A 144,179-nucleotide genomic window follows, 5' to 3' on the forward strand; every position below is an offset into this window, starting at 1 on the left:
GAGTCCTTACTCATGCGGAAGGGGAGATTCGCCTGAACGGGAGATAACCCGAAAATATATAACACCCCCTTCAGGAGCAACTGGTCGATCTTGTATCGCTGGCCGGACAGCCAGTTCGCCGCATGAAGATAGGCTGGATTACTTCTGAACTTGCCGAGCTCCGGCTGGGTCCGGTCTGCCATTGAGTCGGAAGGGTGGCCGATCGGGAAGTCGGATGAAGAAGAAAAACTCCTTCCAGTGTTTGTTGGAGGTCGGCATGTTATCAAAAATTTAAAGCCTATTCTACTTTGGAAGATAAAGGTGCCTTACTCGGATTGTTTGGGGTAGAAGAAGAAATGGAATATCTTAGGGTCAAGAGGAACATCTTGTGCAACTTAAAGAGGACGACCATCCCGCCAAGAACCTAAAGGAATTCGCACAAGTCTGGCCGAGATGCGAAGTAATTACAAACCTCGAATAAATGGATGGGTAGGAAATCTAAGGCCGCAAAAAGAAACAAATGGAGCCGATCGGCGGGTCATGTGGACGGTCGGTCGGGCCGCTATAATTATTTCGTGGTCATCAGGAAGCCCGTATGTCCGAACAAGGCGCTGGGCATGCCCCTCATCGAATCGGCTCTCCATGGTCAGGTACCAGGGGCCCGAAATGTTAACAATGGGTTCGGAGGAACTCGCCATCTCAGAAAAAAATCAAAGGAAGGGAAACGAAAGGAGCGAAATGAGCAGGGAAGACCTATTAAGTGAAGGCAGAGGACTCACTGGGAAGGAAACGGGTGGAAAGAATCACCGATGAGGTGATCGCCGCCTAAAACCAGACACTAGATCGCCGGAGGCCGCAGCAACAGAACGAAGCAGAAGGCAACGCGCGAGCGAATATGCGGCCAAAAAAGGGACGGAGGCTTTATACGGCCGAGGCCGGTCAGCCACCGCCGTCCGATCCAGGTCACGAGAAACAAGGACGCCATCGGGCCGTCCATTTCAAACGGGGGCGTCCCATCGTAAGTGACGCCGCCGCCACACAAGGGTCGACACGTGGCGCCCTGTCACCGAGTGCAATTAATGCGCCCATACTGCGCATGCTCCGACTTAATGGAGAGGATTTGCATAATTTCCGAGGAGATCTAGACAAGCAAATATCAACATTAAGCGACAAGACAACCAAAATAAAGAGCCGAGCGGCTGAATTTGGCAGAAGGGCCGGACGGCCCCAGTGATATTATAAGCTACGGAAAAGCGGCGACCGCCCGCTGTCAGTCGGACTCACTGCCTCCTTCGACTAGACTTGAAGGGAAGGCAAGTGATCCGGCGGTAAGAATGGGGACCCACTTCGAAGGGGATCAACCCGAGGACCGATGAAAGGCTGTGCGGTGGATGGCCACCGAGCGGATGGGTAGGTCCGAACGGAGCTAGAGATAAGCCCATCCATGGGCTCATGTTTCCGACGCCAGGGCAGGAAGACCGAGCGGGAGTCCGCTCGGCAGGGGTCAAGGGCCGAGGGGGTTGTCCGTTCGGCCAAATAGGGCGAGGGTATAAAGGTTGCCGAGCGGCCTACGCTCGGCTCGATATGAGATATCAGCAGCATGTCCGATGATTAGGCATAAGATCGCACGATCTTGCCGGCCATATCATGGAGAGGTCGTCATGATGAATGATGGTCTCATGGACGCGTCTCACAGTATCCATATTCGACATACGGCCCTTCTGACAGACCCATACCTGGGCATGGTCAAAGGCAGGTGGTAGCTTTGATTGGCACGCCCAGGCTTCTTTGAGAGATCTATATAAGGCTTCCATTTCTCCACTGGAGGTATGAAAAATCTTCATCTTGAAGCCACCATTTTGTTATTCCTCGCCTGACTTGAGCGTCGGAGGGCCGTCGCCGGGACACCCCTCCCGGCTCGGTTTTGTTGCAGGTTCACCGGAGCATTCGAGGATCTAGCAGGAAGCGCCACGTGCCCAGCGTCCACTGATAACCGGTTCGGACAGGATCATATATATATATATATATATATATAGATATATATATATATATCATGCGGATTGCTACGGACTTTAACATGCGGATTGCTACAGACCAATTACCATGTCATATTATTTTAATTTTTTAATACAACATTTCCTCTTTCTATTTTCTTTTTCTTCTTCGTTCTCTCGCTGCACGCTCGTCGCCTCGTCACCGCACCTCGTCACCACCCAGGACGCTATCACTTGCTTCTACCGCACCGTCCTTTCCTCCAGCAATGAGCTGTTCACCCAAGTCGTTTGATCCGCCAACCAAGTCGGTGGCGCTTTCATGTGCGATTCATCCAAAGTTTGGAAACACACTCGATCGCAGCATTTTCAATGGTGAGCCGGCGAGAGCAGGTGAGCCGGTGGGAGCAGGTACCTGGCGAAACTCTCTACTCCACCAAATTAGCGCTAGTCGACGGCGGGAAAGGAGCACGAGATTATGATCCGATGCAAAGGGGATGAGCTCAACGCCAAGGAGTCGACAAGAAGGAGGTGGTCAGCGTGTGGAGATTGAGGTGGAATTTCAGGGGGAACCAAGCCATCTTCGTCGACGGTTCGACGGTGGACGTGATGTGGGACGTGCACGGTGGTGGTTCTGCGACTCCTCCCGCTGCTCTGAATTCCTGCGCGGTCGTGTTCGGATTCCGACGCGGTCGCATCCGGATTCCGGCGTGGTCGCGTACTCGCATTTGAATTCCGGCGCAATCGTGTCCGGAATCCGTCGTGATCGTCGCATGCCAACACGACCGCGATCGCATCAGATCGCGGTTGGAATCGAGGGGCGGCCTGGCGGGTAGCTGTGGCCGGCGGCCGGCGACCGGGAGGGTGGCTGGCGGCCGAGCGGGTGGCCAGCCGAGACGAGGCGCGGCGAGGCACGGTGACAAGGTGCGATGACGAGGCGACGAGCGTGCAACGAGAGAACGAAGAAGAAAAAGAAAATAGAAAGAGGAAATGTTGTATTAAAAAAATTAAAATAATATGACATGGCAATTGGTCTGTAGTAATCCGCAGGATAAAATCCATAGCATAACAATTCTCTCTCTATCTATATCTCTCTCTCTCTCTATATATATATATATATATATATATATATATATATAAAATATATTAGTTGGCTAACACACAGTCGTCTCACTTTCAAGCGAGTTGGCAATTCATAAAAATAATTCAAAGATACATAAAACCTCTGAATTAAAGTCTAACTTTATTAGCAGTATAAGATAGATCTATATCTTAATTCTTAAGTGCTGCAACGTTCTTCTTTTCTTTTTTCTTTAAAAAATAATAATAATAAATAAATACATCAATCTCTATCATTGTCTCTTTCAATGCAATGCGAAAGGTGAGCCTGCAGGAAAAAAACATTGTCGATGCTGGCAACGAAGGATTTGGCATTTTCAGAAGACAAAGTGAGAACAGCCAACTTGCTCTTTTGACTTGGAAGGCCAAGGCATGTACTAAGTGGACACTCGGCAATAACACCAAGGATATGATAATTAATAATATGCTTTAATTGGAATTATAGACATTGATTAATTGATTTGGCAGAAAAAGACATTTGGATGAATTATTTCACAGAAGGAAGCTTCCCTCCCATTGACTGATCGATCCATCATCGATCTTAAAGGTCAAAATAGTTGGAGAAGATCTAGAAACAATCAACGTGTCTCTCCCTCAGTCAATCATAAAAAATAAAGTCGATAATATTGATAATACCAACCATGTATCCATTTTTATAAAATAATAAATAATTATTTATATTATACTACTCAACAACTCCAATAAATTTGCTCTATTTTTTTGTCGACAGATTTAATTCAATATTGGTGAATATTTTTACAATTTTAATATGGATTTTCATTAAACAAGTTGACATAATTAAGAGTTTAATGTGGTCGTCTGTAGTAATGTGCTGCCACATCACCAATCATCAAGCAAAACTACAAAAACATTTCCCCACGTGTGTTAACCAACAGCTGGTGCCATCAAATTACAATATTACCACCTTGGCTTGGTACCTTACTAAAGGAAAATTTTCAATATTGCCATCTATAATTTGTATCATTTAACGTATTTTTTGTTTCTACTTGATATAATCCGTCTAGCAAATATATACGAGATGGTACAAATTATCAACCACCTAGAACAATTTGTCTCCGATGACAAGTCGAGTATAATTCTGGGTAACGTAAGTTTGCAGCGTCGATATTTCGTCGTTGGAGGAAAGCAAAGTCCCGACGTTTTTTGCCGACGGCGGCGGTGAGTGAACTCTTGGAGTCAAACGCGGCGGCGACGAAGGTCGAGAGGCCCCCACGCAGACGACAAATTCCAGGCCCAAAACCTAACAGATGAGCGTTCGCTCGTGGACGGTCTCGTCACCTCTCCACTTCCTCGAACTCATCAGTTCGCGTGTCACTCCCCTAATTCCTCGTCTCTATAACGTGCGTACCCAAACCAAACTCGACCACCGCCTCTCACTATGCGCTTCCTCCTTCTCTTACTGTGCCTCGCCGCGGCTGGCGAAGCAACTCCAGCAGAGGAGCGGCAAATCCTCCTCCATTTGAAATCGACCTTCAAGACAGCAAACGCGACCGCCTTCCAATCATGGACCGCAAACAACCCACATTGCGGCGGCTTCGCCGGTGTCACGTGTGATTCTGGTGGCTCTGTTTCAGAAATTGATCTCACCGGCATCGGAATCTCCGGAGAAATCCGTTTTGATATTATTTGCCGGCTTCCTTCGCTCACTGCCCTCTCCCTGGTGTCTAATGACCTCTCCGGTAACATCTCCGATGATCTTCACAGGTGCAGCAGACTCCGCCGGTTTGACCTCGCCTTCAACTCTCTCAGAGGTGTAGTTCCCGAAATGACCACTCTAGTCGAGCTTCAGATCCTCAACTTTTCTAGTAATTATTTCACCGGTGCCTTCCCGTGGAGCTCCCTCGCGGGGCTGACTGAGTTGGAGGTACTCAGCGTCGGAGATAACTCTTTCGATCCTAATCCTTTCCCTGATGTGGTGCTGAATTTGACCAAACTCAATCGGCTTTACCTCTCTAATTGTAACATCCATGGACAAATTCCGCCGGCGATCGGTAACCTGACAAAGCTCATTGACCTCGAGATAGCCGACAGCTTCCTCACTGGCGTGATCCCCCCGGAGATCTCCAAGCTCTCCAATCTATGGCAACTCGAGCTTTACAACAATTCGCTCACCGGGCGTATCCCGACTGGGTTCGGGAACCTCACAAAGTTGGCCTTCTTCGATGCGTCGATGAACAATTTGGAGGGCGACCTATCGGAGCTCCGGAACTTGACGAACCTCGTCTCTCTACAGCTGTTCGATAACAACCTCTCCGGCGAGGTACCGCCGGAATTTGGGGACTTCCGATTCCTCACCAATCTCTCGTTGTACGTGAACAGGTTCATCGGGAAGTTGCCGGCAAAGCTTGGAAGTTGGACTGAGTTCAACTTCATCGACGTGTCGACTAACTCATTTACAGGGCCAATCCCGCCGGATATGTGCCGGAAAGGGACCATGAAGAAGCTTCTGATGCTGGAGAACAAGTTCACCGGGGAGATCCCCGCCAGTTACGCTAATTGCTCTTCTCTGCTTCGGTTCAGGGTCAGTAACAACTCGCTCTCCGGTGAAGTTCCCTCAGGTCTCTGGAGCTTGCCAAACTTGAACATTATCGATCTCGCCGTCAACCAATTTGAAGGTTCGATTGGCGCCGGGATCGGCGCTGCCAAGTCCCTAAACCAGATCTTTATTTCCGACAACCGGTTCTCGGGTCAGATTCCTCCAGAGATCGGAGACGCGGCGTCGATCGTCCAGATAGATCTGCATAACAACCAATTCTCAGGCACGATCCCGTCGAGCGTCGGAGGTCTACGAAACCTTGCGAGTCTTAATCTGCAGAGCAACGGCTTCTCCGGCCAGATCCCTAATGAGATCGGCTCGTGCGCAGCGTTAAGCACCATGAACCTCGCCGAGAACAGCCTTTCCGGGCCTATCCCAGCAAGCCTCGGCCAGCTGACGAACCTCAACTCGTTGAATTTGTCGGGCAACAAGCTCTCCGGCTTGATTCCGGGGAGCATCTCCGCGTTGAAGCTTTCCTCCCTTGATCTCTCCAACAACAGTCTCACCGGAGCCATCCCGTCGAGTTTCGCTATTTCGGCCTACAGTGGCAGTTTCGCCGGAAACCCCGGCCTCTGCGTCTACGGTATCAACGCCGACAAACTCAGCTCTGTCCGGCGATGCTCAGCCTTGAAGAGGGGCTTTACCGGTGAGTTGCGTACCATCCTCACCTGCATTCTCTCCGTCGCAGCTGTCTTCCTCGCCGCTCTCGGTCTCCATATCGTGCTAAAGAAGCGCCGCCACGACTCAAGTGGCGGTGCCAGCGACGGGGCATTTTTAAAAGACCCGTCATGGGACATGAAGTCGTTCCGGATCGTGACGTTCAACGAGCAGGAAATTGTAGAAGCAATCAAACCTGAGAATCTCATCGGGAAAGGGGGATCCGGCGAGGTGTATCAGGTGCATCTGGCGAACGGGGAAGTGATGGCAGTGAAACAGATATGGCGGAATCTGGCGGAGGCCGGAACCAAGGAGCGGAGCACGGCGGCGATGCTAGCGTCGACCCGGGGGCGAGGGAGGAGGGGGCGGAAGCGGACGGCGACTAGCGAGTTCGAGGCGGAGGTGGAGACGTTGAGCACCGTGCGCCACGTCAACGTGGTGAAGCTCTTCTGCAGCATCACGAGCGAGGAGTGGTGCCTGCTGGTATACGAGCACCTTCCCAACGGCAGCCTGTGGGATAAGCTTCACGGGTCGGCCGCGGCGTCGCCTGGGAAGGCGGAGGAGTTGAGTTGGGAGGAGAGGTACCAAGTGGCACTTGGGGCTGCGAGAGGTCTCGAGTATCTGCACCACGGGGGTGAACGCCCCATCCTTCACCGCGACGTCAAATCCAGTAACATCCTTCTCGATGAGTGCCTCATGCCCCGTATCGCCGACTTCGGCCTCGCCAAGATCCTGCACTCCGCCGCCGTCGCCGCCGCCGGAGGGGGCGCAGGCGAAGCTTCGTCTGCTCCTGTCATCGCCGGCACCCACGGCTACATCGCTCCAGGTCCAGTTCGCTCTGTTTCCTTAATCTAACATCTCAGAATCGCTCTTTTCAAATCCTATGATTAAAAAACATTCACCTTTTTCGTAATTAAGCTCGATCAATCATCCTGTTCATCTAAATTGTTCGATGGCCATCAGATTTTCATCGATTTATTTTTCTGTTCATTTCAATCGTTAATTGTCGCGGTTAAAAAATGCAGAGTACGCCTACACGTGGAAGGTGAACGAGAAGAGCGACGTGTACAGCTTCGGGGTGGTGCTGATGGAGCTGGTGACCGGACGGCGGCCGATCGAGGCGGAATACGGCGAGAGCAAAGACATCGTCCACTGGGTGTCGCAGCGGATGAGCAGCAGGGAGAGCCTGATGGCGGCGGTGGACAGCAGAATACAGCAGGAGTGGAGCAAGGAGGAGGCGATCAAGGTTCTGCGAGTGGCGCTGCTGTGCACTGCGAGGCTACCGGCGATGCGGCCGTCGATGAGGACGGTGGTACAGATGCTGGAGGAGGCCGTGAACGGTGGAACCATAAAATCATATGTCAACAAGAAACTGATGGAAGTCGATGAGTGAAACGCTGGAACTCACCTTGTTCCCTGTACAATATCATTTTGGATGCGGACGGCCATGGACGTTAACATCGAGCTCATCTCGTTCCTCACAATAATCATCGCGTTCTAAGCGATGGTGATTTGCTATTAGTCTGTGCATTTTTTTTCATAAGTGCCGATCAAATTGGAAGAGGACTTAAAAAACTACAAGTATTGAAATTGTTCCGATTTGAAATATGAGTCAGATGAAGATCGACGGAAATAACACAGGTGTTGACACACTTAGCATATATGTGCTTCGGAAGAATTAACCCCCCATATGGAACTTAAGGACAGTGGTGAAGAAATCGATGGTACTTAGGCTCTGTACACACTCAGACAAATACCCGGAGCGTTAAAAACCAGAAATCAAGAAAAAAGTCTCCGGCGCAGACTCTCCGACGCTCAAGTTAAGTTCTTTTTTCCCAGAAGAATAGTGTACGAAGGAAAAAAGAACGGTAGAAAACGAGTGTGAATGAGCGCGTACGTACCTGGCTAAGGGAGAAGACCTCTCTTTTTATATGACGTTGTGTACCTTCAGAGCCTACATGTTATCAGAGAATGTCGGGTGTCAGGGTTTGTCGGGTGAGAGAAGATATACGATGACCTCCTATTGGTAGAAGGAAGGTTCTATTTGTAGGTGATAGTAGATCACTGGAATATTTCCTGACGTATGACATTTATTCTCTGATAGGAAGGTTACGATTCCTTGACATTGTTTGCTGCTTAGCGCTTTTCATCCCGCCCGATTTTAGCTATGGACAGTTCGGGATGACCGTTCAGAGGTACCACCTGACTTGAGTCTTGATGAGGAGGCTGAGCCGTGGTGACTCGTCCGGGCTTTATCTGTTATCTGAATCTGAGACTGTGGCGAGGGACCCATCCTTCATGCCTTGATCGTTGCAGGGGCAGCCGGGAGTTGTTTTAGGTAAAGTACCCTGCCTATTCACACGAACTGAGATGGGGAAGTCCGATTAGTCGGGGATAGATTAGGAACTAATCCAAGGTGCCTCTTACGTCTCAGATCTGGAGACCTGTTCTGCCTGTGCCCATCAGGAATTATGTGACTGATGACATGAGACGGTCTAATTTCCTTTTTCTCCTAACTATTGATTATCACGTCCCTTTGACTTTTGATCGTCACGTTCCCTTGACTTTTGATTACCCTTAATTACTACATTCTTTTGACTTTTGACTTTTGACTTTTGACTTTTGATTACATGACCTTATCAAATCCCTCCTTTATCCACCGTACCAGGTACCATCATATTTCTTCGACACATATAAGTCTCAAATCTACAAGTCTAATAACATTTCACAATTTGATTCCTATAAAACCAGGATGGTATGCAAACTCTAATATTATTTTTTTTCCCGTCTTAATAATTTCCTATTACCCGTATAGGTCGGCCGGATTGGATTAGTAAGAAAAGAGGAGGTTGGGTATATGGAACTAAGCCAAAGAAATTTAGCATGACTTACACTCAGATTCGGAATTAATAGAAGTTCAAGAGTTAAATTAGAATACGAAGGTGCTTGATGTCTATCGGGATATGATTTTACGTGTCTTAATTAGAATATAAAATAAATAAATAATATAAAAATTTAATTTCACTTACCTTGTTTACATCCCTATTTATTCCACTGAACTCTAACTCTAACTCGACGGGTCGTTTCTTCTATGCGCCAAATCACTAGATCACGATCGTAGACTGTTGGATTTTTCAAGACGTAAAAATTACATTTTATGCTACGGAAACTCCGAAATTCCCATGCAACGGATCCATGCGAAGTTTATAAAACAAAAATTTCGTGTACGAGTTTCTCTAACCTAGATCTACACTAGATCTACAAAGGAAAAAGAGGTTACCCTTGATGCGAAGCCCTTCGCTAAATCCCGCTCGTCCAAGGTTCGTCGGATCTCGAGAGTATTAAAGTAGATACTCCTCTATGTGTATCCACACAAGCAAGAGATGGAGAAGAAATCTTGAGTGTGCTAGCACTCCAAGAAGTCTCGACCAAAGAGGAGGAGAGGGAGAGAAGAAACCTAGAGAGGAAGAAGAAGAAATGAATGAGAATGAATTCTCACCTTGTGTAACTCCCAAGTGGCCGACCACTTTAGGCTTATAAACTCCCATGGAATATCAAGAGTCAAGTCTCTTGATCTCCTCCATGAGGTGGCATTTGGTCAAGTCAAACTTGACCAAATGAAGAAGCCTTGATGATGTGGCATTGGTCAAGTCAAAGTCAAGTCAAAACTTGACTCTTCATCTTCCTACTTAAGTCAAGTCAAACTTGATCACTTCTTTCCCTTGGTTGATCTAATCTAACCATTGGTTCAAGTCAATTTTAATTTAATGAATCTCTATTTATTGAATTAAATTGACTTAAGGAGTCTAAGTCCAAATTAGACTCATCTAACATATGAACCAAATTGAGTCCAACTCAATTAGTCTAATTTGGATTACTCTTAATCCAATTTGGTTCATCACATGAATCTAATCCTTTAGGTTCATCAAATGAACCTAATCTCCATCTAATTGCCCTTTGTGTGTGACCCTATAGGTTCTTATAACGTTGGCAATGCTCCTAAACCCATTTAGAAGCATAAGTAATGAGCGGTATCTAGCAACACATCATTACTACCCAAGTTATAAGAATGTTGAGATCCAACATCACCTTGTGACTACTAATTGTGACTCTTCACAATATATGACAAGTGTCATTCTATCCTTGACATCTAGATTGATCAATATGAGACATAGACCGTGTCATCCTCTAATCAATCTAAATCTTGAATCCCAAGTAGACTCACTCAATCAAATGAGCTCAACATCTCATATTGACTTATTTGGACACGGTCATGCACTTTGTGGTCTCACTCTATCAAGAATATCGATGTCACTCCCGTCATATAGGAGGGATAGATCTCATCTACATCACTCACATCCCTCCGCATAATTTGTTACATACCCAGTAATCGCCTTTATAGTCCACCCAGTTACGGGTGATGTTTGACGAAGTCAATACGTAACTCCTTATGTAGGGAACCATGGTGACTTCAGGTCCAAGAATTAGTAGTCATACTAATAGTCATATGAGAAAGTATATGACACTCATATAACGATCCATGATACTTTCTCATGGCAGGTCATTCAGTATACATTCTCTAATGCATACCCATGTGTTAACTTGATATCTCCATATCCATGACTTGTGAGATCAAGGCATCGAGTTGACCTACATGCTAGTCTCGTCGTATTAACATTGTCACTGAATGTTAATACTTGACTAGGAATGATTAAGAGTAGTGTTCCCTATATCATCTCACTATCGATTCTACCAATCGATTGATATAGGTAAGAACCTTCTACTCAAGGACGCTATTATACTTAGTTATTTGGCACCAATACAAGTAAGTATAATAACTAAAAACGAATGTCTTTATTTATATACAAGAATATGATACAACGAGTCCATGCAACAATCATCAAATGATTGGCTCTAGGGCTCTACCTAACAATCTCCCACTAGCACTAGTGCCAATCAGTGTAGGCTCTAAGGCCTAATGACCTAGTGTGACCATCATGCTTTCTCTGTGCCAAAGTCTTGGTCAAGGGATCTGCGATGTTAGCCTCTGTGGGTACTCTGCAAATCTTCACATCTCCTCTCTCGATAATCTCTCGAATGAGATGGAAGCGTCGTAGTATGTGTTTGGTCCGCTGGTGTGAGCGAGGTTCCTTAGCCTGTGCTATTGCTCCATTGTTGTCACAATAGAGCTCTATGGGATCAGCAATGCTAGGAACCACCCCAACCTCGGTAATGAACTTGTGGATCCAACCTTTCACGCTCGACGAAGAATATACTACTTTGTTGTAGAATCACCATCGTGTCCCGCTCAACTCTTCCAGCCACAACACCACCATTTATGCAAAATACGAACCCCGATCGCAATCGATAATCATCCCGATCGTTGAAGCTAGCATCATCAGAACCCTTTACATAGCTCATCATCGCTCCATATATCAAGAAATATTCTTTAGTCTTTCTCAAGTACTTAAGAATATTCTTGACTGCTATCCATGACTTTCACCTGGATCGACTAGTATCTGCTCATCATGCTCAAAGCATACGAGACATCGGGCGAGTACATAGCATGGCGTACATGATAGATCCTATGGTCGAGGCATAAGGGATCTGATCCAGTCCCTCTCCTCTCTAGAAGAGGGACCTTGAGTCTTCGAAGACTCACGCCATGTGACATCGGTAAATCCCTTCTTGGAGTTCATGGCAAACCGTAGAATACCTTTGTCAATATATGTACTCTGACTTAGGCCAAGCAACCTTTTAGATCTATCTCTATAGATCTGTATGCCTAGAATGCGGGATGCTTCACCTAAGTCCTTCATTGAGAAACAAGTCCCTAGCCAAGTCTTGACAGACTGTAGCAAAGGGATGTCTTTCCAAATGAATAGTATGTCATCCACATACAATATAAGGAAGATAACTGTGTTCCCTACAACCTTCTTGTAGACACAAGGTTCATTTTCATTCTTGATGAAACCAAACTGTTTGATTGCATCATCGAATCGAAGATTCCAGCTCCGAGAAGCTTGCTTTAGTCCATAAATGGACCTATGCAGCTTGCATACTCTGCCAGTATGTTGTGGATCTACAAAACCATCAGGTTGTGTCATGTACACATCCTCGAGCAGGTTTCCATTCAGAAATACGGTTTTGACATCCATCTGCCAGATCTCATAATCATGGTACGCTGCAATAGCAAGCATGATCCGAATAGATTTAAACATCGCTATTGGAGAAAAGGTTTCATCATAGTCAATACCATGAATTTGCTTGAAACCTTTAGCTACCAAGCGACCCTTATAAATAAGTCCATCCATGTCAGTCTTTCTCTTAAAAACTCACTTACACCCAATGAGTTTGATCCCTTTAAGTGGATCAACCAAAGTCCATACTTGGTTAGTGTACATGGATTCCATCTCGGATCTCATGGCCTCTAGCTATTTCTCGGAATCTGGTCTCATCACAGCTTCCTGATAGGAGGTAAGCTCATCCTCAATGAGCACAACGTCATCATGGTCAGACAAGAGAAATGAATATCTCTCAGGCTGACGACGCACCCTATCAGACCTGCGAAGAGGTAGGTCTACTTGAACTGGTTGTTGTTCCTCAACTCCTTGTGGAACAACATCATCCACAACACTTTGTGGTTCCAGTTCAACTTCCATCGAGGCTTCAGTGTTATGGTCCATATCTTGAGCTTCTTCAAGATCGAACGTACTCCCACTAGTCTTTCTAGAAACAAAATCCCTTTCTAAAAATACCCCAGTCTTAGTCACAACTATCTTGTGTTGACTGGGAATGTAGAAGTAATATCCCTTCGTTTCCTTGGGATATCCAATGAAATAGCACTTGTCAGATTTGAGTCCCAGTTTGTCCGAGACTTGACGTCTAACGTAAGCCTCACAACCCCAAATCCTCATAAAAGACACCTGGACATCTCTCCAGTTCATATCCTATATGGTGTCTTTATTACAGCCTTAGATGGAACTCGGTTGAGAATGAAGGCTACTGTGTCTAGAGCATAGCCCCAAAGATACATAGGAAGATCTGTGTGACTCATCATACACCGTACCATATCTAATAGGGTAGATTCCTCCTTTCGGATACATCATTCCACTGTGGTGTTCCTGGAGGAGTGACTTGAGATAGAATCTCACACTCAGCTAGATAGTCACGAAACTCATGGCTAAGGTATTCACCGCCTCGATTTGATCGAAGTATCTTAATACTCTTGTCAAGCTAGTTTTGTACTTCATTCTTGAATTCTTTGAACTTTTCAAAGGATTCTGACTTATGTGTCATCATATACACATAACCATATTTACTGAAGTCATCAGTAAATGTAATGAAGTACCTATAACAACCTCTAGCAGTGACATTGAAAGGACCACATACATCACTATGTAAAAGACCTAACCAGTCAGTCGCTCTCTCACTGTATCCACTAAAGGGAGTCTTGGCCATCTTGCCTAGAAGGCATGACTCGCATGTCTCATATGATTCAAAATCAAATGAGTCCAACAAACTATCTTTATGGAGCTGGGATAAGCGTTTGTCATTTATATGACCTAAGCGACAGTGCCAGAGATAGGTTTGGTTCATGTCATTTGACTTGAACCTCTTGGTACTAATGTTATAGATAGGGTTTTCAAGGTCTAGAATGTAGAGTTCGTTCATCAGAGGTGCACTACAATAGAACATATCATTTAAATAAACCGAACAACATTTGCTCTTTATTATAAATGAAAAACATTTCTTGTCCAAACAAGAAACTGAAATTATGTTTTTAGTTAAAGCAGACACATAACAACATTCATCTAATTCTAATACAAGCCCAGAAGGCAGAGATAGATGATAAGTTCCTACAGCAACAGCAGCAACCCGTACTCCATTGCCTACACGTAGGTCCACCTCGCCCTTCGTCAATGCCCTGCTATTTCTCAGTGTCTGCACATTAGTACAAATGTGAGAAGCACATCCGGTATCTAATACCCATGATGAAGAAATAGATAGATTGACTTCTATAACATAGATACCTGAAGTGGAAGTCTCACTTCTCTTCTTCTTAAGATCTTCCAGGTACACTTTGCAGTTCCTCTTCCAGTGCCCGGTCTGACCACAGTGGAAGCAGATAGCATCCTTGGCGACCTCTCCTTTGGGTTTCAGTGCCTTGTCTTTGCCCTTAGCTTGAGACTTTCCCTTACCTTTAGGCTTGCCCTTGCCTTTGCCCTTTTGCACCATCAAAATGGAGTTGGGCTTAACCTTCTTAAGGTTGAGCTCAGCAATTCTTAACATGCTAAGCAGCTCAGGCAGTGGCTTGTCAATTTCGTTCATGTTATAATTTAGAACGAATTGACTATAGCTATCTGGCAAGGATTGCAAGATCAAATCAGTGGCCAGCTCTTCGCCAAGTGGGAATCCCAACCTCTGTAGGTTTTCTATGTACCCAATCATTTTGAGTACATATGGGCCTACGAGAGTCCCATCTTGCATCTTGCACTGAAACAGTGCCTTAGATATCTCGAATCTCTCGTGCCTCGCTTGTCCTTGATATAGTTGACGAAGATGTTCAACCATACATAAGCGCCCATCAACTTGTGTTGCTTCTGAAGCTCAGAGTTCATGGTCGCGAGCATAAGACATGACACATCTAATGCGTCATCTTGATGCTTCTTGTAAGCATCACACGGCCATGCAAAGCTGCAAGGAGGTGCACCCCATGACCGAGGCTAAGCAGCACACGATCGTGTGATCCTACACAGCCGAGTCCAGGAAATTAGCTCCGTTGAGCTTGTCCTTCTCAAGGACGGAACGCAGGGAGAAAGAGTTCGTATTTGACGTCATGGTTATCTACAACAGAAAAATGCAGAAAAATAAATATCATATTCTATTAATCATCTAATTAGGCCTTTAGTTAAATGATGCTCCCACTAAATTCTATAATTCATGTGGGACAAGATCCATATCATATTATGCCCTGAGTTAGCTTTGGCTAAATCGCCCAAGACTTAGTATGATCGGTAGGTAACTAATTACTAATTACATCTCTATGCAACTCTTGTTTATAGGATCAAGATCCGCATTTATATTAAAACTCGAGTTAGCTTTGGTTAATACGCCCAAGAGTTAATATAAACGTGATTTTGTCCTATCTTCCAACCATTGAAAAAATACCTATAGTTAAACTCGATCCAATTGAGTTAACTAGTTACTCAATCTAATTGAGTTGTACTCACTCATGCATTGATAGGCGGGACCAAAATTGTCCCTCCGTACCCTACCAAGATAATATGTGTTGCTCTGCTTTGGCATATTCAACAACAACATGTGATCGAGGTAGTGATAGGTATCACGACATGATAGGCATTACGAGTTGATGCGATTGAGATCTAATCTACTCGACGAAGTATATCATATACGCTATATAGATCTAATCTAATCGTTAGGGCGCATCATGTACGCGATTTAGATCTAATCTAATCGTTAAGGCGCTAATTAATTACTATTCTAGCATGCATCACATATACACACACAAAGCAATTAATTAAATATTTTATGATTAGTCATGGTCTTACTACGATCTTCTCAAGCCAATGAGAAGATCAGATGGTGAACCTAAGGTCAACAGCTTCTCAAGCTCCTTCCTTTGACCACCTCGTGTTGCTTGCACCCTCCTCGTAACTCCGTCTCGAGTGGATCTTCCACCACTCCAATTTGTACATTATAAAGGTGAAAATGGAGTTACATTCGAGTCTAAACTATTTATAACAAGAATATAAAAATAGAAAAGGCACGACGCGCAGGTCGCGTATCATATACAACACGCACATTACAGAAAATGGCTCGTAGGCCATAATATGAATTACAACACAAATTTCCAATCTAATTGGGTCTTTTGGGCCATGACCATCACAAAATAATACATAATTCTAAATTATGTAATTTTTATAAATTTCTGTAATTTTTCTTACAATTTTTACAATTTTATGAGTAAAAATTCCCGGCGGTCCCGTTTAGCGATTTTCGGGCGCAATCGCGGAACGAAGCCCCTTGCGGGGTCAGGGGCAGCACCCCTACCCGCGATATAACCATCGCGAGTGTTCCTAAGCGATCCTACAACGCCTTAGCTTGCTGTCCCAAAACGATTTGGGGGCGAAACCTTGCCGTTTCGGAAATATTTTCTCGGTAGTCGAAACCTACAAGTGTCTAAACACTTGTGCTTCGCTTCTACGAGAAAATTATCCATAAAATCTATAAATATCATAAAAACACAGAAACTTACAGATCAGTAGAATTTCATAAAATTCAAAATAAAACTCGTACGCGCATTCGCACGTGGCTCTGATACCACTGTTGGTTTTTCGGGCCGTAAAAACCGCTTTTTGCATTGCGGAAACCCTAAAATTCCCATGCCATGGATCCGTGCAAAGTTTATAAAACAAAATTTTCGTGTACGAGTTTCTCTAACCTAGATTTACACTAGATCTACAAAGGAAAAAGAGGTTACCCTTGATGCGAAGCCCTTCGCTAAATCCCGCTCGTCCAAGGTTCGCCGAATTTCGAGAGTATCAAAGTAGATACTCCTCTATGTGTATCCACACAAGCAAGAGATGGAGAAGAAATCTTGAATGTGCTAGCACTCCAAGAAGTCTCGGCCAAAGAGGAGGAGAGGGAGAGAAGAAACCTAAAGAGGAAGAAGAAGAAATGAATGAGAATGAATCTCACCTTGTGTAACTCCCAAGTGGCCGACCACTTTAGGCTTATAAACTCCCATGGAATATCAAGAGTCAAGTCTCTTGATCTCCTCCATGAGGTGGCATTTGGTCAAGTCAAACTTGACCAAATGAAGAAGCCTTGATGATGTGGCATTGGTCAAGTCAAAGTCAAGTTAAAACTTGACTTTTCATTTTCCTACTTAAGTCAAGTCAAACTTGACCCCTTCTCTCCCTTGGTTGATCTAATCTAACCATTGGTTCAAGTCAATTTTAATTTAATGAATCTCTATTTATTGAATTAAATTGACTCAAGGAGTCTAAGTCCAAATTAGACTCATCTAACACATGAACCAAATTGAGTCCAACCCAATTAGCCTAATTTGGATTACTCTTAATCCAATTTGGTTCATCACATGAACCTAATCTTTTAGGTTCATCAAATGAACCTAATCTCCATCTAATTGCCCTTTGTGTGTGACCCTATAGGTTCTTATAACGTTGGCAATGCTCCTAAACCCATTTAGAAGCATAAGTAATGAGCGGTATCTAGCAACACATCATTACTACCCAAGTTATAAGAATGTTGAGATCCAACATCACTTTGTGACTACTAATTGTGACTCTTCACAATATATGACAAGTGTCCTTCTATCCTTGACATCTAAATTGATCAATATGAGGCATAGACCGTGTCATCCTCTAATCAATCTAAATTTTGAATCCCAAGTAGACTCACTCAATCAAATGAGCTCAACATCTCATATTGACTCATTTGGGCATGGTCATGCACTTTGTGGTCTCACTCTATCAAGAATATCGATGTTACTCCCGTCATATAAGAGGGATAGATCCCATCTATATCACTCACATCCCTCCGCATAATTTGTTACATACCCAGTAATCACCTTTATAATCCACCCAGTTATGGGTGACGTTTGACGAAGCCAATACGTAATTCCTTATGTAGGGAACCATGGTGACTTCAGGTCCAAAGACTAGTAGTCATACTAATAGCCACATGAGAAAATATATGACACTCATATAACGATCCATGATACTTTCTTATGGCGGGTTATTCAGTATACATTCTCCAATGCATACTCATGTGTCAACTTGATATCTTCATATCCATGACTTGTGAGATCAAGTCATCGAGTTGACCTACATGCTAGTCTCGTCGTATTAACATTGTCCCTGAATGTTAATACTTGACTAGGAATGATTAAGAATAGTGTTCTCTATATCATCTCACTATCGATTCTACCAATCGATTGATATAGGTAAGAACCTTCTACTCAAGGACGCTATTATACTTAGTTATTTGGCACCAATACAAGTAAGTATAATAACCAAAAATAAATGTCTTTATTTATATACAAGAATATGATACATCGAGTCCATACAACAATCATCAAATGATTGGCTCTAGAGCTCTAACTAACATAGACACAGGAAAATGCGTTAAGTGTCCCCATTGGTTCCCCTGTGCGACTTTTCTTTGCGTCACGCCGTTAGAAAAGCATTTACCCCCATCTCCACCTCTTTAAATCCTCAGCACGACACCACTGAAGATGTAGTAGTCTCATATCAATCTCCATTCCATCCATTCCTTTGGAAATCGCCAAGAAGTACCAGCGGGGCAGCAGCATCGAGAGCTGCCTCTGATGTCTTCTGATTCACTTCTTTGCTTCGTGTCGTCCAAAGGGTCGCCATTCGGAGGTCGGATTCTCTGTCCCGAAAATTATCTGTCCCGGTGTCCCACTCACTAAATGCCAAAAAATTAAACAGTATCAAAAATGTGTAAAGCCCGTGACTCTACTTTACCCTCCCAAAATCCATCGTCTACCCCTGCTGTGTTCTGTGCCCTAAAATACCTTTGGCGTCGGCAACTCTAGCAGCCATCGAGGTCAGATTCCTCCACCATTTGTGACATCTCCGCCATCTCTAACGTGGTCATTCTTCATCTCCGTCCCCTCCCTTCATCGACTCCAGTAGCTTCGGCTTCGCCTCCAACTCTAGCAGGGTCCGACTTCCCCTCCCTTCGTGGACTCCAGCAGCTCCGGCTTCCCCTCCCTTCATCGACTCCAGTAGCTCCGGCTTCGCCTCCAACTCCAGCAGGGTCTGACTTCCCCTCCTTTCTTAGACTCTAGTAGCTCTGGCTTCCCTTCCCTTTGTCAACTTCAGCAGGTCCGTATCTCCATCGTGGTCCTCCACCGTTGTCGTAGCTCCATTCTTTTTGCCTTGAAATATTAGTGACCCAAGATATTCCTAATTCTCAACGTCAATGTTCAAGTTATTATAACTTTAATTAAGTCATAAATTGGTGTTTCAAACAAGACATTTAGTGTCGATTGTCCTTCTATTTTCCTCTTTAACTTCAGTTCAGATTTTATAGCTTATACCCTCCTTTTAAGCGAAATTGTATTTTACCTGAATGCTTATGCATGAAATGTTGACCCTATATAAGTGGAGATAGGATTTAATTTATCACAATAGGCAATTGAAATACTTGTTAGGTTGTGATTGTGCCCTAATTTCTTTCTTTAACAACCAATAGGTATGAGATTGTTTTGGAGTAAAATTTTAGAGCTTTTATTTAGAATGAGTTAGAACTTAGAAGGATTAATAGAGTGGGGTTATGCCTCAAATTGAACTCCTCAATGATCTGAAACATGTTTTCTTAGACTCAGACATCTATAGTTAATGAGAGGAATTCGAGTCTATTATATGTTCTTACATTGAGAACTCCTTACTTTAGTGGTTGCTCCAATTCATTTTCTTGATACTGCATAAGTTCTTTTTGCACCTAATATTATGAATATATATTTCTTGGTTGTTTTTTTTTCAAGTCTAGTTATAACTATCATGGAGTTGTCATTGGTTGAATCTACAAGTTGTCGTAGGTTGAGTTTTGATGCAAACAAAGACTGTGATGATGATGAGTTTGATGTTATTGATGAGGGTATGGACTCTACCGTGTTATTGATGAGTTCAGTCATCCTGAAACAAAGTTTAATTATGAGGCTAAAATGAAGGTTAGTTGTCGAAAAAATGCGAACTTGACTGTGTAGCAATTAAGTCCAAACAAAACTCACATCTACAGATGTCATAGAAATATATCTTCTTCTACGGCTATACAGATTGAGATGGCAAGTGATATGGGAATCCTCCCAAAAGCATCTCATGATCTTATGATGAGACAAGTAGGTGGGAGAGGGAATTTAGATTTTATTCCTGAAGATTAAGTCCAAACAAAACTCACCTCTACAGATGTCATAGAAATATATCTTCTTCTACGGCTATACAGATTGAGATGGCAAGTGATATGGGAATCCTCCCAAAAGCATCTCATGATCTTATGATGAGACAAGTAGGTGGGAGAGGGAATTTAGGTTTTATTCATGAAGATTACAAAAATTACTTGCGATCCAAAAGAACAAGAAATATGAGAGTTGGTGATACAGGAGGTGTATTGAAATTTTTACAAAAAATGCAGTTCGATGATCCCAACTTTTTTTATGCTATTCAAGTTGATGAAGATGATTTGATAACTAATATTTTTTGGTGTGATGCTAAGATGAGAGCTGATTATAAAAATTTTGGAAATGTTGTTTGCTTTGACACAACCTATAGGAAGAATAATGAAGGTCATCCAATTGTGTTGTTTGTAGGTGCTAATCATCATAAGCAATCCATAATTTTTGGTGTAGCTTTATTATATGATGAAACATCTTTGACGTTTGAGTGGTTGTTTGATACATTTACCAAAGCTATGTGTGAGAAAAAACCAATAACTGTTCTTACAGATCAAAATGCAGCAATGGGAAAGGCTTTAGCTTCTAGATGGCCCAAAATACATCATCGTTTGTGTATTTGGCATATTTATCAAAAATGCTTGAATACATTTGAGTAGAGTTTTTTCTGATTTCAAAGAGTTTACTAAATATTTTTCTTCATGTATATATGATTTTGATGAAGAGGAAGATTTTATTTCAACTTGGAAAATGATGTTGACCAAGTATGCACTTGAAGACAATGATTGGTTGAGATGTCTATTTCACATAAAGAAAAATGGGCTTTAGTATATGGATAGCAAATGTTTTGTGCGGATATGACTACAACCCAAAGATGTAAGAGCATGAATAGTATTTTGAAAAGGTATGTCACTTATCAATACAAGTTTTTAGACTTTTTCAATCACTTCCAAAGATTTCTTGATGATCATCGATATGAGGAGTTAAAAGCAGATTTTAGATCAAATACAAGTGTTCCATGTTTAGTGTATCCAATTGAAATTTTAAAGCATGCAAGTTGTATTTATACTCCTGAGGCATACAAGTGTTTTGAACAAGTGTGGTACTCATGATTCTAGTGTAGAAATTTGTGAGGACGTTGAATCACATACAAAATACAAGATTACTTCTCACAAAAAGAGTTACCATCATATAGTTACACTTGATTCATCTGGTCAAAAAATTGAGTATAGATGTAGAAAATTTAATTTTGCTGGGATTTTATGTTCTCATATTTTGAAAATATTTACGATAAAAAATATCATGAAGATCCTAAGTGAGAATATATTGAAAAGGTGGACACGAAAAGTAAAAGATGGATACTTTGGAGTTATTGATTTAATTGCGAACAAAGGCAATTTGGATCCAAAAGCTTGCACCAATTTGTGACATAAAGAATTAAGTGGGTTGTTTGTTCAATTGGTTACCAAGGCAGCGGAGAGGGAAGACACTTACAAAGTTGTTAAAGATGGTTTGTTGAGTATGTTTAAGATGGTGGATGAGAGGTTATAAGTTAATGAACCAACTGTCCAACACTCAATTGAAAGAGAGTTCGAAATTGGTGAAGAAAATTCTCTTGGAGTCAAAGGAATTAAAACAAAGAAGAAAATTATTTCAAGTAAGAGGTTGAAAGGTGGCTTAGATAAGATTTCAAAGAAAAGGAAAGCAATAAGAAAAATCAATCAAACTTCAACAATTGTTAAGGTTTCTCCCCATTCTTACTAAAATATTGTTTATTTCTTGTCGTTACATTTAAGAAAGTATATAGAATTAAATCATTCTATTTTTTTATATAACAGGTTGTAGAAGAGCATTATGAAAATATATCCAACATGCCCAATGTAGAATGTCAACGGATGATCAATCAAGTTAAGGATTGTTTAAGTATGTTAAACTAAAATAATTATGTTATCACTATCTAAAACTATATTTTATTGTTTTGGCCTACAAATTATAGCTGTGTTGAAAGTTTGAGTATTGCTGAAACTCAATTTCCACCACTTTTGTCAACACAACTGTCTCAGGTTCACTCTGATAATCGAGAAGGATGGTAACAAATTAACCAGATTTACACCTTTGTTGTTTTTTTAACCATTTCTCATAAGATCAGATTTGTTGTATCAGTATACTTGTTAACACCTTGAAAGTATTTTTATATGCACAAACTTCATGATGATCCTATATTTCTTCTGATTAATGACTTAGTTACTCACACTTTCCAGTGCTATGGAACTAACAGAGTCAAGAATATTATGGAAAATAAAATTAATGATCGGATGATCAATAAAAAAAAAATTATTTTAGTAGGCTTAAATAGAAGTTCTGGGCATGCAATCTAAGAGCACAGTTTGTTTTTAAGATCAATGAACTACTTGTTCAAATGGAGACAAATATGTTTGGGCAGGCATGGCTTGTGTCTCCATGTAGAAGGTGATCATAAACTTGGCAGACATGTGTTTCAACTGTTGTTCAGGAATTGTTAGTCTTTATATTATTCATTGAAAACTCTTTTTTGGTCTTAAGGTAGCTTAGGAAAGAGGTCCAATGTTTAATGTGGCAACACAAACACATGATGTTTTTTCCTCGTGTAGTATAGCAATTGGAATTATGTGGCTTGCTTTGGATTGGAATAGTACACATTCTCTCATTGACCATGATTTTTATGCATAAGCAAAATATGTTAAAGATTACAAATTTTATTGAGAAAAGTTATGTTATGGTAATGATCAAATTTCATGTGTGTGTATGGGCTAAATTAAGACAAATAAGTGATGTTCTGGCTTTTATTTTGTGATGTTCTTGATAGCTAAGTTTTGGCAAGAGAAACGATCATAGATATATATTTGATAAGCAATGTTTTTAATTTGTAGTTAATATGTTTTTCTACTCTGACTGGATAGATATATTGGAGCAGCTTTAGTAGCATCTTCCATTTTTAGTAGACTTATATGGGTTTCCTTCTCTTGTTTTGTTTTTTCTCCAGGTACATCAATTATGTGGATGTTGCTACAATGGAATGCACATCAACAAAGGGCACCACAACGAGTGATTGATGTCAGTCAATATAAGTGTCATTGCATCAAGTTACAATGAAATACAGACAAATATGTAATGAAGCAAGCTCCTCAAAACTCAAATACGCATACTTCATTTATGGCAAAGCCAAGAACTTCTGTGCTACCTGTTTTGTGGAACTTTTGTGGTTACCATATTTTGTGCTGCATATTTTTTTATGCAGCTTTTGTTTCATCTAATTATTTTTATGTGAACTTTCTAATTTCAACATTTATTTAGTGAGTGTTCTGTGAAACTTGTACAAGCTCCATATTTTGTATGGTAGTTATTCTTATCATATATTTCTGATCATGTAATGGTAATAGGATATTACAGTAACAAATAGCTTGGTGGGCACTATAGTTTTGAATTTTATTGGTTTACTTTTTAACCTCTCTACTTTGTGTTGTAAATAAATAGCTTGGTCGTGAACTACATACAATTTAGACAAAATTTATTTATGTTTATTTGATAATTAAAGATAAATTAAATAAACAAGCTCAAATGGTAATGACTGTAGTTTGCTAATGTTGATGAATTAAGTGTGAATAATTCATGTAAAAATAATATTAAAGGAACAACACATGCAAAGATTAATCTCAATTATTCTTGATTTATCTAAGATCCAGCATCACCTAAAACAACTAATAGAGATTGTTATAAATGCATATACGAAACAAATCTCATCATTCAAAAATATTGACATCATTTGCTAATATACAAAGCTAACTAAAATAATGATACAGAATTAATATTCATCCATAAACAAAAAAAACAAATGTTGACATCATTCATAATTATATTTTTTTATCACATTACAATACTAGCATTACTTAACCAGACCAACTAACAAATAAAATAAATATACAACCAAAAGAATTAAGTTTACTATCACTAAAATCCAAACAATATGCGATACATTCTAATTTCCCATATTATGTCTAGGATAAACAATGTATTTACTTCCTACCCTTGACTCCACTCTTGGTAGCATCCTAAAATGTATATCACTAGTGTCTTCATTTAGTCCAATATCAGACCTCCCCCACTTTAACCATCCATGCTGCTTACATCCATAATATAGTCTTCCTGGGTTCTTGATTGATCTAGAGACTAGCACTAATACTCTTAGTTCATAGTCCCTACATTGTACAATTTCAAATTTGGTATGATCGATACTGTTGTTACTTGATGATGTAATTCAATAGCAACCTAATACTTAAAAAAGTATGATTTGATATAATTAAGCTAAACAATAGCATTTTACAAAAGTAATGAAAAATCACACATTTTTATGAAAAATTTGACAAACTTCACTCAAAGTAGCAACAATTTGCATAAAATACCTAAATTCTATAAAACTATATAATTGATCCATATAAGGGTGCATAAGCACCCCATACTTTCCAAACAAAAAAGAGCTAAATAATGTATAGTATTATGTCGAAAATTTGATTTACCATCTATTTAATAAATCAAATTGATCAACCTAAAGTGATATCGACATAATTTTTACCTATCACCAAATGATTAAATCAAGCATTCATAAAATATATATTTTACTTATGAATCTAAGCAATACATATAATAAAAACTACATTACATATAAGAAACCATGATAACCAACCAACAACAATCATTAGAAAAATCAATAGCAAACCTTAGAAAAATCTAGAACATGAGCTGACCTATATATACAAAGAGCATGCTACTTGTTTTGGTTAAATCATATCAATATTATTTTGAACATGACTTAACAAACTGGGGATTGGTTTAACCTGCATGATCCTTAAGTTACCATATTTAGATGCAATGCAATCTCTTCATAAGCCTATGCTACATCAGTGGCATATGAGGTATATATTTATAAATAACACAAGTCTCGTTCAAGAAACAAATTAAGGCAGAGGAGATCTGAACTGAAGGTAAAGAGGAAAATAGAAGGATAATTGACACCAAAGGTCTTGTTTGAAACACGATGGAGCTGCAACAACAGTGGAGGACTACGATGGAGAAGTCTGACCTACTGGAGTTGGAGGGGAAGATGGAGCTACTGGGGTCGACGAAGCGAGGGGAAGCCGAAGCTACTGGAGTCGACTAAGGGAGGGAAAGCTGGAGCTGCTGGAGTCGACGAATCGAGGGGAAGCCGGAGCTGCTGGAGTCGACGAAGCGAGGGGAAGCCGGAGCTGCTGGAGTCGACGAAGGGAGGGGACAAATGGTGGAGTAATCCAACCTCGATGGCTACCAGAGTCGCTGACGCCAAAGGTATTTTAGGGCACAGAACACAACGGGGTAGACGGTGGATTTTGGGAGGGTAAAGTAGAGTCACAGGTTTTACATGTTTTTGACACTGTTTAATTTTTTGTCGTTTAGTGAGTGGGACACCGGGACAAAGAATTCTCGGGACAGAGGATCCGACCTCTGCCATTCCTCAAGGGGAAGAGGAGCTTGCGAAGAACCAGCGGTGGCTCGATTGATTCTGCCAGCTTGCAGGTCGTCATGCCCGTGTTGCTACCCAACTTCGAGAAGCTGGTGTATGAGGTCGTGCTCTGGCAAGCGGCGTTGGTGGGTGAGGCGCGGAGAAGGACGCCAGTGGCTGTCGAGGTCCCCATCGCACCGCTGCGAGGGGACCTCCTCGACGAGGCCTACGAGCGCTGCTGCGGGGTCTGCACCGAGTATGCCAAGAATTTCTTTCTCGGTAATGTTCTCACCTCCGATCTACCCTATTCAATTGCTGATGCCCATCTACTTGTTCACTGTAAACATCCAATGCTGAATTCGAAGGCACACATTTAACCAAATTCTGACCAAAGAACTCTCTTTTTCCTTTATTTTTTTTTTATCTAACTTAACCTTTGCTGCATTTTATTAGTCATGTAAGGTCCAAACAAGAGGTCTATCTCTTTTTCTTCTTCTATCTCTTAGGGAGCCCTGCTCTCCCCATGAACATTGTTCTTAGCATGGGAGAGAGTTCTTGAGCATGAGATGCTAAAGTTCTAATATGTTATGAATAGTTCAATTATGTATAAATTGTTAGATTATATATTTATTTTGATCATATCCGGAATCTGAGTCAGATGGATCACGGGGTGAGGTGGATTGAATGTTGACAGAGTCCCGACGTCTCGAAGGGGGGTGCTGAGATGGCTTATATGTTAACCAAGTCGTCAGAAGTCTTCTGGTCAACGCTACCTACAACCAGTAACCAGGTTGTCCCGGTCTCCGGTATCCCGAGGCTTGAGGCAGATCCAACGAGTATATAAGTAACAGATTAAGACGCATAATAATGAAATGAATGTAGAGTGAGTATAGAGAATGTAACCTAGCCCAGGGGGTGCCCTCAGGTAGGACACTACTCGAGTTGTTGTGACCCGGAAGAGCAGATGACTATGAGCAGGCTGGAGAGATGGATCTAACGACGAGGAGTCGGATGTAGTAGCATGAAACCTGATGCAACCTCGGCACGTAGGCCGAGTTATAACATCGACACGCAGACTAGAATAAGACATTGACACGCAAGTTGGGATAAGACATCGACACGTAGGCCAGGAGATAATAGTGGAACACAAACCGGATGGTAATAATGGCACGAAGGCCAAAACATGACACACAAGCTAGATCAGTGCGAAGGTCGAAACATAGCATACATGACAAATCGGTGCGAAGGCCGGAACACAATGGAAGTAGAGACGGTCTTATCGGTGATAGCAGGGCCTATGGCAGCGAGGGCTCAGAGGCTAGATCAGTGCCGAAAACGCACGTTAACTTGGATCGGCTACTGGATTAACGTCGAAAATGTACAACAGCACGGGTTAGAGGATGATAACGGCTATGGGTGCCAGAAGGGAGGCAGCCACCGACAATGGCGGCACAGAGGCAGCGGTAAAAAAAAAGGGGGAGAGGGGATTGCTCTGGAGGCAGAAATAGTGCCAGATCTGCGTTGAGAGCATCGACAGCCACACCAACAACTGATGTCTACTCGCTGAGGGCCATGGAGTGGCACTGGGATTGTCGCCGGAGCCACGGTAGGTGGCTAGAGTGTAGTGGGGAAGGAGGGAGAGCAAAGGCGCGAGGCGGTTGTGGCCGCTCATGGTCGGCGGTATTAACGGGAGGGAGAAGCAGTGTTGGCGACAGCATGGAGAAGAGAAAGGGGAGGAGGTTGTGATGGCCCGAGAGGGGAAGGTGGCTCCACGTGTTAGGCAACGGTGACAACATGAGTCCAATGATGTTCCCGTGAGGCTGTGATGGCCTGAGAGGGAAGAGAGGAGGAGGAGAGAGATGGCGTCGACGTGTAGGAGGGAGGAGGTGGCAGCCAACGTCGTTGGGTGGGAAAGGAAGGAGGTGGTCGTCGCCGGCGGCCCTCGCTCGAGGGTGGCGGCGAGAGAGGGAGAAGAAGCTCCCCTCTTTGTTACTGTTGGCAGCAGAGAAATCCCACGAAGAAGGAAAAAACGCAACCCCCCTTCAATTTCGTATGAACAGTGCCCTAAAAGGGCTACAGTCGAATTACCAAAACGCTCGCCTAATCCCTCCTAATTCCTCTTCTGCCATCCAATATATCCACATCACAAGCCTCCCCTTCAAGCCTAGTCGAAGGAGGCGCAAGTCCGACTGACTAGACCCAACCAAACGAAAAGCGAAATTCATCCTGAATGCAGAGTTCGATCGTTGGGCTTGCCATATGACATCAAACGAATAGCGACGAACGGCAAGCACCTAGTAGAGCGACGAGTAAGATGCGAATGATGAGCACCGGGCATAACGACGAAATGAGGTGTGAGCAATGAATGAGGCGAATGTCAACCCGGGCATAGGGAGAATGTCGAGCGAGTCGAAAGACGACGAGCAAAGGGTTCCAAGGGCACGATCGAAAAACATGTCGACCGAGCGATAGTAAATCGCGACCGGGAAAAATATCGACCGAGTGACAGTAAATCACGACCGGACAATTGAATAATGTCGATCTGGTAATTGAAAAATGTTGACCAGGCAATCGAAAAATGTCGAGCGGGTCGAAAGACGATGGGCAAGTGGTATCAAACTCGTGACCGAGAAAATGTCGACCAGGCAACAGAGGTAATGCCGATCGAGTGGAATAAGAATGGGCGAGCGATGTCGAGGGCGTGATTGAGCGACAATAAATCCCGACCGAGCGACCGAAAAGTGACAACCAAGTGGTCGAGAATGTCGAGTGGGTTAAGAGACGATGGGCGACCGGAAGTGGATCCCGTGAACGGAGCGAGCATAAAGTCTATGAAATCGAAGGCAGACGGGAGTAGAGCCCTTTAGCTGAGCAGGCACAGAGCTCGTGAATCGAGCAGGAGTGGATCTCAAGAGATCCAAAGGCACAATGTCGATACCCCAAGTAGGCACAAAGCCCATCGAAGGCGAATGCAAGAGGGGGCGCAGTCGGGGATCCGAGTGGGCGCAAAGCTTGTGGGCGCGACTGAGAAAAATGTCGACTGAGGGACAATAAATCATGATCGAGTAATCGAACAATCGCGACCGGACAATAGAGAGAATGATGGACAAGCAAAGCCGTGAGCGCGACCAAGAAAAATATCAACCGAGCGATAGTAAATCATGATCGGGCAATAGAGAATGATGGATGAGCAAAGCTGTGAGCACGACCGAGAAAAATACCGACTGAGCAACAGTAAATCGCTACCGGGCAATAGAGAGAATGATGGACGAGCAAAGCCGTGAGTGCGACCGAGAAAAATGTCAACCGAGCAATAGTAAATCATGATCGGGTCATAGAGAGAATGATGGACGAGCAAAGCCGTGAGCGTGACCGGGAGCGAGTGTAAAGCTTATAAAATCGAAGGCGATCGAGAGCAAAGACCTTGAGCCAAGCAACGAGTGAGACGCATGTTGGGTGCTACTCGAGATTCCGTTCTGCTTCCCCTGTACAAAAATTTATACAAGCACAGAACTTTCCTAACAACCTATGTGTTCCTCATAAGTTAAACTTGAATTGGAAACGGAACTTAACATTTTCACTTCAAGTTCTACTCGTGCGTTCTTCAGTAGTTAAAACTTGGATTGCAAATGATACTTAACATTATTAATCCAAGTTCATCCCATGTTACAGAAGTTGATTAAATATCTATTTCAAGGATTGGCTTCCAGGTTAAACATGGCGAGGCACTCGACCTTCTTGGGTATGAGATCATCCACCACTTCCTAGACAAATTCTTTCAAAGAAATTGGATATTTAAACTTCTTACAGTAACCCTAGGTTTAACTACAGAGACCTCAATAGAAGCACAAGATCAAAATACTAAATCAAAACACAAAAATGAAACACGAAATCACTAGCCTCTTGTGTTGGTATTTCAGGATCCATACAAAGAAAAACTAGTTTCGCTACGGAATTAAGAACTAGTTATACCTTTCTTTGTAAACAAAGACCTCTTGATATTCTGTTGTATTCCTCTCCTCCTCTTGGACGTCGTGTGGGTGACGATCTACCAAGATGAAATCAACCCAAACCTTCTTCTTTCTTCCAAGACTTCGGCCACCAAGGGATGCCACAATTAGGAGCCTCCTCCTTCTTCTTCTTCTCCTCCAAGCAAACCGATCACAAGAAGATGGAGCTTGATGTGTCGCCGGCCTTAAGAGAAGAAAACAAAGGGAGAAGAGAGAAAGGAGAAGGGTCGACCACCAAGGAAAAGAGAAGAGGAGACTTAGGTTCTATTCTTAGATGTTTTCACCCATAAGGCTCCATCTACCTCTCTTTCATAATCCTTGGTGAATGTAAAAAAGGAAAGATTTTTGATAAAAAATTAAAATCTTCCTTTAATTTCTTATGTGGATGACTACAAAAGGAAAGTTTTAAACATAATTAAAACTTCCTTTTAATCCCAATCATGGATGGCTAAAAAAAGAAAGTTTTAAAATTAAAATCTCTTTTTTAAATCCCTTGGAGGATGACTATAAAAGGAAATATTATTTAAAATATTAAAATTTCTCTTTTTAATCCTTGTGGACGGCCTCTTACTTGGGCACCAAGCAAGGCTTGGCCGACCACATCTTGGACACCAAGATGGGCTTGGCCGACCCCTTGCTTGGGCACCAAGCAAGGATGTGGCCGACCCCTAGCTTGGGTAAGAAGTTGAGCTTTGGGTGAATAAAAAGGCTTTTAATAAGAAACTACAACAGGGACCGAGAGGAGGAATTAATTTTGGCCTCCCGATGAGCTTGAGTTTCCTGTGTTCGACCCGAACATCCAACTCAAGTTCATCAATAATAACTCATACCACTAGAGAATTATTATTGAACTACCGCACCAATCCCATATTATATTATGAGCTCCTTCTTATCATGAGTGTGTTAATATCCCTGTGTTTAAGATATCGAATGCTCATTAATTAAATGAGTTACTGACACTCAATTAACATCTAGCTCCAAGAGTAGTACCACTCAACTTCATTGTCATGCCGGACTAGGTCCACCTGTAGGGTTTATATGACAATCCTTATAAGCTCCTGAAAGGGGCATCATCAACCTAGATTACTAGGACACAGTTTCTTTCTATAATCAACAACACACCATATAAATAATATTATTTCCCAACTTATCAGGCCTATTGATCCAACTGAATAAATCTCACCCATTGATAAATTAAAGAAATAAATACTAAGTATATGTGCTTGTTATTATATCGGGATTAAGAGCATACACTTTAATAATAACAAAGGTCTTGTTCTTTTATGTAGTCAGTATAAAAAGACCAACCTCAAATGATCCTGCTCAATACACTCATAATCTACTAGTGTAATTTTATAGTCAAGATAAACTAATACCAAATTACACTACGACCGTTCCAATGGTTTGTCCCTATCCATCTTGGTCGTGAGTAGGGATGGCAATGGGTCCGGGTCGGGGCGGGTTTGGCCAATCCCAGAACCCGCCCCGCCCCGTGAACCCGGCGGGGCGGGTCCGGGTTAGACCCGCCATATTTAAAATATATTTATTTCAATATTTAAATATTATAAAATAAAATTTTAATTAAAATATTAATTATTAAATATAAAAAAATATAATTATATTAATAAACTATATATATATAGGTCCGGGGCGGGTTCGGGGCGGGTCCGGTTAAACCCAAGACCCGCCCCGGACCCGCCTTAGACCCGTTTAGGCGGGTCTAAACCCGCCCCACCGGGGCGTGTTTATTATGGGGTCGGGTTTGAACACGCCACATTGTCATCCCTAGTCGTGAGCTACTATTTATAACTTATAAGGAACTGATAACATGATCTTCTGTGTGACATCACACACCATGTTATCTACAATATAAATTAAATGGACAACTACATTTAATATAAATGCAAATATTTGACCAATGTGATTCTTATTTCAAAATAAATGTTCATACAAAAAGCTAGGCTTTTAGTATACATCCTAACAATCTCCCACTTATACTGAAAGACTATGCTACCATATATGCTATCATACATCTGATTCTCATCCCCTCAACATGCCTATCAAAAGCTCTCGCCTGAAGGGTCTATGTGAAATGATCCAGGTTATTTGCTGATGCAATCTTGGCGACAACAACTTCTCCTCGTTTTACGATGTCTCGTATTAGGTGGTACTTGCGCTTAATGGGTTTACTTGTCTTATGGACTCGTGGTTCCTTCGAGTTTGCTACTGCACCACTATTATCACAATAAATTATGATAATTTTGGGCAAACCAGGAATCACATTTAAGTCCATCAAGAAGTTTCTGAGTCATACAACTTCTTTGGCTGCCTTAGAGGCTGTCATATACTCAACTTCTATGGTAGAGTCCGAAATGCATTTCTGCTTAACACTCCTCCATGCTATGACTCCACCTCCCAAAGTAAACACATACCCCGAGGTCGACTTACTATTGTCTCTATCTAATTGGAAGTCAGAATCCGTGTAACCCACAGGGAGTAAATCATCAGCCTGGTAAACTAGCATATAATCTCTACTCCTTCTCAAGTACTTTAATATATGTTTTATACATAGTTGTCAAAAGCGCGAAGCGCAAAAAAGCGCTCAAGGGTCTTGGGGCTTAAAGCGCAAAGCGCAAGGCGAAGCGCGGGCTTTACGGAAAAGAACATAATAAACAAAAGGGCTATTATATCTATTAAAAAAACTTTCAAAATGTCTTTGAAAATCCAAATAACCATAAACAAAATATTCTTTGATGAAGTTGCAGATTACTGAAAATTAAAAGTCTTTGAAAATATGATACATGAAATATCAAATATCAAATATCAAAATAATCATCTTCTTCATCTTCATTATCCAAATCTATGTCATCAGCTCCATTGCTTGATTTGTATCCATCAGTATCTTCTTCTTCAGTTTCATTATCAAGATTAATTTCTTCTTCATTCACAAGACTAGTTTGAGCAGAAGACTGCTTTCTTTTTGCTAATGCAGATGATGATGTCCCTTTTGAAGAAGACGCATTTCGAGATCGAAAGCCATATGCACTTTCACCAACCTCAGATGCTTGTGCTACATCACTCCAACGCAAATCTTCACCTTCAAAGACAAAATCATTATCATCGTCTTTATCACTGTCATCCAATTTTCCCAACAACCATTCATTACTATCATCTATCTCTGACAAAGTAATAGGATCAATCTTATCTCGCATGTCATATCTTCTCCTCAAAGCTCTATTGTACTTGATATATACCAAATCATTCAACCGTTGTTGAGACAACCTATTTCTTTTCTTAGAATGTATCTACAAAAAAATTAAAAAGTAAAAGGTTAAGTTCATAATATAAATTTTAATATGTATTAAAAAAAATTCAACTTACATGTTCAAAAACACTCCAATTACGTTCACAGCCTGAAGAAGAGCACGTGAGGTTTAAAATCTTCATTGCAAATGTTTTTAATTCAGGCGTTGATGCACCATAAGAAGACCACCAATCAGCTTGAAAAACAAAAACATATAAATTATAAGATTAATTTTATTACCATCCAATATTGATATTGATTATTGCACGATATATTATTTATAAATTTACCTAGCGATTTTAAAGTTCTTTGTCGGATAGCCATTGACAAACCAAAAAGTCCTTCTGCTTTCTTGTATTTTTCCAATTGATTCGTGATCTTATCTTGTAAATCCTCACCTCTCACCAATCTAGATATGCACTTATACAAACCCTCCATCACTTCTGTATCATTTTCTATATCAGGGTTTGAGTAAAAACACTCTGGATTCAAGAAATATCCGGCTACGTGCAAAGGTCGATGCAGTTGAATGTTCCATCTTTTGTCAATGAATTCAAAAATGCTACGATATTTCTCTTCATTATTGTTAAATGATGCAGCAATAGCTTCTTTGGCCCTGCCCATTGCCTCATAAATATAACCCATAGGAGATCGTTTTTCACCGTCTACCAGCCGTAATACTTTTACCAATGGACCACCAACTTTTAATGCAAAAACCATATTTTTCCAAAAAGAAGGCATCAATATCACTTCTGCTACACGTTTTCCTGCGACCTCTTTGGAAAATCGACTATTTGCCCACTTTTCAAATGTAAACATTTTTCTCAGATTTGCTTGTTGTACATGAAACCGCTTTAAAGTCAAAAAAGCGGTTGCGAAACTTGTCTTTGCAGTTCTTACCATGTCTCTCTGTCCAGTAAACTCTCTCATCATGCTCAATACTTGTGGTCTGTTGTAAATATAACCATTCACCATCAATGCCCGTTCATGCAATTTTCTGAGATGAGGAATTTTGAATATATCCTCAAGCAACAAATCTAAACAATGAGCTGCACAGGGAGTCTAGTATAAGTGTGGAAATCGGTTTTCCAAAAGACGACCTAAAAAAAATATTTAATCAAAAAAATAAAAAATATAATTCAATTATTAATTGGAACTTGGAAATAACAGACTAATATTTAACAAAATTTTAAAATATTACCTGCACTGACATTGCAGCTTGCATTATCTGTTACAATCTGAACCACATTTTTTTCTCCAATGCGATACACAAATTTAGAAAGCAACTCAAACATTTTGTCCGCGGTGTGAGAATAGCCTGAAGCATCAACTGATTCGACAAATACACTTCCTTTGGGACCATTCACCAAAAAATTTATAAGATTCCTACCCTTTTTATTTGTCCATCCATCTGCCATGATTGTGCACCCAAACTTAGCATGATCTTCTTCATGGGATTTGAGAAGTGAGTTCGTATTTGCCAACTCCTTCTTCAAATACTTAACCCTCACTTCATGATATGATGGAGGTTTCATCCCAGATCCAAATTGTCCAATAGCTTCAATACAAGGCTCAAAAGAATCATATTTAACAGCATTGAAGGGAATCGACATCATACATCCATCTTGCAAATTTCTCAACTACAATTTCTCTTAACTTCTTTTTATTTTCATCAAATTGTCCTTTGCTTTTTGCACGTCTTTGTTTGACAATTTCATCGACATCTTTCATAAAATAAAGATTAATAGGCCCGGTTTGTTTACACTTTTTACCTTGGGTCGTAGGATGGTTGCTTGAATCTGATATTGGTCGTTTCCCTTTCACTTTAGTTTGATGATCAACTTCTTCATCTTCTTCCAAATCTTCCAAATTATCAACATCATCAGAATGAGGAATTTCATCCATTTGATTCTTCAAATTATTCTTTTTTTGCATAAACTCTCTAATTTCTTCTTTAACATGCTCAGGACATTTCGGGCAAGCTTTCACATTTCTATTGCCCCCGACTAAATGTAACTTGTGTCGATAAATTCCACCGTTTGTTATTTTACCACAAAAAATACAACTGACAACATTTGGATTTTTAGGATCTGAACATGTTGCATAATTCCAAGCAATATCTTTTCGAGTGGATGAAATTGTTATATTTGACATGGTTAACTCAAGAATCAAGAGTCAAGAGCGCTGCAATTAGTAATAAACATTAAACAATCAATAAGTAAAACAATATAAAACAGTAAAAAAATATCAAAATATAAATCTGATTTATACGAATTAATTACAATTTTTAATTTTAAATATATATATTTTTATATATTTAAATCTGATTTATATGTCTTAATAAAATTTATTAGATTTTTTATTTTACATATATTTTTTTATATATTTAAATGATTAAATATGATGTATATGTGCTAATAATATTTATTAGATTTTTATTTTTTATATATATTTTATATATTTAAATCTGATTTATATGTATTAATTGAATTTATTAGATTTTTTATTTTAAATATATTTTTTTATATGTTTAAATAATTAAATCTGATTTATAATTAATAAAGTTTATTAGATTTTTTTTAAAATATTAAGGTTAAATTTTAAATAATTAAATCTAGTTTAAAATTAATAAGATTATTAGATTTTTAAAATATTTTTGATACATTTAATTAAAATTTAAATAATTAAATCTGATTTAGAAATTAGAATTAATAATATTTATTAGATTTTTGTTTATTTTAAATAATTTTTATATATTTAAATCTGATTTATATAAAATTATAAATTAATACAATTTATTAAATTTTTTAAAATTTTAATTTATTTTTTATATCTTTAAATTAAATTTATATGAATTAATAAACTTTATCAATTTTTTTATATTTTTAATTTCGTTTATATATTTAAATTTGATTTAATAAAATTAAACTTTTTCTCCTCCACTGTTTCACGCGAGTCCGACCACGGTGATGCCATCGCGATGCCCGCGACACCGCCAGAGCCGTCGCCGGAGGCCACCAACGTCGCCGGAGGCGTCGCGGGAAGCCTCCGGCGGCGTCGCAGGAAGCCTCCGGCGTCGGAGAACTCCCGCGACGCCGCTGGAGGCGTCGGGTCCCTCTCGCGACGCCGCTGGAGGCGTCGGGGCCCTCCCGCGACGCAGCTGGAGGCGTCGGAGGCCTCCCGCGACGCCGCCGAAGGCATCCCGCGACGCCACCGGAGGCGATCGCAGAATGGCCAGGATGCTTCAAACTGAATTTAAGTAACAGAAATTGAAAACTTACCTGCAGGCGACGCGTGAAGAAGCAACAGCACACGTGAAGAAGCAGCCACGGCAAATCTGTCTAGTTGCAGCAGCGGCGGACGCAACGAACAGCCGCGGGAGACGAAGAGACAAGTTTAAAGAGATTAATTAGGGCTTTAAATAAAATGTAAAACAAGAAAGGAAACTTTTAGGGTCGCGCAGAAGAGTTGCGCTTCGCTCGCTTCTGCGCGAAGCGCAGCGACGCGCGCGCTTCTTAAACCTGCTGCGCTTCCACGTTCTCGGAAGCGCAAGGGCTGCGCCTTGCTTCGCTTTGCGCTTAAGCGAGCGAAGCGAGCGCTTTTGACAACTATGGTTTTATAGCAGTCCAATGTCTCTGTCATGGATTACTTTTAACATAAATGCAGACATTTGACCAATGTGATTCTCATTTCAAAATAAATGTTCATACAAAAAGCTAGACTTTTAGAATACATCCTAACAATGCGAGTGCCAAGCAATGCGAGTGAGATGAGTGCTAGACAGAGCAGCAAGTGAGCGGTGAGTGCCGACCGAGCAATAGCAATGAGCAAAACAGGAATAGTGAGTGCTAGGCGGAGCGACGAGTGAAGCGAGTGTGATGAGTGTAGGTGATCGGTGGCCGGCTAGAAGGGGATTGGATAGCTAGGCCACCCCTAATTTCTATTGCTTCTCTACAAAGTTAGTTTGCGTAGCGGAATATACTAAAACAATAAAAACAAACAAGAAGGAATACCAATGCTAACACAAATCCTTTATGTGGTTCGGAGATTGCTTGCTCCTACTCCACGACGTGTCCTTGAGGTGGACGAACCCTTGATCCTTCGGTGGATCAGTCCCCGACAATCTCCAGTTAGAACTAACTCCTTCTCGGTGGAGTATAACCTCTCACAAGGCTCTCTTCCTCTTACAAGATGGAGACTTAGATTAGGAGGAAGAGAATGAACTTAGAAGCTTTGGATAAAGGCTTAGGAGTTATTCAACAAGCATGAGTAACCTCCTTCAAGTCCCAAAGCTTTCTATAAATAAGAGGAGAGAGTTGATCAACATATCAACTCATCTCGGCACCAGTCGACTGGTACTTCCATCAGTCGACTGGTACTTCCATCAGTCGACTGGTGCTACCATTGAAGGTAGCCAACGGCTACTTCGCAGCTCCAACGGTTTGCCAACGGTCACTTACCAATCGACTGGTCGCTGCTGGCTGAGCGAATATAATGCTTCTGTTCGTTCCTAGTTGACTGCATAATTGACTGGACCAGTCAACTGAAACTTCCATCAGTCGACTGGTCCCGGTTACACACTCACACTCATCCTCTCCGGAGTCACCCTTGAAGCCCTCTTCCTCGGCATTCGTCCCTCAGATGCATCTGAGCCCACGGCTCCTCTCCATGTCATCCTTCACGTTGCCTTGAAGTTCGCTTCCCTCGGTTCCACTCCGTTGCCCCTCGTCCGGTGGTCCCTCGGATGTCTTCCACACCAATCTTCACCGACTCAATGATCCGAGTCATAGGATAAGCTTCCCAAGCTTAGCTGCACCAAGCTCCTCATGTGTATTTTACCAAGTCCTGCAAGACTCAAACACACATATCAAACACATATGAAAGTCTAACTTAAACTCTTTGACACATATATCAAAACCATGATCATACCGATCAAACTTGGGTCGATTGCACCAACAATGAGTTCCAAGAAGAGCAGTGAGTGAGCAATGAGGCTGATCAAGCAACAGCAATGAGCGAAACGCAAATGGTGAGTGCCAGGCAGGGTAGTGAGTGAGGCGAGTGTGATGAGTGTCGGGCAGAGCAGCGAGTGAGCGGTGAGTGCCGACCAAACAACAGTGATGAGCAAAATGTGAATGGTGAGTGCTGGGCAGAGCGGCGAGTGAAGCGAGTATACTGCATGTCAGGCAGAGCAGCGAGTGAGCGATGAGTGCCGACAGAGCAACATAGATGAGTGAAACGCGAACGATGAGTGTCAGGCAGAGCGGCGAGTGAAATGAGCCCCGAACTAGGGAGTAACCCAACCGACTAGTAGTTGATTGTGAGAGTCTGACCGGGAGGTCGTTGGTTGTGAGAGCATGCTCACTTATAACTTGTGATGGGGTGAGAGTCTGGAGCCCGATCGAAAGGTCGTTGGTCGTAAGAGCATGCTCACTTATAACTCCCGCTGGGGCGAGAGTTTGGAGGCGTGAGAGCATGCTCACTTATAACTCGCATTGGGACGAGAGTCTAGAGGCGTGAGAGCATGCTCACTTATAACTCGCGCTGCTGCGAGAGTCTAGAGGCGTGAGAGTATGCTCACTTATAACTCGCGCTGGGGCGAGAGTTTGGAGCTCGACCGAGAGGTCGTTGGTCACAAGAGCATACTCGCTTATAACTCGCGCTGGGGCGAGAGTCTGGAGTCCGATCAAGAGTTTGTTGGTCGTGAGAGCATGCTCACATATAACTCGCGCTGGGGCGAGAGTCTGGAGCCCGACCGGGACGTCATTGGTCATGAGAGCAAGCTCACTTATAACTCACGCTAGGGCGAGAGTCTGGAGGCGTGAGAACATGCTCACTTATAACTCATGCTAGGGAGAGAGTCTAGAGACGTGAGAGCATGCTCACTTATAACTCACGCTGGGGTGAGAGTATGGAGCCCGGCCGGGAGGTCATTGATCGCAAGAGTATGCTCGCTTATAACTCGCACTGGGGCGAGAGTTTGGAGCCCTACCGGAAGGTTGTTGGTCGCGAGAGCATGCTCGCTTATAACTCGTGCTGGGGTGAGAGTCTGGAGCCTAACCAGAAGGTCGTTGATCGCGAGAGCATACTCGCTTATAACTCACGTTAGGGCAAGAGTCTGGAGCTCGACCGGGAGGTCATTGGCGATACTTTGGTCCGAGACTAGTGGTGATACTCTGGTCCGAGACTAATGGCGATACTCCGGTCTGAGACCAGTGGTGATACTATGGTCCAAGACCAGTGGTGATATTCCGATCGGAGACTGGTGGGCGATACTCCGGTCCGAGACCGATAGTGATACTCTGGTTTGAGACCAGTGGTGATACTTCGGTCCGAGATCGATGGTGATAGCTCAACTCCAAATAGGGGAGATAAGAGATCTGATAAGCTCGTCTGAGATCAGTGAAGACCGCTTGCCCCCGAACGGGGGAGATAAGGGATCTGATAGGCTAGTCTGAGACAAGTGAAGACTGCACGACCCCGAACGGGGGAGACAATGGATCCGATAGGCTGGTCTAAGACCAATGAAGACCGCTCGACCCCGAACGGGGGAGGTTAAGCCCTGAAGTCCATAGAAGCAGAGCCTATAACAATATGAGGGAGTAGAATCTTTGTCATACCTGATCGCAAAGTGGTGTTGACTGATCGAGGATCTGTCTCGGTCCCTCAACTTCCAAATACCCGTGGAGCGAAGGGAGAAGATAATAATCTGAGCCCTGACCGTCAAAGGGAGCGAAGCCCATGGCAATATAAGGGAGCAGAGTCTGTGTCGGTAGAAGGAAGTATAGCACCGTGGGTAAAGGGAGCAAGGCCTGTAGATGTAAGAGGATGTAAAACAGGTGTAGGATGTAGAACATATAGTAGTAATAGAATGCAATGCATATAGCAATAAGAGGATACAAAGCCCCATGGTGAAGGGTGCAGAGTCTGTAGCAGTAAGAGGATGCAGAGCCCCATGATGAAGGGTGCAGAGCCCCATGGTGAAGGGTGCGGAGCTTATAACACACCTGACCGAGGAGCTAGGCCCCCAGTCCCTGATCGAAGAGTAAGGCCCCTAGCATGTAATCAAAAAGCGAGGCCCCTAGATCCTGATCGGGAAGCTGTACTGTGAGTCACTGATCGGGAAGTTGTGTCCCCAGTGTCTGATTGAGGAGTTGGGTCTCTAATGTATGATCAGGGAGCTGGGCCCCTAGTGTCCTATCAAAGATCGAAGGCCCTAGTCTTTGATCAAGGAACTAGGGTCTTATTCTCTTATCAAGGAGCTATAGCAAATCCTATAACCATAAAAAGGGAGCAGAGCTCGTAGCGTACCTGATCGAGGAGCCGTGCTAACCGGCTGAGGGTTTGTCTCAGTCCCTTGACTCCCAAATACCAGTGGAGTCAAGAAAAAATATAATGGAAAAACTAACCTGTTGGTCAACTGAAGCTCCAACTCAATCCCTTGACTTCTGAATACCCGTGGAGTGAGGATAGAAGATAATATGTTCATTAGGATCCTCTGGGACTATGATAATGGCGGAGAACCTCCCGACATCGTCCATCTTCACGTTGTAGAACAGGTGGAGAAGATTCCTACCGACAACGCCAAATTGATCCTGTCCGAAATTTGAGTCAGACAAAGGCCTGGTGAGCTATTGCGGACATTGACGGAGGGGCGACTGAGACATCTTTCTCATATACGCTTCCAAAAATGGACTCCAACATGGTGTTGACGGATGACAATGGCTGAGCTGGCGGTACCTAAGCTCTGCACACACTCAAATAAGAATACGGACGTTAGAGGCCAGAAACCAGGGAAAAAGTCCCCGAAGCAGGCCCTCCGACGCTCAAGTCAGGTACTTTTTCCCCAGAGCAACAGTGTATGAAGAAAAAAGAAAGTAGAAGATAAGTATGAATGTGTGAGAAAGCGTACCTGTGTGAAGGAGAGGACCTCCCTTTTTATATGACAGTGCGTACCTTCTGGAACCTGGCCAATGTCAGAGAATGTTGGGTGTCAGGCCTTGTCGGGTGATGGAATACACGTGGTATCCTCCTGTAGCCTGAAGGAAGGTTCCATTCGCAGGTGACTGTAGACTGTGGGAATATTCCCTAACACTTAGCAGTTATTCTCTGACAGACGGTTATGATTCCCTAACCTTGTTGTCCTGTAGCACTTTCTGTCCCAACCGAGAAGGGATAGGACAGCTCTGGATGATTAATCGAGTATAACGCCTGGCCTAAACCTTGGGGGGTTAGGGTCATGGAGGGATAGTCCTAGTGATGACCGAGAGATTTAGCTTACTGAGAGCACTGGGCCTAAATACCGCCAGGCCGTGAAAGCCTAACTTGTCAAATCCTAGTCAGGTGTCATCCGACTGTCTTTCCAGGTGTCTCAGGTATGGAGTCCCGGTCTGTGAGAACCCGACCGAGAATCAGGTTGCTGACATCATTCCTCGGTCTTGCTTCCTCTTTTCATACCTGTTGACTGTCACACCCCCTTGACTTCTGATTGTCATGTCCTGAAACATCCCAAGTTTTTTTTTTAATCTCTCTCAACAACTACGATTTGAATGATCATATTGCAGTACCATAAGGGAACTATCATAACCAATAGACATGATTGTATCAACAAATGTTTATCAATAAGAACAATAACTCCTCAACATTCCCCACCGAAAAACAAGGAAACGAAAATCTCTCGCGGTAGACCCGGTATGCACTGTACTAACGGACAACGGACAGTACCATGCGTCCATCCCGCCTCCTCGTCTACTCCGTCCGTGGGACTTCCGTATCACGAGAATCTTCCTCATCTATAAGGTAGACATCATGAGTCTACGGCCCAGCAAGTACAATCCATTATGTATAACAAGATATCCATAAGGTAATAGGGATAGCAACTAGAAGGCAAATAGAGAAAACAGAATGTATCCTAAATATGATATAAGAAAGAGATAAAACATGTGCAAGTGATACCATGTAGCTAATAGAGTGGGTATGTCACATATTCGGTAACCACATTTAGAGTCAGTCAACAGTCCCATGAACCTAGAAGTACCTTCTAGAGAACATGCCAGTCATTTAGCCGAAGCTACCATAAATAAATTACCAGTCAAGTTTGGAAGGGTCCTCCCCGGAGCTCATCCCGGGTCACCCAACTCGTACTGCCACCACATATGCTCATACCCATCCAGTTAGCTATGAAGAAAACATAATCTATCCACTTTATACTGTAAACAATCTATCGTGCATATCCATTTTATTCGTTCAGTAATCATTCCCATTCACAAAGACCTTTCCATTTTCAAATCATACGTAACATAAAAATACACGATATAAATCATGCGTATCAAAATCGAGGAACAATCACATTATAATCATACGTATCGGTATAAAGAGCAGACCATAATGTACGATGCATTCAAAACAGAGATCAGATCGCAGTATTAATACTATCAATAAAACATGAATTCCTGTTACCTGAATCCCTATATTAAACCACCACAGAACCACGGCAAAACCACAATAGAACTTCAACGATCAACACTGCCACTAGAGCTTCACACATAGAAATTCAGTAGAACAGAATGTCATCGAAAGAATCCAAAAACTGCTATTGCATCATTTTCCAAACAAAACACACTAAAATCTCATCTAACACAAAGCAATAGGATGCTTCTAGTTAATCCCACAAATCTGCAGCAAATCAGTGTAACAGAACCCCATCGAAAGACCTACCTTCCAAAACAAAACCGAATAACACTGCACCCAACCAAATCAACCTTATGGGGAAATCCACTAGAATATTTCCAGAAATTTTGAAAACTTTACAGAGAAGCAAAACAGCGATTATCCAAACTCGAACTACCAAGAAGCTATCCATAAATTTCAGCAGCTCTAAGGAGGAGCAAAAGTAGTAATACGCACAACTTAATCCACTAAGAACCTGCTCATAAATTCTAGAAACTTAAGAAAAAACAATCGAGGACTCCGTGACATACAATGAATCAAAATTCCAAGATCACCGTTGTATCCATTAATCGAGGCAGCCAAACACATCAATTTGATTTCAAAAACCAATTGTAGAAGCAGAACCTCATCAACATCAAATTGAAACAGGACAACGTTGAATTGAATTCTCACATGCTATATAAATTCAGTAATGCAGAACAGAGTGCAAACAACGTTGAATCAAATCCAGACTTTCCAAAATTCACAAAGAATCTACAACTATGCAAGAAAGTAGAACGTCTTCGAATTAAAATCCACAACGAACCCACAGCTATTTGGAGGACAGAAACATCGTCAGATTACATAGCGATTCAGAAACAAAGCTTCCGACCAATAATATTATTCTAATTCAAATCCGACCAGCAACTTAAGATAACATAAGAACACCAAAGTTTCACCGATTAAAGCTTAAAACCCAACAATTGCTACAAAACAAAATCGCATGGAATCCATAGCTATCTGAGGAACTCGAACCTTATTGAATTGCATCCACACCAGAATTGCAGCTACACGAAGAACAGAACAGCATTAAAAAAAAATGAAGTCTGCACCTTCCAAATCAGTCCTGCTTGTCTTTGATCAAACCTTAAAACTCCAGGGGGTACAAAGCGTCACAGAAAAAAAAAACAGCCAAACCAACAATGAGGACCGATCTAAATCAAGACCAAACCCCAACGCTCAAATCCGATCGGAAAACCAAGACAGCGTAAGGCAAAACGAATTCCACACAGAAGCCTCGTATCCCTATCCCCGTTCAACCAATATGCATCTCAGTTAGGCATTTAAACAAACAGGCAAAGCACAGGAACACGAGACATTATCATCATGGTACTATGAACAACACGAACCCAGAAACACGGCCAAACGAACTTCGAAAACAAACCTACTAGCTCCTAAACCTTACCTCACAGAAGCCATGCCACATAAAAGAAGTACTTGCCTTTCCCATCTCGAGTCGCCACCGAAATCCCTAGACCGTGCGATCCCGCCGACAACGAGCATGCGAAGGTCCTTGTGCCCAGTTGCCATGCCCCCTGTAGCTCGCCGGCGTGGGGACGTTGATCGGCTGGAGTCCCGATCCTCGGTGGAGAGTTCCGTCGCAGATCGCCGTGCGAAGCATGGAGTCGGCGAATTAAGGAAGAGTGCGTGAGAAACGGTGAGTGAGAAATGGTAAGGCTAAGTATTTAATACCTAGGTCACTTAAATCCCTAACTTAGGTATTGAGTTCAATTAACTCCTAATTTAATTGAGTATTGCTAAAGAGGCTTTCTCATATCTAATTATATCCCTTAAAATCAAAATAATTCCCTAAAATTCATAAAAATTTAAGTAAACTCCATGAATTCATATCAATTTAATTTCTAATAAATCATTTATGAAACATATCTATTTTTCCAAAAAATAATCTAATTAGGTTATATTTTAATTATTTACATCTTTATCCATATTTTTGATATCTAATAACCTTATGTATTTATTCTATACTCAGGTTACAATTTACCTCACCAAGTCCCCCTTTTATTTTTTATAACTTTTATGTATATTTAGGTCATGCAATTTATTTAAGTTTGGCTATATTATAACCATTAAACATAATTAAAGCTAGTCACTTAAACTCACTCCATTCTAATTAAATAATTTCTTTTAATTAAAACAATTTAGTTTAGGACATTACAGTACCAGTTCATTAAAAATTTTGAAATATTCCCAAAATTCGTAGATGAATTTTTTTGTAAATAAATCTCTTAAGTAGCGCTCGTGTGACCTTAGAATATTTGATAAATAATTTTCCTTAATTTCGCTCATGAGACCTTACACGTCCCCTTGACTTCTGACTGTCATGCCCTCTTGACTTCTGACTGCTCTCGTTTATCGGACCCCACCATTATGCATCGTATTACATTTGTTTATAGCTTTTAGGGCAATTTGGACTTTTCCATTTTTTATAGAGTTTAGGGTTTCTTAACTTAACTATATAAGACATTATACTCTGTATCAATTTTAAGATCCAATAATACGGTTAGTTTTTTCTTCTCTTAATTTTTACATGATATCAGAGTGGTTCTCCTTCTTTGACCTAATTTTTTTCCACTGCCTTCTGTTGCCGCTGTCGTCTCCTACTGCTGCTATTGATTTCAGCGCTGACATCTATTTTCTGTCATACTGTTGTTGATTTCGACGTCGACATCTATTTCCTGTTGATTTCAGCGCCGACGTCCTATCCTACCGATTTCAGCGCCAACATTATTTTCTGTTGATTTCGGCACCGATGCTATTTTCTACTGATTTTAGCACTAACATCCTGTGTTGTCAATTTTGGTACCGACGCTCTTTTCTAACGATTTCAGTGCCGAAGTCCTATGTTGTCAATTTCGGCACTGATGTCCTTTTCTACTGATTTTGACACCGACACCCTGTACTACTGATTTCTACATTTGACATTCTTTTCTACCTTAGATTCTTTGTGTGACCACAGGTCATTCTGACATCAATTTTGCGGATATACAAATGTGTTTCCTTACTGTTTGGTTATTCTGAGAATTATTCATTTTGTCATCATGCATGGTCGTGCAGATGCTTCATGGAAATCTGATTCATATATGTTTGAGCAGTTTCAACAGTTCCTTGCTTCACAACCTTCTGTCATGTCAGTTTCCTCTCATATAGGTTTGTCGTCGTCTATTATTTCAGGTATATCTTCATCCTTGTGGATTTTGGACTCTAGTGCCTCCCATCATATGTCATCTAATTTGTCATCTTTTGTTTCTTTTTCTCCTAGTTCATCTATATATGTTGTGACTGTTGATAGTACTCCTATGTCATTAGTAGGTGTTTGTTCAATTATTACATCTTCTTTATCTCTTACTAATGTTTATTATATTCCGAGTCTTACTTTAAATCTTGTTTCTGTTAGTTAGTTATGTGAGTTTGGATACCTAATCTCTTTTTTTTCATCTAATTGTTATATTCAAGACCTGCAATCTCAGAGGCTGATTGGGACATGCCATAAGCAAGGAGGACTCTATGTTTTATATCAACTCAAATTATGAGAAATTGTAGCTTCGAGTGTGGATTTATCGTCTTTTCATCTGAGTTGTTCATCTTCTGATTTTTACTTGTGGCACTCTCGCTTAGGTTATGTTTCAACGCCTCGTTTGTAGTTTTTAGCCTCTACAGGAGCATTAGGACCTTTAAAAAGTTTTGATATTTCTGATTGTAGTGGTTGTAAACTGACCAAATTTTCTACCTTACCATTTTTTAAGTTTTTCTTTTTCTTCTACTCCATTTGATCTTATCCATTCTGATGTGTGGGGACCCTCTCCTATTCTTACAAAAGGGGGGAGGGTCAAGGTATTATGTTTCATTTATTGATGATTGCACTCATTACTCTTGGGTCTATCTTATGAAACACAAGTCTGATTATCTTACAATTTTCAATAACTTTAGAGCTCTTGTGAAAACTCAACATTCTAGTGTCATAAAGTGTTTTCGTTGTGATTTGAGGAGGGGGGGGGGGGGTGAATACACTTCGAATCAATTTACACATTTACTTGATTTTGATGGTACTATTCATCAAACCTCGTGTACAGATACTCCTGAGCAAAATGGCGTGGCTGAACGGAAACATAGACATCTTGTTGAAATAACTTGTTTATTTTTATTGTCTGCCAGTATTCCTAGTGCCTTTTGGGGGGAAGCAATCCTTACTGCTGCTCATGTTATTAATAGAATTCCAACCTCACACAATTCAGGTTTATCACATTTCGAAAAATTGTATGAGTATGCTCTTATCTATTCCTCTTTGCATGTTTTTGGTTATACTTACTTTGTCCTTCGTCTATATGCAGAGCGTAATAAGTTAGTCTCTTGGTCTACTCTTTGTGTCTTTCTGGGTTATGGTGTTAGTCAAAATGGATATCATTGCTTTGATCCCGTTAGTAAAAAATTGTATGTCTCTCGCCATGCTGTGTTTCTTGAGCATATTCCATTCTTTTCTATTCCAGCTAGTTCTTATAATATGATAAAGTTAAATCTGCTTTGCATTGATCCTTTCAATACTGATATTGAGGAAGATTTACCCACAAATTCTACTGGTAGTTCAACTGAATCTAGTACTTTGGTCCCTAAGATATCCGCTCCACATGTTCCTCCTGCCACTACCCAATTATCTCCTGAGATTGTGGATGATACTTCTCTCCATCGTCGTCAATCCATTTGTGTTCGTAAATCTACTAAACTACCAGATTTTGCTTACTTTTGTTATTCTCATTCTTTTGCTTTATTTCTTGCATCTATTCATTATCTTTCTGAGTCTGAATCCTATAGAGAAGCTATTTGTAACCCACTTTGGTAGAGTTCTATGGTTGAGGAACTAATTGCTTTGCATCAGAGTCATACATGGGATTTGATTCCATTGCCACCAGGAAAACATACTATTGGTTCTCGTTGGATATATAAGGTCAAAACTAAATCTGATGGATCTATCGAATGATACAAAGCTTGTCTTGTTGCTAAAGGTTATTCTCAGGAGTATGACATGGATTATGAAGAAATATTTGCTCCTGTTGCAAAAATGATAATTGTTCGTACTCTGATTGCTGTTACTTCTATTTGTCGATGGAGAATATCTCAGATGGATGTCATGAATGCATTTCTAAATGATGATCTTTATGAAGAAGTTTATATGACACCTCCTCCTAGTATTTCACACAAACCTGGTGAAGTTTGATCTTAGACAAGCACCTCATACTTGGTTTGAGAAGTTATCTACAGTGATTACTTCGTTTGGTTTTCATCCTAGTAATCATGATTCACTATTGTTTGTCAGATGTATGAGTGCAGGTCGTATTCTTTTATCATTATATGTTGATGACATGATTATTACTGGTGATGGTTTTGATGGAATTGCTTCCTTGAAGTCTGAGTTAGTTCATTGTTTTGCTATGAAAGACTTGGGTATACTACGCTACTTTTTGGGCATTGAGGTTACTTATTCCCCGAAAGATTATCTTTTATCTCAGTCAAAGTATATATCTAATCTGTTTGAGCGTGCTCGTCTTACTGATAATATAGTTGTTGATACTCCTATTGAGACTAATGCTCGATATTTTCTATCTAATGGCTCACCTTTGCCAGATCTTAGTTTGTACAGAACTATTGTTGGAAGTTTGGTTTATCTCACCGTGACTCGTCTAGATATTGCGTATGTTGTTTATGTGGTTAGTCAATTTGTCGCTGCACCAACTACAGTTCATTGTGTTGTTGTTCTTCGTATTCTCAGGTATCTTCGGGACACTCAATTTCAAAGCTTTTTATTTCCTTCTACTTCATCTCTTGAGCTGCGTGCATACTCTGATGCGGATTGGGCTGGTGATCCTACGGATCGCAAATCTACCACTGGCTTCTGTATTTTTTTTAGTGATTCTCTCATTTCTTGGAAGAGTAAAAAGTAAGATATTATTTCTAGATCTTCCACAGAAGCTGAGTATCGTGTCATGACCTCAACTATTTGTGAGATAGTTTGATTGCGTTGGTTGCTTGTGGATATGGGTGTCTCTCTTCATCAACCTACTCCGTTATATTGTGATAATGAGAGTGATATTCAAATTCACGCAATTTAGTTTTTCATTAGTGGATGAAATATATTGAAATTGATTGTTATATTATTCATCACCATCTTCAGATTGACACTATCACATTGCCTTTTGTTCCTTCAAAACTACAGATTGCTGATATGTTAACAAGGCATATTCTGCTTCACGTTTTCGTTTCTTATCTGACAAACTCTTAATGCTTCTAGCTATAACATCGTGAGTTTGAGGGGATGTTAGGTTATATATTTATTTGTTTTTAACTTTAGGATAATTTGAACTTTTTTTTGTAAAATTTAAAATTTCTTAACTTAACTATATAAGAGGTTGTATTTTATATCAATTTTAAAATCTAATAATATAATACTTCTCTTAATTTTATGTCAAGAATGTTCCCTTTCACGTAGTTTAATTATTTCAGGAACATTACTTACGACTCCACAGAGGAGAAAGGCTATCTGGGCAATCTACGGTATGCCTTTCTTGGTTTTTTTTCATTTTTCTTTTATTTTTTTATTGTGCTTCTGTCTTCTTCAAGGAAAGTCTACGACTTCTATGCTTTATCAAATAAATGCCAAAGTCAAAAGACCTTGAGAATTTCTTTTGTTACTGGCTTTTGTCTAGGTTAAAACACAACTACATGAGCAGGTTAGAGTGAAACTAGGCCAGGTCAAGTTGTGTTTTCACCAGAATTTGTTCTGATCAAGTTTCTTTCAAGTCAAATGGACCCTGAACTATATCGAAAACAAAGTATTGTAAGTTATACCCGGTTGAATTATTGTAACAAAAATTTTCAATTTATTGGTACATAAAATTTCAAGAGGGAACGGTAAGATTTTAGTGGGATAACAGTAGGATAACGTTTGATTTAGAGATTTAAAAATGAGGAAATGGAATAATAAAAATATAAATAAAAATTTTGGAATTATTTTTAAATAATTTGAAATGATAAAATCTAATTAAATTGGTGGATTTATAATTCATTCCCAATTAAGATGCTTCTAGCGGAGAAAAATATTGATTTCTTTTTGCCTTTCTATTTTCCCCCTAAGCTACACTTCTTCTGTACGAAGATAACTTACACAAATAAGGCTCGTAAGCTCTTCGTGTGTGTTGGCCGCCGCCTCCTCTTTGATTTCGTCTTCCTCTCCTGTTGTTGTACTCTAAGCAGCTAGAAAGCTTAAGATAAGCCTTAACCTTAAACCTTTATTTCCTATTCCGAAAAAAAGGGTACGATGTTGTCGGTCGACGGTCACATTGCTGGTGAGCCGGCAAGGCAGCCTTCCGAGCAGTCGCAGCCCCGCCCAGCAGCAACGTAGCTGCTATCTTGTCCTCTTCTTCAGCAATGGCAAGGATCAACCATTTTTTTTTTCATTTTTATAGGATTGAGATTGGATTAAGTATGACTTCATGGTGTTTAAGAATGTGTATAGTTTCAAGATTTATATATGTTGCCAATGATAGCTACTATGCTTCTGGATGCTCAAGTATAACATTATTTTGTTTTACATATGTTGCCAAGTAATAGGCACTATCAATTTTGAAAGACAAGCCCGGCTAATACAATTTTGTAATGTTGGAGAAATCGATGATACAAATAAAACAAAAGAAACTACTACCTATTGAGAAAGAACTACGTGGTTAATCTATTCACCCTCTCCTTAAATATGGAAATAATGATGTTGGATTATGTAGAAATTACTTTGGGGATGATTGTTATGTTAAATGTTGTGATAGTATTTTTGAGTTTTGTGATGATCTTGTTGAATTTTATGGAAACTATCTTGAGAATAACTATTATGCTAGATTTTATGATAGCAGTGCTTTTTTTTATTATATTATTGTATTCGTTATATGAAAAAAATTTTAGGGAAGAGTATTATTTTAGATTTTATTATATCAGTTATTGGATTTTATGGAAACTACTCCATGGATAGTTAGAATGTTCGATTTATGCATTAATTCATATTTGGCCTGGGAAAATGGCTAGTTTATAATTTTTTTTTAGCAATTGCGGGAAGAATAGGCACACGTGTTACAAAGCAATGACTGTATTTGTTTGACCACTAAAAAAAATTAGGAGTTATCTTTGTGGTCCTAGGGTCCTATTAATAAATTTAAAACTTATCACATGTTGCCATATTCTAACATATACAAAATTTTAAATCGAGGATGGAAGTGAAACAAGCTAAGGTCTTTCTAGTGCGACATTTTTTTGGAGTTGGACATAAAAAAAAAATAAAAATTCTCACTCTAATATTTCTCTCCAGTTTTATTTTAGTATGCAGGATCTCACCGTATGATTTCTACCATAGAGCTAAGCGAAACTTTTTGGTGGCCTTAAGTTGTTGACTATAATCTCATATTTACTGAATTAGTATAATTTTCCATAGTTTGAAGGTTGAATTCGTTAACTTTCTAGTTCATCAAATAGCGCACATAGTTCAGACTTCCTATTGAAGTGTCTGTTGGAAGCAGTCCGAAGATGAAATTTTGTTTTGAGTGTGAATTATTTTTCTTACGTAAATTTTGCTCTTATTATTATGTTGCTGTCGGATTTTAGCAATAAATTTCCTCCATGATACTCAAAACAATGTAGAATCTATAGATAATAATTCTATAGATTCCCCCAGGATAATTTAGAGAATGAAAAGTGATTACAGAGAAGATGTTAAAAGAATGTATATATAGTGAACAATGTAACCTTTGGAAAAGATTGTGGAGACACTTATTCATGAATGAACACGTTAACTGTCACATCTGTTCATCAAGAAAAATTCAAAATTAAATTAATTCCAAATTTTATATCTATGCCCCAAGTGCCTATCTTTGACATATATATATATAAATATGCTCCACTTGGTTACCAAGGTCATCAATATAACATACTTGATGCACATCCTTTAATAAGTCTATCAAACATCTTTATTTTTTTCAATGTGAAACTAAACATATATCACTAACTATTTAAACAGTGTCGATTACTTGTACAGTAGTACTCACCTCCTGATCTGAGAGAGCAAGTTCTCTTTCATTTCAACATTCAACGTGAGATTTGGAGAGTTGCTAGAGCTACTCAAAGGGTTGCTGCCCCTCTTTGAGCTAATTTTAGATAAAATAGGGGAAATGTAATAATATTACATATGAAAAAATGAATCCTCTTTTTTTTTTATCTTGTTAGTAGCTTTTGATGTTCACCAAATTTTCATAATTTTATTTTCATGGCAATTGTTTACTTTTACAACATGACGACCACCTTTCTTGTTACATTGTATGTTCGGTTATATATACAATGTTACATTGAATGTTAGGTTATATATGCAATGAACTTAATTTCCAATCGTCTTATTGTGGTAAGTGGTTTTGTTTCAAATGGCAAGTCAATTATACTAAACAATGATATTAGTGCAATGGTGATTATTGTCGTTGTTGGTAACATTTTAAAGGAGAGGGGCCCATGCTAATTTCTCCTTATGTCCATCCCAGGGTGGGCTCAAGGCATAGGCCATTAAACTCTATGCCTAGGGCTCCTATTATATTGAGGCATATATATATATATTATTTTATAAATATATTGAATTTGAATAGTAAATATTTTAAATTATTGTTAAAGTAAATTTGAATCAAGATTTATTTTAATTGATAATTTTAATATTTTTATTAATCAAATTAGATTTAGTCAATAAATTTTTTAAAATTTTTTTACTAGTTAAATTTAGATTGGATTGATAATTTAAATTTTTTTACTTTAAAGTTAGATTTAATTGTTAATTAATTAATTAATTTAATTATAATTTATTAGGAAATTTTAATTTTTTATTATTAAATATTTAATTTACTAACACAAATTAAGTTTGATTAATAAATTTAAAATATTTATTAGTTATACTTATTAGTAATTAATGTATTTTTATAAAAATATTTTTAAAAGTCAAAAGCATATTTAATATTGCACTATTATTTCTCTATAAATTTTATTTTATTTTTCTTTCTTCTCCTTCATTATCATTTTTCTATTGTTTCCATTATGGCTCATCTACAAGTTATGCACTCTTTTTTTTTTAAATTCATCATCACTGCGTACTCGCTAAATTTCTGGCTAAATAAATTTGATTGATTATTTTTTAAAATAAAATTAATAAAAGACAGCTCGATGCATAAAACTTCGGCTAATATAGAATCAAAGTTAAAATTGATGGATAAAAAATTTTAAGATAATAATTAAAATGTATATTAATAGTATTATTATAATTTATTACTCATTTTAGTATTTTTAACATTTTATTGATGAAATTTAATTTTATTTATTTAATAAAAATATGTATTAGATAAATATATTATTTTTTTAATAAATTATGTTGGAAAGTTTAACATAAAAGAATTTTTATTTTTTAAATTTTACTAATAAAGAAGTGAGTTTACGTGACCTAATTAGTAATGGTTTTCAATTGTGAAAATAACTTTTTACAATGTATAAATTATCTTTTTAAATTTTACTAATAAAATTAAATGTCTTTAATAATATTTTATAAAAAAAATTAATATTTATTAAAAAAGATATTTATTTTTTAAAAATATTATTTATTTTTAAAAAATATTAATAGTTTAAAAAAAAATCTCCCTAGGGCCTCCAGAATCATTAAGACGACCTTGTCCATCCCCCTTGTGTTTGTCATCACCGGCCACCTTCTCCTTGTGTCTGTCGTTCCTCATGCCTACCAACACCTTTTCACTAGATTCTCGATGAGGGAGATTCAAGTTTTATTCATATCTCATGGAGTGGTTGTTGGGAAGAAGGGTTGGATATTTGTTTTTTATAACTAATGAGATTAGTATGAATATGGATTATTATTGTCAATTATAACTAATAAGAAATTTACATACAATTAAAGAGCTATTCAAGCGATGGAGGAGGAAACCACAAGTAGTCTTGGTTTCTCTGACTCAATTTATGATTGGATGAGGGCATTTGCTCGTATGTAGAGTGCACATGGTAGTAAAAGGTGGAATCTATTATCCAACGGCTTTACATGGTTGGTCTTATGATCATATGTGAGGAGGTAAATCTAGAAGTTGTAGTTGGCCAGTGCGAGGAGGACTTTTTTTCCTCGGTTTTGTTAAGATTCGAATCCTCGCCCAACTCTATCCCGCACTAACCAACTCAATCCTATCCTAAGGACTTACTTACGTAGAGTGCACATGTGAATATGTGAGTGCTAACTAAACAATAATCCTCATGTGAAATTACAAATTGTCCAATTGGACAATAATCGTCATGTGAAATTATAAATTGTCCAATTTAAATTGGACTTGAAGAACACTCGATTGGACTAGTAACAACCTACTTTATTGTGCTAGTACTTAGCCTACCGAACAAGTGCATATAATCGAAAAGGTGCATTTATCCAAAAGAGTGTTGGACAAAAATAATATGTTAACGGAGATTTTTAGGGACTTAATTGAATTTAAATTACACGAAATAAATTCAACTTATCCGTTGAAATGACTTAAGCTGATAATCTCAAGCTGTCAGCAAGAGCTGGTGTCGGCCAAATACTGAACACAGGCTTCACAATGTGCCTAGAATACTCAGAGGAATGCCTCAACTACCCAAAAAATACGTTGATTTGAAGGGGTGCCTAAACTATCTAAAGGCATGGCTAGACTACTCGAAGAGATGCCTAAGATCTCGAAGGGATGTTGCGTCTAGTCAAAAAGTACTTCAATTTCAAGGGATGCCTTGGCTACCTGAAAGGGTACATCCACAAATCAAAGAATCATAGTCTACATCGTCAACCTTTTGAGCCACCAAGTCACCAACTAGGCAACGATCTCACCATTTGAAGCAAAAAGTTACACGGAAGCAACAAGAAGATGCTCTTGTACTTTTACAAAGACTCTCCTTTAATTCTAGGGGCAAGCTTTGCTACCATCATCTTGTTTGCTCATAATTTACATGTAATTTAGATGATTAATCTCTCTACTCTTTAATCAATTTTCTATAATCAAGTAAATTTTTGTTTTTCGCTTTAATGTTCAGTATGGTGCAGAAGGACTGATGAACTTGTGGATGGCCCCATTGCTTCCCATATAACACCCACTGCCCTAGATCACTGGCAGGACAGGTTGGAAGATCTATTCAACGGCCAGCCTTACGATATGTATGATGCCGCTTTATCAGACACTGTATCAAAATATCCAGTAGACATTCAGGTAAATGAAGATAGCAACATTAGATGTCTTTTGAGGTTTGAATTAGATTGTTCATATTCTTCCTGATACAGCCATTCAAGGATTTGATCGAAGGAATGAGAATGGATCTGCAGAAATCGTGATACAATAACTTTGATGAGCTCTATCTCTACTGTTACTATGTGGCTGGTACGGTCGGCCTAATGAGTGTTCCTGTAATGGGAATTGCTCCAGATTCAAAAGCCTCCATAGAGAGTGTCTATAACGCAGCACTAGCTCTAGGCATTGCAAATCAGTTGACCAACATACTCAGGGAAGTAAGAGAGGAGTAAGTACTCCTTCCGATTGCGATATGGCAAAATTCTTCATTAGATAGAACTTCTCTTTGTATTATTGCATTGTTTCAGCTCGAGAAGGGGGAGAGTGTACCTTCCGCAAGACGAATTATCTCGAGCTGGTGTATCAGGTGATGATATTTTCCAAGGAAAAGTGACCGAGAGATGGAGGAACTTCATGAAAGGTCAAATTAAGCGAGCCAGAATGTTCTTTGTCGAAGCTGAGAAGGGCATCTACGAGTTGAATTCAGCTAGCAGATGGCCGGTATGAAATCATATAACCGCTATGAATGGATCATCATTTGAGCAATTGTGTTCTTCTTCTGCCTTTTATTTTCCTTCAGGTTTTGGTCTCGTCGACAGTGTTAAAATTAATGTGTTGTAATCAGCATCATCTTTATTAGGCATTATGAGAGAATTGCAACCATCACATTAAAATCATTGTCTTTATGGTTGCTCCACATCAAGAATGAGTGAAAAGGAAAGTCCTCATTATGAGAGACTTTTGGTCTTCTCATTCAGTTTCTTTCAAAACTATATATATATAAGGCTAAGTTGATTGAACGATTCAATAAGAAACAAAAGGGTTCATTTCTCTCAACAAAGTCTATTCAACATTTGGTACCAATCCTCCCAAATCTATGTCTAGCTCAACCTCAACAAATATCCCCCATCTCATTCCGGAGTTTAATGGCGAAGATTATGATTTCTGGTACATTCCGGAGATTGTGAAGGATGGAGTGAAAGAGCCCGAGAAAGGAGTCGAATTCAATGAAGTCAGTCTGAAGAAATTAGAGCGGTCTCGGCAAGCCGACACAAATGCTCTTTCAATCCTTCAAAGAGCAGTCACTAAAACTATCTTTCCTAGAATCATGCGTGCCGACACTGCTAAAGAGGCGTGGAAGATCTTGCAGAGCGAATTCCAAGGAGATATGAAAGTCAGAGCAATTAAGCTCCAATCACTACTCAACGAATTCGAAAATGCCAGAATGAAGGAGAAAGAAACACTCATGGAGTTCTCAACCAGAATCTTTGATTTGGTCAACCAGATGAAATCTCACGGTGAAGATGTTACAGACCAGAGAATGGTACGAAAGATCTGTTGGTTGCTACTCCGAATATCGTACCGGTTCTCCTGTATAAAATTTTTGTACAAATCCTGACCCTTTCTTAACAACCTATTGTGTTCTTTAGAAATTAAATTAGGAATCACAAATAGAACTTAACATTATTGATTCCAAATTCAATTTATCTGTTCGTAGAGGTTTAGACTTGGATCGCAAACGATGTTTAACATTCTTAATCCAAATCCATCTATGTTACAAATTTGATTAAATATTTATTTCAGAGATCGGCTTCCAGGTTAAACATGGCGAGACACTAGGCCTTTTTGGTTATGGGAGCATCCACCACTTCCTAGACAAAGCCTTTCAACGAAATTCAATATTTAATCTCCTTATAGTAACCCTAGGTTTAACCATTAAGAACAATCGAATCACAAGATCAAAAAACAAAAGAAACACAAACTTGAATAAGAAATCTGAAACCTAGAAACGTTAGCCTCTTGTGTTTGGTATTTCAAGATCTAAACAAAAAGATGAACTAGTTATGATGCGGAAACTAATAATTAGTTATACCTTTTGTAGCTTATAAACCTCTCAATCTTCTGTCATATTCCTCTTCTTATCTCGGACGTCGTGTGGGCGACGATCTACCGAGACGAGAATCCACCTAAGCTTCCTTCTTCTCCAAGCAAGTTTCGGTCACCACCTATCTTCAAGAGATGAAGAACTTTTGGTCACCAATCAAGCTCCAAGAGATGCTAAGAAACAAAACCTCCTATCTCTCCTTCTTCCTCTAACAAGATCCGGCCACCACCAATCTCCTTGAGATGAAGATGCCGCCGGCGACACAAGGAAGAAGAATAGGAGAAAAGGAGGAAGAGTGGGCCGACCACCACCAAGGAAGAGAAGAGAGGAATACTAGATGATATGTTGTGAGGTGAGGCACCTCTACCCTCTCTTTTATATTCCTTGGTCTTGGCAAATAAGGAAAGTTTTATAAATAAAACTTCCTTATATTCCTTGCTAATGTTTAAGAAGGAAAATTGAATTAAAAATTTTCTTATAAACCCTTAATGGCCGACCACCACCATCTCCTCCAAACAAGGAAAGTTTTAAATTTGTTTCCGAAAATTTTAAAATAAAATTTTCTCTTTTAAAAATTCCCTTTATGGTTGGTTATAAAAGGAAACTTTTATAAATTAAAATTTCTCTATTAAAACATATGGATGATTACAAAAAGAAAAGTTTTCTCCAAAATTAAAATCTTCCTTTTAACTACAAATAAGGAAAGATATCAAATCTTTCTCTTAATCTTTTGTAGAAAGCTATAAAATGAAAGATTTAAATTTTAAAATTCTCTTTTAAAACCATGAGGATGGTTACAAAAAAGGAAAGTTTTATCAAAAATTAAAATCTTCCTTTTAACTACAAATAAGGAAAGATATCAAACCTTTCTCTTAATCTTTTGTAGAAAGCTATAAAAGGAAAGATTTAAATTTTTAAACTCTCTTTTAAAACCATGGCTTCCACATAAGGAAAGATTTTAAAATAAATTCCTTTTATTTTTTATATGTGAAATACCCCACCCTCCACTCTACTAGTCTGTGAGGGTGGGATGTTACTAGACTATTAACTTTTCTTAATTAGTGTTGCTCACATGTAAATATCAATACTTAAAACTCTCAAAAACTCAAAGGATACAATAAGTAACAGCTGGAAACATAAATAACTCATCTAATACATTCTACTCAATTATTTGTTCTCAACTAAAACTATATATATTAATCTGAACATGCTAAAACTATATATTAATCTGAACATGCATGCAACATTAATACAACTCAGATAGCGGAACTAATGTGCATAGCAAATAAAAGGAAGAATTCTAAAACTTAAAATATTCAATGAACAAATCTAGCAACATGAAAGAATAATCCCAACAGTCTAAATACAAAATCTTAATGAATTCTTAAGTAAAATCCCAAGGCTTCCATAGTACAGACATCACACATCCATCCACACCTCCTTGTCGCCTTCCTTCACTATAGCTTTCCTTTTCCTTTATCTGCAGTAAGAGGAAATGCAACTATAAGCAGAATACTTAGTAAGCGCTATCTAACTCACAAAACTCAGATATGCATATGAACAGGAAGAAATCTAAGAACTGAATACTTTAAAAGAAATACTACTCATGCTCATCTAATAGCAAAGAAATCAAACATCCTGAAATGCTAAACATGTAAAGTTGCTCAACTAATAGCAAATAACAGTAAGAACAATCTAAACAACATGCTAGCATAAAAGAAAACTAAACTTGCTGATCCTTAAACTTATGTGAAACTTATTTCACTTGTTCAAAACTTATACTTTTATACTTCAAAATAATAATCTCTTGGGCCCAAGTTTAGTACCATTGCGTGCTCCCTAATAGAAACTGAGGTAACGAGCCACCAGTCCTACGAGGGTAAAGACCTTGGTCTTACCAGGGCCGAGACCTCGGAAACGATCACCTGGATTTGTTTAACGACAACCTCGGAAGTCGGGTATTAGCCTCTTCAAGTAAAATACTTGTTCTTGTTAATACTTCTAATAAAAGAATGCCTCGTACAAAACTGTAATGCTTAAACAGATTCTAAAACTGCATACAAAGCTTAACAAAAATCTGCATACAAAGCTTAACAAAATCTGCATACAAAGCTTAACAAAAATCTGCATACAAAGCTTAACAAAAATCTGCATACAATGCTTATTTCCTAAAACCGTTCACACTAAAACAAAGCCAGCAAGTAAAGGATAAATCTGCACTGCAATTGGTGGTTCATTTGCTCAAGCTTAGAATTAAAGTGGTTCATGCTCAGAATTAACAAGGTGATTTGTACTGGAATGCTAAACTTCACCATCAACGATTCTAAAACTGCAAGGGGAAAAATCTAGTAACAATAAGGTCTACTGATTATTTCCAAAATTCAGGTCGTTCATGTCCAATGCATAGTACAAACAAAACTAAAACCTGCTGAAGCTTAAAATCTATGCAAACTTGTTCAAAGCTTATACCTTTACAGAACCACAGAAATTTTTAAGCATGCCACAGCAGAAATGCAAGGACAAAGCAAATCTCGGATTTACTCTAAAATCCCTAGCAACCACAATTCTTTACAGCATGTTCCGAAAGCCAAAAGAAAACTAAATCCCTAGCAATCCACCATTCTTTACAACATATTCCGAAAACCAAAAGAAACACTAAATCGATGCTCGAAACTACCCTTACCGCAGGTGAGTAGCACTTACCGTCGTTCTTAGACTCACAACCGAACAAAAAGGGTTCTAGGGTTTCGGAGAGCTCGAGTTTCCGGCCACTCCTTGCGCCTACGTGTTCTCCTCGCCGAGAGGATCATGAGGATGTGAAGAAACCTTCGGATGGGTCCTTGGCCGGCCACCGAAGAAGAAACCCTAGCTCCGGCTTCGTTTCCGCCCGAACAGTGCCGCCTGTTGGGTTCTTCGAGCCGCGAAAACCGCTTTTCCGCGTCGCGGAAACCCCGAAGGACCCAAAGCCGTAGATCCGTGCAAAGATTCGTATATAAAATTCGAAAAACTATTTCTTGTACGAGTTCAAAAACTGATCTACTACTTAGATCTACGAGAAAAATGTTTACCCTTGTAGCGATGCCCTTCGCGTTCCCGCTCGTCCAAATGATGTCGGATCTCAAGACCGTCAAGCGCCGGTCCTCTAGAAGTATCCACACGGACACACTAGATGGAGATGACCAAAACCAAGGTGTGCTAGCACCTATGTGGTTCGGCCAAGGGAGGAGGAGAGGGAGAGGGAGAGCTTGAGAGGAAGAACACAAGGGAGAAGAAGAAGTTACACCACTTGAATGGGAAAAATGAAATTCACACCCAAAAACCAAGTGGCCGGCCACTTTCAAAAACACCCCAATTAATTGCATTAATTGCAATTAATATGAAACCATTACCAATTAATTGCATTAATTGCAATTAATATGAAATCATTAAGAGAGTGGCTTTGTAACTTCCATGAGGTGGCACCCATGATGATGTGGAACATCATTATTGGTCCACCTAATGCCAACTCACCAATGAGGTGGCAAAAGGTCAAGTCAAAATTGACCTTTGGTCTTCCTTCTCAAGTCAAGTCAAACTTGACTCAATCTCTACCATGGTGGATCTAATCCAACCATTTGATTCGAGCCAACTTAATATAATGAATCTAATTCATTAAATTGAATTGATTCAATGAGTCAAAATCTAAATTAGACTCATTTAACACATGAATCAACTTGAGTCAAACTCAAGTTAGCCCAATTAGGATTACTCTTAATCCAATTTGATTCATCAAATGAATCTAATCCTCTTGGTTCATCAAATGAACCTAATCTCCACCTAATTGTCCTAAGTGTGTGACCCTATAGGTTCTTGTAACGTTGGCAATGCCCTAAACCCATTTAGGAGCATAAGTAATGAGCGGTATCTAGCAACACATCATTACTACCCAAGTTACAAGAATGTCGAGATCCGACATCACCTTGTGACTACCAATTGTGACTACTCACAAAATAATGACAAGTGTCCTTCTATCCTAGACATCTAGATTGATCAATGTGAGGCATAGACCGTGTCATCCTCTAATCAATCTAAATCTTGAACTCCAAGTAGACTCACTCGATCAAATGAGCTCAACATCTAATGTTGACTCATTTGGGCATGGCCATGCACTTAGTGGTCTCACTCTATCAAGAATACCGATGTCGCTCCCGTCATATGGGAGGGATAGATCCCATCTACATCACTCACATCCCTCTACATAATTCTTATATACCCAGTAATCGCTTTTATAGTCCACCCGGGTGACGTTTGACGAAACTAAAGTACATAACTCCTTATGTAGGGATCCATGGTGACTTCAGGTCTAAGGACTAATAGTCATACTAATAGCCACATGAGAAAGTATATGACACTCATATAACGATCCATGATACTTTCTCATGGCGGGTCATTCAGTATACATTCTCTAATGCATACCCATGTGTCAGCTTGATATCTCTATATTCATGACTTGTGAGATCAAGTCATCGAGCTGACCTACATGCTAGTCTTATTATATTAACATTGTCCCTGAATGCTAATACTCGACTAGGAATAATTTAGAGTAGTGTTCCCTATATCATCTCACTATCGATTCAACTAATCGATTGATATAGGTATGAACCTTCTACTCAAGGACGCTATTATACTTAGTATATTTGGCACTAATATAAATAAGTATAATAACCAAACAAAAGCCTTTATTAATATACAAGAATATGATATACATGAGTCCATACAATCATCAAATGATTGGCTCTAGGGCTCTAACTAACACCGCCGCACGCGAGAGAGGAGATGAGGAAGAGGTTTAGGTCACGGCAAAAAAAATAAAACCTTCCTCTCTTAACTTATCCCTTTTAATACCTAGATATTCCTGTTATCTAATATTGTTTAAATTAATTTCGCTATCTATTTTATCAGCACGGCCTTGCTGGGTTCCTGGTCATCCGAAACAACTTAAGGCTCTACTTAACCAGAGGTCTCCGGTTCGAACCTCGGCTCAACCTCTTTATTTTTTTTTCCAACTTGTTTCTTTTAGTAAAAATATCAAACGAACTCCGAAAATTACATAAAAATACTCTAAAAATTTCTAAAATTCTCTAGAATATTTCTAAAGCATTTATAAATATTTTAAAGTACTATTAGGACTTGAAATGAGGAAATTTGGGTTGTTACAATTCCCCATACCTTATAAAAAGTTCGTCCTCGAACTTAGAATAATTCTGGATATTTCTGTCTCATACTGTCCTCACGCTCCCAAGTAACCTCCTCATGCTTCTAGTTCTGCCAGATGACCTTCACTAGTGGTACTTCTTTGTTCCTTAGTCTCTTAACTTCTCTGTCCACTCTCTGTGTATGTCTGCTCTCATAGATAAGATCCTCCTAGATCTGCACTGACTGAGGCTGAATCACTTGGCTAGGGTCGTGGAGGCACTTCTTTAGCATGGAGACATGAAATACGTTATGTATTGCTGATATGTCTTGTGGTAAGTCCAGCTTGTAAGCTACTTTCCCAATCCTCTCTGTGATCAGGTAGGGTCCTACATAGCGGGGACTTAACTTGCCCTTTTTGCCAAATCTCATCACTCCCTTCATAGGAGTAACTTTGAGAAAAACTGAATCCCCTACTTGAAATTCAAGTGGCCTACGTCGTGTGTCAGCATAACTTTTCTGTCTGCTCTGGCCAGTCTCAATTCTCTGTCTGATCTTCTGGATAGCCTGAGTGGTCTCATCTATCATCTCTGTCTGAATGCCCAGCTCCACTTCCATTTCTTTCCTTTCACCTGCTTCTTGCCAGCAAATGAGTGATCTACATTTTTGACCATACAGTGCTTCGTACGGTGCCATCTTGATAGTGGTCTGGTAGCTATTGTTGTAGGCAAATTCAACTAAGTACAGATACTTGCACCAACTACCCTTAATATCTAATGCACAAGCCCTGAGCATGTCTTCTAAAATCTGATTTACTCGTTTTATCTGTCCATCAGTCTGGGGATAGAAGACTGTGCTGAACTTGAGTTTGGTGCCTAATGCATTCTGGACACACTCCAAAAAAATGAGAGGTGAAGCGCCCATCCCTATCGGAAACAATCGACTTCGGGACTCCATGCAGTCTGATCACTTCCTTAACATATAGCTGTGCCAACTGCTCTATAGAGTGGGACACCTTGATGGCTAGAAAATGGGCAGACTTGGTCAATCTGTCCACTATCACCCATATCGCATCGTATCCATTAGTAGTTCTTGGAAGACCTGTTATAAAGTCCATGGATATTTCTTCCCACTTTCACTCTGGTATTGGGAGGGGTTGTAGAACTCCTCCTGGTCTCTGGTGCTCTGCTTTAATCCTCTGGCATGTCAGGCAGGTACTGACATATTTTGCAACATCTCTCTTGAGTCTAGACCACCAGAACCTCTGTTTCAAATCTTGGTACATCTTGGTGGAACCAGGATGCATGGAGTACGGTGTACTATGAGCTTCTTCTAGAATCTTCCTTCTCAATTCCTCATCATTGGGGACACAAAGGCGAATCCCCTGATAGAGAATTCCATTGTTTGACACCCGAAACTCTGAATTTTCTTCTTTTTGTATCCCCTGCTTGATCTTCTGGATATCTGGATCTTCACTTTGCTTTCTCTGTATATCCTCAAGCAGGGTTGACTCTAAGGTCAATGCCGAGAGTTGCTCGTAAATAATTTCAACTCCAAAATCTGACAATTCCTTCTGCAGTAGCAGTGCTAATGATGACAAGTGCATCAGAGTTGCATTGGACTTTTGACTTAGTGCATCCGCCACTTTGTTAGCTTTACCTGGGTGGTAGAGGATTTCACAGTCATAATCTTTAACCAACTCTAGCCACCTGCGCTGTCTCATGTTTAAGTCTTTCTGGGTAAAGAAATACTTCAAGCTCTGATGGTCTATGAAGATTCTGCACTGGACTCCATACAAATAATGCTGCCAGAGTTTTAGTGCAAAGACCACAGCTGCCTGCTCAAGATCATGAGTGGGGTAGTTCTTCTCATAATCTTTGAGTTGCCTGGAAGTATAAGCTATAACCTTCCCCTCTTGCGTGAGAACAACTCCGAGGCTCATCTTGGAAGCATCACTGTATATGTCAAAACTCTTGTCACTCTCTGGAACAGTCAGAATGGGAGCACTGATCAGTCTTTTCTTCAATGCTTGGAAACTTTGCTCACATTTGTCTGACCATTCAAACTTCTTGTTCTTCCTAGTTAGGGCTGTTAGTGGAGAGGCTATCTTGGAAAAGTCCTCCACAAACTTTCTGTAATATCCAGCTAAAACAAGGAAGCTTCTGATTTCCTTGGCGTTCTTGGGTCTACACCAGTTGTTAACCGCTTCTATTTTGGCAGGATCCACCTGGATACCTTCTTTAGAAATGATGTGACCTAGAAACGCCACCTGCTCTAACCAGAATTTGGCATAAAGCTGCTTTTGCTGAAGGGTCTGCAGTACTATTCTCAAGTGCGTGTCATGCTCCTCTGGGGTTCTTGAATAGATCATAATATCGTCGATGAACACGATGACAAACTTGTCAAGGTATTCCCTGAACACTCTGTTCATTAAGTCCATGAAGACTACAGGTGCATTAGTCACACCAAAAGACATAACTACAAACTCATAGTGTCCATATCTGGTCCTGAAAGCTATTCTGGATATATCACTTTCTTTCACTTTCAGCTGATGGTATCCAGAGCGCAGGTCTATCTTAGAGAACACTATTGCCCCCTTTAACTGATCAAATAGATCATCTATTCTGGGAAGAGGGTACTTGTTCTTAATTGTCACTTTGTTCAGCGCTCTATAATCTATGCACATCCGCATAGATCCATCCTTCTTCTTAACGAACAACACTGGACTCCCCATGGTGAATGACTAGGGCGAATGAAACCTTTGTCAACTAGCTCCTGGAGTTGTTCTTGTAGCTCTTTCAGCTCTGCTGGAGACATCCGGTACAGAGCTTTTGAAATTGGACCGATGCCAGGAACCAACTCAATTTCAAACTCCACTTCCCGGTTGGGAGGTAGTCCAAGTAGTTCTTCTGGAAATACCTCCGGATACTCACAGACTACTCGAACATCTTCCTGCTTGGGTCCTTTTTGTTCTTCTATATTCACAATGTGTGCAAGAAAACCAGCACACCCTTTAGCTAACATTTGCTGAGCTGTTAGGAAAGAGAGGAATTTTCTGGGTCCTCCTCTTCGACACTCCCATAAACTCAAAGGATGGTTCACCTTCTGGGCTGAAAATCACTTTCCTTCTGCGGCAGTCCACCGAAGCACTGTACTTACTGAGGAAATCCATACCCAGAATAACGTCGAAATCCTGCATCGCAAGGACTACTAAATTAACATATTGCTCTCGGTCTGAAATTTTGACTGGTACAGCCCGAAGCCACTGGTTGGACTCCATGACTTCCCCAGAAGGTAGGGTTGTCAAGAACTTGGAGTTCATGCTCTCTGTAGGCACCTGAAATTCCTTGGCAAAGGGTACTGATACAAAAGAATGGGTCGCCCCAATATCAAATAGTATAGTAGCTACATGCTGAAAAATAACTACTTGACCTGTTACGACCGTGGAGACACTAGCAGCTTTCTCTTTAGTGAGGGAGAATACTCTGGCACTGGTTGAAATTGGTGGGGCCTTCAATCTTCCTTGACTGAGCTGAGGTCCGTCCAGAGTTGCAAGCATGTAGTATAACTGAGGCTTGTTCCCGTATTGCGCTGTCTGTTGCTGAGGTGCTTTGAGCTTGTTAGGACATGCCTTAGCCAGATGCCCTTCTTGACCACACGAATAACATCCAGTCATACCCAAAAGATAGGTTCCTGGATGTACTCTCCCACATTTAGGACGGGGAGGGAACTTGGCCTGCTTGTTTGTTGAACCTCCCTTTTGGTTGCCTCCTGTATTCCATCGTTTCCTTTTGTTATCTTTGCCCTTTCAGTTCTGCTTGCTTGTCTGGGGTTTCTGACTCCCTTCTGTCATGTCCTTTATCTTGACTGGCTTGAGTTGCATTTGTTGAGCCTTGATGCTATTCAGATAGTGCTCAGCGACTAATGTCCTGCTGACCAGCTCTTCACCAGTCTGTGGTCGATGAGTTCCACCACTCACGTTAAGTGCTATTTCTGGCCTCAGCATTCGGAGCATCAATCTGACTCGTTCTTTCTCTGCACTTACTAGCTCTGGGCAAAGACGAGCTAGCCTGTTGAATCTTTTGACTGCTTCTTCTACTGGCAAGTCACCCTGTCTGAATTCTATAAACTCCTCATAATGTTTATTGGTGATCCGTTGACGGAAGAATTCTTCGTAAAACTGTCTCGAAGTCAGCCCAGCTCATCTGATTGACTTCCCTCTTACTCTTCTCTCTCTCCCACCACATACGAGCATCTCCAGATAGGCAGAAAGAGGCAAACTTGACCTTCTCGACTTCTGGCCAGTCAAGAAGCTCCATTGTGCTCTCTAGTGCCTTGAACCAAGCCTGGACATCCCAGGGCTCAGTCGTGCCTGAGAAGCTTTCCGGCTTCAGTTTCAGCCACTTTATCAGATATGCCTCTTGTCTTTTAGGTGTTGTGACAACTTCCAGGGCAACTGGTGGAACTTCAGTCACCACTGGGGTCTCCACATTGATAGTTGGGGGAGTGGGAGGGACTGGCTGCTGATTAGCCATCAGATTGACGATCACTTGTTGCTGCTCGGCTACTTGTCTCTGGAGTTGAGCAACAACTTTAGAGAGATTTGGTTTAGTTGTTCTGGGCTCTTCGTTCTCCTGTTCTTGGTCCTCAGTACAAGCGGTACGGGAACATCCTCTTCTTGACATCTAGTCATGTAGAGAGAGAGAACTTGAAATTGTCTCTATACTCTCTAGACATATATAAAAAAAAACATAGAAAGACAAACAAGAACTTTTATCTAGCTTAAGCAAATATAAGAAAATATTTCTAAGGATTTCTCTATACTACAAATAATAAGGAAAGACATACTAAATAAAAGAATTTAAGTACTTTCTTACTTGAAGACGGCAAGACTGATGCTGATGTGTGTGTGATGCTGGAGAATAGGGACTGCTCTGATACCAACTTGAAACACCCCACCCTCCACTCTACTAGTCTGTGAGGGTGAGACGTTACTAGACTATTAACTTTTCTTAATTAGTGTTGCTCACATGTAAATATTAATACTTAAAACTCTCAAAAACTCAAAGGATACAATAAGTAACAGCTGGAAACATAAATAACTCATCTAATACATTCTACTCAATTATTTGTTCTCAACTAAAACTATATATATTAATCTGAACATGCTAAAACTATATATTAATCTGAACATGCATGCAACATTAATACAACTCAGATAGCGGAACTAATGTGCATAGCAAATAAAAGGAAGAATTCTAAAACTTAAAATATTCAATGAACAAATCCAGCAACGTGAAAGAATAATCCCAACAGTCTAAATACAAAATCTTAACGAATTCTTAAGCAAAATCCCAAGGCTTCCATAGTCCAGACATCAGACATCCATCCACACCTCCTTGTCGTCTTCCTTCACTATAGCTTTTCTTTTCCTTTATCTGCAGTAAGAGGAAATGCAACTATAAGCAGAATGCTTAGTAAGCACTATCTAACTCACAAAACTCGGATATGCATATGAACAGGAAGAAGTCTAAGAAATGAATACTTTAAAAGAAATACTACTCATGCTCATCTAATAGCAAAGGAATCAAACATCCTAAAATGCTAAACATATAAAGTTGCTCAACTAATAGCAAATAACAGTAAGAACAATCTAAACAATATGCTAGCATAAAAGAAAACTAAACTTGCTGATCTTTAAACTTATGTGAAACTTATTTCACTTGTTCAAAACTTATACTTTTATACTTCAAAATAATAATCTCTTGGGCCCAGGTTTAGTATCATTGCGCGCTCCCTAATAGAAACTGAGGTAGCGAGCCACCAGTCCTACGAGTGTAAAGACCTTGGTCTTACCAGGGTCGAGACATCGGAAACGGTCACCTGGATTTGTTTAACGACAACCTCGGAAGTCGGGTACTAACATCTTCAAGTAAAATACTTGTTCTTGTTAATACTTCTAATGAAAGAATGCCTCGTACAAAACTGTAATGCTTAAACAGATTCTAAAACTGCATACAAAGCTTAACAAAAATCTGCATATAAAGCTTAACAAAATCTGCATACAAAGCTTAACAAAAATCTGCATACAAAGCTTAACAAAAATCTGCATACAATGCTTATTTCCTAAAACCGTTCACACTAAAACAAAGCCAGCAAGTAAAGGATAAATCTGCACTGCAATTGGTGGTTCATTTGCTCAAGCTTAGAATTAAAGTGGTTCATGCTCAGAATTAACAAGGTGATCTGTACTGGAATGCTAAACTTCACTATCAACGATTCTAAAACTGCAAGGGGGAAAATCTAGTAACAACAAGGTCTACTGATTATTTCCAAAACTCAGGCCGTTCATATCCAATGCATAGTACAAACAAAACTAAAACCTGCTGAAGCTTAAAATCTATGCAAACTTGTTCAAAGCTTATACCTTTACAGAACCACAGAAATTTTTAAGCATGCCACAGCAGAAATGCAAGGACAAAGCAAATCTTGGATTTACTCTAAAATCCCTAGCAACCATAATTCTTTACAGCATGTTCCGAAAGCTAAAAGAAAACTAAATCCCTAGCAATCCACCATTCTTTACAGCATATTCCGAAAACCAAAAGAAACACTAAATCGAAGCTCGAAACTACCCTTACCGCAGGTGAGTAGCACTTACCGTCGTTCTTAGACTCACAACCGAACAAAAAGGGTTCTAGGGTTTCGGAGAGCTCGAGTTTCCGGCGACTCCTTGCACCTACGCGTTCTCCTCACCGAGAGGATCGTGAGGATGTGAAGAAACCTTCGGATGGGTCCTTGCTGGCCGCCGGAGACGAAGCCCTAGCTCCGGCTTCGTTTCCGCCCGAACAGTGCTGCCGCACGCGAGAGAGGAGATGAGGAAGAGGTTTAGGTCACGACAAAAAAAATAAAACCTTCCTCTCTTAACTTATCCCTTTTAATACCTAGATATTCCTGTTATCTAATACTGCTTAAATTAATTTCGCTATATATTTTATCAGCACGACCCTGCTGGGTTCCTGGTCATCCGAAACAACTTAAGGTTTTGCTTAACCAGAGGTCTCCGGTTCGAATCTCGGCTCAACCTCTTTATTTTTTTTTCCAACTTGTTTCTTTTAGTAAAAATATCAAACGAACTACGAAAATTGCATAAAAATACTCTAAAAATTTCTAAAATTCTCTAGAATATTTCTAAAGCATTTCTAAATATTTTCAAGTACTATTAGGACTCGAAATTAGGAAATTTGGGTTGTTACAATATGGCCGGCCACCTAAGCTTGGGCTCCAAGCTAGGGCCGGCCACCACTTGGTCCATCCAAGGCTTATCTTGGACGACCCTTGCTTTGGCTCCAAGCTTGGCTTGGCTGGCCACCAATGATGGGTAAGAAGGTGGGTATAGGTGGGTATAAGACTTTATAAATAAGAGGCTACGACAGGGACCGAGAGGAGGAATTGGTTTTGGTCTCCCGATGAACTTGAGCTTCCCGTGTTCGCCCTGAACACTCAACTCGAGTTCATCAATAATATCTCATTCAAATAAAGAGTTATTATTGAACTACCGTACCAATCCCATATTACTATATGAGCTCCTTCTTATCATGAGTGTGTTATTCTCCATGTGTTTAAGATATTGAGTGTCCACTAATTAAATGAGTTACTGACAACTCACTTAATTAATATCTAGCTCCAAGAGTAGTACCACTCAACTTCATTGTCATGTCGGACTAAGTCCACCTGTAGGGTTTACATGACAATCCTTATGAGCTCCTCAAGGGGACATCATCAACCTACATTACTAGGACATAGTTTCATTCTATAATCAACAACACACCATATAAATAATATCATTTCCCAACTTATCGGACCTATTGATTTAACGAGCTAAATCACACCCTTTGATAAATTAAAGAAATAAGTATTAAGTATATGTGCTTGTTATTATATCATGATTAAGAGTACACACTTCTATAATAACAGAGGTATTGTTCTTTTATATAGTTAGTATAAAAAGATACTAACTCAAATGGTCCTGCTCAATACACTCAGAGTGTACTAGTGTAATTTTATAGTCAAGACAAACTAATACAAAATTACACTATGACTATTCCAATGGTTTGTTCCTTTCCATCTTAGTCATGAACTACTTTTTATAACTTATAAGGAACTGATAACATGATCTTCTGTGTGTGACACCACACACCATATTATCTACAATATAAATTAATTGAACAACTACGCTTAGCATTTAAATGTAGATATTTGACCAATGTGATTCTTTATTTCAAAATAAATGTTTACAAAAAGCTAGGCTTTTAGTATATACTCTAACAAGATCCTCATCAATCTTCCTGAGAAATACGATCCCATCGTTGCCATTATCGAAGAAATAATGGATCTGTCAACATTCACAGTCCAAGAAGTGATGGCGTCCCTAAAACCGTTTGAGCAAAGATTGTCCAGACACTCCGAAAAGCCAATAGAGAGTGCATTCCAATCAAAGCTCAATACTGGCAACAACGAACGAGAGGATAACTCGAGTTACAACCAGTCAAAAGGTGGAAGAAAAATCAAGAGGACGAGGTGGACGTAACGCAAAAGGAAAAGGAAAAGACAACACATCAAATTACAGCAACTACAATAAGCCAAACCACTCCGAGAAGGACTGTTGGTTCAAAGGTCAATCGAGATGCAACAAATGCAATCGATTTGGTCACCTCGCCAAAGATTGTCAAACTAGGAACACTCTTTAGGCAAGTCAGGCTGAGACAAATCAAATAGCCTGGGAGACATACAGAACGTTCTATGTGTGCCACACAACAATTGACAAGGAGAGTAGAAAATGGTTACTAGACAGTGGATGTAGCAACCATATGACGCCGACCTCAGAAATTTTCTCCGAGCACAACGAAAGCGTCATCGCCCTTGTTCAGTTTGGGAATGGAGAGCAAGAAAAATCAAAAGGACTTGGAAGAATCGCCATCGAGACGAAGGAAAGACCAAGCTACATTAACAATGCCCTCTTTGTGTCGAGCTTGAGTCAAAATTTACTCAGCCTCGGACAATTGGTAGCAAATGGGTACAAACTCTCCTTCGATAACAATGAGTGCATTATCTTTGATAGACAAGATAATTCAAAGGTGTTCACCAAAATCAAGATGGTCAATCGAAGCTTTGCTCTTAACATCAATTATGCCGACCTAAAAGCTCACCGAGCTTCTACCTCGGACTACTCGACCTTAACATTATGGCATCAATGACTCGACCATCTCAACTTCCAAAGCCTCAAGGAGTTGTCTGACAAGAGTATGGTGCAAGGACTTCCTCGCATAGAAGAAAAGCAATATGTATGTGAAGGATGCGCGTTCGGAAAGCAACACTGACTTCCTTTCCCAAAAGGAGTATCATGGAGAGCTAAAGAAAAGCTGGAACTTGTCCACACCGACGTCTATGGACCGATGGACACCCTTTCTCATACTCATAATAGGTATTTTGTTCTTTTCATCGATGATCACACTCGTATGACTTGGGTCTATTTCATGAGACAAAAGTCCGAAGTATTTACGATATTCAAAAAGTTCAAGAGTCTCGTCGAAAAACAGAGTGGATGCTTCATCAAAACCCTACGAAGTGATAGGGGAAAGGAATACACTTCCAAGGAGTTCCACAAGTTTTGTGAAGATGAAGGAGTAGAAAGACAACTAACGGTAAGGTACACCCCTCAACAAAATGGTGTTATCGAGAGGAAAAATCAGACGATCGTTGAAATGGCAAAATCAATGATACACGAGAAAGGTTTACCCAAAACCTTCTGGGTTGAAGCAGTTTACACTGTCGTTTACCTATCCAATCGATGTCCAACCACGGCCATACCCAACAAGACTCCGTTTGAAGCATGGAGTGGTAGAAAACCATCAGTGAACCATCTCAAGGTATTCAGAAGCATATGCTACTCTCAAATTCCAAAAGTGAAACAAAGTAAACTTGATGAATCTAGCGAAAGATGTATTTTTATCAGCTACAGCACCATGAGCAAAGGCTATAGACTGTTTAGCCTAAAAGAAAGTCAAGTTATCATCAGCCGAGATGTTCAAGTTGATGAAAATGCTTCATGGAATTAGGAAGAAAACAAAGTCAAGACGAAAGACGTTCTGATCAGCACTGACAAAGAAGACAACGATGAGCCTATTTCATCAATGACAAGCACATCAGATCCAAACTCAACTCAACTCAATGAAGAGATCCGCAACTCAACTGATCCGACTTCATCAAAATCCTCATCCCCGAGCTCAACTCCAAAAAGGTATAGATCGAGAGACAATATATATGCTACGTGCAATTATTGTTCAGTTGAGCCCAAAAATTTTGATGAAGCAATCAAAGAAGAATCATGGTGGAAAGCAATAGAGGAGGAAATCCATGTGATCGCGAAGAATCAGACATGGTAGCTCGTTGATAAACCAACAAACAAAGAAGTCATAGGTGTCAAATGGATCTACAAAGTCAAGTGTAACCCAGACGGATCCATTCAAAGGAACAAAGCCAGGTTCATTGCGAAAGGCTATTCTCAGCAGCCTGGAATTGACTATGAGGAGACATTTGCCCCAGTAGCTCGGCTAGACACAATCTGAACCATAATTGCATTCGCTGCTAGCAAAGGATGGAAGCTTTATCAACTCGATGTCAAGTCAGCATTCCTCAATGGCGAACTGAAAGAGAAAGTGTATGTAGATCAACCTTAGGGCTTCATCCTCAAAGGAAAAGAAGAGAAGGTCTACAAACTCAAGAAAGCGCTATACGGACTTAAACAAGCTCCTCGCGCTTGGTACAGTGAGATCGACAACTACTTCAACAAAACAGGATTCAAGAAGAGCAAGAGTGAAGCAACCTTGTATGTCAAACATCAAGGTATCAATGTTCTTATAGTCACTCTGTATGTTGATGATCTGATTTTTACTGGAAACAACAAAAAGATGATCGAAGAGTTCAAAGACGACATGACTCAAAAGTACGAAATGAGCGATATGGGTCTACTTTGACATTTCTTAGGCATGGAGATCTACCAAGAAGAAGAGACAGCCTTTATTTTCCAAAAGATGTATGGAGAAGCGATTTTGAAGAAATTCAACATGTTGGGATGCAATCCTGTCGCTACACCACTCATTATGAGGGAGAAATTGAAGAAAGAAGATGGAGGAGAAGCAGCGGATGTCACTCGTTACTGTAGCCTCATCGATAATTTACTATACCTCACAACAACCCGACCTGATCTCATGTATGCTGCAAGCATGCTCTCAAGATTTATGCAGAGCTCGAGCCATTTCCACCTCGGTGCAGCAAAGCGTGTCTTGCGCTATGTCCAAGGAACAACCAACCTTGGTCAAAGTTTTTAGAAAAATCACACACTTAACCTCGTCGGCTACTGTGACAGTGGTCTCGGTGGATCCTTAGACGACATGAAAAGCACCTCGAGATACTGTTTCTCTTTTGGTTCAACAATGATCTCATGGTTATCCAAGAAACAACAAAGTGTTGCACAATCATCGGTCGAAGCCGAGTATGTCTCAGCATCACTATCCACTTCACAAACAATATGGCTTCGAAGAATTTTAGCCGACCTTGGTCATCATCAGGATGAAGGAACCGTGTTGTACTGCGACAACAAGTCTACAATTGTTATGGCTAAGAACCCAGTTCAACACAGCCGAACTCGACATATAACACTCAAACATCGTTTTATCCGACAAGCAATAGAGACAAAGAAATTCAACTTGAGTTCTGCCGATCTGAAGAACAATTGTCTGACATCCTCACAAAAGCACTTCCTAGAGAAAGGTTTCAACAGCTCTGAGCTAAACTTGGAGTCTGACAACACATTAAGGGGGAGTGTTAAAATTAATGTGTTGTAACCAGCACCATCTTTATTAGGCATTATGAGAGAATTGCAACCATCACATTAAAGTCATTATCTTTATGGTTGTTGCACATCAAGAATGAGTGAAACGAAGAGTCCTCATTATGAGAGACTTTTGGTCTTCCCATTCAGTTTCTTTCAAAACTATATATATGCTTTGTAAGGCTAAGTTGATTGAACGATTCAATAAGAAAGAAAAGGGATCATTTCTCTCAACAAAGTCTATTCAACAGACAGATCCTTGATTCCATCAAAGCCAATGACTACGACTGTTGAAAATAAAAAAAATTGATTACGTTAAGAAAGTCGAAGAGTCACCTAAGAATGTCCAAGAGCCAGGAAGTCCAAGAGTCGCATGAGGAAATCCAAGAGTCGCCCAGAAGTCTTTTATCCTTTTATAAATAGTGTAGTTGTATGAAAAGAAAATATATAGACAAAGCGAGTGCTCACCAGCGTTTCCAACAAACTGGTATCAGAGCCGAGGATGTCTTTAAGCTTCCAGTATCCACGTCTTACGAAGGACAACTATGATAGTTGGTCTATCCGAGTAAAGGTGATACTCAGTTCCCAAGGTGCATGGGAAATCATCAGCAATGGGTTTGTCGAACCTGACGAGGATGCCAAGTTGACCCTGATTCAAAAGTTTGAGAAGAACAAAAAGGACCAACATGCTCTATCTATCATCCACCAATGTTTGGAAGATGCGGTTTTTAAGAAAGTAGCAAATGACTCAACTTCAAAGGAGGCATGGGGAATTCTAGAAAATTCTCACAAAGGAGTTGATAAGGTAAAGAAGGTGCGACTTCAGATTTTACGGGGAGAATTCTAAGCTCTTCGTCAAGAAGTGTTGGAGTCTATTTAGACTATTTCACGCGGGTCTTGTCCATCGTCAACCAGATGAAGAGAAACGGTGAAAGTATAGAAGACGTTCACGTGATCGAGAAAATTTTACGTTCTCTACATCAAAGATTTGATCATGTTGTGGTTGCAATCGAGGAAAACAAAGATTTGGAGAATCTGTCCATTGATGAATTAAATGGATCGCTATGGGTGCACGAGGAGCGAATGAACAAGAAAGAGCCATTAAAGCAAGTCTTTCTAGTCAAGCATTCGTCCGCTGAAAGGGGAAGTGTAGTTTCACGAGGCCACGTCGCGGTCAAGGTCATGGTTATTCTCATGGTGGTAGTCGAGGTCATGGCAGAAATGAAGAAGATGAGAGATTAAATGATGAAAAGCCATGAGGAAATCCAAGAGGTCGTGGTAGAGAAAGAGAAAGAGGACGAGGATGAGGACGAGGAAGTGACAGATACAACTCACGTGTTGAGTGCTACAATTGTCACAAAATGGGTCACTATGCCCGTAACTGCTGGTACACCGAGGATGCAAAAGAAGAAGTCAATCTGGTCAAGGAGAAAAAAGTGGAAGAGTCAACGTTGCTGTTAGCACTCAACCAAAAATATGTTGGAGGAGGAAGCCAATGGTATCTAGACAACGGTGCGAGTAACCACATGTGTGGCAACAAGTCAAAATTTGTTGAACTTGAGGAAAAGGCAACCGAGAATGTCACGTTTGGTGATGCTTAGAAAATCCAGATTGAAGGCAAAGGTATCATTTTGATTCGGTTGAAGGATGGTACTCACAGGTTTATTTCCGATGTGTATTATGTCCCTAGATTAAAGAGTAATATTTTGAGTTTGGGGCAACTCATGGAAAGGGGCTACTAGATTTTAATGAAGGATCGTAATCTTTGGCTACGAGACGGGAGCGCTAGCCTAATTGCGAAGGTGACGATGTCGAAGAATAAGATGTTTTAGATTCCTATTCAAATCGAAGAGCCGAATTACTTGCAAGTGTCTATAAAGGATCCAGCGTGGTGTTGGCACATGAGGATGGGACATTTCAATTTTGGTGGTATGAAAATGATGTTCGAAAAAAAGATGGTAAAGGGGATGCCTTTGATCAATCATCCAGATCAACTTTGTGAAGCGTGTCTTATAGGCAAATACACAAGAAGAAGGTTTCCGAAGGAAGCAACATCAAAAGAGACGAAGCCGCTTGAATTAATTCATGCCGATGTTTGTGGACCGATCAAGCAGTCATCTTATGGTAAAAGTAATTATTTCTTACTTTTCATCGACGATTTTAACCGGAAGACTTGAGTTTATTTCTTGAAAGAAAAATCTGAGAGTTTTAATGCTTTCAAGAACTTTAAGGCTTTGGTGGAAAGAGAGAGTGGCTATATAATTCGGGCATTGAGAACTGATAGAGCGGGAGAGTTTACTTCTGGTGTTTTTAACCATTTTTGTGAAGAAAATGGCATTAGGCGCTTCCTCACAATTCCAAGATCATCGCAACAAAATGGAGTGGCTAAAAGAAAGAACCGGCCCATCCTCAACATGGCGCGAAGCATCATGAAAAATAAGAAGATGCCAAAGGAATTTTGGGCGGAAGCAGTGGCTTGTGTGGTGTATCTCCTCAATCGTTGTTCGACCAAAAGAGTGACAGACCAGACACCAATTAAATTTTGGAGCAGAAAGAAGCCAGATGTATCTCACTTAAGGATTTTTGGGAGTATTGCTTACAAGTATGTGCCGGAGCAAGAGAGAACAAAACTTGATGATAGAAGCAAGAAGTTGGTGTTCATCGGCTATGACAGAAAATCGAAGGGGTACAAGCTCTACAATCCTATCAATGGGGAGATTGTTGTGAGTCATGATGTGGAGTTTGATGAAGATGCTTCTTGGAATTGGGAAGTACATGAAGATTCCATCGACAAATTCTTCCCATTCTTCGATGAGGACAATCAAGGAGAAGAAACATGTCAGCCCGTAGTTCCTACGACGACACCAAACACACCTTCTAGTACATCTTCATCAAGTGAAAGCTCTAATGAAGGATCACGAAGGATGAGAACTATCTAAGATCTTTAAGAGAATACGGAGGTAATCGATGATGTCTCTATGTTCTGTCTATTGGTCGAAACAACGCCTTTGAGTTTTGAAGAAGCTAGTAAGGAGGAGAAATGGAGACAAGCCATGGATGAAGAGATTTGAGCCATTGAAAGAAACGACACCTGGGAACTCACTTCTCTTCCAGCGGGTCAAAAGTCGATTGGTGTCAAGTGGATATTCAAAGAGAAAAAGAATGCCAAAGGTGTGATGGAAAAATATAAAGCGAGATTAGTAGTCAAGGGGTATGTACTGTTGGGATTTTCGGGCCGCGAAAACCGCTTTTCGCATCGCGGAAACCCCGAATCTCCCTAGCCAACAGATCCGTATGAAGAATAAAATTCGAAAAACTTACGAGTACGAGTTTCAAACTCTAGATCTACAGTAGATAAGAGTATTACCCTTGTAGCGAAGCCCTTCGCATTCCCGCTCATCCAAACGGTGCCAGATCTCGAAGTTGTCAACGTAGACAACTCTCTATACGTATCCACACGAACACGTAGATGGAAAAATCACACAAAAAGGTGTGCTAGCACCTTTTGATGATTCGGCCAAGTTGAGGGGGAGAGGGAGAGGGAGAGCTAGAGGAAGGAGATGAAGTGAATTGCCTTGAATGAAAAATTCATTTCTATTTCTCACAATAGTGGCCGACCACTTTCAAAAAGTGTAACCCCCATTTTCACATTAAGTGCAATTAATGTGGAGCCATTAAAGTGAAGAATTGTAACCTCCATGAGGTGGCATCTCAATTAATTAACCATGATGATGTGGAGCATCATCATTAGTCCACATCTTGCCAACTCACTAATGATGTGGCAAAAAGTCAAGTCAAACTTGACTTTTCCTCTTCCTCTCAAGTCAAGTCAAATTTGACTTAATCTCTCTCATGGTTGATCTAATTCAACCATTTAATTCAAGCCAATTTAATATAATGAATCTAATTCATTTAATTAAATTGATTCAATGAGTCATAATCTAAATTAGACTCATTGAACACATGAATCAACTTGAGTCCAACTCAATTAGCCCAATTAGGATTACTCTTAATCTAATTTGATTCATCAAATGAATCTAATCCTCTTGGTTCATCATATGAACCTAATCTCCATCTAATTGTCCTTAGTGTGTGACCCTATAGGTTCTTGTAATGCTGGCAATGCCCCTAAACCCATTTAGGAGTATAAGTAATGAGCGGTATCTAGCAACACATCATTACTACCCAAGTTACAAGAATGTTGAGATCCAACATCACCTTATGACTACTAATTGTGACTCCTCACAATATATGACAAGTGTCCTTCTATCCTAGACATCTAGATTGATCAATGTGAGGCATAGATCGTGTCATCCTCTGATCAATCTAAATCCTGAACTCCAAGTAGACTCACTAAATCAAATGAGCTCAATATCTCATATTGACTCATTTGGGCATGGCCATGCACTTCGTGGTCTCACTCTATCAAGAATATCGATGTCTCTCCCATTATATAGGAGGGATAGATCTCATCTACATCACTCACATCCCTCCGCATAATTTGTTACATACCTAGTAATCGCCTTTATAGTCCACCCAGTTACGGGTGACGTTTGACGAAACCAAAGTACATAACTCCTTATGTAGGGAACCATGGTGACTTCAGGTCTAAGGACTAGTAGTCATACTAATAGCCACATGAGAAAGTATATGACACTCATATAACGATCCATGATACTTTCTCATGGCAGGTCATTCAGTATACATTCTCTAATGTATACCCATGTGTCAACTTGATATCTCTATATCCATGACTTGTGAGATCAAGTCATCGAGTTGACCTACATGCTAGTCTTATTGCATTAACATTGTCTCTGAATGTTAATACTCAACTAGGAATGATTAAAAGTAGTGTTCCCTATATCATCTCACTATCGATTCAACCAATCGATTAATATAGGTAAGAACCTTCTACTCAAGGACGTTATTATACTTAGTTTATTTGGCACCAATACAAGTAAGTATAATAACCAAAAACTAAATGCCTTTATTTATATAGAATATGATACAACAAGTCCATAATACAATCATCAAATGATTGGCTCTAGGGCTCTAGCTGACAATCTCCCACTAGCACTAGTGCCAATCAGTGTAGGCTCTAAGCCCCAATGACCTAGTGTGACCATCATGCTTCCTCTGTACCAAAGCCTTGGTCAAGGGATCTGCGATGTTAGCCTCTGTGGGTACTCTGCAAATCTTCACATCTCCTCTCTCGATAATCTCTCGAATGAGATGGAAGCGCCGTAGTATGTGTTTGGTCCGCTGGTGTGAGCGAGGTTCCTTCGCTTGTGCTATAGCTCCATTGTTGTCACAATAGAGCTCAATGGGGTCAGCGATACTGGGAACCACCCCAAGTTCAATGATGAACTTGCGGATCCAACGCCTTCCTTTGCCTCGATGCGAATGTACTCGACCTCAGAATCGCCATCGTGTCCCTTGAACTCTTCCACTCACACACCACCATTAATGCAAAATACGAACCCGACTATGATCGATAATCATCACGGTCTGGAAGCTAGCATCACTGTAACCCTTTACAGCTAGCTCATCATTGCCTCCATATATCAAGAAATATTCTTTAGTCCTTCTTAAGTACTTAAGAATATTCTTGACCGCTATCCAGTGACTTTCACCTGGATCTGACTGGTATCTGCTCGTCATGCTCAAAGCATACGAGACATCAGGTCGAGTACATAGCATGGCGTACATGATAGATCCTATGGCTGAAGCATAAGGGATCTGATCCATGCGGTCTCTCTCCTCTCTAGAAGAGGGACCTTGAGTCTTCGAAAGACTCACGCCATGTGACATCGGCAGAAATCCCTTCTTGGAGTTCTGCATGGCAAACCGAAGGAGTACCTTGTCAATATATGTACTCTGACTTAGGCCAAGCAATCTCTTAGATCTATCTCTATAGATCTGTATCCCTAGAATGCGGGATGCTTCACCTAAGTCCTTCATTGAGAAACATGTCCCTAGCCAAGTCTTGACAGACTGTAGCAAAGGGATGTCTTTCCCAATGAGTAGTATGTCATCCACATACAATATGAGGAAGACAACTATGTCCCCTACAACCTTCTTGTAGACACAAGGTTCATCTTCATTCTTGATGAAGCCAAACTGTTTGATTGCATCATCGAATCGAAGATTCCAGCTCCGAGAAGCTTGCTTTAGTCCATAAATGGACCTATGCAGCTTGCATACTCTGCTAGTATGCTTTAGATCTACAAAACCCTCAGGTTGTGTCATGTACACATCCTCGAGTAGGTTTCCATTCAGAAACGTGGTTTTGACATCCATCTGCCAGATCTCGTAATCATGGTAAGCTGCAATAGCAAGCATGATCCGAATGGACTTAAACATCACTACTAGAGAAAAGGTTTCATCATAGTTAATACCATGAATCTGCTTGAAACCTTTAGCTACCAAGTGACCCTTATAGATAAGTCCATCCATGTCAGTATTTCTCTTAAAGACCCACTTACACCCTATGAGTTTTACCCCTTCAGGTGGATCAACCAAAATCCATACTTGGTTGGTGTACATGGATTCCATTTCAGATCTCATGGCCTCTAGCCATTTCTTGGAATCTGGTCTCATCACAACTTCCTGATAGGTGATAGGCTCATCCTCTATGAGCACAACGTCATCATGGTCAGACAAGAGAAATGAGTATCTCTCAGGCTGACGACGTACCCTATCAGACCTGCGAAGAGGTAGGTCTACTTGAACTGGTTGTTGTTCCTCAACTCTTTGTGGAACAACATCATCCACAACACTTTGTGGTTCCAGTTCAACTTCCATCGAGTCTTCAGTGCTAGGATCCGCATCTTGAACTTCTTCAAGATTGAATGTACTCTCACTAGTCTTTCTAGAAACAAAGTCCCTTTCTAGAAAGACTCCAGTCTTTGCCACAACTATCTTGTGCTGACTGGGAATGTAGAAGTAATATCCCTTAGTTTCCTTGGGATATCCTATAAAGTAGCACTTGTCAGATTTGGGTCCTAATTTATCTGAGACTTGACGTCTAACGTAAGCCTCACAACCCCAAATCCTCATGAAAGACACCTGGGCATCTCTCCCAGTCCATATCCTATATGGTGTCTTTATCAAGACCTTAGATGGAACTCGGTTGAGTATAAAAGCTGCCGTGTCTAGAGCATAGCCCCAAAGGAATGTCAGAAGATCTGTGTGACTCATCATAGACCGTACCATATCTAATAAGGTACGATTCCTCCTTTCAGATACACCATTCCACTGTAGTGTTCCAGGAGGAGTGAGTTGGGATAGGATCCTACACTCAGCTAGATCGTCACGAAACTCATGGCTAAGGTATTCTCCACCTCGATCTGATCGAAGTATCTTAATACTCTTGCCAAGCTAGTTCTATACTTCATTCTTGAATTCTTTGAACTTTTCAAAGGATTCAGACTTATGTGTCATCAAGTACACATAACCATATCTACTGAAGTCATCAGTAAATGTGATGAAGTACCTATAACCGCCTCTAGCAGCGACATTGAAAGGGCCACATACATCACTATGTATAAGTCCTAACAAATCAGTCGCTCTTTCGTTGTGCCCACTAAAAGGAGTCTTGGTCATCTTTCCTAGTAGGCATGACTCACACATCTCATAAGATTCAAAATCAAATGAGTCCAGCAAACCATCCTTATGGAGCTGGGATAAGCGTTTGTCATTTATATGACCTAAGCGATAGTGCCAGAGATAGGTTTGGTTCAGGTCATTTGACTTGAACCTCTTGGTATTTATGTTATAGATAGGGCTTTCAAGGTCTAGAATATAGAGTCCGTTTATCAGAGGTGCACTACAATAGAACATATCGTCTAAATAGACGGAACAACATTTGTTCTTTATTGTAAACGAGAAACCTTTCTTGTCCAAACAATAAACTGATATAATGTTCTTAGTTAATGCAGGCACATAACAACAATCGACTAACTCTAGTACAAGCCCAGAGGGCAGAGATAGAAAGTAAGTCCCTACAGCAACAGCAGCAACCCGTGCTCCATTGCCTACTCGTAGGTCCACCTCGCCCTTTGTCAATGCCCTACTATTTCTCAGCGCTTGCACATCAGTACAAATGTGAGAAGCACATCCAGTATCTAATACCCATGATGTAGAAATAGATAGATTGACTTCTATAACATATATACCTGAAGTGGAAGTCTCACTTCGCTTCTTCTTAAGATCCTCCAAGTATACCTTGCAGTTCCTCTTCTAGTGCCCGGTCTGACCGCAGTGGAAGCAGGTAGCATCCTGGCTTCAGTGCCTTCCCTTTGCCCTTGGCTTGGGACTTTCCCTTGCCTTTGGGCTTGCCCTTGCCCTTATGTTTCTGAACCATCAGAACAGTGTTGGGTTTAGCCTTCTTAAGGTTCAGCTCAGCAGTTCTCAACATGCTAAGCAGCTAAGGCAGTGGCTTGTCAATCTCATTCATGTTGTAGTTTAGAACGAACTAACTATAGCTATCCGGCAAGGATTGCAAGATCAGGTCAGTGGCCAGCTCTTGGCCAAGTGGGAACCCCAACCTTTGTAGGTTCTCTATGTACCCAATCATTTTGAGTACATATGGGCCTACAGGAGCCCCGTCTGACATCTTGCACTGAAACAGTGCCCTTGAGATCTCAAATCTCTCATGCCTCGCTTGACCTTGATACAGTTGATGAAGATGTTCAACCATATCGTAAGCGCTCATTAACTCGTGTTGCTTCTGAAGCTCAGAGTTCATGGTCGCGAGCATTAGACAAGACACATCTAATGCGTTATCTTGATGCTTCTTGAAAGCATCTCGGTCAGCTCGCGGGGCAGTGGTAGGAGGAGCCTCCAGAATGGGCTGCTCCAGAACGTATAGTTTACGTTCTTGGGTGAGAACTATTCTCAAGTACCTGTACCAGTCCAGGAAATTTGCTCCGTTGAGCTTGTCCTTCTCAAGAACAGATCGCAGGGAGAAAGTGTTCGTATTTGACGTCATGGTTATCTACAACATAAAAATATAGAAAATAAATATCATATTCTTTAAATCATTTAATTAGGCCTTTAATTAAATGATGCTCCCACTGAATTCTATAATTCATGTGGGACAAGATCCATATCATACTAACCCTTGAGTTAGCTTTGGCTAATACGCCCAAGACTTAGTATGATCGGTAGGTAACTAATTACCAATTACATCTCTATGCAACTCTTGTTTATAGGATCAAAAATCCGCATTTATATTAAAACTCGAGTTAGCTTTGGCTAATACACCCAAGAGTTAATATAAACGTGATTTTGACCTATCTACCAACCATTGGATAATGCCTATAGTTAAACTCAATCCAATTGAGTTAACTAGTTACTCAATCTAATTGAGTTGTACTCACCCATGCGTTGATAGGCGGGACCAAGATTGTCCCTCCGTACCCTACCAAGATAGTATGTGTTGCTCTGCTTTGGCAGATTCACCAACAACATGCGATCGAGGTAGTGGTAGGTGTCACGGCATGGTAGGCATTACGAGTTGTCGCAATTTAGATCTAATCTAAACGATGATGCGTATCATATACTCGATAGATCTAATCTAATCGAAGGGTGCTTCATGTGTACGACTTAGATCTAATCTAATCGTTATGCACTAATTAATTACTTAATTAACTAGCATGCATCACATACACACAAAAGCAATTAATTAAATAATTTTGTGATTATGTCATGGCCCTACTACGATCTTCTCAAGCCAATGAGAAGATCGGATGGTCAACCTAAGGTCAACAGTGTAACGCCCCACCCCTTCTGCTAAGGAGACGGGGGTTACTTACACATACATATACATACTTACTTACTACAGCGGAAGTCTTATTTATAAAACTTAGAAACATTTCTTTTTTTTTTCCTATATGAATCAACGTGACTAATCACCTGGATATATAGAAATCACATAGCATACTTAACATGATTTGTAAGTCATAATGCCCAAACACAAAATTAAATGTCATGGAGTCATAAAGCAGTAACATAACTAGGCATGGTTCTTATTAAACAAAAAGCAGGTCTTTCTCCTTTAGCCAGGACACTACCACACACATCCTTCCAGCCCCTCCTGCTGCTCCCCTAGTTCATCCATACCTTGCCTTTATCTGTAGTACAAGAAAGTAAGCTGTGAGCACTCATGGCTCAGTAAGTTCCTTTCCTACTCACAAAAATCGTATGACATATATCAAAATCACAAGACATAACACATGAAGGCAATTCATTATATCATGCAGCATATCATAGCATATCATAACATAAGCGTAAAGTAGCATGACATAACATAACAAAATCATCAATTTCACCCTGACATATCATAACATCATCATAAATATCATGGCATAATCATAAGGTATATGCAAGGTAAATTCCTAACCATGTATCATGAAAACATATGCAATATGTCCTTTGAAAACTTATAATATACATACTTAAACATAATCTTAACATGATTAGGGCACTGGCTTGTACCACATACATAAATGCGCGCGTCCTATGTAGGTCCAAGGTAGCAAGTCTTGAACCCTACAAGGCATACATACTAGGCCCGTTTCTTAGTCCATCGACCTAGGGGCACTTAGGAGCTCATCCCTAATGAGGCCCGTTTCTTAGTCCATCGACCCGGGGCGCTTATGGAGCCCACCCTTGGTACAAGCCATACATAAAGTAAAATAGCATGTTCTTACATATCATGGTTCTTATCTCTTCTTGCACATCGTGTCACTTATCATATCATACCATATAGACTTTTGGGCACACAGCTCATCATAATGGTATGTAAAGATTTGGGCACACAGCACATCATATATTTTATGCATAAATTAGGCACACAGCACATCATATATTTCATGCATAAATTGGGCACACAGCACATCATATATTTCATGCATAAATTTGCACATAGCTTCATCATAAATAATACACACCATAGCATAAGAGTTTCCATCATGTATAGATCATAAGTGTGCATAATTAAACACAGAAGCATGAAAATCTTACAATCATGGCATATAAGATACATGGAAAACATAATTCGATCTCTAACCCTAATATCTCTTTGTGGCCGAACCATATAGGTTAGGGTTTATGGTGAAAACTTCATCCCAACATGTGAACCCTAAGCAAGCATCACTTCTTATACCATAAGAACTATCATGAGCAAGTTTAGGTAGAGTTCTAGGTTACTTAGACTTACAACTTATCATGGCCGAACCTTATCAAGCATGCATTGGGTTAAAGACTATCATTCAAGCTTGTGAACCCTAAACAACTTTCATAGCAAACATTTCAAGAAGTAATATGAGCATGGTTGAGTTAGGTTCTAAGTTTCCTAAGTCCTTCATCATGTATTGGCCGAAACTTGTAGGGTTTGAAATTAGGGTTCAAGTGCCCTAAAAACATGAGAACCTTAAACAACCTTCATAGCAAATATATCAAGGAATAACATGAGCATAGTTGAGCTAGGTTCTAAGTTCCCTAAGCCCTAGATCTTGATGTGGCCGAAACATGTAGGGTTTAGAATTAGGGTTCAAGTGCCCTAAAAACATGAGAATCTTAAATAACTTTCATAGCAAAAATATCAAGAAATAACATGAGCATAGTTGAGTTAGGTTCTAGGTTCCCTAAGTCCTTCATCATGACATGGCCGAATACTATAGGACTAAAAATTTAGGTTCAAGAGTCCTAAAAGCATGGAAACCTTAAACAACTTTCATAGCATATATATCAAGGAATAACATGAGCATAGTTGGGTTAGGTTCTAAGTTCCCTAAGCCCTAGGTCTTGATGTGGCCGAAACATGTAGGGTTTAAAATTAGGGTTCAAGTGCCCTAAAAACATGGGAACCTTAAACAACTTTCATAGCAAAAATATTAAGGAATAACATGAGCATAATTGAGTTAGGTTCTAGGTTTCCTAAGTTATACATCATGTAATGGCCGAATACTATAGGACTAAAAATTTAGGTTCAAGTGTCCTAAAAGCATGGAAATCTTAAACAACTTTCGTAGCATATATATCAAGGAGTAACATGAGCATAGTTGAGTTAGGTTCTAAGTTCCCTAAGTCCTAAATCATGAAGTGGCCGAATGATATAGAGCATGAATTTAATTTCCTTACAACAATAAACATGAGCCCCCTAGATTAGCTACATGTCATTTCATCAAGGAGATCATGAGCATCTTAGATTTTGCTTTAAATTCTCCTAGGCTTTTTAAAAAAAATCCAACATAACCGAACCTTCATGGACATGAATAGAGTTTAACTAAACATATAATCATGGCATATCATAATAGTTTCATGACTTATCTTAAGGAGATCTTGGCATATTTAGTTTTAACTTAAAGCTCTCCTAGGCCCTTAGTTTTTACCATGGCCGAATACTCATGGATCTAGGTTTTACCAAACATTTTTAACATAGATAAATCCTTACCATAAAATACATGCTACAAGAGAAATATTCAAACATATTAAATCTAGATCCTTTCATTCTCTATATCCTTCCTTTGATCTTATCTTGGTTAGAATTCCTTCATGATGTTTTCTTAGCTTTCTCTTTCTTTTTTTATATGCAACCGAATCTTCATAGCAAAATAAGAGCTATTGTACCACAGGTGAGGGGAACTTACATCCTTTCGCTTGTGGTTTTCCTTAGAGAAAAAAGGTGTTCTAGTGATAAGGAAGGTGGAAGCTTCTTCTTCTTGTATCTTCTCTTGTTTCCTTTGCTTGTAAGGGCTAGAACTTGAAGTTTCCTTCTCGGTAATTAGCTTTCTTGGAGAATAACTTAACTTAGAAATTGGTATGAGGAGGGGAAAGGAGTTTCTTGGTTCGGTGAGAATGGAGAAGGAAGAAGGAGGAAGAAGAAAATGAATTAAATCCCTTTGTTTTCTTCTCTAACCCTATTTATCCCTTGCCAATGAGACATGCCCCCATTCTTTCCCCCAACTCCTCTTTTCTCTCACTCCATTAATTCCCACGAAAATAGAAAGGGGAAGGGAAGTAGTCAATCCTTCTTTCGCTTGCTCCCTTTTCTTAACCAAGAGGGAAAAGAAGGTAAGCAACTTGGTTTTCTCTTGCTCTTTTGCTTAGTTTTATTTTCTCCTTTAACTAAATTTTTCATTCCTTTCATTCCAATTATTTCTTCTTATCCTAATGGTTATCATTCATAAATCTATCTCCATCATTTGTGGGAGGTTCAAGGTTCAATCCTTGACCTCACCTCTTCTTATTCTATATTTCTTCTTTTTGTTTTTATTTTCCTTTTTCTCTTATTCTTTTCATTTCTATGCTCTAAGGAAAAATAATATTCATACACCTATCTTATAATTTCGTGGGTGTTACAAACAGCTTCTCAAGCGCCTTCCTTTTGACCACCTTGTGTTGCTTGCGCCTTCCTCGTAACTCCGTCTTGAGTGGACCTTCCATCGCTTCAAAATTTACATTACATTTTGAAACTCGAGTTACATTCGAGTCTAAATCTAATTTACAACCAGAATATAAATAGGGAGGCACTACGCGCAGGTCGCGTATCAAATACAGCACACACAAACACATGACGGCACGCAGGCCGTATTATAAATTACAACACAAATTATCCAATCGAATTGGGTCTTTGGGCCATGACTATCACAAAAAATAATATATAATTCAAAATTATATATTTCTATAATTTTCTGTAATTTTTCCTATAATTTTTATAATTTTTACGAGTACAATTTCCCGGCGGTTCCGTTTAGCGGTTTTCTGGCACAATCGCGGAACGAATCCCCTTGCGGGGCCAGGGGCAGCGCCCCTACCCACGATCTAACCATCGCGAGGGTTCCTTTGCGATCTAACAGCGCCTTAGCCCACTGTCCCAAAAAGTTTTGGGGCGAAACTTGGCCGTTTTGGGAAAAACTTCTCGGTAGTCAAAGCCTACAAGTGTAGAAACACTTGTGCTTCGCTTCTAGGAGAAAAATACTCATAAAAACCATTAAAAACTTAAAATTACAGAAATTCACAGAATGTTTACTTTTCATAAAAACCAAAATAAACTCATATTCGTCTTCGCACGTGGCTCTGATACCACTGTTGGGATTTTCGGGCCGCGAAAACCGCTTTTCGCGTCGCGAAAACTCCGAATCTCTCTAGCCAACGGATCTGTGCGAAGAATAAAATTTGAAAAACTTATGAGTACGAGTTTCAAACTCTAGATCTACAGTAGATAAGAGTATTACCCTTGTAGCAAAGCCCTTCGCGTTCCCGCTCGTCCAAACGGTGTCGGATCTCGAAGTTGTCAACGTAGACAACTCTCTATACGTATCCACACGAACACGTAGATGGAAAAATCACACAAAAAGGTGTGCTAGCACCTTTTGATGATTCGGCCAAGTTGAGGAGGAGAGGGAGAGGGAGAGCTAGAGGAAGGAGATGAAGTGAATTGCCTTGAATGAAAAATTCATTTCTATTTCTCACAATAGTGGCCGGCCACTTTCAAAAAGTGTAACCCCCATTTCCACATTAAGTGCAATTAATGTGGAGCCATTAAAGTGAAGAATTGTAACCTCCATGAGGTGGCATCTCAATTAAGTAACCATGATGATGTGGAGCATCATCATTGGTCCACATCTTGCCAACTCACTAATGATGTGGCAAAAAGTCAAGTCAAACTTGACTTTTCCTCTTCCTCTCAAGTCAAGTCAAACTTGACTTAATCTCTCTCATGGTTGATCTAATCCAACCATTTAATTCAAGCCAATTTAATATAATAAATCTAATTCATTTAATTAAATTGTTTCAATGAGTCATAATCTAAATTAGACTCATTGAACACATGAATCAACTTGAGTCCAACTCAATTAACCCAACTAGGATTACTCTTAATCCAATTTGATTCATCAAATGAATCTAATCATCTTGGTTCATCATATGAACCTAATCTCCATCTAATTGTCCTTAGTGTGTGACCCTATAGGTTCTTGTAACGTTGGCAATGCCCCTAAATCCATTTAGGAGCATAAGTAATGAGCGGTATCTAGTAACACATCATTACTACCCATGTTACAAGAATGTTGAGATCCAACATCACCTTGTGACTACTAATTGTGACTCCTCACAATATATGACAAGTGTCCTTCTATCATAGACATCTAGATTGATCAATGTGAGGCATAGACCGTGGCATCCTCTGATCAATCTAAATCCTGAACTCCAAGTAGACTCACTAAATCAAATGAGCTCAATATCTCATATTGACTCATTTGGGCATGGCCATGCACTTCGTGGTCTCACTCTATCAAGAATACCGATGTCTCTCCCGTCATATAGGAGGGATTGATCCCATCTACATCACTCACATCCCTCCGCATAATTTGTTACATACCTAGTAATCGCCTTTATAGTCCACCCAGTTACGGGTGGCGTTTAATGAAACCAAAGTACATAACTCCTTATGTAGGGAACCATGGTGACTTCAGGTCTAAGGACTAGTAGTCATACTAATAGCCACATGAGAAAGTATATGACACTCATATAACGATCCATGATACTTTCTCATGGCAGGTCATTCAGTATACATTCTCTAATGCATACCCATGTGTCAACTTGATATCTCTATATCCATGACTTGTGAGATCAAGTCATCGAGTTGACCTACATGCTAGTCTTATTGCATTAACATTGTCCCTGAATGTTAATACTCAACTAGGAATGATTAAGAGTAGTGTTCCCTATATCATCTCACTATCGATTCAACCAATCGATTGATATAGGTAAGAACCTTCTACTCAAGGACGTTATTATACTTAGTTTATTTGGCACCAATACAAGTAAGTATAATAACCAAAAACCAAATGCCTTTATTTATATAGAATATGATACAACAAGTCCATAATACAATCATCAAATGATTGGCTCTAGGGCTCTAGCTAACATGCACAACGACACGGAGTGGACTATGAGAAGGTATTTGCTCCAGTTTCTTGTTTAGAACCAATTAGATTTTTTGTTTCATTTGCGGCACAAAGAAACTAGAAAATATTTCAATTAGACGTGAAGTCGGGGTTTCTTAACGGTTTCCTTGAGGAGGATGTTTTTGTGGAGCAACCAAAAGGCTATGTGGTGAAAGGACAAGAAGGAAAGGTATTGAAGTTGAAGAGGGCTTTGTACGGTCTCGAGCAAGCGCCTCGAGTATGGTATAGTCGGATTGATGCCTATTTTTGAGAGAAAGGATTTGCAAGATGTCCACATGAGTATGCGCTTTATGTGAAGATGGATAACAATGGAGATTGTTTGTTCGTTTGCCTCTACATGGACGATCTTATTTTTTTCTGGAAATAATCCGGGTCTCTTTGACGATTTAAAGAATTGTTGGTGCGGTTAGCACTAACGGTCTAACTCAAGTTTTGATAAATGACAAAATAGGTTAAGTTAGTTTCATATTGATCTAACACTTTGACCAAGTGTGAAGGAGAAGCCCATACGGGTCGATGGGCTGACATGACGTCTGACACGAAGTCCAACTAGGTCAACGGGTTGACCTGATAGCTGGCACGAAGTCCAGACGGGTCGAAGGGCTGACTTGACGTCTGGCACGAAGTCCATCTAGGTCGACGAGCTGACCTGATAGCTGGCATGAAGTCCAGATGGGTTGAAAGGTTGATCGGACGTCTGGCACGAAGTCCGGACGGGTCGAAGGGTTGATCGGACGTCTGGCAGGTAAGTTAAGGTAAGTCACTAGAGGGGAATGACTTTGAGGACGTGTTCCCGGGAAGGAAACATTAGGCGTCGATCCAACTTAGATCCATTTCGGAAATCTAAGTTGAGGTCGTGACTAGATTCCGGTCTTGAGGAGACAAAATCTAATTATTATTTTTATTACTTATAACATAAATGTGCTAACACTTTGTTTTGCAGGATAGTTTTGTATTTTGCCTCGGACTAATGTTTTTTGCAGATTGCTGAAAAAACAAAGGTCCGGGAGCCCGGAAGGGATCCGGGCGCCCGGAAGGGATCCGGGCACCCGGAATGCAAAAGTTATCCCCGACGCACGGCGCCACGCAGAGCACTCTGGTTGGATGGGTTACGTCACACTCTAGGCACTTGGAAGGGATCTGGGCGCCTAGAGCCTCCTATATAAGGAGGATGTACCCTGGAGCAAAGAACAACGAACAACAAGATCTTCCAACACTTGCTCTACCGTGCTGTGCTCCTGCGACGCTGCAAAGCTCCTCCGACAATGCGCTTCTTTTTCATTCATTATTGTTGTCGGTATTTTTCCTTTAAAGCAATTGTACTTTCACTTGTAATATTTTGAATTGCTAGTGGATTGCCCAACGAAAGCACTCAACGAGTGCGGGCCTTGGAGTAGGAGTCAACCAAGGCTCCGAACCAAGTAAAAAATTACTTGTGTTAGCATTGTTCCAATTTTGATTTTTCCGCTACGTACTCGATCTTCTCTACGATATTTTTTTTAAAAATCAATATTCCCCCCCCCCCCCCCCCCTCTATCGACTTTTACGATCCAACAAGTGGTATCAGAGCAGGTACCGCTTTGATTTGGTGCAACCACCAATCAGACAGGGGGTGAAATTTGCTTTTATTTTTATTTTTGGTTTTCAGTTTTATGCTATAAATCCAAACTGGTATCGTTACCTTTTTGGAATTTTTTTCGTAGTAATTAAGTTGAATTGGTGCAACACCAATTCAGTTTTTCTTTAATTTTATTCTGCACTGCTAAATCCAAGACCAAGTCTTGGGATTTCTCGTCTCTTTGTTTATTTGTGTGTAGGATAAAAATGTCTCAAGTCAAAGGCTTCAGCACAGTACACCCCTCATATTCAACGGGGGTGACTTCCCCTATTGGAAGAAGCGAATGGAGGTCTACCTGAAAACCGACTTCAACTAGTGGTTCAGCGTCACCAGAGGATACAAGGTGCCGGTCGACAGCTTCGGGAATCCACTAGACCCGGAACAGTGGACTCCGGACATGAGAAAGAAGTCCTCGACGGACTACAAAGCTCTCAACATGCTGCAATGCGGGCTGACAAAGGAAGAGCTGAACCGAGTGGGACCGCACCAAAACGCTAAAGAGTTATAGAACAAGCTGATCGAATTGCAAGAAGGAATGAGCGATGCCAAGGTAACTAAGCGCGACCTTTTGTTAAACAAATTATTTAATATTAAAATGTAGGAAGGAGAAACAAACGAGTCAACTCCATGCGAGGATCAAAGACATCCTCAAAGGACTCCACGTGATAGACCACCAAATGGAAAATCGTGATTTAATAAGGTATGCTTTAAATTTTTTCCCGCGTAATACATTGTGGGCATCTATTGTGGATGCCTACAAAATTCTATAAATTTATCTAAATTGAAACTAGACAAACTATTCTACGAACTTGAATTACATGAGCAGACTAATGCCAGGTACAAGAAAGGTATTGCTTTGTTTGCAGGTTTCCCCAAGGAAAAGAAAAAGACTAAGCTTGACCCTGAAGATGAGTCCGACCAAGATTCTGAAGACGAAGAGTACCTGGTGAACCTGGTAAGGAAGATGTTCACCAGGAGGAAGAAGAGTTTCAGCAAAAAGGACCTGCAGGAGATCAACTCCCCATCTGAACCAAGGAATGTGACTTGCTTTGAGTGCAACAAGAAAGACCACTATAAGAACGAGTGTCCGAGATTGAAGAGCAACAAGTCGAAGACATCCAAGAAGAAGGCTCTCAAAGCAACCTGGGATGACTCTTCCTCAGAAGAATCAGAGGCCGAAGATCAGAAGCACCAAAGTCACCTCGCGTTAATGGCCCGCGAAGAAGAATCGGAGGACGAATCAGAAGACGGGTCCGAACCCGAATCGAGCCACGAGTTCGTACTCGTTTTCGAAGGTCCCGAAGAGGTAAATTTTAATTTGAATAAGAATTTTTTTAAAATTATTGCTTGTTTAAATAAAAAATTAACAGTAAAAGAAAATGAAAATAAATTGCTCCTTGAGGAAAACCAAAACCTCAAGGAATAAATCATAAATTCTAGTCCAACTCAAGACCTAATACTTGAGGAGGAAAATTTAACACTAAAAATAGAAAATAATAAATTAAAAAGTATGTTAGAAAAATTTACAACAAGATCTAAAAATTTAGATCTTATTTTAAACAGTCAAAAAGTAGTCTACAATAAAACCGAACTTAGCTACAAGTCAAGTTCAAATAAAACATTTAAATCATTAATAACCCAATATAAACAACAAAATAAAGCTTGGGTTCTGAAAGCGTGCTTAACCATGCAAGTAGGAATGAACCAATATTACATACCTAAAGATAAAATATACTATATAAAATCTGACAAACCTAGATCAACAAAATCAAAATCAAAAAATTTTAGAACTCATCACAAATCATATTATCATCAAGTTAAATATAATTATAAAATAACAGATATAAACCTAGAATTAAAACTTAAAAATATAGGTCAATAATTTATGGGGAGACTCTAGAATAGTTGGCACCACCAAAATTAACCTACCCGATAGGGTAACCAAAACCAACCTACCCGGCAGGGTAATTAGGACTAGTTCAAAGGGACAATAGTTTAACTTGACTTACGGTACTGGTGAAGTTTTGGATGATAGTACGTTAGGGAAACTATATCTATGCATGTCTAGGAAGATATGGTTTCGACCTGGTGCATTTGACTTAGTGGAACTAACTGAAGCTACCTTTTACGGATCCTAACTAGTTAAATCAAGGTTTTGTACTAAGTTCAGTGGATAGGACTATATGGAAAACCTCGAAGGCATGATTACTCTAATGATGTCCAAGTGACTCACCAAAGTCCAGAAGTTTATCCAAAGAATGTCTATTTATTGAACCCAAAGTTAAACCTGAATCTAACACAAAGTTAAACCAAACCCCAAAATTGAACTCAACTTTATCTCATAAAAATTATAGGTTTCCCTGATTGAAAACATAGATCGGTTGAGATAACTGAGGACTTCAAACCGACTCAAATCGAATCGAACCAAATCGATCAAATTAAATTAAAAAAATTAAATTAATAAATTAAAATTAAATTAAAAATCCTTTTAAAAATTAATTTAAAAATCCTTTTAAAAATCCTTTTAAAAATTATTTTAAAAATCCTTTAAAAAAATTTCTTTTAACTTTTAAAAATTATTTTAAAAATCCTTTTAAAAATTATAAAAAATTATTTTAAAAATTCTTTTAAAAAGTATTTAAAAATTATTTAAAAATTATTTTAAAAATCTTTTTAAAAAATTATTTAAAAATATTTAAAAAATCATTTTAAAAATTATTTTAAAAAATTATTTAAAAATATTTAAAAAATCTTTTTAACTTAAAATTTATTTTAAAAATCCTTTTTAACTTAAAATTTATTTTTAAAAATCTTTTTAACTCCTTTTAAAAAAAATCCTTTTAACTACAAAATTTATGTTAAAATCTCCTTAAACTTTAAAATGTTTTTAACTAAGCAACTAAAGAATCATGCTAAGTAAAGTTATAATTGAACTCAAACTCACCCTACGTCCTACCTATTGTAGGAAACCAAGTGAATCTTGGACAGTAGTTGCTCCAATCATATGACTGGAGATCACACCAAATTCACTCAACTTATCTACAAAAGCTTAGGAACATTTGCCTTTGGAAACAACGAAAAACTCAAGGTAATTGGCATAGGTAATATTGAACTTAAAATTGATTTTATTATTACAAATGTATTACTTGCTGAAAACTTCAAGTATAATCTTCTTAGTATTAGTCAATTGTGTGACACTAGATATAAAGTTAGATTTTTATCATTGAAATGCTTAATCAAACACTATGATAAGTCTAAAAGGGTTTAGAAAAGATAACATCTATGCAATTAACTTAACCACTTCTTCAAATAAGTATTATTTACCACAAAAAGAAGAAACTTGGTTATGACATAGAAGAATGCCATACACAAATTTCAGAAATATAAGCAAATTAAAAGGACTAGTTAGAGGATTACCAAAATTACCTAACTTACACTCAACAATATGTAATGCTTGTCAACAAGGAAAACAAACAAAATCTACCCACAAACCAATTAATCAACCTCAAACCAACTCAATAGTAGAACTTCTACATTTAGACTTAATTGACTCCCATGGTGTCAAATCCATAAATGGAAGTTTGTATTGTCTAGTAATAATAGATGACTATTCTAGGTTCACCTGGGTAAAATTTTTAAAAAATAAGAATGAAACTTTTGAAATTTTTACAAACTTTTATAAGCAAGTTGAAAATGAAAAAAAACCTTAAAATTAAAAGAATTAGAAGTGATAATGGAGGTGAATTTAAAAATCATAACTTTAATAAATTTTGTCTTGAAAACGGATATCATCATGAATTTTGTATCCTAAAACACCTCAACAAAATGGAATTGTAGAAAGAAAAAATAGAACACTACTTGAGGCCTCTAGAACAATGCCAAATGAGTATAATCTACCTAAGTACTTTTGGGCAGAAGCTGTTAGTACAGCCTGTTATGTGCAAAATAGAACAACACTAAATAAAACACATAACAAAACCTTCTTTGAAATATATTATAATAAACAGTCCAATATAAAATACTTTAAAATATTTGGGTGTCCAACCTTCATATTAAATACAAGAGAACATTTAGGAAAATTCACTTCTAAAATAGAAAATGGAATCTTTGTAGAATATTCATTAAATAGTAGGGGTTACAGAATATACAATAAGGTTACGCTAAGAATTGAAGAAATCACAAACGTAAAATTTGAGAAATTCAAACAAAACCTAGAACAAATCCAAATTAAGCCAATTGGATTTATTCAAGGTGACAATAATCAAGAAAGAACCAATGAAGAAGAAGAAGAACCTCAAGATAATCAACCACCTAGAACTATAAGAGTCAACCCAAATCATCCAATTGACCAAATAATTGGTGATCCAGACTTAAGGGTTCATACTAGGTCATCTTTAGAAAGCTAAGTCAAATCTCTCTTATTTCAAAAATTGAACCCAAAACTGTAGCTGAATCGTTACTTGATCCAGACTGGGTCATAACTATGCAAAAGGAACTAGCTCAATTTGAAAGAAATGAAGTTTGGGATTTAGTGCCACCACCCAAAAATAAAAAGATAATAGAAACAAAATGGATGTTTAGAAATAAATTAAGTGAAACTGGGAAAATTAATAGAAACAAAACCATGCTAGTCGTTAAGGGGTTTAGTTGTAACGACCACCCTTCTTACTACTACTACTCTCTAAGGATGACCGTTACTTAACTACTAACTCTACTTAACCGGTATGATTAAAAATCACATGGAAACCCTACCGAAAAATTTCGGCAGAGTCTCCCCTGTACCGGTGACCTTAAACTGACATACATAATATAATATACACAGCCACAAGCGGCTGGAACACATATCAAACACACAAAAGGAATAACATCACCACGCAGCTTAATGAAATCAAATCATGCAAGTAATGAATAGCAGAAACAAAATAAAAACATACAATTAACTAACAGCGGAAGACTAAATGACTCATCTAATACATTCTTAATAAATGGCAATCTTAATAAATTCTTAAACTAAGTCCCAAGGCTTCCATAGTCCTGGCATCACACACCATCCGCGCCACCTTGTCGCCTTCCTTTCTATATCTTTTCCTTTCCTGTATCTGCAGTAAGAGGAAGTGTAGTCTATAAGCAAAATTTGCTTAGTAAGCGCTATCTAACTCACAAAATCACGAATGTGCATGTATACGAAAAGAACTAAAAACTATATGCTCTAAAAAGAAATAAAGCATAAACATAACTGCTCATGTCAAACTAATAGCAAAGAAAAGCTAAGAAATCTACTCATGTAATTCTAATCGCTAATCATGCTACTCATCTAATAGGTAAACATGAAAACTACTCATCCACTAGATAAACATGGTAGAATAAAGAACTAAACTTACTGATTTTCAGAACTATATGAAACTTATTTCATTTGTTCTAACTTAATCTTTAATACTTTATGTTTATGTAAAACTCGTTTTACTTGTTCAAAAACTTATACTTATAATACTTCAAAATAATAATCAACTTCTTCTTGGGCCCAGGCTTAGTACCATCTTATGCGCGTTCCCTGATAGGTTGGGGTAGCGACCCTACGGTCGTCGACCGTCGGCCGAGCCGTTACTACTAGGTTATCTAAACCTAGGGACGACTATGGGAGCCCAGCCCAAGGACAGAGAGTCCAACACAGTGTCACTGATAAAAGTAAAATACTTGTTATCTTTTAATACTTCTATATAATGCCTCGGCATTTTCTTTAGCACCTTGTGTGCCGAAATCCCTAAAGTCTTGACTTTGGGATCTACTTAAGGCCTTGTCCTTTTCTTTCTTTTCTTTATCTTTCTTATACTTGTTAATACTTCTAAAAGAATACTTCTTTAAAAAGAAACTGAAATGTTTAAGCAAATTCTAACTTTAAAATGCTTAAACCAAAAATCTGCCTACTATGTTAATGAAATTCTGCATATTAAGTTAACATAAATCTGCATACTTTACTAAACAGATTCTGAAATACTAAACAAATAAAAATCTGCATGCAATACTTATCAAATTCTACAAGCATTCTCTGTTCAGTGCTACGGTAAGGGGACAAAAGCATAACCCTTCAACAGAAATCCACCGAAAACATAACTACATGCTAATTAAACTAAACTTTTCTTATTCATAACCTAGCAGCAGGAATCTAAGGCTTGTATCCCTTCCAACTAACCAAATTAAGCTTGCTGAAAGCTTAGAACAGAATCCTATATGAAAGTGATTCACGACCTGAACTTATACAGGGCAATCTATAAACCAGTAACTCATCTTATTTATCCAGAATGCTAGAACTATGTTACAACTTGGAAAACTCAACTAAACCGAATTCATATGCCTAACCTCTGAACTCACAGCAAAAATTTCAAAAGAAATGAATTGCTGTGTTAAACAAAACTTCACAGTATAATTCGAAAACAGGAATAAGCAAGGTTCAGAATCTAATCCAATAAAAAACAAAACCCTTTCCCTCTTTCTTAACTCACGGCAGTAAGCCCTAAACCCCAATCTTCACAGAAAATTCGAAATGAAAAGGAACAAGGACTCGAAACTATCCTACTGCAGGTGAGTAGCGTCTTACCGGCGATTCTTGGACTTACAACCGAAGGAGAGGAAGGTCTAGGGTTTCAAAGCTTGAAAACTTGCGGCTTCTTCTTGTGCCCGCGTTGACCTTGCCGAGAGAAGTTCGGCTTGGTGAAGGATCCGTGGAAGAGAGAGCTCGCCGGCGCCGGAGACCAAACCTGGTTTCTTCTTCATTTCCGCGGCGAGAGAGGAGAAGAGTCGCCGCTCGCGTCGGGAGAGGAAGGGTGAGGAAAGAATTTAGGTTTCGTAATTAATCCCTAAGTTCTTCCTTTTAATACTCTAAGGTTTCTGTTAACTAGTACTACTTAAATATATATCGCTCCATATATGATTAACAAAACACCCGTAGACCAGATGGTTGAGCTGAGTTCGTTAAGACTTGGGTTCGGGTCCGTGATCTTGGGTTCAAAACCCGGCTTTAACATATATTATTTTTTTTTTCTTTTACTTCTTCCTCTTGGTAAAAATACCAAACGAACTCCAAAAATTACATAAAAATACTCTATAAATTCCTAAAATTCTCTAGAATTTTTCTAAAACATTTCTAGATTTTAATAAGGTTTTTTAGAACTCTAAATCATGAAATTTGGGGTGTTACATTAGTTAAGTAAAGGAGCTTGACTATAATAAAACTTACGCCCCAGTAGCAAGATTAGAGTTCATTAGAATGTTACTCAGTTATGCAACCCATAAAGGGTTTAGATTGTATCAAATGGATGTCAAATCCGCCTTTCTAAATGGACTAATAAAAGAAGAAGTCTATGTAGGATAACCATCTGGATTTGAAAGTCTAGAATACCCCGACTATGTTTTTAAACTAAAAAAGGCTTTATACGGGCTTAAGCAAGCACCTAGGGCATGGTATGAAAGGTTAACCTCTTACGTAATATCCAAAGGGTTCAACTAAGGTCAAATTGACCCAACCCTATTCCTTAAATTAATAAAAGAGGATATCTTCATAGCCCAAATCTATGTAGATGATATAATTTTTTGTTCAACTAACTCAGAATTTTTAGAGAAATTTACTAATCAATGGAACAAGAGTTTGAAATGAGGCTAGTAGGGGAATTAACTTACTTTTTAGGATTACAAATCAAACAAACAAATGAGGAAAATTATATTTATCAACAAAAATACACCAAAGAATTACTTAAAAAATTCGGAATAGAAAATACTAAAGAAATAAAAACACCTATGGTAGTTAACACAATCCTAGATGACAACCCCAATGGAAAACCAGTCGACTTAAAATACTATAGGAGTGCCATAGGTAGCCTACTGTACTTAACTGCAAGTCAACCTGATATCTTATTTGCAGTTAGTATGTGTGCTAGATACCAAACTTGTGCTAAAGAATCTCATTTGACTTAAGTCAAAAGAATCTTTAAATACCTTAAAGGAACATCAAATGTAGGAATTTGGTATCCTAGAACTAACAATTTTGAGTTAATAGGCTATTCTGACTCAGATTATGCTGGGTGTAAACTAGACCACAAAAGCACAAGTAGTGGATGTCAATTACTAGGTCCATCACTTGTCAGCTGGTTTAGTAAAAATCAACATTGTGTTGCTCTATCTACAACTGAGTCAGAGTATATAGCGATAGGAGAATGTGCCGCACAACTATTATGGATGATGCACACCTTGAAAGTTTTTAATTTAAACCTCACAAACGTAAAAGTATTAATCGACAATATTAGCTCAATTAACTTAACAAAAAATCATATGCATCATTCAAGAACCAAACACATTGAAATTAGGCACCACTTTATCAGGAATCATGTCACTAAAGGGGATATATAACTCAATTACATTGAGTCCAACTTTAATTTAGCTAACATATTTACCAAACCCCTGCCTGAAAGTGAGTTTAGCAATCTACGATGAAAATTAGGAATGTGTTTAATAGACTAGGATTCTTAAATTACAAAAATTGTTTTCAAAAATAGTGTTTTTAAATTCTAGGATAAAACTTTCAAAACTTCCCATGATTAGAATTTCAAAAATAAATTTTAGCCTTAGACTAGGTCAATTCCTAAGAAAGCATGTTCCTATAGGACTAGAATTTAAGCATCTCACCAACACACTAGGGCTACCTTATTTGTGATTGTTGAATATAGAAAGGGGTGAGATGCATAGAAAGATTGCCCGTACTTAAGATACTTATTTTAGTGCATCGATATAAGTCTGAGCGTTAAATACAAAACACATATCAATCAGGTTAAGTTATTCAGTTTAGTCAAATACTAACTGATTGCAGTTGACTTAACCTGGCTAATCATATGAAAGCTGCTATCCTCTGATAGTTAGTAAGTATCTAATTGGTTAGACAGTTTTTGTTATGTCAGGTTCAGGGGGAGGATTAACTGTTTTAATACTTATTTTGAAATTAGTTTTTGAAAAATATTTCCTTAAAAAGATTTTTTGTTTAACTAACTAAGTTGTTTTAAATTTAAATCTTATTAGCTTTGAAAATTAAAGTTTAACTTAGCTTTTAAAATTAAGATTTGAAAATTGGATTTTACTTAGTTTTAAAAATTGGATTTTCCAAAGTTAGTTTTGAAAATTGGATTTTACAAACTTAAGTTTGAAAATTGAGTTTATCCACTAAGTTGAAATTTAGATTATATAAACTTGGCTTTAATAATCTCACTTTTTTTAAAGATGGTATATATGAAAATTAGTCTTTATAATCCTTATTTTTGAAAGACTGTGTTTAAAAATTGTGTTAAACCTACAAAGCTTATATTGAAAATTAAGTCAATTTTGCAAAAGTTTATCCTTGAAAATTACTTTAAAATTTACAAAGTTATCTTTCTAAAATTATCTTTTTAAGTTAATGACCTCTTAAACTTAGCTATTTTCTGAAAAAGCTAAAAGCTAAAAGTAAAAATGTTCTTTGTTTTCTACTTTAGACTCCCCCAAGTCAATCTGACTTTAATTCTTTGATGAATTTCTTTTACTTCCCTAAATCACTTATTTTTCTGTGTTATTTTTGATGAATGTCAAAAGGGGAGGATTAGGTGGTTTAAGTTAGTTTAAACAATGAAATACAAAATATAAAAACAAGACTAACTTAAAAACCTTATAATTGCTTATTTTACTTGCATCTTTTTCACTAACTTAACCCTGGTTGTCATTGCATCAAAAAAGGGGAGATTGTTGGTGTGGTTAGCACTAATGGTCTAACTCAAGTTTTGATGAATGACAAAGTAGGTTAAGTTAGTTTCATATTGATCTAACACTTTGACCAAGTGTGAAGGAGAAGCCCAGACGGGTCGATGGGCTGACCTGACGTCTGGCACGAAGTCCAGCTAGGTCGACGGGCTAACCTGATAGCTGGTACGAAGTCCAGACGGGTCGAAGGGCTGACCTGACATCTGGCACAAAGTCTAGCTAGGTCGACGGGCTGACCTGATAGCTGGCACAAAGTCCAGATGGGTCGAAGGGTTGACCAGACGTCTGGCACGAAGTCCAGACGAGTCGAAGGGTTGACCGGACGTTTGGCAGGTAAGTTAAGGTAAGTCACTAGAGGGGAGTGACTGTGAGGACGTGTTCCCGGGAAGGGAACATTAGGCGTCGATCCAACTTAGATCCATTTCAGAAATCTAAGTTGAGATCGTGACTAGATTCCGGTCTCGAGGAGATGAAATCTAATTACTTCTTTTATTATTCTTATAATTTAACTGTGCTAACACTTTATTTTTCAGGGTAGTTTTGCATTTTGCCTCAGACTAATATTTTTTACAGGTTGTTGAAAAAACAAAGGTCCGAGTGCCTGGAATTCAAAAGTTATCCTCGACGCATGGCGCCACATGGAGCACTCTGGTTGGACGGGTTATGTCACACTCCAGGCGCTCGGAAGGGATCCGAGCGCCCAGAGCCTCGTATATAAGGAGGATGCACCCTGGAGCAAAGAACAATGAACAACAAGATCTTCCAACACTTGTTCTTCCGTGTTGTGCTCCTGCGATGTTGCGAAGCTCCTCCGACAACTCGCTTCTTTTTCATTCATTATTGTTGTCGGTATTTTTCCTTTAAAGCAATTGTACTTTCACTTGTAATATTTTGAATTTCTAGTGGATTACCCAACGAAAGCACTCAACGAGTGCGGTCCTTGGAGTAGGAGTCAACCAAGGCTCCGAACCAACTAAAAAATTACTTGTGTTAGCATTGTTGCAATTTCGATTTTTCCGCTGCGTACTCGATCTTCTTTATGATTTTTTTTTTTTGAAAATTGATATTCACCCCACCCGCCCTCTATCAACTTTCACGATCCAACAAGAATGATATGGCCCTAGAATTTGAGATGGCAGATATTGGCTTAATGTCATTTTACCTCAGATTCGAAGTGCGTTAATCGGATGATGGAATTTTTGTTGGGCAACAAGCATATGTGAAGGAAGTTCTGGATAGATTTAATATGTTAAATAGCAAATCGGTGGCTACTCCTATGGAGGCTAGAGCTAAATTTAGCAAGGATGAAGAGGGAGAAAAGGTGGATCCTACACTATTCAAAAGTCTTGTGGGATGTCTAAGGTATTTGACATGTACTCGACCGGATATTCTTTTTAGCATAGGGGTAATTAGTCGATTCATGGAAGTGCCAACAATGAATCACATGAAGGTGGCAAAGAGGATTTTGAGATATTTGAAAGGTACTATTGATTTCGGACTGTTTTATTCGTCATCCAAGGAATTCCAACTTATTGGATATTGCGACAGTGATTTTGCCGGAGATATAGATGATCAGAAAAGCACAACTGGATTTGTGTTTTTTATGGGGACTAATGCAATTTCGTGGAGTTCAAAGAAACAGGCAATCGTCACGCTATCTTCCTATGAAGCTGAATATGTCGCGATTATGGCATGCGCTTATCACGCAATCTGGCTAAGAAGAATGTTGAAGGAGATAAGCTTGTCGGAGAATGAAGCGACCACAATTTTTGTCGACAACAAGTCTGCTCAAGCTCTAGAAAGGAATCCTGTTTTTCATGATCGAAGTAAACACATCAATACGCGCTATCATTTCATTCGAGAGAGTATTACGAGGAAGGAGATCAAACTTGAATATGTGAAATCTGCTGATCTAGTTGCGGATATTTTTACAAAGCCTCTTGGAGTGGATGTTTTGCAAGATGAGGAGTATGTTTGGAGTCATGAAGAAAATCAATTTTAAGGGTGAGTGTTGAAAATAAAAAAAATTAATTACGTTAAGAAAGTTAAAGAGTCGCTGAGAATGTCCAAGAGCCAGGAAGTCCAAGAGTCTGTATGAGGAAATCCAAGAGTCGTCCATAAGTCTTTTATCCTTTTATGAATAGTGTAGTTGTATAAAAAGAAAATATATAGATAGAGGGAGTGCTCATCAACGTTTCCAACAACGACAACTTCACGAAGCATGCCTACGTAGGAAAGGCGAAGACATTGGTCTCATTGCTCATAGCATACGCCAAGGCACTAGGCCCTTCAAGATAGACAACAGTGATTTTTTTTCTTTTTCAGTTTCGTTCCATCATAGATTTAAGATCTTTATAAAATAACAAATTTCATAAATCAAGGGCGTCATTAGAGAGGATTACATCGTTGATACGGTGCATATTCGTGGGGTCAGTAAGATGATGTGGTTAGGAGTCAAGACCACAGGATGGTCAGAAGTCAAGCCTCCATGGCTGGTCAGAAGTCAAGATTACGTGGAGGTCAGAAGTCAAGCTTACGTGGAGGTCAGAAGTCAAGTTTACGTGGAGGTCAGAAGTCCAGCCTCCGTGGCTGGTCAAAAGTCAAGCTTACAAGGCCAGGGTCCAAGTCTCAGCTGATGGGGTGGTCAAAGGATGGGAGTATAAGTCGAACAAGGGCCAGCCCTGATAGCGGTCAAGGACAGGGTCCACAGGCCAGGTACAGTGGATGACTGAGCCCACAGGCCAAGTAAAGGTAGAGGAAAGAAGGCGCTGGGCGTAGAATAAACAGACCGGGCGTACAGGTCAGGACGTACAAGCCATGGATAGCAGTAAACAGTAAACAGGTCTGGACACAGACCTAGCGTGCAGGTCGGGACGTACAAGCCATGGATATCAGTAAACAGGTCTGGACATAGACCTGGCATACAGGTCGGGACGTACAAGCCATGGATAGCAGTAAACAGTAAACAGGTCTGGACACAGAGCTAGCGTGTAGGTCGGGACATACAAGCCATGGATAGCAGTAAACAGTAAACAGGTATGGACATAGACCTAGCGTGCAGGTTGGGACGTACAAGCCATGGATAGTAGTAAACAGTAAACAGGTCTGGACACAAACCTGGCATACAGGTCAGGACGTACAAGCCATGTATAGCAGTAAACAGTAAACAGGTCTGGACACAGACCTAACGTACAGGTCGGGACGTACAATCCATGGATAGCAGTAAACAGTAAACAGGTCTGGACACAGACCTAGCGTGCAGGTCAGGACGTACAAGCCATAGATAGCAGTAAACAGTAAACAGTAAACAGGTCTGGACACAGATCTGGCGTACAGGTCAGGACGTACAAGCCATGGATAGCAGTAAACAGTAAACAGGTCTGGACACAGACCTGGTGTACAGGTCGGGACGTACAAGTCATGGATAGCAGTAAACAGTAAACAGGTTTGGACACAGACCTGGCGTACAAGTCGGGACGTACAAGCCATGGATAACAGATGACAATGGCAGGTCGGGATACAAGCTTAACGCACAGATTGAGACATACAAGTCACGGATAATAGTATATAGAAGCAGGTTGGGGTACAGATCTCGAAATACAGACTCAGTGTCTAGACACTACAGGACAAACAAGCCAAGGAATCGTAACCACTGGTCAGAGAATGTCAGAGAATAATCAATGTGTCAGGGAATATGCTAACAGTCGGGGCTCGCTATGCCTTTGGTTTTGCCACCAGCCTATTAAGAAGAGTCACGTGTCAATCACCGCCAGACAAAGTCTGACAGCCGACATTCCCTGACACTCGCCAGGTCCCAGAGACATCCATTGCAGTATAAAAAGGGATGCTTTGTCCCTTATGCAGGTACGCTCACTCATCATTTCTCACCAGTCTTTACTTTTCATCCTTTCTCTATGTTTTCTAGAGAAAAAGTACCTAACTTGAGCATCGGAGGGCCTGACCCGGGGACTTTTTCCCTGGTTTCTGGTCTCTAACGACTCGTGGGCTCGTCTGAGTGTGCGCAGGGCCGCAGTGTCATCATCCTGGTCATCTTCCTTCGTTAGCCGCCCGTGCGAACCTTTCAGGGGGGTGCCAGGTAGATCCGATGCTTCGACGACTTTCCGTCAACTTCCAGTCCATCAAGGCCCGCCTCCATCAGACTCAGCTTCCGAACAGGATCAAATTTGGCGTCGTCTGTGGGAACACAACAACCTATTCCGGAACGTGAAGATGAAGGAGTCTGGCCGCATCAACGTCACCATGACCATCGGAGAATATGAACTCTTCAAGGAGGCCAAGAGGCGAGCCGCTTCCGAGAAGCAAGCGACTGTCTCTCGACCACGCCAAGCTCCTGTTGAAGCTTCTAAGGAGCCCCTTCCTGTCTCCGATCGGGGCTCTAAGAGAAAACAGCCTGAGGTATTTCCTCAGGTTCCTTATCGTTAGCCCGGCGTGGGATATTATCAACCGGAGCCCCAAGGCCACAGCCTTAAGAAAGAACAGCCGCAAGTCTCCATGGCTGAAAGTTCCTTGCCACGAGACTCAAAGAAAGGGAAGACTCTCATAATACCAGAAGTATTCCCATAAGATCCGGATGAGAAAGTACCTTTCTCGGCCAGGATTTTAAATGAAAGATTGCCTAAGGGTTTTAGGTCCCCGTCAATCAGAGAATATAACGGGAGCAAAGACCCGGAAGAGCATTTACGCAAATTTAAAAATGCAGCCCTGCTACACCAATATAGTGATGCTGTCAAGTGTCGAGTTTTCTTGAACACTTTAGCGGGCTCGGCATTAAAGTGGTTTGATGGGCTGCCTCAAGGGTCCATCACCTGTTTCTTGGACTTCAAGACAGCCTTACTACGTCGCTTTGCTAGCAGTAAGAAGTATCAAAAGATGGATCACTGTCTTTTTGCTTTGAAGCAAGGGCTGACCGAGCCCTTAAGAAGTTATATCAACCGCTTTAATCAAGTGGCTCAGGATGTCCCCACCGCCACTTTGGAGATTCTAATGAGCGCATTCTCTCACAGATTAGGGGAAGGAGAATTTTTCAGAGATCTCATCAAAAATTCCGCTCGAAATTTTGATGAGATGGTGGAAAAAGCTGCCTGCTACATCAAAGTAGAAGAAGCACAGGCTGCTCGGAGGAAAGCCGAAAGACCACCTCCCTCTACTAGCAAGCTAGAAAGAAGGGTGCCTCAACCACCTCCTCAACCTCTGCCGTGCGCTCGGGAAGCCAGACCTACTTTCCATCCCGGGCCGGAGATCAGACCAGCTCCCCGAGTTGCAGCCGTGCATGCTCCCCGACCTGGACCATGGAACACTCGATATTGCACTTATCATCAGTCTCGCACTCATGACACTAACCACTGCTTTCAGTTTGCTCGGGATTCCAAGCAGGTTGCCGAGTTAGGCTTACCACCGCCTGAGCTAGCCCCTCAAGTGCTCGAAATGATGGAAGAGCAGCGAATCGTGGCTGGACAGACCGGGCAATCTCGCCCTGACCTAGCAGGACCCAGTACCCATCAACCTGGTCGGGGGAAAGAGCCAGAAGGAGCGCGGGAAGCCGAGAATAGAGGCAACGCCGCTGTCAGAGAGATCGGTATGATCTCTGGAGGACCAACTGATGGAGATTCAGGAAGAGCGAGCAAATCACATGTGCGTCGCTTGGGGGTTCATACTGTTGGATGCAGCCAGGAGCAGGCTTCTGGCCCTGTTATTAGCTTCGGGCCTGCAGACCTGAAAGGTATGGAGCTACCTCATGATGATGCCCTTATCATCAAATCCATCATTGCCAATAGCCGAGTGACTCTAGTTTTTGTTGACACCGGGAGCTCGGTCAATATTCTGTTCAGGACTGCATTCGAGGAGATGCAGATTGATGCTACTGAATCCAGCCTGTGGCCACATCTCTATATGGATTTACAGGCAATGAGGTTAAGCCAATGGGTCAGATTAAGCTGGCCATATCTTTGGGCACTGAGCCGTTGGTGCGCACAAGGAGGAGCACTTTTATAGTGGTGGACTCCCCTTCCTCTTATAACGTCATTTTGGGAAGGCCCGCTCTGCATGAATTTAGGGTCGTTGTTTCAACCTTTCATCAGAAAATCAAATTTCCTATTGGCGAGTAGGTCGGGGAAGTTAAAGGAGAGCAGAGGGTTTCTCGTCGATGCTATATTGATATGGTACGGGTGGAGGCTCGGAAAAATCAAAGGATGCAAGATGGGGGTGCCCACGCTGTTCAAGAAGAGCCTTCTGCATGCTAGATGCATACCAGGGGTATCATCAGATACCTCTAACGGTGGAGGACCAAGAAAAGGTTAGTTTTATTACAGTTGATGGTACATTCTGTTATACTGTCACGCCCTTTGGTCTCAGGAATGCCGGATCCATATACCAAAGAATGATGGACAAAATTTTCTGGGAGCAGATCGGGCGCAATGTGGAGGTTTATGTGGATGATATACTCATCAAGTCTCCATTAGCCGTGAACCTGATCAAGGATGTAGAAGAAACATGCAGGACTCTCTGGCAATATGGGCTGAAGCTGAACCCCTTGAAATGCCTATTTGGGGCTAAAGGAGGAAAATTCTTGGGTTACTTGGTGACCGAGCGGGGAATAGAAGATAATCCAGAAAAAGTTCGGGCACTACGTGATATGCAGCCTCCCCAGAATTTGAAGGAAACTTTCTTTGATAATTGGTAAGGAAAGGTTGGAATATGATTTATCTAATACCTCTTGTTGGTTAGTCCTAAGAAAATCGTACCGGTTCCACTGTACAAAAATTTTGTACAAGTGTCGAACCTTTCCTTAAATAACCTATTGTGTTCTTTAGAAGTTAAATTAGGAATCGCAGATGGACTTAACATCATTGATTCCAAATTTAACTTATCTGTTCTTAATAGTTTAGATTTGAATCGCAAGCAGAACTTAACACTATTTATTCAAATCCACCTATGTTATTAATTCTATTAAATATTAATTTCCAAAATTGACTTCCAGGACTGCATGGCGAGGCACATGACCTTCTTGGATATGGGAGCAACCACCACCGCCTAAACAAAGCCTTTTAAGGAAAGCTAATATTTAATTTCCTTAAATAACTCTAGGTTAACCAAAAAGAACAATCGAATCACAAATTCGAAAAACAAAGAAAACACAAACTCGAAAAATAAATTCAAAAAACTAGATCTAATGCCTCTTGTGTTTAGAATTCTTACAAAGAGAAATAACTAACATGATGCAGAAAACAATTGCTAATTATACCTTCTTTTTGTATGCTAATGACCTCGAGATCTTCTGTCGTATTCCTCGCCTCGCCTTGGACATCGTGTGGGCGACGATCCTCCAAGATGAACACCATCCAAAGAGCTTTCTTCTTCCTCCTCTAAAATCCGGCCACCACCACCAATTTAGGAACCAAAGAGAGCAAGGGAAAGGGAAGGGGAGAGATCCGGCCATCATGAGAGAGCACAAGCAAGAGACTAGAATTAGATGCCTCCTCCTCCTTCTTCTTCTTCTTCTTCTCCTTCTCCTCCTTCTTGTATCCAGCCACTTAAAGGAACCACAAGCAATATGTGGTCGGCCCTAGCATGATAAAGAGCTAGGGGCCAGCCCTAAGGAGGAGACTAGATAGAAGAGAGAAAAAGAATTCATTCACCCATGAAGCCTCTCCTCCCCTTCTTTTATAATACTTGCCCAAGGCAAATAAGGAAAGACTTTTACAAAAAAATAAAATCTTTCTCTTGTTTTTCCTTTTTCCTTTTATTTTTCCTTTTCTTTCATCTTGATTGAATCAATCACCAATCATAGATTAGTTTTAATTTGATTGGATGATAATTTAATCCTATTGGTCGGCCCCTTGCTTGGGCACCAAGCAAGGGTGGTCGGCCCCTATAAGGAAGGAAAAGATATCTTTTGTAAAAATTTTATAAACTCTTGTAAAAATTTTCAAGCTCTCTTTTAATTTCCTAAAGTGGATGTTAAAAAGGAAAGTTTTAAAAATTAAAACCATGTTTTAAAATTTAAAACTTCTCTTCTAAAAATTTCTTTTTTTAACATGTTTACAAAATTTTAAATTTTAAAACTTCTCTTCCTTTTTCTAAAACCATGAGGATGGTTAAAAAAGGAAAGTTTTAAAACTTTTAAATTTTCTTTTAAAACACGTGGCCTAATTCAAATAAGGAAAGTTTTTAAATTTTAAATCTCTCTTTTAAAACTTGTAGTTTTCTACAAAGAGAAGATTTTAAAAATTCAAAACACCCCTCCTTGTTTGAATTAATGTGGCCGGCCCCTTCTTGCTTGGGCACCAAGCAAGGGGCCGGCCCCTTAAGAGGACAATGTGGCCGGCCCTTGCTTGGTCACCAAGCATTGAGCTGACCCCCTTCTTGGACACCAAGATGAGCTTGTATTTGGATGGACTTGAGGCTTTAATAAGACTACGACAGGGACCTAGAGGAGAAATTGGTTTTGACCTTCCGATGAGCTTGAGTATCCCGTGTTCGCCCCGAACACACAACTCAAGTTCATCGATAATAACTCATTCTACTAAAGAGTTATTATCATACTACTGCACCAATCCCAAATTACATTATGGGCTCCTTCTTATCATGAGCGTGTTAGTCTCCCTGTGTTTAAGATAATGAATGTCCACTAATTAAGTAAGTTACTGACAACTCACTTAATTAATATCTAGCTCCAAGAGTAGTACCACTCAACTTCATTGTCATGTCGGACTAAGTCCACCTGCAGTGTTTAACATGACAATCCTTATGAGCTCCTCTTGGGGACATTCTCAACTTAGATAACTAGGACATAGATTCCTTCTATAATCAACAACACACACTATAAGTAATATCATTTCCCAACTTATCGGGCTTATGGACTTATCGAGTTAAATCTCACCCATTGATAAGTCAAAGAAATAAATACTAAATATATGTGTTTGTTATTATATTAAGATTAAGAGCACACACTTCCATAACAACTAAGGTGTAGTTCTTTTATAAAGTCAGTACAAAAAGAACTTACCTAAAATGGTCCTACTCAATACACTTGGAGTGTATCAGTGAAATTTATTAGTTAAGATAAACTAATACTTAATTACACTACGACTACTTCAACGGTTTGTTCCTTTCCATCTTAGTCGCGAGCAACTGTTTATAATTTATAAAGAACCGACAACATGATCTTCTGTGTGTGACACCACACACCATGTTGTCTACTGTATAAATTAATTGAACAAATTACATTTAACAAATAAATGTAGATATTGACCACTGTGATTCTTTATTTCTAAATAAATGTTTATACAAAAGCTAGGCTTTTAGTATACACTCTAACACCTCTAACCATGTCTCTTCTCTTTTAAATGTTTGTAGTAGGGCAAACATTTACAAACTTGAGGAATGGAATTTCCATCCTCATGGGAGACCACCAAATGAGGAGTACACTTTGGTGGAAGATGTTGGGAGAAGGCCTCCCAACGAAAATGAGAAATACATCTACCCTCCACGGGCAAGAAAAAGAGAGGAATGATCATATTGGTCGAGCTAACGACCCTAAACAAGCGCTTCTTAGGAGGCAACCCAAGGGTTCTTTTAGTATTTTTCAATTTCAGTTTTCATTCTTCATTAGTACTTGTAATTTTGTTTTTGCCTTGATTTCAGGTTGAAATTTTGCTTCCATGAGCTGGCCATGACTTCTTCGTGGGCATGGAAGTGTTGGAGAAGCAAGGAAGGAGCGATATTATCTTTTGGTAGCAAAACAGAGCTTGGCCGTTGATATAGCCTAAATATTATATTAAATGTCACAAATAGGCTTATCAAATTAACAATTGTATATATTCACTAAACCCCTTAATTTCACAATAATGTTGTAGTAACGAGCCCAGGATCGATCCGAGGAACCAACAGTATGATGTAATTTAGGATTATATTTTTATTCCTATTTTTGGGGTTTTCGATATAAAAATGGAGTTGGGGTTTTAAAGCTTTGAATATAAATCTACAAGGGAAAACACAGCAGTAAAGAAATTAATCTAAAGCATAACTAAAACCTACCTATGTGCCAACAATCAAACCTTAACGCATTGTCACTCCTACATTGAGATTAAATCATTGACACACTCTTAAACTAAGGAATGAAATACAAGATGCAAATAAATCTGATCTACAACACCAATTAAAACCCTAGCTTGAATTTAAACTCTAAACACTTAACCAAGCAACAAATTAAACTCAAATTAAACTACAACAAGGTAATGAAATACTAAATTACTTTCATAAAAACATAACAATCATTAAAAGAAACAAGTTCTAAACTATAAAACAGTAGCAAAAAGAACTAGAATGAAATAAAAACCAATCCTCTCACAATCAACTCACAAACTTCATACTCTTGCCGTCACACAAGAGTACCAAAATCGAAACCACCCAATTTCGGACCTCAGTGGAGATTCTAAGATGCAAATCAGTTCGAGGAATGCTCACAAGTGCCGACGGACCACCCTCGACACGCTGAAAACAACCCGAACCCAAGAAAATGCCGAAAATGCTGGAAATCTGCTACCGGAGCTCTCTGAATCTGGATGGAAGTCGTGGATTGCAGATGGGCATCGGATGAAGCTCAATAACGCCGGCGGACCGTCACTGATGGGAATCGGAGCGCAGATTTGGAAGACCACCTCCAAATCTGGCGAAAACAGAGAAGTCGCCGTGAGCAGATTTTCCGCCGGAGAGAACACTCGCCGGTGCTCCAGATGATCGGGATGAGCTTCTAAGAAGTCTTCCACCAAGGTAGAAGCTCGGGAAATTGATCGGAGAAGGAAAGGGGTCGGAATCCGGAGAAACACCGCGGGACGAAGAAGCTCAGCGCTGTGGAGGATCGACCAAGAGGAATGCTACTGTAGCTTCTCATTTAAACATATCTCAGATTTGAACCGACGGCTGAGATTGATTCTGGGCTAAATCAACGGTAAAAAGTCATCCAAAATCTGATCCGAAGGTACTGATATGGATATCAATACTGGATCTACTCTCCCGTAGGTCGGATCGATCAGATCATCACTGGATGGCCCAGATCTTCCGATCTTCAATGAACGGCCCAGATTAATCCGGCTGGATCAATGGCTGGATGAACTCAGATCTGGATCAAAACTTCTGGATCTTCATCAATGGCTTAGATCTGCTCCCCATTAGGTTGGATCGGCCAGATCTTCAACGGATGGTTCAGATCTGTCCTATTCTTGATAAACGGCCCAAATCGACCCAAAGCTTGATCTTGTCTTTTGAACTCCGATTCGAGCCCAATTCCGGTCCAAATAGATCCAAATCTAAGATCCTTTGATGCCTAAAAAATAAGAATCAAATATTAGCATCAAATAACACCAAAAAATAATATAATTTGCAATTAAGTCCAAAATCTATGCAATGCACAAAAATGTAATGTAACCATGATTTAAACTATGAAACCAACATCAAAACCATGCATAAATGAATCAAAATAATGCAGTAAAATCATGGTTATCAAATCCCCCACACTTAGCCTTGAACGTCCCGTGCAAGTAAAGAAAACTCAAAATCATCTCCATAGAAAATTCCCTAGCAATATCTAAAAGATAGTAAAAAGAATTTAACTAAGACCATCTAAAGATCACTAACAATCATGAAAACAATCCAAACAATAATCAGTAGGTATGGTAGTTTCTATCCAATTGAAAAATTAAGCAAGTTGCAATCTCACAAGGAATTTACCTATTCTAACTCTCACACTCAAAAATGTGTATAAGTGGAGCTCACTCAATGCAACTCACAACATTTCACTACCATAAGCTTGCTTATTTTCTACTTCTCCACCACTATAAAACATAGCATACATGAATCAAAAGGATTTTATCATGAAGAATTGAAATGGAATCAAAAAGAACAATGAAAATGGATGAAATTAGCAAAAGAAAAAAGCATTAATGAAGAAAATGAGAAGATGAGAGTATTGGAGGAATATACTTGATGAGTTGACCATTTTGATGTGTAAAAAGATGAATACCATTTGTCATTACCAATTCAAAATATCAAGCTAACCTCCCCTTCAATTTGATAGCTAACATAGAATCTTGATACTCTATCTTCCATATTTGATACTCTTTTGATGTACCATTTTTCAAAATTTTTCACTGTATTTTAACTGTCTTTCCACTTCAATTTCAGCATTTGGAAACAAATCTCACAACACGTATCCAACACCCTAATCCCCCACACTTAAACTATTGGACGTCTCGGACAATCAACACTTAAAATCAGCACTGTTTTTTCCTTCTTTTCTGCTGCAAGTTTCCTTTCTACTTCTGTTTTTGTGGTGTATTGCAGGTACAACGCAGCAGAAAACTCTCCATAACTGAACATGTCAGCTCCTATCAGATCTCCAATAATAATGATAAGATTTCAGAAGTTTGAACAAATAAATCAGCTTCACAAAATTCTGCCGTGCCATTTCTGAATCAAAACTGAAGTGCAGCTGGAAAATTCCAGCTGGAACTACAATTTCAGTTCCAAAACTGGAATGCAAATGTTGTACTGCCTACATCCTGATCTCTTCAAATTCTGCAACTTCGGAATCTCTGAATTTCAATTTTCTGAAACTTCCTAGGCTTGATGTCACAGCAGCAGCAATTTTCAGAAATCAGATCTTAATTCTGCAGATTTCACAAAACTGCAGATATTTCAACAAACTACAGCTTACTACAACTAGGTCTCTGATTTGCGATTCAGCATCCAGCAAGCAATGGTAGTCCCTTGCATTTTGCATTTGGTAGCAGCAAAAACAGATATAACTTCCTGGATTCAATTCAGGAATTCATTGCTAGGTTTTCGTGTGATACTAAATTCATGTTCTTCCAATAAGTATCATTCAACACTAAATTGATAAAAGCTCGAATCCTAAATGCTGCTGTTCAAAAACAGCATGAAGAGTTGGCACATTGCATCAAGTTCCATAATTAAACTCGAACAAACAGCAACTTAAATTATCCAGCAATTCCAGGAAATCAACAATTTCAGAAATTCAAATCCCCTTCATTTTTCAGTTCATGCTTCATATCTTATGAATATAAATTCCTAATATCTTCAAGCCTTTTTAGTAAATAAAGAATTGTTTGATGAAGGGTTAAACAAAATTCCAGCAGCTCACAGTTTCCTTTTCAACAATTTCAGTAATTAAATTCAATGAGATTGCAGCACTGAACACGAATGTTAAAGCTGACACATTTAGAGCTGGCAGTGAGCAGTTTCATAGATAAAATTCATTGGAACGTGAAGAATATTTAGTACAAAACATGTATCAAAGACACCTTCTTCCCAGATTCTGGTTCTGCAGATTTTTTTTTATATTTCTGTTGGTGTTTCCAATTGAAGGATAAACTTCAACTTGCACCTCCAAACTTTGCAACATACTGATTTCAGCTGGTATAGTTTGAGTTCTGAAATTTTCAGAAGAAATTGACGTTCAGTTTCCGAAAATCCAGAACTGTACTTAGTTTCCAGCTTCAAAAATTCACTTTCAGCAGAATATTTTCCAAGTTAAGTAGCAGCACTTTCATTTCTTGCAGCCTCAAAGTTTTGCACATTAAAGACTTGCTCCTGATCAACAAATAGGTTGAAAAGATTGCACCATTACATTTCTGCACTTCAAATGTTTCATTTCTGCACATTCCAGTTCTTACAGCCCACTGCATCCACAATTCTGCACTCATTCCAGATTCTAGTAAATCTGGATTTCCAGTTATAGAAACCATATGGAAAGGAAATATCACCATTTGTCACTGAAAATAAAAGAGTTTTACTCGAGTGTCTCAATGATTTGAGAGTTGCTTCACAGAATTTGGTACAAAATTGATGTTCAGATTCTGAAAAATTCAGAAACTGTGAACTCAATTTTCAGCTTCAGAAATTAACTTCCAGCAGAATGTTATTCAGGTTAAGTATCACCACTTTGATTTCATGCACCTCAAAGTAATGCACATAAGCTACAATCAAAATCCGACACTTGAAAAAGGTAGAGCATTAAATGATAATCAAAATCTGACACTTCACAAATCAATTACAGGATGCATTGCTGAATTCTGGAAATTTGTAGCTCAGTTTCAGTACCAAGAATTCTAAGAGATCCTAGCTGGATTCATGAAGAGTTAATCTTGGAAACATACCTCTTTTAGCACTACATTAATAACAATTGAATTCACCCTTATTCGTAATCAGAAAATGGGTCAAAAGATTGGCACAAACTTGCTATTTCAAAACTGCACTATAAATTATGCACTCAATTTCAGAATTGATAACTCAAAGACATCTCATTTTAAGTCATAAAAAATCTAGCTTGAGAGGAGATCTCATTTGGCATTGAATTCTGGATTTAACAGCATAGAGATTTTGCACTAATCATGCACTTGATGAATGTTTCTGCAATTCTTGAAGTTCTGTACTCTTCAGCCTCTATTGTACCGAATCATCCAAAGCTTCCTCATTTCCTTGAAATTTTTATAAGGGTTCGAATGCAGCAATGCAAATTTTTTTTTTTAGTAAACTCAGAACTTCCCTGTTCTTATTCTGCTGAAAACTGAAATGATAGAAGTTCAGATTTAGATTGCCATCCAAAAATAACTTAACATATTGGTATCAAATTCTGCCTTGACAAATTCTGCTGACCAAGTTTTTTTTTTTCTTCTTGAGATATCAGCTTAGTTCCATCAATTAACTATCATTCCGGAAATTAAAACTAGGATTCAGCTTAACCAAAACTCCCACTCAGCACAGAGATGATAGTAGATTTTTTTGCTGAACAGAAATCTCAATAGAATTTGGCACCAACAGGTTTTAATTGTCAAATTACAGAACCTCTTAATTCCAATCAATTCCTGCTCCTAATTTCATTTTCTTATCAAGTTCTGGGATTTACAGAATCTGCCTAAACTTCAGCTAATCAGATGTGCAGCTACACGTTTAAGAATTTAATTCACTGAATCCACAGAATCTGATACATGCTTTGACAACTAGAAGTCCTGCTCTTACAATCCACACATCAACTAACAATTCCTGCATTACAGTAAATTCAACGAGTTTGCAGATTTTGATTCATCAGGACTCAGCTTGAAAGGAAGTTGTATTTGTCACAAAAGTACAGGTCTGTAATAGGCTCCTCACTGCCAATTTCAATACTAGGAATAATTCTGCAGTTTGATTCTCCATTTGTACATAAACAACAACATTCAGATAAAAGCTATGCCATTCCAACATTTTTGGAAATTAGGGAATGCAAACATCAGCCCATCAACATCAGATTTTGATTTGCTTACTGACTTCTTAAAAATTGGCACAATGCAAGCGTTTTGAGGAGATAACTGTTGCAACTTCAACTTCAAAACCTCACTGATCTGATTCTGAATTCTACAAATCAGCAATCTAGAATTCAATACCAGCAAAATTTAGCTACAATATATGTTCCAGACAGAAGCAATATGAAAAATTGGCACAACACATGTGCTTATTGGTACATTGGCTTCATTTCTGCAATTCTCAGCATTTCTGTAGTCCTATCAGGTTCTGAAATTCATAGTTCCCTGAATTCAGTTTTGCATTTCCAGAATTCACCTCCTTTCCAAACAGAATTTCTGTTTTAGGATTCAAATCAGGCATTTAACAGCATCTTGAATACTGATGTTGATAAAATCAGATTCACAACTGCCAAAATCAGATTCAATGAAATTGAATTCTGATTCTGATTTCAGCAACCCCTCATTCTCCAAATTGGCACAGGATTCAGTAATTCAAGTGTAGGAGCATACTACAGTGTATTACAGCAATGCTTCCCACTTTTAAATCAATCTATTGTGAATCAGATCTTCCAGCACCCAATAGATACTATTTTTTAAATTCTGCAACAATCCCAGCTTGCTTTAATCTTATCTCTTCCTCCTTCTATTCCAACATATCAGAACTCACTGCTTTCCTGTTTGGCAGATTTCAATAGCTTCATTAGCTTAATTTTAGAACTTGATTTCATCGGTTCTTATTTATCTCCTGTTCAGACCCCTGCTGTGCCATACAGATTTGCTTCTGCTTACTGCAATTTCAGAATTCCAGCAGCTCACAATTCTGTTGTAATTTTCAGATTTTCAGGATCTCTTCAACAATTGCACGGCTTCAAGACTTAACCTCTTCTCTTGCAATGGCACGAAATTTAAGCTCAATTTTAAGCTCTCTCCTGCTGCAAACAGTCCAAACTCAAGTTGCAGATTTGTTTCAGGTTCAGTTTTCAGCTTGTTTCCTTGACCAGATTTCCAGATTTTTTTAACTCAGTGAAAGCTTGGAAGGAATGGCACACCATTTGTCATTGAGAATACAATATATTTGCTTGAATTTCTCAATGATTTGAGAGTATAAAGAGAAAGTTGGCACAAAAGTGGCACAAACCAGTGTACACAATTTCCAGCTTCAATACATGTTATTCTTCTAGCTTCTTCATTCTTCCAAGCTTCTAAATATATAATCTCAAATGACATTGCAAATTAGACCTTAAACTTGTATTAGTCACTGTCCAGGTAGTTCATAAGAAAAGTTGACACAAAATAGGATTTAGATGCCAAGTTCAGATTCAATTCTGCACTTCAAAATTCAGAATCTGGATTCTGTTGCAGCAAGGTAAGGTAGCAATGGCCAATTCTTGTAGAATTCAAACAAAACACTTTCATCTCCAATAGGTTCTAAAGATGAACCTTCATACCTGAACAATTTCAGAATTCAGATTCAACTTCAGTTTTGCCATCTAGAACTCTGAATTTCTCTTTTATCAGAAATCTGTCATTGTTCGAAATTTTGTTCCTGCAGCCTGCACAGAATTCCATACTGCAGAATTGATATCAGTTTACAAATCACAGCTTCCAAATTTATTCCTGCTTCTGATTCTTGTTAATTTCTGCTTCTCAACCCAGCTCCTGCTTATTTCTGCAACTTCAGAAATTCATAACCGAGCATCATTTGTGCAATCTGGGCATTATTGGTTCACTCTATATGTTGCCAATTATCTGAAACCCACATCTTGTTGCCATTCACAATGACCAGCAATACATTAGAAATTTAGTTCTTTTATGGAAAAAGTTTCAAAAACCTGCTTCAGTAAGCTCAGATTCCAGAGCTACAAAAATTCAACTATGAAGTTGAGAAGTTGATTAACCAACTTTGAGTAGAGACTGAAAGATGTGAGTTCAAAGGAGAGATGAGTATAAGATGAAGGTGCTTTCATTGAGTTCAAAATGTTGAAGGTTAACAAAATGGTGAACTTTATATTTGCAGAACCAAATCTGGAAATAAAGCATTAACAATGACATGCTTGATACAGTCTGCAGATTTTATTAAGCTATAGCCACCAGCTAGCACTTCAGAAATCCAGAATTCAACTTTAAAATCTCTTGAGTGTGCCATCTTGTGAACAGTTTGTGCCCAATGTTCAAGTTAATTCTGGAAGAAGATCAATTCTGAAAAATGCTGTATTGGATTCTGAATTTGAATTAAAAATCAGCTTCAGTTCTGTTTTGGGTTCTGATTTTTGTGCTGTTGGAATAAGAGTGTTTGCATTTGCAGTAGTAACCAGGATTCCATCTCTTTTTATACATTTTGATTTCTCATGGTCTCTGGACAGAATTCGAACCCGAATCTGATCTTCAGCAATTCCAGCAATTCAGCATTTGAGTATGTTCATCACTAATCTATTCAGAATATGAAATTTTCCAATGATTTTTCTGCAAATTCAAGCTTGCACGAGATCAGTTACAATTCTGTTTAGCTGTCGAATTCAGCAACAAGATGGCTTAGAATCCATTAAATTCAGATTCAAATAGCCAGAAAGGTTGACACAAATCAGCAAATTGCCCATTGGCACAAATCTGTACAATTAGCATCGAGTTTCAAACTTCTTATGAACTAATAGCCTTGAACTAAATTCTGTACAGCCAACTGCTGACTTAGTTCTTCTTCATACTCAGGACTTTGTATCAATATATCACTTTTTATCTCCAATATACTTCTTTACTTCTTCAACTTGCCCCTTTAAACCTTCTACAATGCATATCTGAGAGCTTTCCCTTTTCCAACAGCTCTTTGTCATTTCAATCCTCTTCCCAATTTGGCACAGAATTTCCTTACTTCATTCTTCAAAGACTGCATTTCCAGGTTGCTCTCTGTAATTTTCTGTTCTTCCAGCCTCATTCCCTTCCGATTTTCATTGCTCCAAAACTTACAGCAATTTGATGCTATCAGTAATCTGCCTAGCAGGTTTGTAGAGTATGGAAAGGAAATAAACACAAATTGCTGCTTGCAATAAAAGAATTTCAATTCATTCCCAAGGGTTTCAAGGCTGATGACGAAAAAATTTGCACAAACTTGATACACATGTAAACTCCATTCTGATTTCGGAATTTCCTGCATTTATTTTATGTCCAGATCTGTGCTGAAATTGTACTTTCTTGTTTTGCAGCTGCCATGAAAAATGGCATACCATTTGTTTCAGCATCTTCTCAAGTTTCAACTACACTTCCACTCCTTTGGATATTGCATTCTAATTTTTGATACAAAACAGATACAAACTTTTCAGCCCTGCACTTCAATTCCTGCATAATTCCAAAGCTCTATAAAAACTGACCATAAAATCAGTTTCCGATTTGTAATCTGTTAACAATAATCCACCAAGCTTCCTCTCTTATCAATGCTCATAATTGGAGTTTCTATTTCTGCAGAATTCAGCACTGCATCATCTTCACTATCCTCAGTGGCCTATAATAACCCAACTACCTTGCCACTTCTCCACTAATCTTTAATTCCTACAGCAGACTTCAGTGATCATCTCCCATCAATTCTCCAATGATAAAGTTTCAACAATATGAACAAAGGAATCAGCTTCAATACCAGAAAAATTTCAGAACAGAATTGTAGTTTTCAGAATCCATCACTGATCACAACCAGCATCTAGAATTGAGCATATGAATCACAATGCTTAGCATAACAAGATACCACAGCACACTAATTATGCCACTTCCAGCTATTCTTCTCAGTTCTGAAACTCCCCAGTTAGAAGTGTAGGTTAGCTGCAGTTCCCAGATTTCAATTTCACAGTTCATAGCTTCACTCAGAATATAGCTTCTTTTCTAGCAGCATTTCTGTTGTCTAATCATGGAACGGGCAGATTCAGTTTCCAGCTTCAAGAATATCCTGCATTTTGATTTCAGCAAGATTCAGCAATTCAAGACTTCAATTCATTTCAGAGAATCATGCTTTTCAGACTTCAGAAATTCTGAAGTTTGCTGCTCTGATTTCACTTTCTTATAGTACTCCTCTAACAGTTTCTGACTTCTTCACAGTTGTAAAGCCAATTCAAATACTGCATTTTCAGAAATCAGTACTCTTCAACACTCCCTTTGGTTGCTGAATTTTGATAACTTCATCTTATTTCAGCTTCATAACAACAATCAAAAGGTTAAGTGCAGTTTCAGAATTCTAGATTTGCAAGAAGTCATGTTTTGAACTCATTTCTCAAGCCCTTCATGAATAAGGTTTCAGAATCCTTAAATCCAGTAACAGTTCTTGGTCCTTCTAGTTTTGATTTGAATTCTACTCATGAATTGTGATCAACTTTGATACAATGTGATCAGCTTCTGATTCCATAGCTAGGAGTCACTCCATCAACTGATAAAAGCTTTAATTGAAACGGTTTCTTTCACTTTCCTTTAGCACTTGTTTCTCATTCAACTGAAAAATGTCTCCCAATTTGTTGTGTAGTTAAGAAACCAGCAATTCTTGATTAAATTTTATGTTTCCAAATTTGATGGTCTTCATTAACTTTTCATTCCTGCACAGCAAGAATGTTCTTATTTGAACTTGTCTCTGCAGTTGGATCATCATTCTGTTGGCACCCGGATTAGGCACTACTGAGAAATCAGTAATAGAACTTTTTTCAGCAGCAACATATTTCAAATCCTTTGATTGAATATCAGGGACCACTTATATTCAAAGCTGGCTGAACAGATAATAGATTGCAGAAATCAGTAACTTGTGAATTCTGTGTTCCTCCATTTCTGCCCTTACATCTCGCATTCATTCTCAGAAATCCAATTTCAGCATCCAAATCCTCCCCCACACTTGAAATTTATCTATCTCAAACAATCCACTCATCAAGATAATCAACCAAAACTCTCAATGAAATGAAGGCAAAGCAAAGTAATCAAGAATTTGAATGCTTGAAGAAAATATTTCAAGAAATTGTGGGGAAAGAAATTAGGAATTAGGAATTAGGATGGATCAAGAATGACAAAAATCCTTCATTTCCACGTATACATATGCAATTGTGATTTTGAGAAGAAACTAAGCAAGTTCTAGAGTTTCAATTGCTATGAGTGCATGTCACACAAAGATAAAATAGAGTATAGGCTTAAAGTGGTCCTCTCTAGATATTTTCATGCAATCAAGCTCAATTGATCAAAATGGAATCCTCCAACACACTAACCAATATCATGTAAGTAGAGTATCCAATCATGTCACATGACCTAAAATTGATGATCAAATTTAAGAAGCTTTTACTATCTTAAAAATATTACTAAACAATTCATGGAGAATTTTATTCAAATGACATGCTATGTATACCAACTAAATGCAAAGTATGGAAGCAAATGTGAAATAAAATGCAAAATGTAAAAACAAAGTGCAAATGCAAAGTATGAAACCAAAGAAACGTATAACGAATTTATTAAAGAAAAACTAAACTCAAAGCATGAATCAAAATGCAAAAGAAAGTAAAATTGGAACCAACTCCCCTTTCATTCCCGGTGGTTAAAGAAGGTTTAGAAGTAGTAGCCACCCCGGAAGTAGAGTAATCGTGGTTTCACTCAAATTCTTCTTATTCTTCCTTTTTCCTTTCAAAATTCTCTCCGGAGGTCTAAGTCGGTTCAGTTTAAGCACCCACTCCGGAAGCTTAATTTCTCCTACATAATCAATAAAGCAAAACACCTCCCATACGCATATGGGATAAAAATAAAATAGGAGAAAATTAGTGTGGGTAAAAGATATATCAAGAATTGCATCACAACTAATAAAATCAACAATTGGTACCTCAATAAAATTTTCTGAAAAATTACACAAAATACTCTCCTTGTCATCTTGAGAGGTACCTGGAGTGGTGATTGTTACCTCTATCTCATCGAATAATGGCTCAGACTCCAGTTCTGGTGTATGTTCATCTTCATGTAGTGATTCTTGGGTGCTTGGCTTCATAGCACAAGTCCCTACACTTACATCTTCAATTCTTGGTGATTCTTGAGGTAATGCTTCCAGTAAGCATTCCCCTACACTTAAATCATCTTCAACAACATCTAAAGCAACACTATCAGTAGAATCAGAAATCTGAACAACTACATCATCATCACAAATAAAATTAGATAAATCTTGTGAATAAATGGGAATAGGGTCAGGCCTGACAAAATCACTACTCTCCATCTCTCCACTGGAGTTCTGTGCTTGCAACTGATTAATGGATGATGCAATCTGATCTAACTGACTCTGAATATTCTGTATCCTTGCAAATTGTTGCTCTTGATGCTCTCTCATTTGTTGCATAACTTCATTACATTTCAACATTGATTCTTCAATTTGTTTTTGTGCATCCTCATACCTATTCCGTTGCTCCATAGGTAGGTAGGACTGATAGAACTGAGTCTGAGGCTGATAAAAATAATTCTCCATCCCATCTCCAAAATACTGATGATATGGATCCATGGTCATATGAATTTCCTGTTCTTACACTGAAACACTAGCAAATATAATTAGAAGACTCAGGAACAAATAAAATCAACACATGAATATATAATCATGAAAGCAATCAAAACAACAATCCTAAAATTACTAAACATTGCATATTACAATTCCCTGGCAACGGCGCCAAAATTTGATATAGCCTAAATATTATATTAAATGTCACAAATAGGCTTATCAAATTAACAATTGTATATATTCACTGAACCCCTTAATTTCGATCCGAGGAACCAACAGTATGATGTAATTTAGGATTGTATTTTTATTCCTATTTTTGGGGTTTTTGATATAAAAATGGAGTTGGGGTTTTAAAGCTTTGAATATAAATCTACAAGGGAAAACACAGTAGTAAAGAAATTAATCTAAAGCATAACTAAAACCTACCTATGTGCCAACAATCAAACCTTAACGCATTGTCACTCCTACATTGAGATTAAATCATTGACACACTCTTAAACTAAGGAATGAAATACAAGATGCAAATAAATCTGATCTACAACACCAATTAAAACCCTAGCTTGAATTTAAACTCTAAACACTTAACCAAGCAACAAATTAAACTACAACAAGGTAATGAAATACTAAATTACTTGCATAAAAACATAACAATCATTAAAAGAAACAAGTTCTAAACTATAAAACAGTAGCAAAAAGAACTAGAATGAAATAAAAACCAATCCTCTCACAATCAACTCACAAACTTCATACTCTTGCCGTCACACAAGAGTACCAAAATCGAAACCACCCAATTTCGGACCTCAGTGGAGATTCTAAGATGCAAATCAGTTCGAGGAATGCTCACAAGTGCCGACGGACCACCCCCGACACGCTGAAAACAACCCGAACCCAAGAAAATGCCGAAAATGCTGGAAATCTGCTACCGGAGCTCTCTGAATCTGGATGGAAGTCGTGGATTGCAGATGGGCATCGGATGAAGCTCAATAACGCCGGCGGACCACCTCCAAGCGTCACTGATGGGAATCGGAGCGCAGATTTGGAAGACCACCTCCAAATCTGGCGAAAACAGAGAAGTCGCCGTGAGCAGATTTTCCGCCGGAGAGAACACTCGCCGGTGCTCCAGATGATCGGGATGAGCTTCTAAGAAGTCTTCCACCAAGGTAGAAGCTCGGGAAATTGATCGGAGAAGGAAAGGGGTCGGAATCCGGAGAAACGCCGCGGGACGAAGAAGCTCAGCGCTGTGGAGGATCGACCAAGAGGAATGCTACTGTAGCTTCTCATTTAAACATATCTCAGATTTGAACCGACGGCTGAGATTGATTCTGGGCTAAATCAACGGTAAAAAGTCATCCAAAATCTGATCCGAAGGTACTGATATGGATATCAGTACTGGATCTACTCTCCCGTAGGTCGGATCGATCAGATCATCACTGGATGGCCCAGATCTTCCGATCTTCAATGAACGGCCCAGATTAATCCGGCTGGATCAATGGCTGGATGAACTCAGATCTGGATCAAAACTTCTGGATCTTCATCAATGGCTTAGATCTGCTCCCCATTAGGTTGGATCGGCCAGATCTTCAACGGATGGTTCAGATCTGTCCTATTCTTGATAAACGGCCCAAATCGACCCAAAGCTTGATCTTGTCTTTTGAACTCCGATTCGAGCCCAATTCCGGTCCAAATAGATCCAAATCTAAGATCCTTTGATGCCTAAAAAATAAGAATCAAATATTAGCATCAAATAATACCAAAAAATAATATAATTTGCAATTAAGTCCAAAATCTATGCAATGCACAAAAATGTAATGTAACCATGATTTAAACTATGAAACCAACATCAAAACCATTCATAAATGAATCAAAATAATGCAGTAAAATCATGGTTATCAGCCGTGTGTCATACATGACCAGGTATATCCTGCAGAAAAAGGGGATGCTAGGGTCGTGTCTACAAGACATGGCCGTGCGAGGTCTCCCGAGAAGAGAGATTGCCCGGTCGTATACCAGACACGGCCGAGTGGTGATTCCAGGGGAGGAAAGAATCTCGGTCGTGTCCCAGACACGGTCATGCGATCTGAACCAAAAAGAAGAAGGTTGAGGTTGTGCATATCTGCACGACCGTGCGAACTAACCCGACAAAGAAAAGGATGCGGTCGTGTTCCAGACACGGCCGTGCAAATTTATCCGAGGAGATGGCTGTGGCCGTGCTGATTAGCACGGCCGTGCAAGGTTTACCGAGGAGAGGAAAGTTGGGGTCGTATAGATCCGCACGGCTCGTGTGGAGTAATTGACTTAGCTGTGCTTGTTATACACGACCATGCCTAGGCCGTGTCGGCCACACACCCCCACTTTCTCAAACACAATCTTCTCTTCCAAATTCCCTTTTTCTTCAATCTTTCTCCTAAACCTTCTCAGATCTAGATCTCAAACTCTTTCTTCTCCATAAACTTCATCAAGCTCTATACTTTTCTCTTCTCTTATATCCAAGATTTCCAACTCCTTAGCCAAAGATCTTGTTTCTCAAGATCTATTTCTTTAAGATCTGACTTCTCCAACCAAAAACAACACCTTTCCCCACTTAATCTTGACAACATGTCCAATATTCTGAAGAGACTTCGCAAGGGAAGCGGTGGATCAAGTGGAGGGAAGGAGCCAACAAGGGAAAAAGGGAAACAACCAACAAAAGGAAAAGGAAAGAGGATAGCACGCGACGAAGGTAATGACAATGAATTTAATATCATTTTTAGAAATTCAGATCATAAATCTAGATTTGAGATTCTTGTCAATAGAAATATTATGTGCACACATTATATGGACCCAACCATTTTGGATATGCTAGGGATTAGAGATGATATACATTGGATGATTGAGTTCCTCGATTGGAATGACATTTTGTACACACATCTACCTACATATCCTCACATTATTTTGGAGAATATACTTACTAGTCCCAATTATAATGATTGGAAACAAAACTTGGATACTAAGGTGGACTGTCCTCTCAAAAATGAGAACAATAAAGGTATATCTTGTTCATTAGTTGTTGAAACATGTTTAGTGGTGTTATCTACCGGTACCTGGTGTGTAGATACGGGAGCCACTAATCATGTCTGCAATTCATTACAAGGGTTCCAGGAAACCCAACGACTACATGAAGGAGAAATCACCGTTTACATGGGCAATGCTACGAAAGTGGTGGTTGTTGCAGTCGGAGATGTTTATTTATCCTTTAGGAATAAAATATTGATTTTGAGAAATTATCTTTTTTAAGTACCAAGTTTTAAAAAGAACTTGATTTCAGTTTCTAAATTATTTAAAGATGGATATACTGTCTCTTTTGATGACAAAGTTGTTATCAATAAAAAAAGGAAAGTTATCTGTTCTGGTACGTTGGTTGGTAATTTATACTCTAAATTCAATAACTTCCACGATGCAACAAATGGAAATTAATAACACATCTTTTAATTCAAATAAGAGAAAGCAATCTTTGGATATGAACCAAACATATCTTTGGCATCTAAGGCTAGGTCATATTAACTTAAGTAGGATTCAAAGGTTAATAGTCGATGGACTTTTGGGTTCATTGGTGATGGAAAACTTTCCAACCTGTGAGTCTTGCTTGGAAGGAAAAATGACTAAGATACCTTTTAAGGCTAAGGGGTATAAGAGCCAAAGATGTGTTGGAATTGGTTCATTCTAATTTGTGTAAACCTATGACTATCCAGGCAAGAGGTGGTTTCGAATATTTTGTCTCTTTTATAGATGACTATTCGAGATACGGGTACATTTACTTGATGCGCTGCAAGTCTGAGTGCTTTGATAAGTTCAAAGAGTATAAGGCTGATGCGGAGAAACGTTATGGTAAAAGTATCAAGACACTACGGTCTGATCGTGGTGGAGAGTACCTCATAAGAGAGTTTAAGAATTACTTATCAGAGGTCGGGATTCAATCCCAATTGTCTGTACCTGGTACACCCCAACAGAATGGTGTGGCGGAACGAAGGAATAGGACTCTTATGGAAATGGTTAGATCGATGATGAGTTATTCTGAATTACCAAATTCATTTTGGGGATATGCTCTGGAAACGGCAGCATACATTCTGAACTTAGTACCTTCTAAATCAATATCCTCTACTCCCACAGAACTGTGGAATGAGTGTAAGCCTAGTCTAAGACATGTTCGAATTTGGGGAAGTCCAGCACATGTGCTGAAGGAAGACACTGATAAGTTAGAATCACGTATAGAAGTCCGCTTGTTTGTGGGATATCCTAAAGGAACGAAAGGTGGTTTGTTTTATAGTCCTAAAGATCAAAAGGTCATTGTTAGCACCAATGCCTGATTTTTAGAAGGGGACTATATAATGAACCACAAGCCCATGAGTAAAAATGTTCTTGAAGAAGTAAGAGAGGGCACACCTAATCTAGTACCAATAGTGCAAGATGAAATATCACAAAAAACTGCAACACGTATCACAAATGATGCACAACTACAAACAATGCCTCGTCATAGTGAGAGGGTTGTTAGGCAACCTGAAAGATTCATGTTTTTGGGAGAGTCTTCGGACTTAATCCCAGGTAAACATGAACCTGATCCCCGAACATATGACGAAGCACTCCAAGATAAAGATGCAGCATCTTGGCAAAGAGCAATGAATTCAGAAATAGAATCTATGTATTCTAACAAAGTCTGGGAGCTAGTAGAACCACCAAATAGTGTAAAAGCTATTGGATGTAAATGGATCTACAAAAGAAAAAGAGGGATAGACGAGAAAGGGGAAACCATCAAAGCAAGGCTTATTGCGAAGGGGTATACTCAAAAAGAGAGAATCGATTATGAGGAAACCTTTTCGCCGGTAGCTATGCTTAAGTCTATCCGGATACTTTTATCTATTGCTGCTCATATGGATTATGAGGTTTGGCAAATGGATGTCAAGATAACTTTCCTTAATGGAAGTCTTGAAGAAAACATCCATATGAAGCAACCAGAGGGGTTTATTGAAAAGGGCAAAGAGCATCTTGTATGTAAGCTCAATCGGTCTATTTATGGACTGAAACAAGCTTCAAGATCTTGAAACATCCGGTTTAATGAAGTAATCCAGTCTTATGGATTTATTCAGTGTCCGGATGAGTCTTGTGTATACAAGAAGTGTGACGAAAATGTGGTAGTATTTCTTGTACTATACGTAGATGACATTTTGTTAATTGACAACAATGTCAAAGTGTTGTCAGAAATAAGGGTATGGTTGTCCAAGAAATTCGATATGAAGGACTTGGGAGAATGCGGACATATTCATAGGATCAAAGTAATAAGAGATCGCAAAAAAAGAATGTTGTGCTTATCCCAAGCTTCATATATCGATACTATCCTAGCTCATTTTAGCATGCAAAACTCCAAGAAAGGTTTTTTATCTTTTCGGCATGGAGTATCTTTATCTAAAGAGATGTCTCCTAAGACATCAAAAGAGATAGCGGAAATGAAGACAGTTTCTTATACTTCAGCTGTAGGAAGCCTAATGTATGCAATGTTATGCACGAGACCGGATATCTGTTTTATCGTGGGCATGATTAGCAGATATCAAAGTAATCCAGGACAGGGATATTGGACTGCCGTAAAACATATATTAAAGTACCTGACAAGGACTAGAGATTATATGCTAGTTTACATGGCAGATGATTTGCTCCCTGTGGATTACACGGATTCGGACTGATAGGGACAATAGTGAGTTGACCTCGGGATTTTGTGTTTACTTTGGGAGGTGAAGCCATAACATGGAGGAGTGTTAAACAGAAATACGTTTCAGACTCCACCATAGAAGCTGAGTATGTGGCAGCCCCTTAGGAGCTCATAAGGATTATCATGTAAACCCTGCAGATGGACTTAGTTCGGCATGACAATGAAGTTGAGTGGTACTACTCTTGCGTTTCGGACTCCACCATAGAAGCTGAGTATGTGGCAGCCCCTTAGGAGCTCATAAGGATTATCATGTAAACCCTGCAAATGGACTTAGTTCGTCATGACAATGAAGTTGAGTGGTACTACTCTTGGAGCTAGATGTTAATTAAGTGAGTGTCAGTAACTCATTTGATTAATGGACATTCGATATCTTAAACACAGGGAGATTAACGTACTCATAATAAGAATGAGCCCATAATATAATATGGGATTGGTACGGTAGTTCAATAATAACTCTTTAGTGGTATGAGTTATTATTGATGAACTTGAGTTGGGTGTTCAGGGTGAACACAGGAAGCTCAAGCTCATCAGAGACCAAAACCAATTCCTCCTCTCGATCCCTATTGTAGTCTCTTATTTATAAAGCCTTATATCCACCTAAAGCCTAGCTTCTTACCTATCTTTATGTGGCCAGTCAAGCCAAGCATGGAGCCCAAGCTAGGGCCGGCCAAGTCCTTCATGGAGCCCAAGTAGGGGTTAGCCAAGCCATGCTTGGTGACCAAGCATGGGGTCGGCCAAAGTAAAAATAAAGGGAGATTTTATTTTGTTAAAATCTTTCCTTTTGTAGTCATTCATGAAGGGATTTAAAAGAGAAATTTTAATTTTTAAAAAATTTCCTTTTATAATCATCCTCATGGTTTTTGAAAGAGAGTTTTAAAATTTTAAAATCTTTCCTTTTATGGCTATCTACAAAAAATTAAAAAGAGATTTTAATTTTGTTAAAATCTTTCCTTATTTGTAGTTATCTATAATGTTTAAAAGAGAGATCTTAATTTAATTTTTGATAAAACTTTTTTTTTGTAACCATGATTTAAAAATAGAAGTTTTAATTAATCTTTCCTTTTTGTAGTTGTCTACATATTTTAAAAGAGAGATATTAATTTTAAAACTTTATTTTATTACCATGTACAATAAGAAATTTAAAAGAGGGAGATTTTAATTGTTATTAAAATTTCCTTTTTAAGGGGAGGTAACAAATAAGGAAGTTTTAATTATGTTTAAAACTTTCCTTTTTTGTCATGACCAAGGATTATAAAAGAGAGATAGAGGATGCCTTATAAGAAGATAATTCTAAGATCTCTCTAAGTCCTCTCTCTTAATCCTTGTGGTGGCGGCCCTCTTTCTTTTCTCTTCTTCCCTTGATTTCTTCCTTTAGGCCGGCGGTATACCATCTTTCCTACTCCCCCTTTCTTATTTCTAAGGTCGGTCTTCATATCCCTTGGTGGTCGAAACTTCAAAGAAAAGGAGAAGACTCTGTCTTGGTGGCCGATTACTAGGAGAGGAAGAAGAAGGGAAGGAGTTTCCTATTTTGGCATCCCTTGGTAGCTCAAGAGTCTTGGAGGAGAAGAAGTTGTTCGGGTGAATTCTATCTTGGTAGATCGTTGCCCACACAACGTCCAAGAGGAGGAGAGGAATACAACAAAAAATCAAGAGGTCTTTAGCTACAAAGAAAGGTATAACTAATTAATGGTTTCCGCTTCGAATTAATTAGTTAGTTTTCTTTGCATGGATTCTGAAACACCAACACAAGAGGCTAGTGATTTTATGTTTCGATGTCGTGCTATCGATTTTGTATTTCGATTTTGCGTTTCGATCTTGTGTTTCTATTGTGGTCTCTGTAGTTAAACCTAGGGTTACTGTAAGAAGTTAAATATTCAATTTCTTTCAAAGGCTTTGTCTAGGAAGTGGTGGATGATCTCATAACCAAGAAGGTCTAGTGTCTCGTCATGTTTAACCTGGAAGCCAATCTTTGAAATAGATATTTAATCAACTTCTGTAATATGATTTAACTTAGGAAGATCACATCGGTTAAACTTGGAGTAAAAATATTAAGTATCGTTTCCAATTCAAGTTTAACTTCTGAAGAGCAACTTGGATTAATAATGTTAAGCATTGTTTGTAATCCAAGTTTAACTTCAGTAGAGCACATGGGTAGCTAGGTTAAGTTCTGTGCTTGTGCAAATTTTTGTACAGGGAAAACAGAACGATATCCAGGTGTAGCAACCAACAGGCACGACCGTGTGAATCCACACGAGCATGTCATGCTTCGGCTCTGCTAATGCTGCACGGGTTGTCTACTCCACACGACCAAGATCATTTTCCCTTTGCATGGTCGTGTGGCTCACATGGCTGATGTTGTCTTCCTTTACTTGCTTGTAGAGTTAGCCATGAACATCACATGTGAATGTACGTCAAAACATGTTAAACAAGTATATACAATCTACACATATCACCTGAAAAACCTTAGTATCACTAGGATTTTCTGATTAAATTATCTATACAATTAGTCAACCTTCATTTGATCATAATAACTTTGAACTTTTATCAATTATCAAAACAAATCTTCGAACAAACATTGCTATTATCTATTACATTTGCAACTTAAAAAGAGTGTATTTTCAATAATGAAAATAATTAAAATTTTATTTCGTAATCGATTGAAAGATGGTATAGTAAATAAGTATTTGATACCATATATATGGACTAATATAAATTTGATACGGTTGATAATAAAGCTAATATTTAGTAATTTTAAAGTATTAAATTTTAGTGAGTGATATTGTAAAAATATATAAAATTAATATATGACTTAAAATATATTTTGTATTGTATTTTTTAAAAAAATTTATTGAATTGCGCTGCTGCATGTGTCCTCTGGATACGATTGTGTGGCTAAATTTGAAAAAGCACGGGCCCCTTGGGAAAAGATAGCTATGAACACGGCTGGTTACGCTTGGTTGCGTTATCTCACATAAATTTTAAAAAAAATTGATTAAGTTGGGTGATCGGCTGGATGTGTCCTCTGGATACGATTGTGTGGCTAAATTTGAAAAAGCATGGCCCTTGGGAAAAGATAGCTATGAACACGGCTGGTTACGGCTGGTTGCGTTATCTCACATAAATAAAAAGTTGGTTGATCGGTTGAGTACCATATAAAATTTTTATCTACCGTCAGAATAATTAAATTAGGAAAATACATATGAAAATTTATCCTGATAGTTAGTATTATCAAGTCTATTATTCATTAAGAACAAAAAAATAATAAATGAGTCTTAAATTCTAGATCTTTGATCTATCATTGTAGAATTTAATCACGATACCCTACCCCGGATACTATCGTCTCATATAGATAATGAAGCATGAATGTTATGGTAAACCTAACACGCAGCTTTCTCTGCCGTGATCGACTAGATAATTAAATTCACGAAATAGTGTTATATCATGGACATAGTTCGTCATTCCTTTATCTGCGAAAGTTAATTATTCGTGGTTAGAAAAAGCAAAAAATTGGCGCTTTAAAATGATCCATGTGACATTAAAGTATTTGTTTTGATTTAATTCTAGAGGACAAATCATAACATTAAATGAGCAATTTTGATGTTCACCAGTGTAATTAAATAAAAAAACTTAAATTAAATAAAATAAATATACATAAATTAATCTCTAAACCCAAAGGAAAAAACTTTATTAGTTTAATCGAGAGTTTAATTCTTTATTAGTTTAATCTTTATAAATAAGATTATGAGCTATTTATAAAAAAAATATTAAATAATAGTCTTGATCAAAACTTATAAATAAATAAAATTATAATATTAAATTAATTACTAACTAACCAAATTCAAATCAAGGTCAATCTTGTAAAAAAAAACTAAATAATAATTGTAATTGTTAATTATATTTTTGATTATTTAAATGTCTAAATTAATTTTAGAAAAAGATAATTTTTCCTTCTTATTCTAAATTTGAAATACAATTTATACACACGTAAATGTTATGATTCAAGTTTAGCCCCACTTATGACTTAACTAGTTTAGTTATTCCACTCAACTCTGGCTCGGTGGATCTGCTGCTCGTGCTCCCTTGATTATTATACTCCCTTTGTTTCTTCTGTGAGCCAAACCACTGGATCACGACCGCAGACACTGGGATATGCGTTTGCAGCATGTTTAATTTGCATTGGTTCCACTGTTACTGTGTCACTGTTTCACTGTGCTTGCAACCAGACGTTACCAGGACGACAGAGCATGTGGCTAGAAAAGCTAGAAAAGCATCGAGCTCGATCCGCCCTCGCCAGGGATCGGTATCTCCACGTCCACCTCAGTCCCATCCCCACCCACCTCTATAAATCCTCAGCAGCGGCGCCAGTACTGATGATGTAGTCTCCTCCCTTCCTTCGGAAATCGCCAAGAAGTAACAGCTGAGCAGCAGCATCGAGAGCTGCCTCTCATGTCTTCTAGCTCACTTATCTGCGTCGTTTCGCCCAAAGTGCCGCCTTTCGTCGAGACGAAGAGTCGATTGCGAAGAACCAGAGGTGGCTCGGTAATCTCCGCCAGTCTGCGGGTGGCCGTGCCGCCTCCCTCCTCCGAGAAGGTGGTGTACGAGGTCGTGCTCCGCCAGGCGGCATTGGTGGGCGAGGCGCGGAGGAGGACGCCAGCGGCCGTCGAGGTCCCCATCGCACCGCTGCGAGGAGACCTCCTCGATGAGGCCTACGAACGCTGCGGCGAGGTCTGCGCCGAGTATGCCAAGACCTTCTATCTCGGTAATGTTAATTTTTTTTTTCCTTCTTTTTGTTTTTATCTTGAATTACAATCAAATCCCACAACATTTTCACTGGTACGAGCTACAGAATTAAAAAATAAATTCATATTCATCAAGTGATATCAATTGTTAGAATTATAATTCATCCTGTCTGAACTATGAGATGATGAAAGTTTCTGCTGGCTCTGCGTAGACGGCGGGATGAGGTGGACCTCCGACGAACCTGTAATAAAGCAAGGCCGGGAAGGAGTTTCCGGCGACGACCCTCCGACGCTCAAGTCAGGCGAGAAGAAAGATGAAGCGAAATAAAGAGAACTGTAGCTACAGTATCTTTGATTGCATACCTCCGTCGAAATCTGGGGGTCCTTATATAAGCCCCCGGGGAGACGCATGCACGCTCCTCGACACGTGAGCGCTCACATGTCGAGGAGCGTGCATGCGCCTCCCCAAACATACCTCAAAATGGATGTGTCAGAAAAGCACGTCTGACGTCATACCGCAACCGTCCGAGCATATCTCTGACATGACAGTGGAAACTTTCACCGTACGATTTTCTGTCTGGTCCAGCTGCCAACCATACTGTCTGTCGACGGCACATATCTCGAGAAGGATATCTCTGGTCGTCCCCTTTGTACTCTTCTGCACCTTCTGTCTTTTATCGGGCCGAGCGGGAGGGACACTCAGCCATACTGGTCGGCCAGGCGGGGCCAAGCGAGTGAGCCGCTCGATTATATGCTCGGATGAATAGCGCATATGTTGGCCTACGACCCAGCTGAGAGGCCGCTCGGCCCAATCAACTGTCGTATGTGGATTCCTGAGCGTCGGAAACTCGAACCTTAGCCGAGTTATCTCCTTGCCGACCTGGCATTCTGTCGTGGCCGATCTGCAAGGTGGCCTCCGCTCGGCTCACCTTTTACGTCGATCGTCTCGACCTTGACCTCCACGTGTCATTACCTTCTGTCCGTACGGGACCCCTCCTTTGCTACCGGATCACGTGTCTTCCCCTCAAGTCTAATCGAAGGAGGCTGCAAGTCCGACTGATTGGACTATCCGCCTGGCGACATGACGATCGTTCTGTATCTGATGAGAGTGTCGCTCGGCATGGAACCCCCTGACACTTGGAGAATTCGACTTGTCGGTGGTTGTCTTGTCGACCCAACGTCGGTCAACTCTGATGTCCTCCGAATTTCCTCAGAATTCGTGCAAATTCCCGCCATTAAGGCCAAGCACGCGCCCTCGTCTGCGTAATGAGGGTCATTAAATGTGCCCAATGGGATGGTGACACGTGGCTAGGCGGTCGTCATCGCCTCCTCGAGCTATCAGGCTCAATGTGACCCCTGGCGCTTTGAATTCAACGGGCGGATGCGCTCCTCGAATCCCGTGCCCTGGATCGAGCGGTCCCTACAGCTCGAGCCCAACATTTATAAGGTTGCTTCCTTTCCTTCCGCCGCTTCCACTTTATCACGTCCGTGCTCTTGAAGGTTTCTACTTCATTCTCCGGCGAATTGATTCTCAACATTCCGGCCATTCGCTCTCTTCTCCAACCATCCCTTGTTCTGTAAGAACTCTCCGCTCATTCCTTTTTTTGTTTTCTCCACGCTTTTTCTTCGTATTCCGGTGGTGTCTGTGCTTCGCAGGCATTGTTCCGTTCATCTCCTCCGTTGCCTTTTCTGTTTTCCCTTTGCTTTGCATTCCAGCGTCAATGGCCAGTTCTTCTGCCCCATCTCCCGGTCTTTGGTATCAAACCATGGAGAGTAGGTTCGATTCGGGAGATGCCTTCAAATTGATCAATACCTATGACATCCCTTTTGACCATAAACTCGTTTTGGTCGAGTTGTCCGACCGGCCACATGACTCGCCGGTCGGGGCTGTTACCTTCTTCCGCGACCAATTCGTAGGTGGCCTTAGATTTCCGATCCACCCATTCATCTTAGAAGTTTGCAATTATTTTCGTATTCCGCTCGGCCAGCCCGTGCCAAATTCCTTTAGGCTGCTGTGCGGCGTAGTCGTGATCTTCCGGGTTCACAATATTCCACTTAAGCCCCAAATCTTCCATTATTTCTACTACCCCAAGCAGTCCGAGCTGGGCACCTTCTTGTTTCAAGCTCGGATCGGTCTAGTTTTCTTTGATAAAATGTCTACCTCCAATAAGCATTGGAAAGAGCATTTTTTCTTCCTGCGTTTTCCCGAGCCACCCTCCTTCCAGACTAAATGGCAAACTTTGTTGCCGACTCCTCCCGAACTGAAAAGGTACCGGACTGAGCCCGCTTTTCTGCACATGGCGAACTTGCTGGCCGGGCTGAAGCTGGGCATACACAAGCTACTGCCCGAAGGGATGATGTACCTATTCGGATTAAGTCCGATCCAAACGCGACTTCCGAACGGCCCAAGTAAGGAATAACCTTCTCTCGTTTTCTTGGCTTCTAACTGATTTCCTTTCTTTTTCTTGCAATCGAGACTATGATGAAATCGGTGGTGTTTGGCATGTTGAAGTGCAAGGCTGCCGAGATAGAAGCGGCTGTCGCGCAAGAAGTGGAGAAACTGGGCCTCACCCCAAACGGCTCTCACGAAGGTGAGAGTGAAGAGGTTCAGACGGTGGGCGAGACGTCTGCCGCTCAGACGGCTACCACTGATGCAGCTGAGGAGACTACTTCACCGAGTGCGCAACCGGCCACTCGGCCAGAGGAAGTTGAGTATGCTGAAGATGAAATTCCATTGGCTGGGCGCAAACGCCGCCGCACGGGCACCCCCACCCGGTCGGCCACTTCTGCTGTTCACGTGTCTGAACAGGAGGGCAATCTTCCCGCTACTGCATCTGTGGAAGCGTTGTCGTCCGACCGGACCTTGTCTCAAGGAGACTGGCCTTCCGACCCTGTCGCCGCTCAGCCTCTTAGCTCTCTTCCTCCAGCTCGCCAGATAATCAAGCGCTCTCTCATCCGCTCTGAGCCGGTCGAACAGACTTCTGCTCCTTCCGCGTCCGCTCAGTCCACTCCGGGCCGGCACAGGACTATTAAGGATCTGCTCCACCTATTGACAGAGGAATATTTGCAGAAGGCTGACCAGCCATCGAGCCCCGAACACTTGATAACAATTCGGGGGCCGTTCGCAAAAGTCTGGGAGGACGCCCGAGCGCGCGTGGGCGTGATGCCACCTGGCATGCTCAGCAACAACCATCTGCAGCAAACTACGGGGGTAACTTTTTCAAGCTTTTTTTTCTTATCCTCCGTTCGGTATTTTATGCTTTTAACTGAATCGCAGCATTGAGTTGAGAGTATAGCGGTGTGCCACCGCTTAGCTTTCCTCGAGGAGGAATTTAAAAAGCTCAAGGTCTCCGGGGGGACCCCTCTTCAAGGCCCTTCCTACACCGAGCTGAAGGCCAATCTGGAGAAAACAAACAAACTGCTGGAGGCCGAACGACATAAATCTTCGGGCTTGCAAACCATGGTAGACTGGCTCGAGACCCGGGTCAAGACCTATGATAAGAAGATTACTCTGGCCACTAACAGGAAGAATCAGATCGTCACTGACCTGGAGGCAAAGAATGCTGAAGCCCGGGCTCTTGAGGCCAAAGTCAACGAGTTGACTGACCTGCTGGCTGCCGAGAAGAATGGTCGTTTGGCGGAGGTGGCCGCCCTTCAGACTGACCTGAAGACACTCCAAGAGGTGCTGGATGCCTCTCGCGCTGCCTTCATAGAATATTAGGAAGCCGAGCCGAGTCGAGTCGCTATCATGCAATAGAATTACATCCGCTCGGAGAAGTTTGTAGAGAAGGCCTGCGCTCAGCTCGTCCACGCTTTCGAGCTAGCTCTCACCTCAACGACCGACTATCTGAAGAAAAAGGGCCAGCTGCCTGAAGACTTTACTATTCTCGTCCGCGACCATGCCGACCTTCTGACCACAATTCCAAACGAGATTTTTAACTATTTAGAGTGAAGTCCTGAATGTATGTTGGTCGTCCGGCCTATATCACCCTTTTGTAATCGCCGTTCGGCTATTTTTGTTGAATGAATCTATGCCCGTCTTCTTGTCTAATCGTGCCTCTCGATATTCACGTTACCGTTCGGCAGTCTAATGCCATATCACCTTCGTAAGTTTCCTTGGGATTTTGTGATGCCAAGGCTGGACCCTCTAATTGTCGTTCGTCAATCTATAAGTCATGTTTTTAATCGCCTCTCCGCGAATTCTAGACCGGGGGGCTTATAGTTGCCGGTCCGACTCTAGGATTTAACGTCGCCGCTCGATGGTATTCCGAGCGAGATATTTATGGTTGCCGCTTCGACCATAGAGTTTAACATTGCCGCTCGACGGTCTTCCGAGCGGGATATTTATGGTCGCCGCTTTGACCCTTGAGTTTAACGTCGCCGCTCGACGGCCTTCAGGCCGGGGGGTTTATAGTCGCCGGTCCGACTCTAGAGTTTAACGTCGCCGCTCGACGGTCTTCCGGGCGGGATATTTATGGTCACCGCTTCGACCCTAGAGTTTAACGTCGCTGCTCGACGGTCTTAAGGCCGGGGGGTTTATAGTCGTCGGTTCGACTCTAGAGTTTAACATCGCCGCTCGACGGTCTTCAGGCCGGGGGATTTATAGTCATCGGTCCGACTCTAGAGTTTAACGTCGCCGCTCGACGATTTTCCGGGCGGGATATTTATGGTCGTCGCTTCGACCCTAGAGTTTAATGTCGCCGCTCGACGGTCTTCCGGGCAGGATATTTATGGTCTCCGCTTCGACCCTAGAGTTTAACGTCGCCATTTGACGATCTTCAGGCCGGGGGTTTATAGTCGCCGGTCCGACTCTAGAGTTTAACGTCGCCGCTCGACGGTCTTCCGGGCGGGATATTTATGGTCGTCGTTTTGACCCTAGAGTTTAACGTTGCCGCTCGATGGTCTTCCGGGCGGGATATTTATGGTCGCCGCTTCGACCCTAGAGTTTAACGTCGTCGCTCGACGGTCTTCAGGCCGGGGAGTTTATAGTCGTCGGTCCGACTCTAGAGTTTAACGTCGCCGCTCGACGGTTTTCAGGCCGGGGGATTTATAGTTGTCGGCCCGACTCTAGAGTTTAACGTTGCCGCTCGACGGTATTCAGGCCGGGGGGTTTATAGTCACCGGTCAGACTCTAGAGTTTTACGTCGCCGCTCGACGGTCTAGAGAAGCTTGGACGTTCGGTGAGCATTAGTTATGTCGTCGCGTTTTCATGATCTTATTCCTGCATTCAAAGGATAGCGCAGAACAAGAATACATGCAATCGATTTACACAGGCGCACCTTTTACCCAGATCGATAGGGTTGGAGGTGGTTAGTGCTCCATGGTCGTTCCAACCGTCGTCCATCTTGATCCTCAAGGTAGTAGGGCCCCGATCGTAGCTTCTCGACGACTTTGAAGGGTCCCGCCCAGGGAGCCTCCAGCTTGCTCACATCACCGACTGGCTTGACCTTCTTCCATACTAGATCGCCGACCTGGAATGCTCTGGGGATTACTCGCCTATTGTAATTTTGCTTCATTCTCTGCCGATACGCCATTAGCCGGACGGCTGCTTTGGCTCGCGCCTCGTCCACCAGATCTAATTCGAGTAATCTCCGCTCGGCATTATCTCCATCATAGTTCTGGACCCGATCGGACTCTACGCCCACCTCGACCGGGACGACCGCCTCTCCTCCGTATACCAAGTGGAACGGAGTAACACTCATTCCTTCCTTTGGGGTCGTTCGGATCGCCCAAAGTACGCCCGACAACTCGTCTACCCAACTTCCCCCAATGTGATCGAGCTGAACACGAAGAATTCGAAGGATTTCCCGGTTGGCCACTTCGGCTTGACCGTTGCTCTGGGGATATGCCACGGATGTGAAATGCTGCTCGATGCCATACCCCGCACACCACTCTCCGAGCTGCTGACCGACGAACTGTTGCCTATTATCAGAGACGAGCCTACGAGGGACGCCGAACCGACGTATTATATGTTGCTAGATGAACTTCTTGACCATCTGCTCAGTTATCTTTGCCAGCGGTTCGACGTCGACCCACTTGGAGAAATAGTCGACTGCTACTAGTAGGAACTTCCGCTGCCCGGTCGCCATGGGGAAAGGTCCCACGATGTCCATGCCCCACTGATTGAACGGGCAGGACACTATAGATGTCTTCATCTCCTCCGCTGGGCGATGGGAGAAGCTGTGGTACTTCTGGCAGGACAAACAAGCAGCGACAGTCCGCCCGGCATCCTAGTGTAGGGTAGGCCAAAAATACCCGGCTAGCAGAATCTTCCTCGCCAATGTTCGACCGCCCGGGTGTCCTCCACAAGTCCCCTGGTGTACCTCATTCAGTATATATTCTGCATCTTCTGAGCTGACGCACTTTAGCAACGGTCGAGAAAAAGCTTTTTTGTAGAGCTGATCCCCGATAAGGGTGAACCGACCGGCTCTTCTTCTTAATAACTGGGCCTCGTCCCGATCGGCTGGAGTGGTTCCCGATCGTAGGAATTTGACTATGGTCGTTCTCCAGTCACCTGGGAATGTGAGGTCCTCCATCCTGTCGATATTGGCCACCAAGGATACTCGCTCGATCGACTGCTGGATCACCACCGGTGTTATCGAGCTTGCAAGTTTAGCTAATTCGTCCGCCTTCTGGTTCTCCGTTCGGGGTATCTTCTGTATGACTACCTCCCTGAAGTTTGGTTTGAGCTTTTCGAAGGCCTCCGCATAGAGTCTAAGCCTCGCATTATTTATCTTGAAAGTGCCTGAGAGCTGCTGGGGGGCAAGCTGAGAATCCGAGTAAAGGACTACTCGGGCGGCCCCCACATGTCGGGCGACCTGCAAGCCAGCTATGAGGGTTTCATACTCTGCTTCATTATTTGTTGCTCGATAGCCCAACCGGACAGACAGATGCATCCGCTCTTCCTGAGGAGAAAGTAACAAGACACCAATTCCGCTTCCGAGCCGAGTGGATGATCCGTCTACAAATACTTTCCATAAAGCTTCGGGCTCGGGATTCTGTGCCTCTGTTACGAAATCCACCAAGGACTGCGCCTTAATCGCCGAACGGGGTTGATATTGGATGTCAAATTTACTGAGCTCCGTTGTCCACTTGATGAGTCGCCCGGATGCTTCTGGATCCAGGAGCACTCTCCCCAGTGGGTTGTTCACCATGACGATGATCGTATATGCTAAGAAATAAGGGCGGAGCCTCCGTGCGGCCAATACCAGCGCGAAAGTGAGCTTCTCGAGAACGGTATAGCAGGACTCAGTGTCTTTTAAAATGTGGCTCAAGAAATACATGGGTTGCTCCTCTCCATCCTCTTTCACCAGCGCCGAGCCGACAGCATGCTAGGTTGATGACAAGTATATACGGAGCGGCTCGCCTATGTTTGGCATAGCCAATACAGGTAACGAATTCAGATAGGCTTTCAAGTCTTCAAACGCCCGATCACACTCCCCGTCCCACTGAAACTTGGTAGCTTTACGCAGGATCTTGAAGAAAGGTAGGCTCCGATCGGCCGTTCTGGAGATGAATCGCGATAACGCCGTTATCCGACCGGTAAGACGCTGCACTTCCCTCAGGTTTCTGGGAGGCGACATATCCTGTAGTGCCTTCACCTTACTAGGGTTCGCCTCTATACCCTGCTCGGTCACGATGTAACCGAGGAAGCGTCCGCCTTTTGCCCAGAACAAACATTTTTGGGGGTTCAACTTGACTCCGTACTTCCTCAGCGTTCGGCAGGTTTCCTCTATATCTGCACAAAGATCCACCGCCTGGAAAGATTTAATAAGTATATCATCTACGTATACCTCCAGGTTGCGCCCGATCTGCTCCCGAAACACTTTGTTCATTAGCCTTTGGTATGTAGCCCCGGCGTTCTTCAGCTCGAACGACATTACGTTGTAGCAGTAAGTCCCGTCCGTAGTAACGAAGCTCACTTTTTCCTGATCTTCCAGGGTGAGCGGCACTTGGTGGTAGCTCTGATATGCATCCAGCATGCATATCAGCTCGCACCCAGTGGTGGAGTCTACCAGTTGATCGATTCAGGGCAAAATGTAGAAATCCTTCGGGTACGCTTTATTCAGGTCACTGAAGTCGATGCAAACCCTCCATTTGTTGCCTGGCTTGGAGACTAGCACCACATTTGCGAGCCAACTTGGGAATTGCACCTCCCGTATATGGTCGGCCTGCAGGAGCTTCTCGACTTCAGCTCGGATGATGACATTCTGTTTGGCGCTGAAGTCCCTCTTCCTCTGCTTCACCGGCCGAGCGTCCGGCCGAACATGAAGCTCGTGCTGCGTTATGCTCGGCGAGACTCCCAGCAACTCGTGAGTCGACCAAGCAAAGACGTCGCAGTTCTGTTGGAGGCATTTGACCAGCCTCTCTTTCTGGCTCGCCTCTAGGTCTGATGCTATGAACGTAGTGGAGTCCAGTCGGGCAAGGTGGATCTGTACCTCCTCCTTTTCTTCATAAACCAAGGAAGGTGACTTTTCAGTTATAACGTTTACCTCGATCCGTGGAGCTTTCCGAGCGGCCTTTGCCTCAACTCGGATCATTTCCACATAACATCGTCGGGCTGCCAGCTGGTCTCCTCGGACTTTCCCCACTTGATCTTCGACGAGGAATTTTATCTTTTGGCAAAATGTTGAGACGACCGCTCGGAACTCGTTGAGATCCGGCCGCCCCAGGATCACATTGTATGCGGAAGGGGCGTCGACCACGATGAAGTTAGTGGTCCGCGTTCTCCTGAGCGGCTCCTCCCCTAGCGAGATAGCTAGTTTGGTCTGCCCGATCGGGAGGACCTCATTTCCTGTAAACCCATATAACGGGGTCGTCATTGGCAGTAGCTCGGCTCGATCAATTTGAAGTTGATCGAACGCCTTCTTGAAAATGATGTTGACCGAGCTGCCTATATCAATAAATATGCGATGAATAGTATAATTAGCTATTACCGCTCGGACGATGAGGGCGTCATCGTGGGGAACTTCGACTCCCTCGAGGTCCCGGGGCTCGAAGCTAATTTCGGGTCCGCTCGCCTGCTCCTGGCTGCAGCCGACCGCGTGGATCCTGAGCTGCCGAGCATGTGACTTTCTGGCCCAGTTCGAATCCCCTCCTGTGGGGCCACCGGTGATGATGTTGATTTCGCCTCGAGCTGCGTTGCTTCTATTCTCTTCCTCCCGAGCGGAAGGTCTTGCTCGCTCTTGTGAAGCTTGGTGATTGACCCTCAGTTGCTGATGCCGCTCGAGCGATTCCCTAGCCCCGCGTCGTCCGGTATCCTGGTGTCGGTATCTCCGATCAGGTGAAGGGGATCGACGGCGATAGCTTCGGGGCATGGGGTGAGCAATCGGCGGAAGGCTTCAACAATCTCGGGTGTTGTGGGTGGCTGACTGGTGAAGCGAATAGAACATGGGTGTCCATACCTTTCCCTTAGGTTTAGGTCGATCAACCGACACATGCTGGACATCTTGCGGTCTTGATTCGTGGTGGGGGTGTACTCCTTCGGCTCGAGGTCCTCTTGGCGGTTGATGACTGGTTGGTTGCCTCCACTCGATGGGCGATAGCGGCTCGGCCGGTGTTTCTTTTCTTCTTGCCACCTGGGCTTCCTCCACATTGATGTATTCATTGGCTTTGTGCAGCATATGGTCGTAGCTGCGAGACGACTTTCTGATGAGCGAGCGGAAGAAATCGCCGTCCACCAGCCCTTGTGTGAATGCGTTCATCATGGTCTCCGCGGTGACTATCGGGATATCCATGACCACTTGGTTGAAGCGCTGGATGTAAGCTTGGAGTGTTTCCTTCGGACCTTGTTTTATGGCGAACAAGCTGACGCTGGTCTTCTGGTAGCGTCTGCTGCTCGCGAAATGATGAAGGAAAACCATGCGGAATTCATTGAAGCTTGTGATCGATCCGTCCGGCAGCCTCCGGAACCACCGTTGCGTCGATCCCGAAAGGGTGGTGAGAAATACCCTACACTTTACACCATCTGTATATTGATGTAAAGTGGCCGTGTTGTCGAATTTACCCAGATGGTCATCCGGGTCGGTGGTCCCGTTATATTCTCCGATTGTCGGGGGCGTGTAGTGCCTTGGCAATGGATCCTGAAAAATGGCCTCGGAAAACTGTCGATTGATCCGCTTGGGGGATGACTCAGCCCGAGGCACCTTCCCCTTCATAGCATCCCATACGGGCGCTTCATCTGATGACCCTTGATTGGCCTGTGCTAGCTCGGACGGAGTCTGGAATAATGCCCGATGAAACGGAATAGGGGCGGGGCGGAGCATTCCCTGGAGTGCCGGTCTGACCTTTATTCTGCGCCCAGGTGGAGTATTGCTCCGGCCGGTCCTCCTCCGCCGCTCGGCCACCTGACGTCGAAGTTTCCTGTTGTGCTAATCGCTCGGCTAACGCCTTCTGTTGTTGCTGCTCCACGATTTTTGCCGCTCTTACCTCAATAAGGACGTCGAGCTCCTCCTGCGAGAGCGTCACGGTGTGTGGTCGTCCAGCTCCTTCCATCTTTTCTGCTCAGATTCAGGTGTATTCCCACATACGACGCCAATAATTAAAGTTTCGTATTGAAAATATATGAAAAATATCTTCACTGATGTCAGGTTTGTTTGAGTAAAGTTTAAAAATAAATC

At 40.2% G+C, this 144,179-nt stretch overlaps 3 protein-coding genes and 1 pseudogene across 3 annotated transcripts in view; 3 read left to right on the forward strand and 1 right to left on the reverse strand.

The window, feature by feature from the left end:
- The first annotated feature begins 4,366 nt into the window (after window positions 1–4,366).
- On the forward strand, window positions 4,367–7,772 carry LOC122005509 (receptor-like protein kinase 7). The gene is made up of 2 exons (XM_042560547.1): window positions 4,367–7,129; window positions 7,329–7,772. The coding sequence occupies exons 1-2, from the start codon at window positions 4,489–4,491 to the stop codon at window positions 7,694–7,696; spliced, it is 3,009 nt and encodes a 1,002-aa protein (XP_042416481.1). The 5' UTR covers window positions 4,367–4,488; the 3' UTR covers window positions 7,697–7,772.
- Window positions 7,773–25,730: 17,958 nt separating this feature from the next.
- Window positions 25,731–103,584, forward strand: LOC122005510 (annotated as a pseudogene).
- Window positions 32,593–33,917, reverse strand: LOC122005511. Its single transcript, XM_042560549.1, has 2 exons — window positions 33,173–33,917; window positions 32,593–33,096 (listed from the first exon to the last, which is right to left on the reverse strand). Exons 1-2 carry the CDS (start codon window positions 33,236–33,238, stop codon window positions 32,608–32,610), a joined length of 555 nt encoding a protein of 184 aa, XP_042416483.1. The 5' UTR covers window positions 33,239–33,917; the 3' UTR covers window positions 32,593–32,607.
- Window positions 103,585–133,223: 29,639 nt separating the features above from the next.
- LOC122005512 (phytoene synthase 2, chloroplastic-like) overlaps window positions 133,224–144,179 on the forward strand; it is a 20,414-nt gene continuing 9,458 nt past the window's right edge. Inside the window, exon 1 of the mRNA XM_042560550.1 lies at window positions 133,224–133,580. Coding sequence (XP_042416484.1) covers window positions 133,268–133,580 — 313 coding nt within the window. The 5' untranslated portion in view covers window positions 133,224–133,267. The remainder of the gene's footprint in view (window positions 133,581–144,179) is intronic.

Source organism: Zingiber officinale, chromosome 7B (assembly GCF_018446385.1).
Source record: "Zingiber officinale cultivar Zhangliang chromosome 7B, Zo_v1.1, whole genome shotgun sequence".
In the NCBI taxonomy this organism is placed as follows: domain Eukaryota; kingdom Viridiplantae; phylum Streptophyta; class Magnoliopsida; order Zingiberales; family Zingiberaceae; genus Zingiber; species Zingiber officinale.

Coding starts and splice junctions, on each gene's coding strand:
- LOC122005511 (XM_042560549.1), bottom strand. CDS start 33,238: ATGAAGATTTTAAACCTCACGTGCTCTTCTTCAGGCTGTGAACGTAAT. Junction 33,097..33,172: donor ATTGGAGTGTTTTTGAACAT/GTAAGTTGAATT, acceptor ATTTTTTTGTAG/ATACATTCTAAGAAAAGAAA.
- LOC122005509 (XM_042560547.1), top strand. CDS start 4,489: ATGCGCTTCCTCCTTCTCTTACTGTGCCTCGCCGCGGCTGGCGAAGCA. Junction 7,130..7,328: donor CCACGGCTACATCGCTCCAG/GTCCAGTTCGCT, acceptor TAAAAAATGCAG/AGTACGCCTACACGTGGAAG.